Below are 144,179 nucleotides of genomic sequence, written 5' to 3'. Positions count from 1 at the left end.
ATAACAAAATATCAAAAAGAGACACTTTACAAGAAAGCATGCGCTATTTAGCAGTAAATAACTTATCAGTTTCTCTGAGGAACTTTAGATAAGTCAAGGATCGTCAACTTCTGTGTTTAATATTTGGATTCAATCTTCCAGCAGTATTAATATGGCAAGTTTTGTTTTTATCCAAGAGATTGCTAAGAGAGGTAAACCGAGAGAACAAATTAAAATGTTTTTGAATATAACCACCCAGTATATCAAAGACTAAAATCGGTTTCGATTTTATTAATAGCAGTCGACGAATCTTGTGACATAAAAGATACAGCGCATGTTTCACTTTTTGTAAGATTTATATCTTATTTAGGCTCTAAAGGAGAACTTTTAGTATTATTGCCACTCAAAGGTCAGAAGCGTGAAGAAGATATTGCAACTATTGAAATTTAGTTTGTTATTGAAAGTTAGATAAACATCGTATTGTTTCTAATTCCATAGAGAGAGCCAAAAGTATGGTTAGTGGAAGGAAAGCGTTTGTTTCTATTTTAGAATAAAAAATAATCACGAGATAGTTGTTTATTATTGTATCCATCACCAAGCACATTGTTCGAAAAAATTTCTGCATTAAAATTTGTAGTAAAGTGATCGAATTAGTGATTACCATTATCAGCTTCATTTTAGCTAAACTTCTTAATCATCGCTAAGCTTAAGAAAGCAAATTGTTGTAATGTTCATATTTTGATCTTTGTTAAATAACTTCTCCGACCACTGGGTTAACCTATCATTCCCCAAGAATAAAATATTATTAAAATAGATTTAGCATCTTTGCTGCAGTTTATTATTTAGATTGTACTCAGATAATCACTTATAAATATATGGTTGATATTTTTCTTTATTTTCTGTTAAAATTTCTTTTCAAGTACTAGAGTTCAATCCAGTTATTTATGTTGATATTAGTTAATTTAAGGTCTTAGTAAGAAATATATTTTTCCAATCATTTAACGTGTAAAAAGCAGTTAATTTTGCCTCTCTTTGTCTTGTAGGTCTTAATGGCCAAATACATTAGACAGAAGTAGTAAATGATAAGTATATAACTTTAAAAGTTCTTTATCTGCTGAATGCACAGGAATAACATTCCTATAAAATACTTAACTTTCTTACTGGCTACTAATGAACAATCCAAATTTATTTAAGCAGCATATATATTGGAAAATACAGTAATCATATTTAGCAATATATCATCTTAAGAAAAGTTTGTTGAGGACCATACTGGTTTTTACTTCAATCGTTAGTAACTGTGCTAAAGCAGCCCATGTTCATTTTTTAAATCTTTGTTTGATAAAAATGGGCTTAGAAAATCATCTTCGTGATAATTGCCGTCATCAATATCAGATTTCGGCCAAGTTTGAACAAATTGTTATACTCTTGGCTATACACTTTTTGTGATATTTCTTATTATCAGAAATATTATTACCCTGGAATCAAGTAGAAAAAGTCGTAAAAACGTAGAACTTCTGAAGATGCTGTACATAGAAAAAATATTTTAAACCAGAAATTCTACATAGTAAAAGGCTAAAAAACTTCGTTCATCCTTGTTGTTGCTAGAAAAAACTCCTAAAAATTACTTTATCACAATAAGTCGCATGTTGTCATTAGACTGATAATAACTGGTTTTGACCACGACATCTACAAGCGACTAGTTTGCGGATCTATATTATTGATTTGCGTTTGACGGTAGTAATACCTACTATTATTTATTAAATCGTTTCTTTATGTGTGCTTATTGATCGCTAATTTTTTTTTTAGGTGGATAGGTGAGTTTAATGATGATATAAAATACATTATTCTTTTAGAATATTGCGTATCATCCTTAACATTTGCTTCGATTTTATTGGATATTATAAAGGTAATATTTTTTAAGCATTTGGATCAAATTTTGGGGATATATTAAGTTGGTTTTGCATACAAGATTTGTTCTGATAAATAAACCTAAAAAATCATCGACCCAAAAATTTATAAAAAATAAAAAGAGCTAGCAAATAATAATTTATAATTAATATTTAAAACATTTAATATATTGCAATTAAAAAAAACAAATAAATTATAAATAAGTCTCTATATGTATATTTTAAAATAATATTTATAAAAACTTTGAACTGACCGAAAGACCTACCAACATTTTAAAGATTTGTTGCCCGTATTGTTTCCCGGATAATTTATTGTCTTCTATTCTGTCAGATAAATTTATAATTTTCACAAATTTAGTAGTTGCCGTATATGGCAAATTTTGTAGGCTCTTATAATATATCACTTGTTCTGCACTATATCTTGCGTTGCTTGTAAGGAGCAAATTTTTTTGAAAAACCTGTACGTTACGTCTTGGTATTACGTATAAGAAAAATAGGTTTGGAAGTTAATTTATGTAAACTCTTTAACTGTAGGCCCTTGGATTCTTTAAAACTATATGCTAAAAATTCTGAGACAGGGATAACTTAATACAATTAGAAATCGTATTTGGCTGTATTCTATCTAGCTTAGTAGTTTAATTAAAGTAAGGCAATGAAAAAACCAAAGAAAAAAACATAATATTACAGTAGGTGTCGGAAAAAGTTAATTTTGAAGTTTTAGTTTAGACCAAAATCTTGATCGTCTCAGTAGCATTGCATCATTTGATTGCTTCTTTAACATGCCTTTCTTACTTGAAAAAGCTATTGCTGGTATACCGGAATATTTTAACAACAATATTTTGTATTTTTCAATTAAAAAAAAGCATTACTAATTTGAAAAGATGTTTTCGCAAAAGCTTTTCTATATGGCATATTTCATGACCATTAAAGCCATACTTACCACAGCGAACATGAAAAGCTGCAAATAAAACATAACCCATATTCGTAGAACATGATACAATTAAGAACCGGATTAAAAAAAGGAACACTGCTTTAAGCTAGTACGTAGTGTTTGGATTACCAGGAAATACTGTTTTTTTTTTTCGTAATATGTCTAATTATATCTGATTATATTATTTTATTCCCATTCTCTTCTAATTTTTAAATTGAGATAAGGATATATAAATGATGATTCGATTTTTCCATCTATTTTCTATATCATCGTTTCATTTTTTAAATAGTGTCTAGATCGCCAGGAAATTATGTTTTTCTCTCGTAATGTGTCTAATTATACCCAAAAAGTATCATGTTATTCCCATCCTGTTCTTATTTTCAAATTAAGATAAGGATATATAAACGACGATTTGATTTTTTCACATATTTTTAATATCATCGTTTCATTTTTTAAATAGTATTCGGATCACCAAAAAATTATATTTTTCTCTCGTAATGTGACGAAAAAAGTCAATAAATTGATAGGGAATTAATTAAAAAAAGTAGCTTCTTTATAAACATCTAGACAAAATCTTTAAAGTAAATGATTATTTTTTTTATAAGATATTTATTGGAATGGTCAGCATTTAAAAAAGAAGTAACAATAAATTAAATCCCTAATAAAAATTACTTTTTTTAGGGCAAACAAATGGCTTTTAATATACTTTTTATACTACTCACCATATCGCAAATATTTGCAGTGGCCTGGAGTGCAAATGAGATTTTTAATGAGGTATGTACTTAATATACTTAACTATATGTATTAGCACAAAAGTCATTAGATCTTTTATATTTTTTCACACATTCTACCTTATAAAAAGAGCATTTTTATCGATATAATATTTATATTTCTAAGAAAAAACAAAAGTAGAAAGTATGAAAATATTTTGGAAGTATTATAATTTAGATAAACCTAAATATCTTTTACAACCGTCTGTTTATTAAAATGTGTATATACTCGTGACAGTTTTTTGATCCCGACTTAAATTATCTGGACTTCTTTGTAGAAATATATTAAAAAAATAATTGTGCTAAATTATTGTGCTAAATTGCTTTCTTTAGTAAAATTATAATGCATACTGTGCAAAACACTCTGTATATAAATGTGGAATCCAAGTATACAAAAGCACACTCTTCGTGGGAACATCAAATAAAATTGTATTTCTTTCGAAAATGTCTTATTAAAAAATATATAGTGAAATCTGTTAGACAAGTATGATTTTAAAAACTTCTGTGTACTACCTAAAAACACATATTATTTTTCTAATAAAAGTTCAAAATACCGAAGGCCTTTGAAAAATGTATAAGAATCAGTGCATTTAATTTTTTTTATTAATCATGATATTACGTTATAGCGTTAACTAATTATTTAATTGATGGTGTAGTGAGTAAGAAAACCATTATAGAGCTGAAACAGAAGATCAGACTGGAAATTGCCTTCATATAATCGAATTTGTGCAACCAAAGTAGTTAAAAATATATCCAAACGGATTAGACCTTACGTTCAAAGGGTCACAGCGCGTGTTTTCGTAATATTTTTTCTCATTAATAATTATTTAGATATTTTGAAAACTAGGGAGCTCCACCATTTATAATTGTATAAATCAGGTACATGAGCATGCACATTTTTATACTAGTTAGCTAAGACCCTTGACTATCCAGTACTCCTCATTGCATTAAAGTACTTCTCTGTAAGTAGTTATATAAGTATGTTAGTTATTATTTTTGCGTTTTTTAAGAATTTTATCTTAGAAAGTTTCTGCTTAGAACATTTTTCCCAAAAAAATTTAACTGTCACAATATTTTTTCCAGGGTTCAACTGGCATGTCCGCTGCACTTTTTGAATGTCCATGGTATGAGTTGGACCATTCCTGCAAAAAATGCATCCAAATGATGATTATGAGATGTGGAAAACCACTAACGATTACTATAGGTCCTTTTGGCTTCATGACATTAGATGCTGCTATTTCAGTACGTAAGAAAATTGAATTTAATAATATTACGATGATTCAAAGTAAATGTACGCACTATTGCTAACTTACATTGTCAATCTTTAATTAATGACAATAAGTGAAAATTTTCAAATACTAAATGGGTGATGAATGTCATTCAGAAAATTTAAGAAAAAACTTATTTCGATGATTAACTGTTGTTATTTTAATCTATATTCATCTCATTATAAAATAAACCACAAGCTGCCACTATCTAAGACCATCCACCAAGAAATATTGTTTTAAAAGGTCATATTCGCTTGATCATCCATTACCCTTGAAAGACACATTTAAAAAGTAGTTAATTGTTACAGGGGAGTTGTGCGATGAGAAAAATTAAACTTACACAATATTCCTCCATTCATTAAGGAGAAGTTGAAATTTAAGTAATCTGAAAAATATTGCCATTAAAATCATCCTATAATTCTCATCGCAAGGTGGCAACAAATCCATTAATTATAAGACAATTTTAATAATTATAATTTTGAATTGACTTTTTAAATTTCACCTAATTTTTACCTATTGTAATGTAACAAAAATGTCTTTAATTTTATTTATTCAGTCATTGAAATTTAGCTCCTTGTGAGCCCTAAATTCTACAGATTCCAATTCTAAACTCCTGAAGATGGATTTTTATAATGTACAGCATGCATTTCATTTTCCTCTTAAAAAATATGTTTTTTTCTTTATAAGCTTGGATTAAATTGAAGGAATGCTACAATTAAAAGGTTTGACCCTAGACTTACAGAAGTTTTAGTTTTGATAAGTGTATTCCATTAATGACAAAAAGCTTTAGTTATATTTTGATAATTTTTCACTACTCGTAATTCACAAGATAAATAGGACGGCGCCCACTTCATTAAAGAGATGGCAATAATGTAGCGTTTACTTGCGTCATCGTGCGAAGAATTATTATTCATTATTATTTTTTCCCTATTGTAATAAAAAAATTATTTTAGAGAGTAAAACTGGCTTTTTCACTGATTTCTGTGCTTTCAACATCAACCATCTAGAAAAAACACGGAAACACAATGATGCAAATTTTATAGAAATACGAATGTTTTATTAATAAAAATATGTACTTTATATAAATCGATTTTATGTTAGTCTTAGCTGATAAACTACTAGTTTTTTTAGCAAAAATATTTAAGATCTTCTACTTTTCCTTTATATCTATAGAGCAAGTAGAATAAAGTTAGGAAATAATTGTAGTAAAATGTAGCTTTAAACAAAGAAAAGTTCAAATTAAATACTGCGGCATAATAGTATTTGTTTTCTTTCCTTAAGGATAAGATATATGCAAATACGGACCTACATGGGGATTATATGGAGTAAAAAGAAAATTGAAATTTTCAAAAATGATTTTAAGTAGTTAAAGGTTTAAAAATTAAACATGAATATTTTCTGATAAATAAAATATTAATCGTTATTCTAACTAAATTATTCTTAAAAAAAACTGAAATTTTAACATAAGTTGTATATATAGGATAGTGCATCAAAAACGAAACAGCTTAGTTTTTCTTTTAGAAAAATGCTCAGACCCGTCGATTTTTTTTTGAGGGGGACACAGGTTTGGTGGAAACTCACGTTAACACATGCAGCCCCTTGGGCGAGAGTGACGCTGTCCCTAAAATCCTAAATGGAGTTATTTTAGAGGTCTTTTAATTTCCTTCATAATAATGTAAAATTCATGTACTTCAATTCACTAGTTCTGTAGATTTATTAATAAATTTAAGAATAAACTGACTCGTCAGGCAAGTAAATGTTGGAAATGACCACTATAACTCTCTATACATTGATAAAGATTTTGCTCAAAACGCATATTTTACTATATTTGAGGAGTAATCTGAAGCAAATCATCTAACAATGTTGGCTGAGTAGCATTTATTTTGCTTTTTAAGTGACCTCACAAAAAGAAATCCAAAGGTGATAAATCTGGCGATCTTGGGGGCCATTCGATGGCATCTCTTTTACCAATTCTTCTGGTCTGAGCATTTTTCCAAAAAGAAACTGAACTGCCAACCCTGTATATGTATATATTTCGTGATATGATCTGTAAACCAATAACATTTGCATTAGAAAAATGCAATATTAATTACAAATCCATTGACAATCCCATAACCTACAACTTTTAAAACGGTATCTCATAGAGCCTAAGAATCACAACCAAGAACCACAAGTAGTGTATTATAAGAATAAAGCATAACATGAAAATATATTAAAGCGGGTGTATATGAAAATGTATGAAAAAATCTACACTCTATCATACCTACATATATTGGACATGCCTTGTTAGTTATCTTATCTAAAAAAGGAATTTTAATCTAATATTTTAAAGTGAGAGATTTGTTTTATTCCAATCTAAAAACTATATTATACGAAAAAAAAATATTTTTATATTTTTATTTCTGGTTTTTTTAAATTAATTATTACATTATCAACTTTAATTTTTATCCTAAATAATAGTGATTATATCCTTTTGGAAATTTAATTGACTGTAGGGTTTTTGAAAATTAAAACACAATTCTAATATTCATTGGTGTAATACAACATTGAATATATCATAATTTATTACAAGACCGTGTATAATATTTATAACTTAAAGACTACTTAAAATCTTTCAAAAATTCTATCTTTTATGGGCTTCTGTGACAAATTTTTGTTTTTTTTTTGAAAAAAACAATTTTTATTCTTTTCTTGCAAATACAGTTCCTTCTACAGTTCTTGTCTATTTTATGACTTTTTAGGTTTTGATCTCCTTTTGATGCTCCAATTTTTGATTATATGCCATAAATAAAGAACTCTGCATTTTGTATATGTATTTATAACCTTGATCCATGCATTTTAGTGCTTCGTGATTTGTGAATATCACCAATGAAAATCGAAATTCGGAAGAATTCAGTCACTTTTACATTTTAATGTATCCTAGTTTGTTGTTGTAGTTAAAAAAAAATTAATTAGCCTGTTAAATCTTAGTAGTGAATATTGAATTTTAGGAACTACTAGTTACTTCTAAGTTCATGAAATTTACCAGGCATAAAGATATAAAAAACCGTCATCACTTAACTACTATTAAATAAATAAAAAAAAAAACGTAACTTTATAAAAAAGCATCTACGGACTGTATTTAAATGATGCAAATTTATCTTTTTAAAAATATATTTCACTTTAGTAAAGAAAGCTAATATTTAGTAATAACTAATGCGAGTAACAACTAAATTAAAATAATTTTATATGATCTTGACATGTACTTAGTTTGTATTCCTATCCCGAAAAACTTCTTACTTAATATTCAAACCCTATTTGAAATATCTCATTTCGTATGTAGCGTCTTCAACTACGATAATTTATTGCTACTTCAACTACGCGTGTGGCTCTAATACTATTGCAAAGGATGCATGTTAGTGAATTTTATTAGGACCCAGTAATGTTTCGTTGACTATTAGATTTTCACACCATATAAGGAATAATGACTGGTAGTAAGATCTTATGCAAGATGTTACTTAATTTCCTAATACTTATATTATTTTTTGAAAGATAATGCTTATTAGAAAATTTTAATATCAAGTATACTATTAGTTCCTTTTGGAATGAATATTTAATTATCATTGACGTGTTTATATGTATATTAAGATGAAAATACATTTTGCAATTTGGTAATGATAACTTAGTAAGAAAAATATAGAGCAGCGAACTTATTATTAATTATAAATGACAAGTTTAAACTTATAGTGTAGCTTAAATTCTCTCAGGTCTAAGTTTCAAATCTATTCGTGTAAGAATATCACAACACAGCTTATCTTTAATTATAGAGAATAATAAAATAGTAATCCTAAGTAAAATATATTACATATTTCAAAAAAAAAATGTATGCTTTATTGTCTGGCTGGTCCCAATGTTAAATTTCAAAAGAAAAGTTCCAACACAGCATCATTTTAGTGGGACCTAATCCGAGAAATATTTGCTAATAAAAGGGGGATTTGAAGTCTAATTTTGCTCGTTACGTCTCTCTCCTTATCTCGGATAGGATAGACGATGGCCGGATAAAATGGCTCGAGTTTCAATTTAGGAGGCTAATTAAAATTTAAGCCTAAAAGTTGCGACCAGATTAGCGTGTACAGATGCCACATGGCAGTTGCCTCCTAATGGAAGAATATTATCACTTTGTTTCGTCCCTTTTCGGGTTTGCACCCTGATTCTTGGTAAGGATATTTAAACAATCATTATATTTAGGTTTAGAGATTACAATAAAGCTATTTATAATACAAATAACCAAAAAAACAAATATTATTTGTAGAATCAATGCATAATAATAACCAGTACAATATGAAAAAAATTTCAGTACAGTATTTTTTTTTAAACAGGCCTTAAATGTCTTATCTATTAAAACATTAAGAGGCTGCAATTGGTTACTTAAGCTTTCAGATATATTTACCAAGTCTGTATTCTTATGAACTAAATTCATTTTTCTATTGTCAGTTGAATGACTATGAAATGCATTCTGAAATAAAATATTGGATGGATTACTTGAGAAGCATTTAGCTTCTTATTCCTACTAAAAGTTTTTTTTTCTTTAATTTTTTATCAAAATTTTTAGATCAGTTCTGATTTCCCTCAAAATATTGTTAATATTGGTACAAAACGCAAAACTGAATTTTATTTTCGTTAGGTTTTTTGGTATTTTTACAGCATTCAGTTTTATCCCTTAAAAATTAGCGAAGGTAAGTGCAGTAGGCTCTATGGTATTTCAATTCCTACCACTTGCATATTTTATCTGGATATTTCTGGAGCAATGTCTGATTTTGCCGTTTCTATATTTTGTCTAGATATTCCCAGAGGACACTAATGTATCAGTTGATAACACGAGAATAATATTTTTCCTTTGGGCTAAGATACTATGCAATATATCTGCCTATTCCAAATACTACTAGTAATAGATGAATAATATCAGATGAATAGTAAATAGTAATCTTAGTTCTTTCCAAAACTTGTCTCCTATTTTCATAATGGTTTCCTGATATTTTTGATTTAGAGGAATTTTAAGTTATCCTGATTCTCCTATTAAAAAAAATTAGGATAATTTCTCATTAAGTCGATTGTGCCTAAAAACAAATGAATACGTCAAAAGTAGGTATTTACATAATACGGTATATTTTATAAAAAGTTATACAGTCCTTCCTTTATCCTAGGGGCCACTCAATAGTGTTTATAAAAATAACTACAGTTTGTTACGTGTTTTACGATTTTTACTTAATTACATCATATAACATTCGCCGTTCGCAATTATCTAGATGAAGTTTAAATCATTGGATAGGTAGACGAGGTTCATTGAATGGCAACCCAGATCGCCAGATTTAACTAACCTCGATTACATGTCATAAATGTATGTCACTAAGCGAGTTTAGAAGATTTAAAAGAACAAATACGCAGGCAATTAAAAAGAAAATATTGCTCCAGATATCATTGGACAACGTTTAAAAAGAATTTTTAAAATCGCCTTGGTTAATGTCAGGTTATTAACGGTGCTTAATTCGAACTTTTAATAAATTAAAAGATCGGTATTTCTTTAATTTTAAATTTGTAAAAAAATTCGTTCTTTCTGATTCTGCATTAAAAAATGGTAGGTTCCATTTAAAAAACATACTGATGACGTCATATCTTTTTTTTTAATTACCCTGTATATTTAATTTCTACATAGAAAAGCCCTAAACTCGATATTAAAATCAACGGGTTTGGGTATTTTTTTCAGAAACGGTCCATTTCATTTTTATTGAACCTATCCGCTACTTTACGGATGCACTGTATATTTCCCATCTTATAATATGTTGATAAAAATTAGGATAAGACTTTGAACTATATTATATTGTACTAGTTATCATTTAAGCAAGATTCTAAAAGGAGAGCATCTAGATAAAAAAAATTAAACTCTTATTATTGACTAATAGATGAGTACATTATAAAATTAAAATTAGAAAGTCAGCCAAGATATTTTTTTTGACATATAAGAGAAACCTTTTTTAAAAATGCGAAGATTTTTTCAAATTTTGTAATATAGTTATTTATTATTCTTAAATATGAGTTTTACTTTTAAATCATTCTACTAAGAATGTCTGCTCATAGCGTGTATATATGTGCTCATATGTGAATATTCTTTTTTATGGCTTTATGTCTTTGAGATCTTGCTAATAAGTCAATAACGATTAAGTATAATGCAATTTAATATGTATGTTATATAAAAAATATTAAAAAATGGTTTTAGCATTTAAAAAAATCAAATATACTTTTTATGATTACAGAATACAATAATAATTAGTCCTTCTTTGAGGGTCTTTAATTGTGAAAAGACCCAACAATAAATAGATAAACTCTTAATAACTTTTTTACGGCAGTTTCTACTGAATTTATGTTATGAATTCAATAGGCTAATGGATTACAACTCATTAATGATTTAAACGTGTTGTATCGACATTTAGGCGAGTTTTCTTATTATCTTAAGCGCTATTTTGTTTTTTTATAAACAAAAAATAGAATAGAAAGATATACACCCATATTAATGACTTTTTAAGTACTTCTTGTACTAAATTCTTTTGTTTTCTATTCTGACAGCATTATTTTATTACCTTTTATATAGTAGTTTTCACTAATAAATATTTTAAAATGTCATTTATTTATTCCACTTTGTAGAATATCGGGGATATAAAACATCGAATGAATAAACGTTTGACCATCTTTTATTTTGACCTAAATATGAGACAGTATAAGTATAATTGGGATATAATATAATTTTCTTGAAATATATGTCGCTTTTCTTTTTTTTCTAAAAAAGCACTCATTACAAGAAAACCTTTAAAATAGCTTGTATCTCAAATTAACCTAAATAAAACATAATATAATTATTAATAAATATCTTTTACAACGATAATAACTACGTATGACAAAGTGTGCTAAAAAAGCAGATATTTAGCTTAATGGCTACTATTCTTAAATAATAATTAATTTTTATTTATTTTTATTATTTTAAATAAAGTATCTTTTATAAAATCTATTCGAACTCCGGTACTAAAAAAAATGAGTTTTTAGATTTTTGTCGATGTAGGGGTAATTCATTTATTTGTAAGTATTTTATTTTGTGTGTAAATTCTTAACTTCAATGCATAAATCTTCCTGTTTTTTGATTTTCTTGACTACCTTTCCAATGTTTTGTGCAATAGTACTGCTATATCTATGATAAAAACAGTTTTTTCTAGTTTCTTGATCAGAATTATGTTGGATTTTAGCGAATTTAAAAATTTTGTGTTATAAGCAAGTTTTTGATGTATAATTGCAGTTGCGTTGTTATGTCTCTCTACATCTGCTTCCTATCACCAAATATCCCTGTGCAACTTGTTCAGTAATTGTGCCAACTTAAATAATTCACCTTTTACACCTTTCTTAAACTGCTAGCCTTAGAATATACCTCTCATAATTTCGGATCCTCTTTGCTTGGTCCTGGATAGTAAGAATTAGTTAATCCATTTTCAGAAGAAACGACAATAAGATAAAGTCGAAATATTACCCATTTGTAATGACGTCATTTTTGTTTATCTTTGTTTAGCATATTCCAAACAGCGGCGACAACAAACTTTTGAAAAAAATTGGTGTCTGATTATTCATCTTTTATATACTAGGTTATGTAAAATATCCGTCACTGTCAATCAAAAATATTGGTTTGTCAACTTGTTCTTGAACGTTATTTTGAAAAGTGTTAGCTAATGCCTAAAAAAAGATATAATAGGTATAATGAACAATCGCAGCTGATGATTTTAAATATATTGGCTTTTTTTCAACTGGAAAAGGAACAAGTCCGAAACAGAATTGCACTTCAAATTGAGAATGTGGTACAGCGAGCCGCAGATGCAACAAAATTGAGCACAACAACGATCGCAAATATAAAGAAGAATGGGATAAAATTAGATCAGGATTACGCAGCCCGTATATCTTCCAAGCAAAAGACAGCAAGCCTGTACTATTGAACCATCTTCTTATGGAGTCAATAGAAAACTCAAAATATTCAATTTCTTCCCTGAACTTTTCTCTTATTGTTGCCAATATTACATATTCTTTTCTGGCGTACATAGAATAAATTGTGTCCCGAATTCTATGTTTCAAATATGTTGTAATTTTGGTTTTTGCGATCTTTTGCTTGGAAAATATATGAGCAGCGTAATCCTGATCTGATTTTATCCCATTTTTCTTTATATTTGCGATCGTTGGTGTGCTCAATTTTGTTGCATCTGCGGCTCGCTCTACCACATTCTCAATTTGAAGTGCAATTCCGTTTCGGACTTGTTGTTTATGTCCCATTATTTATGATTAATTATAATAATATTTGTTAATTGTTAAGTTTGTTAATAATAAAATAAATACTACAAGATTTTTTTAAATTTTTTGGGAATGAAAGTATATACACGAATATAAAAATATAATAATATGCTGCTTAAATAAATCATTGGTTAATTTCTGAACGTATAAAAATACATAGCAGACTATTAATTTCTGAAGGCGATGGTAAAGTTTCTAACCCAATATTGATTGGCAAAAATATCTACGCCATAACGTTTTTTCTCACCTGGATGACGTAACTACAAATGGGTATAATTTCGACTTTATCTTTAATAATAGTCTTATCTGTAATTTAATTTGCAAATCTATCATGAAATGGTTTTTGTCCCCATATGTGTTTTATTTTCCAGTTTAGTCTTTCATACCATTTTAATATTTGGATGCAAAACTAATTATTCAATTATCACTCTTCGAGTAGTGCCATCCAGTTCTTGAAGGACTCCACTTAACTATTTTAAAAGAATAAATAAAATAACTTATTGACCAATAATTATTCGCCGTGATCAAGTAATATCTATTTAGTTTGCTATTAAGTAGTTTAGTTAACCTCTTCGTATAATTTTCTTTAAACTTGTTTTTCATGTAAGACCGACTGAAATCCCTATTTATCAAATTTTGCTACTCAATTTACACATTTTTGTATTATATATCTTTTAAATAAAGCATATAATTGATTTAGACATCCCTGTTTCTTAAAACTTAATATCTAATTTTGTTCTTACATAATAAATTTAAAAAAGAGTTTAATACCAGATGAAACTATGCTCTATACGAATCCTTTTAAAGAATCCTTCTTCTAACATAAATGTATTAAAGGCAGTGCTTAACCATCATCAGATTTATCCTCTGCATCATCATTGCTTATTTTAATGCAATCTAAACTCTTTGCTTATTTATTTATTATGGAATAGATTACTGATAACACGGCCTTTGAGGCCTCTTGAACAACCTTTCCATAAGGGTTGCAAGGAGGGTTCGTTATAGTTAAATAGGCCATGATGTATGTGTAGAGAGTCTTAAAACCACGGTTTACAAACATTACAATATGTTATTATTATTACGACTATTATTATTTTTTACAGATACTAATAATATACTATATATATAATAATACGGATAGTAATAATAACAACTCACTAGAAATCACAAAACGTAGTATGAAGTAAGTATATGTTAAAAATTTGATTTTAAGTATGCAAATGCGTCGCAGAGCAGCAAGAGCAAGAAAGAGCAAGAAGTGAATAATAATTTTTAGATAGAATCATTAATTTTATTTCATATTTCAATAAAACATATTAAATGTCACTTAATTTGTTAATTTTTCTGTAAAATTTAGAAAAGAAGATGTATTTATTTAAATAATTTCTTGTTTTCCTTACTAGTAACATACTGCAACCAATGCAATGTATTTTATTATTTGACATAATATTTTATAAGACTTTATATTAATTTCTCTATAATGCAGTGGGTATATTAAAAAAAGGGCAAATACGTTTTTGTATGATTGTGCTTCTGTCCAGATTTGTGTCGAGCCATTTAATATATATGTCTTCGCCAGGAATTGCACTTTCGTACTGTGCGTTTTTAACTGCATGGGTGAAACCGACTATGTGACATGTCATATATCAAAATAACCGAAGCGTAATAGAAAATATCCCTGATGGTTGGGATTGTTTTAACGTTATGTCGATAAACAAAATAAGTTTTTTAAACAAAATACAGATTTTTTAAAAATCAGAAAATTACAGGAAATTATAACAATATGAAGTTATTTTGACAATAACTAATTATTAAAAGGACTTCGCATAAAATGAAAAAAACGAGCGGGAAATTAGGGTGAAACTAAATGAAATGTTTGCCTTGTATCCCGACCAAAACTACTGGGTGTTCCATTAATAATTTTCCTTGTAAAAAAAATGTTTTATAAAAGTGGTACAAAAAATGCTGGAAATAATTTTGAAAGTAATTTCTCAGCAGCTGAAGGGCGTTGCAGCTACTTCGAGAGTAACTTTATATTTTCGACAAAAAAACTTTCAATACCGTGAGTCTAAAAATATTATAGTAACAATCTGTAAAGATACCCCTAAAAAAAAGTTTTGACAGAATTTTCTGTCAGATGTCAAATAAAGTGTTGGCAGGAGTTTTTACCTTCAGTCACAAAATAGTTGAAAGTCCGCTCTGAGTAGACCGATTTTTTTGAAATAACTTTTGTATTACAGGTCATTAGTATTTTATTTTTTTACCAAAAATTATCACTTTTACCTTTTGCTAAAATCTACTAGGGAGCGTTGACTTGTGACATAATCTATTCGACTAATTATTTTGAAAAAGTTAAATGCAACCATACACATATTTTTTAGGCCCAGTAAATGCTGGAAATAAAGCTTAATATAAGCTAGTGAATGCCGCATCTTAATATCACTTCTCAAAATAAACTTATTGTATTCATTAGTAAATGAAAATTATTTAAATCTTAATGAAGTAAATTCCCATTGGCTCAGACGAGTTGAGAAAACTCGTGTTTAGGTAAATATTTGTTTAAAGAAAAAACTAAGGAGACTAGCTTTCCTGAAAATCAGAAAGAAACGGCGCTGTCTTATACAGAACTCAAATAATAAAATAATATAATACATAATACATCTATTGCGTGATTTTCAATTTATTAAATGGTATACTGACTGAACCTCGTAGTTCAGTTAGTTTAGATGAAAGTTATGAAAATACGAGGGAAAGATCTCGACGCATGTTCTAAAGGTCATTTGAAGGTTCTTCTTATATTCATCTTAAAGAACATTCTTTTAACAGGATATGAATAAACTACTTTACGTTATAAATAATCTACCTTATGAAAGCCTATGGTCATGTACCATGGAACACGTTTTTTAAGCACAATCTTTTCTTAGCAGGATATGAGTAAGTTTCAATGAACATTTAAAGGTCTATTAAATCTTTTTCTTATAGAATTAATATTTTGCTTGGCATTTAAGAATAAAATAATACTAAGATTGACATGGGTTACTAAAAGAACTTTTTGAAATCGTGAAAAACGCCTTTGTTTTATTACTTAAAATTTCTTAGACTTTTCACGAATCTTTTATACTAGATATATAAATAATCCCCGGTTAGCGCTCTAAGAAAAAACCTTATTGCTAAGTTCGAATTCATAATAACCAACCCCAAAAACCCCCAGGATAGGTTTTTTAACATGTTTTAATGCAAAAAAATACACCCTATGATGATACCCTATGAAATAATTAATTGGTAACAACTAATAGGTCTAAGCATTATTAAATTAACTCATTTAAGCTTAAAAAGATGATAAAAAAGAATTTAGTTATGTAGCCAGAAATAGGTAAAAAAAAAACAATTAGGTTGATTTTAAAATGACCTTCAGAGAGGTAGTTTAATCGTAATATCGTATTAAAAAAATAGTATACATAAGTTTAATTAGAAAATATCCAACTTGACCTGCAAATAACACGTATCAGGCTAACACCTAAAATGATCACAGAAAATGATCAGGTTTTTTCTTCTTACTTTTTACGCGGTAATTCTTTAAAAAGGCAGTCAAGAATTTAAGCCAATTTAAAAACTAATACTGTTAAAAAATTATTAGAAAAATAATTTTAATAAAAATATATTTTATTTCGCCAATATAGAAATGAATAATGATTGTTGACAAATAACGAAAGTCATCTTAAGGCTTGATAGGCTAATTCATAGACTAAAAAAAAATATTAGAAAAGAACTAAAAAATTAGTCTTGACTGCTACTCAATACACATCAAGACATCGTCAAACGATGGTGAGTGATTAGCTTCAAATCTTTTTCTTAGTGTTGCCATTAAATCGGGCCTCTCCGGGGTCTTTGGTATAGTGGATGCTGCTACTGGACGTAACTAAAATAAAATTGGCAGTGGTTTTCATTGAATTTTTAGAAAATTAATTTATATAAAAATAAGTATATATATATTATTTGATTCAACTAGAATGGTTATAAAATTTCAATTTTTTTTTTATAATCGACATGCTAATTTAAAAACAATCTCTCAAAAGCTTAAACTATTTTAATGACAAAAAAAGAACATTTTTGTATTTTTAATTATTTTTTAGATAATTTATTCAAACGAGTCGAAATAAAATAATTATAAACTTTAAGGCATAATCCACTTAATTTTTTTCCTTGCAAAATTAGCTTCTACTCGTATCTGATCAAAGTATTCGAAAAGTTAAAGGAGGTAATTTTCTGAACCAGTTTAAATGGTTGAAATAATCTGTTTAATATAAAATTCTATAAATATAAAACTCTAATTTTATTTTCTTAAATGCGTATTTTTTATAGCCCCAGATTAGTGCACTGTGGTAAAAAGCTAGTCAATAGCATTTTGCTAAAATTACTTTTTTCCGTATATTTTAAAAGCTATTTCTAAAGTGAGTAATTATCTAAAAAATTATATTTTGTAATTAAAAGAAATAAAAACTAAGAAAGTAATAAAAGAAATCTTTTTTATTTGAACAAATAAGAAATAAATGGAAAACTCTTAAAACAACTTGATACATCAAAAAAGATAAAATATATGCCCAAAAAATATTTTTTTATTGAACATAATAAAATTAAGTTAAACTACAAGACGTAATATAATACTACTAATTTATAGCAAAAAGTTAGGATAATATTCTCATGGATTGCAGAAGAATAATTGGTGATATAGAACCAGAAATTTTTAAATTTAGTTTACATCAAAAGCATTTAAAACTAAAATACTTGTATAAGAGACATGCATGACTTGGACCTAAAAAAGGAAAATAAATTATCTAGTTGGGTAAAAAGTATTATGTTTGATGGCTGCAAAAGGGGGATCAGAACAACACATGTGAATCACTGGGACTTATTATCTTTCTATAAATCTGTATTTAATTTTATGCAGTTTTATGTCTACTCGCTATTGGACATATGTTCCTCATATCCCCACACAGTGGCGGGGAATTTCGTTTCGTTAAGTGTTCTTTAAAGTATGTGTGTTCTATGATCATGAATCGTAGTTTGGGTTAAAATTAGGTTAGGATGAACCTAACCTCCTTAAGGGCGAGTCATGAGCCAACCTAACAAGATTCAATTAATTAAATTTTAAATAATGACAAATTGAAAATTACCTAATTAAGAAAAACATGGCAAAACCGATATTTTTTGTTCGGAAGAATCAAATTCTCCAGTATTTGGCCTAATTAAATAGGTCCGACAATGGACAGTTTAGTTTTCAAAAATGTTTTCAATCTAAAACCTTAATATTAATCTGAATTTTATCTTTTTTAGTAAGTTTAATGCAAATAAAATGAGGAGTGATAATTGAATATATATTAAGAGCATAGCAAAAATTAAAAAGGAATATGTAGCAATACTATCAGTTTTATGTGAACGCAACAGAAGTAAACACAACAGTGACCCTTTTTAATTTTTCTAGTTAAATAAAATCGCTTCATTTTGCCGCAAGTTTGTTTTCATTTATACGTTTTAGACTTTTATTAATTGTCATTTACTGAAATCCATTTAGTAGTAATTAACTAAACAGCCCATTTGCTGCTCCTTAAATTTTAGCTCATATACATTTAATAATCTTTTCTTAAATTAAAAATTGCTTTGAATAGGTCAAATTAAAATAAAATATATTTACAAACCTTAACAGATTTTAGTTCTCTACTGGTTATTTGACTTAAAGGTGTTTTTCCGAGCAGTGTTTTTTGCTTATTCTGTAGCAATTGATCTTCTTTAAGAGAAGCTGAAGTGGATGCTTCACACTCTACAATTGTCTCTAATCCATAATCCATTTCCACAGTGATTACTGTTATTTTACCTTCAGAATCATCGCTTACAGAACTCAAAGAGTCACTGAAATCTTCAAAAATCTTTGGCCTATCCTCGCTAAAAAATATAGAGGCTTCTCTATTGGAGTCATGTATCACAGGGGATACAGCGATTCGGTAATTTGGAAACATCCATTCTGGCAGTTTCATTAGAAGTTTTGACACGTACGGTCGATCAAGCGAGGGCAATATCATTTATTATAAATTATAATGTATTATTAATTAAAAAGTCTGTTTGAAAAATAATAATTTGACAATAATATGAAAGGTGTAATATGACTGTTAATATAGGTTATGTGTCACGTTCCTCTTTGACTAACATTTGACTGGTGGTCAATTTAGTATAACGAACAAGACAAAATACTAGCTTAATATAGTATACTAGGCGTTGTACTTCTATATAACTATATATATTGTAACGAAATTCGGAAACACACTTTTATTGTCAACAATCAAAAACAGTAACCTAACTCGCATTGACTGTCGTTTAATTGTTTCCAAGGTACAAACTGACTAAACAATTAAAACTGCAGGGATTTACAATAAATAACCTAAATTGGGGTCAAGATGGGGCTCTTAAATAAAACGAACTACTTAAAAACTAGACACAAAATGGAATTCAAAACTATTACCCTAATATTACACAGTGTGGCCCAAATTGGGTGTACATGTATGGGTATCTTGGAAACTATAAGAGATAGAAAATTGGTTAAATGAGGAAAGTTTTAGGGCATTTAGTTGCTAATTTAGTGCCGTTTTTAAAACAATTTTATCTTTTTCCGATTTTGAAATATTTGGAAAAAATCAAAAAGCTGCATATTTGAAAAAGGGCTATTTTTTTAAAATTTCAACGTATTTTTAATATCTGTAAAAACATTATTAGGACAAATTTTTAAGGACAACGCATACCTGAATTCAGTTTTTGTTTTCGACGTTTCGATTATAAGATTTCATCCTCAACTTCTTTTTTTCTTATGGTGGCCATTTTGTTTTTTTTTGCTAAATTAAAAAGATCTTTTTTTTCTTTTTAAAATGATGCACAACCCTTTAAGAAAATATTTTATGTTTACGTCAAAATATTAAAAAGTTTGCCATGACTTTTATTGGCATTTTGTCGGACACACAATTAGTATTAATCAAAAGTATTAATCATATGTCAAATTTTTCTTCACTGTTATATTTGCCTGAAATCCATTTTCAGAAATTAAAAATTTAAACAAAATTCACTTATTACAAACGAAAATAACTATTTAACACTAACAAGAACAAGAACAAAAAATTAAGATAAAAACTACTAAACAAGATAAAAAGTTAAATTAAATAAATAATATTTTGCAGAATTGTCAGTACATGACGCTAAATCATAAAACAATAAGGATTGTTTATACGACAAGTGGCCTCCACATTCATGGCCAACTGGCGAAAAATGAACTTTGTAACTTTTTGACATAAGAATGAAATATTTTCATAAAGTGTTATACATAATTTTAAGGGGAAAAAAAAGATCTTTTTAATTTAGCAAAAAAACAAAATGGTCGCCATAAGAAAAAAAGAAGTTGAGGATGGAATCTCAGAACCGAAACGTCGAAAACAAAAATTGAATTCAGGTATGCGTTGTCCTTAAAAAGTTGTCCTAATAATATTTTTACAGGTTTTAAAAATACGTTGAACTAAAAAAAATACAGCCGTTTTTTAAAAATGCAACTTTTTGATTTTTTCCAAATATTTTAAAATCGGAAAAAGATAAAATCGTTTTGAAAGCGGCACTAAATTGGTAACTAAATGCCCTACAACTTGTCATATTTAACCAACCTTCTATCTCTTATAGTTTCCAAGATACCCATACATGTACACCCAATTTGGGCCACACTGTATATCATTTATTTTCGACGCCTATCAAAATTTCTGCTTTTGTACCTGTCACAATTATATTGTCACCTACTATTTAATTTTTTTAGCAGATTCAGATCAGGTTCTTTGACAGATGACCAAAAAAAATAAATTTTGTCTAGCGGCGACTATACATTATAATTTTTCTGTGATATATTTGATTTGGTGAGTTTAACCAAAATGCCAAACTTAAAGAAATAATTACACATTTTTATATTTAATGTATTAAGAAAAAAAGATTTACATGCTTAAAGCTTATTTTCAGAAAACTGTACATTTAGTTTTTCTTCAATAAGTTTATTGATAGTATAGCATTTCCCTACATTACGCCTATACCGATAAAACAATAATTTATTCATCTTCTTCCAGAAATAACTACTACCCTACATTTTCCCGTCAGTGTAAAAGCGCTATAACGTTTTGATCCCGTGAGGGACATAAGTTTTAGTGCTTGGACAACTTTCGCTGACAATTTATTACGCGATCAGAATAACGACCCTTAACAATTTCGTACTACGGGTAATGTTCCTTAATAGGATACCGAAGTTTATTAGATGAAAATCCACTTGCCATTTAATGCTTTTTTTGATTTATAGACATGTTTTATTTCTGAATTTAAAGGTTATCCTCCATGCTTTTAAGCATTTACTAAGTAATTTGTTTAAAAAATTAATATTATTCCGCAGACAAGCTGTAGGGACTTAAAAAGGCTCGGTTTTATTGTTTTGTTTGCAAATTCTCAAATAAATCTTAACAACGTTTTTCAAAAGATTGATTTCATATAAATATGATATTAAAAAGAATTATAATATTTTACAAAAGTGCTTTGACTATTGTTATTATATAAATACAAATACACAAAAATTTTATTGATCAGTTTTATAATCAAGTTACAATTTTGTGTTCGCTAGAAATGACAATGTTTATTGTTAATGATATAATCACAATAAATAATATTTCATTTGACACCGTAGTTACTGGGTCCAAAAATCATTGGATTATAAAATTTAAACATATTTCATATTGTATTTTAGAAACCGTTAAGTTAATAGTTTCTAGAATCCTCGTTTCAAGATTTAAGTAAAAATATGTTTAGTTAACTTCTTTAAGGAAATATTTAGCCATGCAATTCAAGTTATTGATGATAAAATATTAACAAATCTTTTGCCTCCGCGACTTTTAGTTATTACAGAGCTTGATTTTTATTTAAGAGATAGCATCCAAACAAGGAGTCAATAGGAACTTTATCAGAAAAATTAGCATTAAGTGAGGTTAAATAGAAACTGAAAACAAAAATGCTTAAAGTCAAATAAGACTTATACAGGGTGTACCGCAAGGTATAGGACAACATTTTACTACGTGTTTTTCATTTCAGTAAATTCAAGTCGAAAGTTTTTAGATGCCATACCAAGATATGATTTTGTAAAATTTAATAGTGTCCTTGTTCTGAAAACTACAATAATACAAAGAAATAATTTTATTTTATGAAAAAAAATTGATACTACTGTGAAAATAACTGTCTACAATAATTGTTTAAAGTGCCTTCCTTCATATTGTAAGCATAGTCTATGATGTGGCTAATAGCTCACCAATAATACGGTGTTTGGGGTATATTACTTAGGTCTGGGGTTATTACTGTATAAAATATATATGCTTATATAAAAAAAATACAGAACTCTGAAACGTTTCACTTCACAACAAACTTCACCTGAAATGTAATACTATAACTATAGTGCTTAAACTTAATTTCAAAGTAAATATTTAAAGCAGTTATTTTAAATATTCTTTTCTTCAATATTTCAATAACATATTTTATTACCGTCGGTTAGTAAATATTGTTTAAAAATTCCGCTAAATTAATATAATAAGCGATGTAGTTAAATTGTTGTTGCCTTTGTTCGAGTTAACCATAAGTTAAATATCGAATATATCAGAATGTGTCTGGATAGAAATATGTTTCTGGATATATGCAAGTCTTTTTTTATCCAGCCGCTATTTATTATTTCAAAGATTGAGAATCACTCTGAGCTTCGAAGTTTTTTATATTAATATAGACTATCCTGTCACCACCGTTCAAAACCGGCGTCTATCTTAAATTTATTCTTTTCTATTCCCATCCATCTCTTAAATTGAATATTAAAATATCTAAAAAACTGAGAATCAAGCAGCCAAATTTCAAACAGCCAGTGGTCACTGGGGACTAGACCTGGAGAATACTGTAATATTATTGTAAAAATCAAGAAACCAGCTGATTCTCCGTCATTCCGGAATAACACAAGTGGCACACCGCACGACGTCTCGTAGGTTAGTGAGAATCTTCCGGAGTAGCGTTCGGTCGAGTAGGAGCCGCATTACCGATGGAGGTAATTTGCCAGTTGAGAGTTCAGTGAAATAAAGTTTGGAATATTGGCGAGATTTAAATCAGAGGTAAATAGTGGTAAGTATGCAAATAAATTAGTTGATTATTTTCGATTCTTTTATCTGACACCTAACACATAAATAAAATAGAAGCACAATTAATCCAATTTCATCACCATTGACTGTTCTTACGTTTCAATTTCTTTTTAGTGAAGAGTTAATTAGCAAGTTCCTCAAGATACTTAAAAGAAAGTATTACCGCATATAGCTATAATGCAAGCTGTTTAACTCTTAAATTAATTAACGTTTATCTTAAAATAAAAATCTTTAAAGGCCGATTAGTCCTTTGTATACATTTTGTTTTTTAACGACACAAATCCACCAAGCTAAGCAAGTATGTAGATTTTGCTTTTAAAGGGATTAAGGGTTTAACCAGAGTCTATATATAACCAAAAAGTTGATAACAGACTTTAGTTTAACTTATATACAAATATCTACTTACATGTACTAATATTTATTTTAGTTCTTTGTAATATAAGTAAAAGGTTTCATCTTAATTGTTAATCGTAAATAATAAACTATTTCTTATTTTAATATATTTTAACAAGCAAAGCTTTTAAAAGCTTGGAAAATTCGAAAGCACTGCGTCTATTTATTTAGAAGTTCCAAAATATTTTAAGCTTAAACTTTTAACTTCGAGAAATTTCCCGGGCCATGAAATAAATACCAAAAACTTTTTGGCAAACGTTTAATGGGTCTTAAAAGTTGCTCTTTAGTGTAATTTTATTTAAATCTGTATTTTGGAACTGTTTTAGAACTACTTTCATAATTATTTAGATATTTTCATGAAATGATTTCTTAATTTATTAAGTATCTATTCAAATGTAAGTTGTTTAGAATTATCACAGACATTGATTAAACCCCGTAAAATGGATTATCTTTAGTACTGGTTTATTATGGGACATATGTATTGTTACAAATATTTAAAACATTATTTTCGTGCATGCAAAGAACTTTACAATCCATTTAGACCAATGAGCATTTTTTTATATATAAAATTGACTCGCTTTTACGCTTGTGCACCGATATTTAATTAATATAAAATACTATATATTTCAATTAATCAAGTAGTTTATATCTAATCAAAGACAGAGTGCTCAGATCGGATTATTTTAAGTTCTTTTTCCTGGAAACTAGGAAGTTGCTAAAAAGGTAATTAACAAGTTGCTATAAGAACTAAAAAAATCCAAAAATATTACTATAGGTCTATAGGATATGGAGATGAGGTTATTATAATAGATATTCATAGTCTAATTGAGGATCACAAATCGCGGTAGAGTTTGTATCGAGTAGATTTCCAATTTTTTTCCTTAGAACATTTTCATTGATACTACGTTATCGCAGTCGATTAATCCAGAACATGTGTAAAAAAACAATTGTTAAATTTAAAAATATATTTAATACAATTATTGTCAGAGACCATATTATTTTCTGAAAATACTGATTATATTTTTTTAAACATGTCATTTAAATACCCAACTTTTATTATTGGAAGATTTTCTCACTTTAAAATGCTAATATTAGTTAATTTTGGTTAAAATGTTTTCCTTACTTATTGAAATATGAACTTTTATTAAACCTTTACTTGGGTGCGTCTTAATCAGCTGTCAAATGACTTAATTCTGAAATGGTTGACGCGTTGTTTCTTATCTTTATTTATATGTTAGGTCAGAAATCCTTCAAGATTATATAAGTGAAAAAGTAATTTAATGAGCCAACCAAATTTGCATAATTTAGTATAGATTTTGTACATAAATTGGATTGAACTTTATAAAAATTAATTTAATTTTCTAATTGGCTGGATTTGAGAATTATCTATTTCATATTTAAATTTTCTGAAAGCACTTTGCTCTTTTTTATATTTTAATATTATCTTTAAAATTGAAAAACGAGTTTTTTACACAAAGCTTTTAATTTAGTCTAGCAACACATTTTATAAAATAATTTTTTTTTTAAATTTTTTTTTCATGGCACTTGAAATATTGAGCAACACAGTTCAATAAACAATTAAAAGTCTACTTAAAATTAGCAATACAAATTTTTGTCTAAAAAAATATCATGCTTTTTAGTATTTAGTAAGTATTTATATGTTTCAAATCTTGCATCTATTAATTTTACGAAATTAATTTAAAGCCGTATATTTTATAGGAAAGCAAGCATGATGTCATGTCTGGATTAGTATGCTGTAATTTCCATTGCTACTCCACAGGGACTTGTTAGTCGTGGCGGAACAAATTTCTGACAATTTATTAGACGAATATAATTTTGGAGGATTTAAGTCGTTAAGTCTTGTATCTTTGAGGAACATTCGCGTAATCTCATGTGAATTATTATTGCACACGATTTTACTGGCAGACAAAACGATTACAGTAATATTTTAAATCACTCTTAAATATTAACAAGTTTTTGTTATGGTTTAATTAAGTTTTATAGTTGCATAAGCATTAATGATTTTTTATTTTTTAGATCTTGATATAAGATACCAATAACTTAATACACATATTACCCAATTTTAATAAATTGAGAAAAAATTTGAATTTATAAATTGTATGCTAGCTGTAAAAAATAACAAATTTCTTTTTTGTTTTTTACTTGGTTAATTTTTAGTAAAAGTGCGCTAGCAATTAGATATAATTTGTCAATAAATTAATAATAGTTCTTTAGTCCCTTTAGTCTTATAATTTAACAAAAATCTTAATAAATTAAAAATTATGTTTTTTTCCTAATTAATTACTTGAAAATGTTTTAAAGCGATTAAGGTAATTTAAAGATAAGGGAAGGGTTACTCTTCTTAATAGAAAGAAAGAGCCTTAATACTAAATAGTAAAAAAATACTGGCAAAAAAAGCTCTATCAAGGTAAAAATATATTGTAATTAGTAGTTTCTAAAATTTTGCAATTTTTTCACAGATATGTAAACTTTATTCTTAGAATTAAAATTACTATTATATTTTTCATTTATGAAAGATTCTCAGGAAATTAAAATTTTCAGGCCTTTGTTGTCACCTACTATTTTTTGACAGGTTCAAGCAGTTTCTTTGACAGGTAATCAAAATAAAGTATGCGTATCGTATGATGACTATATTAGTATATTAGTCGCGAAAAAGGGCCAGTATAGCCAGTATATCCCAGCTTATTCCTGTTTATGCTTCAAGTAAATCTATACGTAGATCTAGGCCTATTAGTAAAGTGTTTAAAGCGATTGCGTCGATTAAATTAGTTTGTGCAAGTTCTTGGGGATTAGATAAATTTTGTTTGACGATTTAACAAAAAATTTCAATGATTCCCTATAATAAAGCTACCTTCAATTTGGTACTTTTTTATTCATTAAATTATGAGCATTACTTAATGACATTAAAATTACATTTTGCATCAGAACAAATCAAGAAGCGATTGGTCTGAAAAACCAGGAGGTCATTTAATAGGGTGTAGCGGAACGACCTCTACCTTTGCCATAGTTTGTTCTGTTAGATTATCGGGCGCTTTAAATATTTGTGAAAATGCATTTTATTCTTTAATTTTGTTGGCTGGGATTGTTCCTATGATTATTACTGCATTTATTTCTTATTAAACGATTATTATGCATCGTTTAATAAAGTTGTGTGGCGCCTTTGACTCCGTGATTTCGTTAAAAGGTTTTAATCCGGGTCAGTGCTTTTATTATTAAGAGGTAAGGTTACAACTGTCCTGTTTCTTGGCTAGCAATTTATATTATCTATGTTTTATTATTAAAAGGTGGTAAAACTGAACTCCCGGGACTAAAAATCCCATTCTAAGGATGCCTGAAACTACATACTATTGAAAAGGTGATTTTAAGCTTTTATCTTAAACATAATTTTGTCATCAGTCTGATTGTTGTAAAAACGAAGATGAGAAATAAAATTAAAATTAATAATTCTGATAAAAATAACGTTTAGCCTCTTAAAATAGAATAGGATTATAAAAATATATTTTAAATCTAAATAGTTAAAATACTACTTTTTTAAACATATTACCATCATTATCTTTAGTTAAGCATAAACAGAAACAATAATTTTGTAAATTTTATAAATAATATTTAAACACTTTAACAATTTTAATTTACATCAGAGATAACCCTGTATCAATTAAAAGCACTTAAGAACATTATCCTTATTATCGAATCTAATGACCAATTAAAATTACCCCTTAAAAGTCACAGATTATAAAATAATTATTAAGAAATCCATAATCCTAAAAAATTCACAATTTTGTTAATTAACATTGTTTTTTTAATGTACAATAAACTACTTATAAACTAGAATCACTGACCATAAAATTTGTTGGGACAGCCACAGAATTTAAAATAAGAGATTTATTTTACCGTATCGTCCAATTTGATCTCAGTTATTTTGTTTTGTTTTGATAATGTAGTCGACTCCTATTTTCTAAATCTTATAATCATGGGAAATATTAAGATAATAAAAAATATACGTAGTAAATGTTGTTTTTTTTCTAATTCAAGTCCGTAGGTTCCGCAACCATGATGTTCTTCTTCTTCTGAGCCCTCTTTTACTCAATATCTTTTCTTGTATTGTGGTTTACAGTACGAAGTGTCGATCTTTTTTTATTATAACATACTCCAGGTATTCAAGTTTTTTTTTTTTAATGGTGTACCGGGTGTACAACTAAGAGAGGTTGCCGGCCATATCTCAGTAACTAGTCATCCCACAGCAGAGGGAAAAAATATTTCTTATAAAAGCGGCAAAGAGAAATCGTAAGAAATTATTTATAGGCTCGTACGATGACTGCTAGCGGTCATAATACAACATTGAAATAGAAAAAATTGGTTTTATTGAAAATATTTAAAGTAAATCCTAGAGAAGAATGATGCCATTTTAAAGCATGATAAATTCTAAACATTTTTTATTTCAAACTTTTTTTTTAATCTGTCAAATAATAGGTGGGGGAATGGTTAAATATTTATATCTAAAATTGTTGATAACTTTTGATTGGCCTAACCAATTTTAAGTAATAGATACTAATGAATAATTATCAGGTTTTTATGCGGTATAATTACTTAGCCCCGACTTAGTTGTTTTGTTCAGCGCTAGAGGGCGGTTTGTGTTATTTTGGACTTTTTCAGCGATTTTCTGACAAATATTAAATACAACGATATAATTTTTTTTACTTAAGCTAAAAGAGCACGAAAAAACATAAAAACTGGCGCAAACCGCAACTCGATATCTTATTTTATTCCGAAATTATTAATTAAACTGTTTTTGAACAATAAAAATAAAACTCCAGAACTCAAATTTTTGTAATAAATAAATTGTTTTATATTTTTAATGGTGTCTTAGATGCTCAAACTGTTTTGCTTCATTTTCAATACACAGTCGAAGTCGTTGCGTCGTTGACAGAACCGCTGTCTGGATTTATGCTGTGGGTAAGGAATTTATTGCATTGCGTATTTGGTCCTGCAAGTCGCTGTGTCTTTTGGGTGAGGTGACAAAAACTAAATCTTTAATCCTTCCCCACAGATAAAAATCTAGAACAGTCAGATCTGGGGATCGAGCAGGCCAAGGAAAAATACTTCCTCTTCCTATCCACAAACGATACTATCTAGTATTGACGAACTTGAACTGCAAAATGTGCAGGGCAACCATCATGTTGGAAAATTATTTGCCCTCTTTTTTCCAAATTAACATCTTCCAGTAACCGGGAGATCATTTTGCAAATAAATTAAATACACATTTCCAGAAAGTGTTTGATTGAAAAAGAAAAGATCAATAATTTTTCCGCCAATAATTCCGCACCACACATTTACAGTCTATCTGCCTTGGTGTTGGGTCTCGCAAATCCAACAGGGATTTTGTTCTGCCCAATAATGCAAATTATGCAGGTTTACACCACCATCACTGCTAAATGATGCCTCGTCCGTCCATAATATCTTCGAGATAAATCGGGTATCTTCCCTAACCATGTTCAACAGCCAATAACAGAAATTGAGTCTGTTATCAAAGTCTTTTTCGAGAAGCGCCTGGTGCAGAACCACGTGATATGGATAAAGTTTAAGTAAAAAACAATAAATATAAGATAATAGGATGCTTATTAGTGTTGTAACAAATAAAAATAGGTACCTGTGCTCTTTCAGAATATTTTCTACTGTGTCGAGGGACACTCCCAATTCCCTAGAAATATTTCGGATGCTTATGTGAGGGTTTATTTCAATATATGCCAAAATATTTATAACGTTTGCCTCTATGCGCCCTCGCCTTCGTCTTCGATGAATATAGCCGCGAATAATTTCAGTATTTCTTAGCCTGGTAGCTAAACTGGTAAAGACTCTATGATTATAGTGTCTTCTGTCAGGATATCTTTGGGCATATATACGGGCTGCAATGCGTGCATTTTGCATTAACTCAAAATACACTGCTAGCTACGTTTGGCATTTTTAAAAACTTAAATGATTTCAAAATCTGTCTTCGACGTTACATTTGACATCGATCATAAACGTTTTATTATGGCCCCGAAAATATTTATCAAATTCATTTGTTTTCAAAGCTTACATCACACATTACATAAAAAAATTACATCGTTGTATTTAATATTTGCCAGAAAATCGCTGAAAAAGTACAAATTAAAACAAACCGCCCTCTAGCGCTTAACAAAACAACTAAAACGGCTAAGTAATTATACCACATAAAAGCCTAATAATCATACTTTAAAACAAAAGTAAGCTCGTTAAAATTCGTTAGGCCAATCCAAAATTATCAAGAATTTTAGATATAAATATTTAACCCTTCCCCCACCTATTATTTGACAGATTAGAAAAAAAAGTTTGAAATAAAAAATTTTTAGAATTTATAATATTTTTAAATGGCAGCATTGTTTTCTAGTATTTACTTTCAATATTTTTAATAAAACCATTTTTTTCTATTTCAATGTTGTATTACGCTTCCTAGCGAACATCGTACGAACTTGTAAATATTTCCAGCAATTTCTCTTTGCCGCTTTTATTAAAAATATTTTTTTCCCTACGCTGTGCGATGAATAGTTACTCAGATATGGCCGGCGACCTCTCTTAGTTGTACACCCGGTACATGACATTTACATCTATTTTCATTATATTACTTGTGCACTGTCCTATTGTTCACTCATGATGGTTCCAATGTAGCAATATTGTTGAACATGTTCGATTCGAGTTGCGTCGACATATTATAGGTGATTTTCATTTATTTTTCTTTTGCTGATGATTATTTGTTTTATATTCTTTTTTTTTCAAAGATAACCTTCTGAAATAAGCTCTAAACACTGAACAAAAAGCAAAATAAACCATTTCTTTGTTTAAAGATAGTTTAGGATACAAGGACGGTTTTTGTTTTATGGTATAAAATCTATAAGGTCAATATATCAATTATATTTCTAGTCTCATTTGTAGGTTGGCCTTGCAATAAATTACCTTAACCTAGCTCAATGTTTTACGAACTAGCTAAAGTTTGGTTGTGGATATTTAGCTTTGTTGAGTTAGATGTGCTTAAAAGACAGCTAAGAAATACAAGTTTTTAATATGGCACAGTTAATATTTCCAGATGTGAAGGATTTGTTCCGCATCTATTGAATTGAGTGTTTAGTTTCGGTGATTGTTCTAAAAACTAAACTTTGTCTCTTAATTATTAAGCATAATTTGCTATTAGTGCTTATTCTGCTGGAACAGAATAATTTAATAATTAGTTCTGAGCCAAAATAAATATCTGACAATTAACTTGTTTCTATCTTCCATTTCAACTAAATTATTTATTATTAACTTGTAGCAAAATAAAAGTAAATAGCAGGCTTTAAAATTTAGATTTTATTTTATAAGAGTTTTAGCGATAAAGTATGCAACAGTATTATTTCTTAATTTTGTCAATTCTCTTATATTAGAATTAATTATCCTTGCCACTTTTCGACTTATTATTAACTAGGCATATCAATAACAAAAACAATTTTAAAATGATTAGAAAATCTCCAGCGATATATTATATTATAACACAATTGAATTTCAATTCACTCATATCACTTAAATTGCAGGCTCCAACTTATTATTTTATAGACTTTTTTGATATCCCTGTTTCAAAATTAAAAACAAAACATAATTAAGAACTTTTAAATATTAAACAAATAGTAAGTAACTCATACCCCTTACAAATAATTATTAAAATATATTTTAAATTATATATTTCCTTTTAAGCTAATAAACATAACTCTCCATAACAATCGAAATTTTTGAATCAATTAGCTAGATTTTTTTATCCACACTTTTTGAAAATATGAAAAATTATCTGTGCAAAATAAAAGATATACTCAATCCTTTAAGATCCTCTGGTGTAAGTAAAAAAATATGCGCAGATTGTCCAGCAGGATACATGGGTCAATTTAAATGTAAAATTTTATAAATATTATAATGAATATAAAAACACTGACATTAAAATCAATAAATCTGCCTTTGATTTGTTTCCATCTAAAGACAGCATTAGGATTATTCACACTTGTGATAAAGGCAAAAAAATGGACATATTTATATGGTCCTCATAGATATCATACCAGCTTCGTTTATAATTGACTCTATTTATTTAAAAATTTCTCTAGTTTTTTGTTTAATATTAATTATATTGACATTTTATTTGTACAGTCTCAATTGTTGTTATAAAAATATTGTTTTTCCATTTTATCTTCCAATAGCTTTTAGTTTTTTTAAAATTTGATATGTTTACACTAGAAAATATTGTTTAGGATTTAAAATAATTCAAAAATTAGAAAAACTAAAATTTTCATTTAGGGCTTAAAAAGAGAAATAGCTCATATGTGTTCCATTTTTGCCACCTATTTATGAGACCTAATACTAATAGCTTTAACTACATCCGCTTCAAATGCGGCTAATGTGTTTTTCTCACCATTTTTGTATAATAATATTTTATGATAGGGGTTGTAACCCTAACGCGGTAACGTTTCAGGCAATTAAATATCCATTTACCTATTGTGCTGTTTTAAAGATATATTAAAATACACAGGTACGATAAAAATATAAATGGACTAATAGAAAACGTTAATTTAAATTTGAATCATTTATATTTATATTGAAGGGCAAACCTTAAAAAAGGAAAATTGTATAATATAACCAAAAAATACAAAGCGGTAGTGTAATCAGAAAATGAGGATCATACTTTTTTTAAGCTGCTTTAAGATTTATATCAGAATTTGAAATAAACTAAGTCATATCAATTGTTCCAATTGTGAGAAGCCTGATTAAAGTTTGAATCTTTCGTGAGCTTTTAGGCGTTAACACTAATAACTATAAACTCCTATTGTACAAACTTAATTTTTATGGTATCAAACATTTAATCAAAAGAAAAAAATACGTTACTGTGAATGAATTTTTTTTAAACATAAAGTACCCCAACATATTGTACTCCAATGCCTTCATATTTAATAGAACTCACTACTAAAGTTAATACTAGAAATGGATGGCGGTAAACATTCTTATAGTGAAAGTAGAGCTATCTTAGAACCGTCTTCATTAAATATTTTTGTTTTATTTCGACAGGTTATCAAATTGTGATTGAATAAACTAAAATAATTAGTTGGATAGCCTTAGGGTGAAGCAATTACTCTGACAGAAATTTTCACCACTATTTCGTAATATAATAGTATGCCAAATAAACCTCAGTCTAAATTTCAATAATTATCGATCATTTATTTTTCCCGAACAATCAATTTCTCGAACGATCAATTTCCTCCATCTTTGTTTCTCGTAACCATTGTACCTAACGTTATTTACTCAATCAACTATTTTTCTTAGGTTATAGTATTTTATCCAGTAGTAAAATTTATTCACTTGGTTGGATTGTTTTATTCAGTACTTTCATCCAACCATTTTTATTTTAAAAAAACGCCTATTTCTATTGACTTATTGATTGAGTAACTTAAAAGTTCGGGTGATATTTTTCTCTGGAAAATGGTGCTTCAGAAAAATGTCTGTTCGAAATAACAATTATTCGAGAAAAATGTTGTTCGGGAATATGATACTTTGGGGAAAAATTATTCTGGATAATTGCAATTCAAGAATCGACATCCGAGATCTGACATTGCAAAATTACTGATTCATATATAAGTAAAAAAAAATAACTTGATATCTTTAGCTAGTTCCATAAAACCTTAGTTAAAAATAATTTAACTTTAGCTTCAAAGTTCAACTAACTTATATTGTAGGTAAAAAATATAAAAGTATTGAGCTTCTAAGCACTTGTATCTCGACCATCAATAAGGTCAAAGACCAAGATTTCCAAAATTCCAGATTCTTTTAAAAGTTATTTCTAGCGGCTCAAAGAAAATTGGTTATTGTGGTATTTGTTTTTTTCAGTTTCAAGCTTAAAGGTATTTATACCATGTGTTAACAAAGCCCTCTTTGGGATAAAATCACATAATTTGTGATTTTATCCCAAAGAGTCCCAGATAAAACTTAAAACATTAAAAATAATGCGGTTTGATAATATTTTTACAGTGGTTAGGTAGACTTGAGTAGAGGAGACTTAATATGAAGGTGATGCTTCAAATTAGATCCTCAAAACCCAAAATTCCATTTCATTAGTCTAAAAGAGTTAGACACGTTAAGTTTAAAAGTAAATTTGATGATAGAAATTGCCAGTTATCACAATATATTGATAATTTGGAGAGTTTTGTTATTGTAAAAGCTAAATAAAAAGCAGAAATAAAGTTAAATAAACAAAAGTTACACTGAAAAAGTTGAAAGTAAATCATGCAATATTTTATAAAATTTTGATGGTATAAAAAGTTTCAAAATTATCATGCTGCTTGAAAAAGCTTCATCGAAAATTTAAATTAAAAATTGATTTTTAGGACTAACCGCATAGTAACGATTTTGTTGAAAGTAATTTTTTTAAATAATTTTATATTTATTTCATTTCTGATTTTTTTTGTAAAATATTTGTTTAACCTTATACGTGAAGACACACATAAACTTCTGAAAGCGGCTGATATGTTATGGGGTACAAAATAAAACAAATATCTCAAACGCCTATAAAAAATTGAACTAAGTTTAAATCCAGTAATATGCGTAAAACGAAATCAACCCCAGATCGATTGTGTCTAGATATACAGCAGAAATAATTGATTAGACAAAACTATATCCTGAAGAAATTGGTAAATAACAACAAAACATACTAACATATTATAACGCACTAGACAAAAAAACCTAGAATTCCAGCAGAAAAATATATCCTAAAGAAAATAGGAAATGCAAGTCTTAGTACGGTACAAGCATAAGCTGAAGCTCAGTGGTTATAAAGATATTAGTGGCATTTTGACGATTTATACGGTCATCTGGTTTAATTTGCTTAAAGCTCTTTAGTTAAATTAATCATGTTACTTTTGGAAAACTTTATATTATTTTATATCACACGTACAGTAAAATACGAACGGACAAAACGTAGTTAGTAATATATTGAACATTATAAATTTAAAAAAATAAGACGTTATCAATTAAAAATCCATGGAATAATATAATCCTTTTCATATTCAACTCCTTTTCAATTATTTCAGATATTAAACCCCTAGAATAATATAATTATTTTTATCTATTTCTATCATCTGAATTATAAAATTTTAATAATTTGCTTAAATGAGAAAAGTGGAGTGAGCATGAAATAGATTTTAAATAAAGAGCTAACAACAATAAAGTACGAATCCTTATAATGACGTCCCTGAACACAACGTAATTCTATCCAGGAGGGTAGATTTGCTCGCTTTGGCCAGCATCTTCTTTGCTTCTAAAAATCTCAGAATGCGATACATATTTCTTTATAATTAGTTAATTAGTGGTAACGAATTTAATTAGATACCGAAATATAGCGACCTCCTTACACGGCAAGTTTAGAGTTCGGTAGTTATAGAAAAAAGTTATAGGAATAATGAGTAGATACTTTTTGTCCAAAAATACGCGACCCAAATTTTTATGTCTTATCGAGATTCTATTATTATAATTATTTTTAGGCAAAAATAAAAATAACATGCAATATCTTGAATATTGTAGATTTGTGAATTAATACCTAATTAATAAAAAAATTAGGAAAAATGACGCCATACCCTACCAAAAATGCGAACAGAATTTTTTTAAGAAGAAGGCGGAAACAGTAGTGCACTGAACGACTTAAAATACTTGCGGTATACAAGCAGATGCGACTCACTCTTTCATCTTTACTATTTGAAAGATTTGAGCACACGACCATTTTAGAGGTGGCAGGTCTTTTTCAATTAAACATAACCATTACTTAAATATAGGTAGATTTTTATTAGTCTACTGTAGTCGTTGAACTACGCATGATTTTCAACCTATTATGAGATTGTAATATATAATCTTAGACTTAATACACGACCCACCCTATTATTTCCATGAGCTGTATGAAGTTTTTCGAAGCTATTAGAAAAGCCCACTGGCTCCCTTAACCAACCATAAGAGATATAAGCCCTTTGTCTGGCTTTTTCTAAAGAGTTGCAATTACAGCTATGATAAAATAGTAACAATATGTCATGAGAAAAATAAATTTGAAAAAATCAGAAAATCATTGAATAATTACATGGAATCCTAGGCATATAGTGAGTGTTTCATTGAGGTTAGCAAGATACCGAATCTCAGCAATAGGGCTTAACGGAATAAAAACTGTTAATAAAAGTGCTTAACAAAATTTTCCTAAACCCTACCTCTAGAGAAAAAATACTTCCATAAAAATTAAAAAAAAAATATACCGTCAATATATTAATCAGAATAAGAGATTGCAAATTGGCCATAAAAATTGTAAAAGTTTCAAAGTGATATAGTATCTCTCTCCGTGCAAGCTTTGACTCTAACGCAATATTATTTACTCAATTTAAATTTAAAAAATTTAATCAAATAGTTACTACGGATAGAAACCAAAAGGAATTGATACAATCTTAATATATAATTTAAGACCCTAATATAAAGTCTTAGTATTCTAAGAAGGTAATAAAATTTGAATTGAAGTAGTCCAAACAATAAAGTTAACGACTCCCTAGAGCTATGAATTAGAATGTTGCTTTTATCGGAAAAGAGAAGAACCCTTTAAATCAAGACTGGGAATAAATGCATTTTTAAGCGTTTCATGAATTAAAGATCTAGTAATATATTAGAAATCAGTACCTATTTATATAATCTTGTAGTTACCTAATTATTTAATCCCCTTTGATTAAAAAAATTTATAATTCGATACTATAATAAATTTATTGCTTTTTTTTGTAAATAAATTTAATGGGATAAATTTTAGCTAATTATTTTTATTTTATTTAATTTTTTCCATAAAATAGGAGCGGCCCATAAATATGAAAATAGGATATTGCGCGTTAAAAAATATAAAAGCCTTAAAAAACAGCAAATTATTATGTATTGACAAGAGAAAATAATTTTGTTATATTTATCTTACAACAAATTATACCTAAATAATGCTAACTATTAATACGTGATTGTTAACAATTTTTATAATTTTTTATTTGTCACTTCTTTAACAATTTTAAGAAAACTTTAACAGTTGCAAGAGTTTCAATCAAATCTGTTATTAAAAAAATAGAGCTCGTTTTATCTTTTATACTTTTTGTCAACCTTACTTCTTAATTTACAGATGATATATTATAGGGTAACCTATTAAAATTGTAAAACCTTATTTTTTTTTATGAAGGAGTTAATGCAAAATGAATAGTAAAAATCCTCATTAAAAACTGCTTTTAATTCCCTTTATGTTGTTTTTTTATTGGATTCACTGTTTTATAAAGTATGAACCCGAATAAATATATACCGCTAATAGTCTTAAAAAGAATACAAAAATCAACCTAATTTTACTTTCAAACTTACTGTATTAATCATTTATTTGATTGACATTTGCTTAAACTGCTACCGACCAAAATTCTGGCCTTGGCGATGCCGATCTACGAAGATTCAACATATTACTATATTTTCCTGATAAGTTGTTGAATTATAGAAACCGAAATTGTTAGTCACTCCTTCGTCGATCCATTTTTCTGCTCAATGTATTATTATTTTGAAAATGCTTTTTTCTCTATAAAAATATGAATACATCCCTGTCTTGCTGCTTTTTATAATCATTAAAATTCGTGCGTTTTCTATGACTATACATTCGAATATAATAAAGCAAAATGTATATTAGGGTACAACAAGGCCGTAATAACAAAGGACTTATATAAAAAATATTTTAAATTCAATTTATCATCATACATTCTCTTTCTTTAACTTGGTTTATTATTTTCTAAAAACAATAAAATAATCGTATATCAAATACCGTAGAGTCTGTCGGTATACAGGGTGGTAATTATACATATGTTTATGTATTATATTTGTCGAAAACAGCATTTAATTTTAGCCAAAGATGTTATATTACTTTGATCTGCAACCGTTTTTAAAATAAATGCATTTATATATAAGGTCAGGCATGAACACTTAATCTAAATTTAATTAACAACGTTGAAGTTAGAAAAAGCTTTTGATATTATTAAATATTCATTAGGATACATTTTCTCATTCTTTTCTTCAAATGTTGCATGATTGCAAATAATTATTCTTTTTGTGTTCTGATAGTACTGACTCCTTCGACAAACTTGTACTACACTTCCTGAGCATTCCTTTTTTTATTTTTATAGACAAGTATTTCAAGTAAACAGGCGACGGATATTCACTATCTTCATAAATTCATTTATATATTAGATATATTATATCTATATAGATAAACAAGTAATTTTTGACCTGCAGTTAATATTATGCCCATATGTTATTTTACATATCCCAATTGTGGAGTCCTAAATGTAGGTAGGGGAATTTGTACTAAAATAAATAATCAGGCAGTTGGTGCTTTTTGACCAAGTTACTAAGTCTACTACGAAAGTATTAAGGCAGAAAATTCTGAACTAGAACAAAGTTACCTGGACAGTTTTTCTTGGCTTATTATTATGGACACTATAGATTTACTTATACCAGTAGTTGTATTAATACATCTTGAGCTGGTTTCATGATTGCGGTAACGTGGACCAAAATTTCATTATTCCACATATACTGCAATTACTTTTGTTTTCCCGCATTTGTTTTTGTTAACGAAATAAGCTAGTTTCATGTAATCTATCAAACAGGGTGTCCTCGTTTAATTAGTCAAGAATGCTAAGGTATTTACAAGAATAATACATAAGTAGTTGAAAATAGGACACCGTTGGTCGAAAGAGCCTTGTTTCCAAATTACAGACTTTAAAAAAACAAAATTTAAAAAAAAAATCGAATTTTTCGCTCTATATTAGTGCGATAATCATATTTTTCGGTTTTAAATAATAAGTAATGAGGCCATTTTAAAGCAATTGCAGGGACGGACTTACAGGTATGTGTGATTACTTTACTTTTTTTTTTAAAATACTCGATTAATTTTCAATAAAAAAGAGTTCTTCAATTTCTGCGCTCCGATGCACCATTTTCGTTAAAAAAAAATAAAATCCATACAAAGGTCCTTTAAAACATTTTTTGCCACAGCGAAAACGCCAATATCGTTACAATAAATCAATAAATAATTTAAAATAACAACAAATAATTCAATAATTCTTTAAACCAAATACTCAAATTGTTTTTTATATATTTCCACACATTTCATACTGCACCTATTAAACGAAGGTGCCCACACGTAAGCAAAGACGTTCAGTAATTCCACAACCACCACAACTCTAGCAACTAGTTCCTCTCTCTTGTAGGCACAGGAGTTGTCTATATGAGCTGTTTGATGTCGTTGCAGAAAAAAATTCTAGAGGTGTCGAATCAGGTGATCTTGCTGGCCAAGGGATTGGAGCTGTATAGTTATCGTGCTGGAAACACACTTCTTTTTGCAACTGGAGGAACAGTTCTTCTATTAGGCGAGACGGTAACACACTGATGATAAGTATTGTTAACTTACCATCAGTGAACCGATCTCCCGTAATCTTTGATTAATTTTGATGAAAATTGTATGTTCGGGTAATTCACGATCTGGTTATTGCTGCCTGTATAATCGTTGTGCTAAGAAAACATAGCCGCGCGCTTCTCCATACAAAAGATGCGTATATGCAAACTCAGTCAATCAAAAGTGATTTATTTTGTTTTTGCAGTATTATTTTTAAACAGTCAGAGATAGGTAATTGCTACTAAATTGCAGTTACAATATTAAAAGTTGCTTTTGGTCAATTAGTGTCACTCAACTTTGTTTTTTATGTTATTGCCTTAGCACCATTATTTGCATTCTATAAAAATGGTTTCTTGCTATATCGAATAAATAGGATAATGTGCACAGGCACTAAATAAAAACATGCACACTTTTTTCTTTTTTTAATTTCATGGATATTGCAATGAAAAACTGCCTGAAACTAAAAATTTCGATAAAAGTATAGGATGCTTATATGCAAGTGCCTTTATCGGCAAATCAAATCACCAAATCAACGTGCCCCAGCGGCTATATCATTTAAAACCTTACAATTTTAAAACAGTGGGAAAATTAGTTTTTTTTTTGAGAAACTTCAACAGTCCGATTTCAAATTACTTCTTTATAGTTCCTGTATATAGTGATTAAAATAATGTTGTGCTGCTCCTTGACAAAAAAAATTCTTGGGCATGCACACCTACCATATCCTGCATTTGATCATTAGGACGCAAACCAATAATATTTCACCAAAGCATATTAAGCTCAAATGTTTTATATGGTGTCAGCATATTACTTGTGGGATACCCTGTATACTCTCGAATAACACTTTTCGATACTGATAAATTGTTATTTTTTGTTAAAGCAACAGTTTTATCAATTTATCACAATGCGATCCATTCTAACCCACCCACCGTAAGAACAAGTATTATCTTTGCTTTTAACACGGTTTTGTTCAACCTTTATAAATTAACAAAGGGTGCAAATTTAAACACTCTCATATCTCTCCGCCAGCGAAAAGCCAATTCTAGCGTAAAATACGTGATAATCAGGGTCAATAGCGTCATGTAGCGAGTAAGGAACGCAAAAGGGACCAACGTCACATCCGATGCATATTGATGATCATTAACGCCAAAGACAAGCTTAAACCAGGATTTAAGGCCCCGGGCTTTATGATATGTTACCTCTGCTGAACTAAAGAGGGTTATTGCTTATTCCACTCCCGCCTAACGCTCTAATGAAGTCCCGATACCATCAAAGCTAGGGTTAATGTATATGATAATGTGCTCTCTATTTTGTACACAAAATGTACCGGCGTTGATTAAAATTTTATTATTACTGCTGGCATTAAAAAATCTCATTTTTTACTATTAGTTGATTATCATTAGGCATGAAGTTAGTTATTATTTTTGTTTTAAATATTTTGTATCTGCTCTAGGGTGCTTTTAATACGGCTATTTCCTTTTTCTTTCTGGAAATATGCAAAAAAGTCCCTCAAAATTTTAGCCCTTCATATTATTATGCAGTAGAGGTTTATATTTAAGCAAAAAATCCATATTTGGTTACCCAATTTAGATATACATGGATTCATGGATTCCGCTTTTCAACATTCAGTAAGCACTTAAATTATTTAGATTGTATTTAATATAAAAAGAGTTTTTTTGTGCTTTTTTGCGGCTATATATAATTTTCAATTAGGCATTTTATCTTACCAAAACTGAGTTTATTTTGAACATAATTTTTATTTAAAAAATATAGTTGTTTATGAATTAGGTACAAATACAATACACCACAAAATCAAATGAAACCTTAGTTACATTATAATAATATCTTACTATATTATAATTTATCTTTTAATTAAACACTTTTATCATCAGATTTTTACCCAAAGTTTTTAGATAATTCATTGCTGAAATATGATATCTCGCCACCTTTAATTTTTTACCTTAAATTTTGGCTAATATCAGCTTTGAATTAAATAATTGCGCTGCCTAAATGACAAATATCTACGAATTAAGTAGTATTTATAAGACTCTCTAAATTTAAGGCACTTTTGGCAATAAAATTTACTTTTAGCTATAGCAAAACTATAGCTGGTGATATTTAAAAGCCACAAAATAAAATTATACTTTTTAAATTATGTCGGTAGAAGCTGAAAAGAAAAAAAGATTTAAAGAAATTTTATAAACAAGTTATAATTTGAGGCTTGTTCTTACAGCATTACATTTTAAATAAAAAATAATTGTTTTGGAGTTTCTTTATTTTTACTTTTCTACATATTTTAATAAGTTACATATGGTCTTGTTCCATAACTTTCATAGGCAGTTTTCCATAAAGGGTAAGACACTTTTGGTGTATTCTTCACCTCTAGGTCAGTGTCGATGTCTAAATATTGGTAATTGCTCGCATTAACTTTCGGCCAAGTTACTCCCTGAAGTAAAGTAGAACTGTCAGGCGTAGGATTTCTATAAAAGAAAATAACGTTATCTATAGTTAAAAAAAATTGACAACTGTGTAATCTCTTTTTAAAATTTGTCAAAGCATATTTTATTTGACTTATAGATTGATTTTTTTAAACTATCTTGAAATATTTAAAAGATGTAGTCAAAAGACTATTATTGTTAAATAATTATACACTCACAAACTCTAAAAAATATATAATTTTTCGATCTGTTTCCAATATATAAATAATAATTTAGAAAGATTAAGGTCTAATATATACAACCCGTATTAAATGTAAAATCGTTTGAAACTTGTAATTCCTAATATCTACTATAGTCTCTAAATAACTTTTCGTAAAAACCTCCATTTATATATAGTCCAACTACTTTATAAATTACTATAATATTAAGAGCAAAGACTTTAAATAGCTAAAAACTTAAAAATAATAATAGTATTTCCTGTCATATTGTATATTAACTTAATATATTTAAATCCCACTAATCAATGAAAATAAAAAATTGAAAGATTAATAGAATAGCTTTCAAACATTAAAACACTATTATATCACTATAATTAATCTTAATACTAAAAATAATGCATAACTTAAATGGATTCGATTTTAATTTCACTTTTATTTTATGTAAAATATTAACTCAAACACTAAAATTCATCTCAATGATAGTTTAAACGATCCACCAAATTTGCACTATTTTGAATACGTTATTTTACCACATATAGAGAAAATTTCATAAATTAGGCCAATAAAACTATTTTTAACTTGCGTTTAAGTAAATATGAGTTTCATTATGCCAATAAGTGAATTTTTCTACCTAAAATTAAAAAATTACTTAATTTTTGTGAGTTATTTATAAGCAACGCACGCAGTAATTAATAAATCCATACATCCAAGCAAACTTACAAGTTCTTAGCAAAGTTGGTCCACATTTTAACTATCCGTTGACTAGTAAGTTGATCAGATTCTGGATATTTGCTCAAGTCTTCGTTTGAGGTGGTACCTCTGCGTACCCATATATAATATAAATCTTCACCGTGCGTAACTTTTTCGGCACCTCAAAAAACAATAAAAGAAAGATATAAAAACTTATATACATAAAGGTTAAGAAATGTTCTTTTGAGTAAGAAAAAAAAAATAAAAAATTATATAATAACCCAGCAGCTATGTATAACAGTTTTGTACAAGTTGCTATTTTCTTATTATCAAAATAATTATTTCTTAAAAAAAAAAACGAACTTCACTTAAACAAAAATTGGAGAAAAAATAAAAAAAACTTTAAATGGGCAAGTTTACAAGTTACATTTTAAAATTAATACATTATGATAAAAACAACTGTTCTGCTTTCTTTACTTATAGATTATACGAAATATTTGTATATCTTGATAATTACTAACGTTCTTATAGTTTCAAAGACAATATTCCTAAAAGTACTAGAAGTATTATGGAATCAGGCAATATTTAGTATACTATAATATTAATGGAAAGGAAGGTCTTGCGATTTACTATTTGAAAATAATGAATCAATTGATTTTTCGTCGAATATTCTGTATGTAAGTAAAAATTCAAATCCTATAATGCTATAAACTTACCAGTGACACTTTTATTCCATCCACCTAATTCACCATCATAAGACAATATGTAAAAGTAGACATCATTAAAAGCTGACATAAGTTCTCCTTGCTTAATTACTCCTCGGGTAAAACCGCTGTCGCTTCCAAACTAAAATTAAGCAAATCTTTTTAAATAACCTTCCATAAGTTTTATCATTTAACTGGAAGTGTTGGTATAGGGTGTTTTTTTTAGAGGCTGAGAACTTTAAATTAAAATTAAACACAAAATATTTTATTGATATGAACGAATTTGCTTTTATATTAAAGATTTTTTTTTGGCATTAATATTTAAAAATGTTTTCCCACATGTGACCCCCACGGCTGGCGCGTACGTGGCGTAATCTAGAGGTCCAATTTTCACACACTCTTTCCAGTACTGCAGGCTGTATTTTAGCTATCACGCGTCGTATATTGGCTTCCAAGTGCTCAAGTGTTTCGGGTTTATCAGCGTAGACATGCGACTTAACATCGCCCCAAAGAAAATAATCTAATGGCGTCAAGTCGCACGAACGAGCTGGCCAGTTTACAGGTCCATTCCTTGAAATTATTCATTGCTCGAATGTCTCTTGGAGTAAAGTAATTGATTGGCGCGCTGTATGGCACGTGGCACCGTCCTGCTGAAACCACATTTCTGCAATGCCTGCAACGGCTTCCAATTGAGGCACAAAAAAGTTGGTTATCATGTTTCTGCATCGCTCACTGTTTACTGTAACGTTCTGACCATCAGCATTTCTGAAGACATAAGAACCAATGATTGCACCGGCCCATAAAGCGCACCAAACGGTTAGTTTTTCTGGATGTAACGGTTTTTCGCCAATAGCTCGTGGATTCTCATCCCCCCAAATTCGGCAATTCTGGGGTTTCAACTCCTGGACAAGTTGAATTTTATATGCTCGCAATCCGAGATCTTTGCGCAAAATTTTCCATAAAATGGATGGACATAAGTTCACTTGTTGAGAACGACGACGAATTGACACATTTGGATCATTATCAACACTATGCTGCACAGCAGCTATCGCTTGTTGCGTGCGCACTGTACGGCGTCTCGTACAGGATGCGTATTGTCGACTAGAGTAAAAGTATTGCGAAAACGATCAACAGTTTCTCGAATTAATCTCTCTGAAGGACGATTATGAGCACCATAAAACTCGTACGTAATGCCCGATGTATTTCTCGAATAGAACCATGTCTTTCAAAATAAATTTGAACAATTTGGAAACGTTGCTCCGGCGTGAGTCTGTTCATGATGAATAACTAAACTAATCTAAAAATTAACCCAGAACTGTCAGGTCGGCTGTCATAAAAAACAGTGTTGCCAAATGAAAGTTCTCTACCTCTAAAAAAAATGCCCTTTATTAACAAACAAAAAGGAGTTGTTAATATTTTCTAATAGTTTTCACAACATATTTTATATAAACTATATATGCCTGGTTGTAAAAAAAAAAACTTTATAGAAAGTAAACCATAAAAGCAACCTTTTAATTTTGGTAAACAAAAGTTATGAGTTTATGAAATTTTTTTCAAAATTATACTCTCTATTTTTGAAGATGGATACTTTAAATATTTATATAATAAAAACATGCAACTGTCAGGTAGGATTCGTTGGTTAATGCTATGATCTAGTGACATAAAAAAATATAGATTCATTTCACTTAGAGTTTGATCTAAGATGGATTGCCCGAAATGTCTAAAGGTAATCTGCTTCAAATTTTCCTCTTTTCGAGAGAAATACTTGTCAATTATATTTGCAATTTTGTTTTCCTTAGGGATTAGGGTTCTGGAATTTGATGATTGAAGATAATTTTAATACTCTCTAAGGTATCTTTCGAACCATTATTATATTAACATGTTTTAAGGTGTCAATATCACCCTGCTCAAAAAGTTGAAACAGCAAGGTTCAAAATAAACTCAAAAGTCTGATTTCTCAGAATTAAAAGTATTTCCAGTGATTCACCATTTTGCTTAAATAGCGAACTTTTGCGTAACTCTTTATATACCGATTATAGTTTGGGTAAAATGGAGTTTCTAATCCATATCGCTATATACAAGTTTATATATTTTAGTAGAAATAGAAAGTAGAAATATTCAGACTTAACCCGTAGTTCTTCTATAAGGCATACTGTGGTGTTTAAAATAACCTTTATTAAACACAATTTAATTAAATTCTGACTATCGTCACTATACCACAGAGACTATATCCAGCTAGTTTATATGCCACGAAAAAAATTGATTGTAAAGTATCTTTATTTATGTAATGAAAACTCACCCGAATAACAGCATCAAATCTGCCTCTAAATGCGTCATTGCCATCAATATAAATCTTTTTAATTTGTGCGGCTAATTCGTCTTTATTACTGTCATCTGTGACTAAGTTTGCGGGAATTAGGGAATGGGGAGTATCGTCATATCCTTGGCCAATTTGTCTAACATATGCACTTGCTAAAATTTTGCAATAATATTATTAGTATTATTATAATATGTTGAGAGTATTTTAGTAAATACTTTAGCAGTACTTCTTAAAATTAAATAATTAACGCTCAGTATTCTTGTGCTTGGAAGCAAAAAAAAAAGAAAGTATATCTTACAAACAATTTATTCAATTTTAAACAATAATACTGAAGCGTTACGTAAGAGATATTTAAAATAAAAACGACAAATTCATAAAGGCGTAACACTTTAAACATAATTCAAAGGGCAAGCAAGTTCTTGAATATAGAAATTTATGAACGATAGTTTGGAAAGCGGCATAAAATGTTGAATAAATATTCTTACATCCCTTAAGCTCTTCTGTCTTTAAGATATTGAATCTTAATAACAAGCCGAATATATTCGAGATAAATTGAAGTTACTAAAATTCCAAAAAATTAAACTAAATATATCTCTTTTTATTTAGAGGCATAATATGCAGTCATGCTAACTTTAATTAACTTTGCTATTTTAATAGGGGGCAGACACACTAGACAAGCATTTGCGAAACTACCAGTAAGCTGAACCCATAATCGCCGTAGCGGAAAGTCTATCTTTCAAATCGGTAAAAAGTCTGTTTTATATCAGGATTCTTCGGAAATACTTGAGATTGGTTAAATTAATAAAATTTTAAAAACATTATTAAAAATTACTCACAAACAGATTTAGCAGCGATTGGTCCGTGAAACTACTATATTTTTCTGGATGAGATCCAATCTACATAAGCCTATACAAAATATGCTCCCAGGGTTTGGTGTTCTCTAAGCATCATTTACTCTAACCTAGATATTTGAATTTGCCATCACGTCCACACTTCAGACCATCCCATGCTTATCTTAGCACGCAATCTAATGTTACGCATGAATATTTTTGATGTCACAGAAATTGATTAAGGACGAGGTTTTTTATGATCTTTCGGTGGGTTACAGTAATTTGTGCTTATAGAGTGAAATCATATGCAAGTTTGTATCTGACCAAGGAAAAAAAGTAGTTTCACAGACTTTGACAATTGCAGCTAAACTCATTTCGAATTATAAATCTCAAAAGCCTAAAGCAGACCGTCTTAATTTGGTAAGTATGCTAAACAAATATAATCAAATTATTATAAAACGATCTTTATAAAAATTATTTTTGTAAATTTGTCAAGCAACCAACATCAATTTCAATTTAAAAAAATCGTACAGTTAATTAGCTAATAAATGGATATGGTTTTGGATTTTATTTTATTGGTAAAAAATATTTATTTGTTAAAAAATAGGAGTGAATGTTTAAAAATTGGATGATTATGTAGTACTTCCTAAGATTCTCTAACTTACATTGTAAAATAAAAACATCCTCTTCAGAATTACATCCAATGATAACAGGCACTTTATTATAGTTTCCAGCTGCAAAAGCTTCAAACATTTTTTGCGTAATGAAAGCACCATCATGTTCTGGCTCAACAACCGGCAATGTTAAAGCCTGTAATGGGTTAGAGAAATTAATGAATTATAGTACATTTAAGATACTTAAGTGTGGCAATGTAAAATAGTTAAATGTTTAAACCTAATTATAAGATTGGTATTTATTGAAATTCAGAACAAAATTGTTTTAATAAAAAACTTAATTAATCGCGTAACATCATAGCGTATAACTTACCGGAGTGGTATTTTTAGAAGCAGCATCTATAACAGAAGCTTTAACGCTTTGTAAGTATGTCAGTTGAGCACTACTGTCAGTTCCGACATTTGCATTTGCATCGATTACATTTATTAAGCTAGATACGTAGGGCTTAGGATCAGAGATGTATGCCCATTCATTTAGAGGGGAACCACTTTGTTGAATAGCACCTCTAAATAAACCTAAAAAATAAAAACATAGATAGTCAAGATTAAAGAAAAAATTTAATTAGCCTCACTACAGCAGTTTTTACACCATGTTACCATAAAGTAAAATTTCAAATTAAAAAGAAATAGTATGGGTATGTACGTACCTAAAATGGTTTTTAAAAAGTAATGTGGTCGACAGGGTTATACGAATCTGCACCAGCATTAATAAAAGCTTAGGAAAGAAAAACTTCTTTCAGTAGCATGATCGCAATTACCTAATTACCAAGAAGGTTGGAGAGATATAAACAGAATTATAGATGTTACAGTGATAGAAAAAACACTTTCTCTTTAAAGAAGTGGACTTGGAAAATTTACTATTTTTTTGTAAAGCAGTGGGTTTTATAAATATTACCTGAAGGCAATATAGGGATAGAAAAATACTATGGTAAAACTTTACTCTTCCATATATTATTTCCTATTCGGATACCATATATTAGACATATAAAATCAAAATGGATACCTTATTATGTATATTTTCAGCTATTAATTAGCATCATATTTAATATATATTTAGGTAAAACTTATGTACGAAAATACATAACAAATTTAAAATGGGTAAAATTTTCATACCTATTAAATATAGTCAGCGCAAAGGTTTTATTGACGAGTGCCACGTTTTTCACGTTAAGCTCGTAAACTGTTCACATCACATACATGAATACATGATATACACATAATGATATTCATGATGTACATCATCATTATTAGAAATAAAATATAGCCAAACTTCAAAATTTATCAAAAATCAAATATCATGCCTGGAACATATAATGGTAATTAGCACATTATGTGAGGTATTTAATATAATTTGTGATTTTTGTGACCTTGCTTGAAGTTCAGAGATTTTTTCTAGCCCTTTTTTTTGGAGTCTTTATCAAATATATACCGTACCAAAAATCATTTAAGATATGCGATTCTACTCAAAAGTTAGTGCCAAAACTGCAAATTAATATATGTCTTTCAAGGAGAATATCCAATACTTCTTAGCAATTAATTTTTTTGATCACAGATTACATTTCGCATAATAGCATATACAATGCAAATTAAAAAGTAAATTTATATTTAAAATACGCTATTAATATTAAATTATTTAAAAAAAACTCTTACCTTGATTTTTCGTGCTCAGAAGTTGGTATCCGACAGAAGCCGAACCAGCACTTTCACCAGCAATAACAATTTTACTAGGATCTCCTCCAAAAGCAGCGATATTCTCAAAGGTCCATTTCAAGGCAAATGCTTGATCTTTCAGACCAGCATTTCCAGGAACTATCGTGTCGCCTGTTGATAAAAAGCCAAAAGGTCCTACCCTAAAAAGTAAAAAATTAAATGATATTTAAAAAATTAGGTTTTTGAATGTTTAAATATGAAAAAAAGTATTTTTTACCTATAGTTATGAGATACAACAATAACTCCCTCAGCTACTATTCTATCTGGACCAACTGAGTAGAAACTGGAAGATCCGCCTCTAAAGGCTCCTCCATAGATCCAAAATAGAACTGGCAATTTTTCAGAGCCCTTAAAATATATTATTAAATATATATATTTATTTTCGTTTACCTGATAGAGGTAATTAATCGTGATATTCTTTAACTTAAAGTTGTAAAATAAGTATTTGGGAGACTGCTGCATAAGCTTGCTATATTTATATTTCTTACCCTGTTTGATGGTACGTAGACATTTAAATAAAGACAGTCTTCATTTTCGTTGGATGAATCTGTCTTTACCTGATAGCAAATATTCGAATCCCTAGTAGTACTTTTTACTCCGCTCCAAGAAGAAGGTTCTGTCGGAGCCTTAAATTTAAGAGAAAAAAAAGTACAATTTATTTGGTTGAGTAAAAAAATATAATGATCGGTAGTATCGATTTTACGATATTTTTTTTAAATTAATTAGATAATATTCTACTGATATTACTATGGATTGACCAAGTGATTAAAACAAGTTATATGTATATCAAAATTGTTTGTCTGTCTACTAATTTAAATAATAACAGATTTTACCTCATGGCAATGGAAATTGTTTTCGATTTCAAATATGCCGCAAAATTTGAATATGGAAAAGCAATCTACATGCCAGAAGTATTTTTTAAAAGTATAAAAATTATTACTGACCGTGACCGTTATGACTTCGTCATGTACGGAAAGTAAGTTCATCTACAAAACCCTCATTTCATGAGGCACAACTACCAGAATGGTGGTCATGTGTATGATGAAATTATTGGAAGCACTGTTATCGAGCCCTATTTTTTTAATGGTCATTAATGAAGAAATGTACCATTAATTCATACAAAATGAACTGCCTAGAGTACTTACGAATTTTTTCTGAAATATCACTGAACAATTAAATGTGACCTTTGAAGAAAAATACATTGGAAGGAATGGTTCTATTAATTGGCCAGCCAGATCGCCTGACTTAACAAAATTATATTTTTTTCTTATGAGGTTTTCTCAAAACGGAGGATATATTGAAAACTTAATGTAATAATAATATAATGATTAATATTTTTAATATACTTGTTTAATTATTATCGCGAATATTTTAAAAATGACTAATATGCTAATATGTTTGTATATTAAAAAATGTTCACTTATTAATTTTTCATTAAATGCATAAAAAACAAACAGGGTGGTTTATTTGAAAAAAGTGAGAATTGAAGCTTTGAAATTCGTAAAATTTAAATGATAGCTACGATCATGATCATGAATGACTATAGAAAAAAACCATATGAGTCAAAGTAATGCTGCATTTTTCTAAAATCCGAATTTCACCTAATATTGATATTAAATTAACATTTTTTTGTCAAGATGAATTGAAATAATATTATGATTTTTTAATTTTTTTTTATAAAAAAAATTATTGCAGTCAAACTGCGTATGACAAAGTAGCCATATTTAGCGCATATACTAAGTAGCCTAAGCTGATTCAAAAAAGGCAATAAAAAATATGACACTCGATTTAAAAAAATTGTCGATTTTATGGTTGTTTTTTATTTCTTTTTTCATTAATTAGATATAGACGACTGTAAAAATGAAGTGAAATAATTGTTTATCTATATAGATCTAAGAATAATTATTCTCAGGATTTGATTAATTTGGCGACAGAAAGTGGCTTAAACTAAACAGCTGCTAAGTAATATCCAACGAACTTAAATCACTCTTACATTTGATATTTTTTTCTGTCTCGATATTTCAGCGTAAACGACACTATTGAAGGTCCACACCGACTGTCCGTATATCTCTCGAGCCATTTTAGACCATTTTAAATTTTTGCTTGTTAATATTTCCGTGCTTAATACACGCGTAAAACACAGTATCCCGATATAGCAAAACTTTAGATTTTTACAGATACAATTAATTAATTAACGTAATTACTTTTTAATATAGGCCAAACATATTGTATATATATCAAGCAAAGAATCACAACTCCACAGCAACTTGAGTTCAGATCTATATTGAGAATCTGAGCTATGTTTAAGTCTTCTACTTTTCTGCTATCTGTGAATTTCATTTGTAATGAAATAAATTAAATTATGTGTAATAAAAATAAAATTATTATGTATTAACGTAAAAGAACCTTAGAGTGCAACCTGACTAAACCTGAAAACTTAAATTTCACTGAAGCGTAAGTGAATTAAGTCAGTAAATTCTTCTTTTAAAAATTTTCAAAAATTGCACTAATTTCAAGTTTTTCTAAAGATATGACACTTTATTAAAATACTTCGATGTGTATTTGGATAAGGTGTTGGCACTTTCTTTTTTATTTAATACAACTTTAATCACTAATTATCTAAAGAAATCAAATTATGTTCTCTATGGAAACTAAACGAATCTACTAAAAGGAAATCTTAATTATGTATTTAAATAAATAGCAATCAGCAATAAGCAGATTCTATCTTATTGGTTATGGCCAATGATTCAAATTGAACAAAAAGAACTTTTTATTAGCAAACATCTTAAAATATTATTTCAAAGAGATTTACCTGAAATCTTAATTTTCCAATAGGAGGAGCTGCGTACGGAATACCTTGCCATGCATAATAAGTGCTATTATCTAACATAGTCTGGATCCTGCCCTTAACCTGGCCATACTTGGTTGTGACAGTAAGATCATCACAAAGCTTAAATTATAATAAAAATGTTATTAGTTTGTTTATTTGTTTTAATAAAATAAAATTTAAGCAGCAGATTTACGAAAAATAAAAAGCTCAAAGCAAAGCTAAGGTATTAAAAATAGTATTACTGTTAAAATATGTATACGTACAATAAAATTCACCACATTGAAAAGCACTAAGAGTTTGTAAACAAACATTTTGATTGAATAAGCGTTGGCGTAAAAGCTAAATATTTATAAGGTTTTTTGAATGATATTTATTGATAAGCTTTTACAAGATTCTTTAAATAATCAAATTTTTGATGAAACTACTTCAAATTTATGTAGGCAATTTAAGTATATTTTTCTACCAATTATCTTATCAAGAAGGGTTTAAATGAAAAAAATAAGAAAAAATATTGATAAGTCAAATTATTGGGTAATACTTTTATATTTACTTTAAAAAACGTGTTACCTTTTAAGATAATTATTATTCTTATACAGGGTGACCACGGTAACTTTGGCAAAAATTGTAGGGTAGGTAGGGACGCCATAGGCAAGTATTTTGAGCATAGGAACCCATGTCCGGAAAAGCCTTCATTCGGAGATGGGGCTGTTTTAAAATTGGACCCTTTGCGACAGGTGGGTAGGCAACCCAACGTACACGAAAAGTTTTTTTTTTAACTTTTTCTGAATACCATGTATAGTTTGTCAAATGTCAGGTTAACTTTGAAATCACCTATTTGGCGGTTAAGGAAGTAATCACGATTAATATCCGCACAGACCGCACTAGTCGGATCAAATGCTGTGAATTGAGCGGATGTTTTAAAATTAAAATTTTTGCGCCAGATGGGAAAGCAATAAGACAATCCTGGCAACCTATCGTACACGAGCCACAAATTAAACGCTTTAGTTTAAAAACAAAAAGATGTAATAATTGCAATAAAGCTCTCCACAAAAAAATACCGGGGATAACTCATAAAACTAAAATGATTAAAGTAAGAGTAGTCTTAAATTGATAATAAAGTGATGGACAGGGGCACTACAACAGATGCTCGAAGTGCTGCCCGTTCTCCTGGATGCATTTATCGATCCGTTGGTGCCATGAAGTTCGCATTCGAGCGAAAACACCCTGCTGCTCTCGAATGAACTCTGCGGCTATTACGATTCGCGCAATTAAGTCCTCCTCCGAATCCAGTGGTGTTTGATACACCATTTGTTCCATGGTGCCCCACAGAAAGAAATCTGGTGGCGTAAGATCAGGAGACCTCGGTGGCCACGCTATGGGACTCCTAGATACTATCCAACGATTGGGGAAAATTTCATCTAAATAGTCCCGGATCGGCCTTGGCCAGTGCGCAGGACAACCATCGTGCTGCCACCACATGTTATTAATAATCTGTAGGAGCAAATCTTCAAAATATTCCTGTAACTGGCCTTGGAGAAATATCAATTAATTTTCTGCATTCAAGCGGGCGGGTAGAACGTATGGACCAAGCAAGTGGTCGCCGACAATGCCAGCCCAAACATTTACAAAAAACTTCTTTTGATATCCTCAGACATGCATGGCATGCGGGTTCTCTTCCGACCAGAAGTGGTTGTTGTGGGCGTTGAACACACCTTCTCTAGAAAAGCCCTTTTCGTCGGTGGAACAAACATACCGCAGGAAATCAGGATTTTCCCCAATGCGTTGGTTTAACCACTGGCAGTAGTGAAGGCGCCGAGGGGAATCGTCAGGAAAGAGATGTTGAACTTTCTTCAATTTAAATGGGTGTAAATTGTTGTCGTGAAAGATATTCCATACCGTCCCGTGGCTGCAACCCACTTCGGAAGCGACCTGACTAATGCTCTTTTGGGGATTGTCGGCAATACGTGCCATTACAGCATCTTCAAGTCCATCACGTGCTAGACGCAGTCGTCCTCGCTCCTGCTGTACCTAGTTAACAGTCCCGTATAAACGACTTACAATAAATTTATACTTTGGCAATAAAAAAATACTTTTAAAGAACAAGACTTACTTGCAATGATCCCGTTTCCCGTAGTGTGCGGTCGACATTTACAAACACGCTGCAGTGTACCTGGTCAAGCTGTGGAAATCGCTGAGCGTACAAGCGCTAAGCCGCCAATGGATTGCTGCCTGCAGCTCCATAAACTAAATGCACATCAGTAAGCTCGCGGAAAGTTAGGCGGTTCATCGTCTACTTTTTCTTATACAAACGTGCAAGAAACAGATTTTTTTTCCTGTCAGTCAGGTTGAAGTTTCCGTCAAAAATTTATCGTTGTCATTGACAAAAAAAATACATGGTATTCAGAAAAAGTGAAAATAACTTTTCGTGTACGTTGGGTTGCCTACCCACCTGCCGCGAAGGGTCTCCTTTTAAAACAGCCCCATCTCCGAATGGGGGCTTTTCCGGACATGGGTTCCTATGCTCAAAATACTTGCCTATGGAGTCCCTACCTACCCTACAATTTTTGCCAAAGTTAGCGTGGTCACCCTGTATCTAAATAATTAACACATTTCTGTATGATGAAACTATCTATAATTATCTTAAAAAACAAAAGTTTTAGTCAAGGTGACACGTGTTTCGCCCTCTTACACAACAATCACAGACCTATTTCAAATATTTAAAACAGCTAGTAGCACAACCGGAACAGACATTTTGAGAAGTGCACATTACTACACATGATCTGACAACAAATAATCTAATAATTATCGAAATTCGGCTAGTGACAGGTCTTTTAACCGGTCACTGGCACTTAAGAAGCCATCTCCATACTATCGGTATTGCGGACAACCCGGAATGCCGATGGTGCTGTGAGGAGTATGAAACCGTTGACCATGTAGTCGGGGAGTGCCCAGCACTCACGCGCGCCAGGTTCAAATACTTGAGTAACACTTTCAGTGTACCGAGCGACTTTAAGTCCTTTAGACCAGAGAGCCTTATCGGTTTCTCTAAGGCCGTTGGGCTCTGGTAACCCCCGGTGGGGCATGACGGGTCTTTCAGGAGACCTATATGCACAACTGCCTTGGCAGCCCACTGTTTCGTCAATTCAATCTAATAATAATTGTTGTGTGTAATAATGTGCACAATTTAAATTTATTAAGAAATAACTAAACTTAAATAACCGAAATATTAGTATATGAGTTAATAAATGATATTTCATACGGCAGTTCTGAAATTATTTAAGTGTTCAAATATTGTAAAGCAAAACATAACACTCGTTTTTCTAATTGACGAAATAAATATTTTAAGATAAATAATACATTTGTGTATGGCGTTAAATGGTAATTTTTTACAAGGGATATTTAATAGTAATAATAATTAATGTGTCATGTAAAACACGAGCAACGTATCAATTTCAAATCTTTCGTTAAATTGAAAAAGAGTCCGACCGAGTGCTATAAATTGTTTTAAGAAGCCCATCGCTGAGAATTCTCTGTATCGTGCCCATGTTTTTAGTATTCTTCTGTTTCGAAAACAGTGACAAAAATCACCCAAATTATAAGTCAAATCGTCGAATGAGCATCTATATGATTGGCGGAAACGCTTAGAACAATTTACAATGGGGAATTACTCATGACAAATGTCTGTGCGAATTTGGTGCCAAAAAACTGTTGACCAAATGCCTTTGTGTCAACAGGTCTGCTCTGATTTTCTTGAATGAAGATCCCGGACTGATGAAAAATATTACTTACTGCGCGACGAAACGTTGATTTTTTAATACAATGTTGAAACAAAGGCAATCAATGAAAGATGCCTGAAATGCCTAGAATCAAAAAAACAAGGATGCCCCATCAAAATTCAAGGCAATATTGATCGTTTTTTTTTCGACATTAACGATATCGTGACTGAATGGGTTCCAGAGGGTCAGATGTCAACCAGACTTACTATTTGTCACTTTTGGCAATACTGCGAGAACAAGTTTATAAGAAACTGCTTGATCTCGTGGATTTTCCACGAGGGCTGGGATTCTAAAATCACGATTCGACACGATTACTCGATTTCAATCGTGAGTGTCTTGCGGATAGCCTAGTTTTTAACGACTTGTCGACGACACGCTTGGGTATATCGTATGCACCATACGATATAGCTTCTTCCTTATTTAATACGTGCATAATGTGTAAGCATCCTTTTTTAAACGTATTTGTTTCATCGAATGTTTAATCAGGTTTTGATTTGTTTATCTAGCAGCTTTCTTAAACCCAACAACTAATAAATCTAATTAAATCAGAGGACGTAGAGTTACCATTTTATTAGCAGTTTTAGTATGTCAATATTTTATGTAAATTTAAGAAGTTTTAAGGAAATTAAAGATTAAAAATACTGCAAGTCGTTGGATCCATAAAACTACTAAAATTATGAGCCATCACCTTGCTGACCAATTCATAAATTTTTTAAATACAAGAGATGAGAGACAACTTAATAAATTAAGATTTATGTAGAGATCCAATTTTCCTGGTGTTATAAGTGCTATTGATTGCACCCATGTTGCCAAATTAAAACCAAAAGTGGATGAGCAGAACAAATTTTTGTAAATTTGCATGAATTCAATTATTATTTCCCTATGGGAAGTGGTGGTTTTAAAGGATATTTTTTATTTTAAAGAAATAATGTGGGCGTATATTTAAATAAAAAAACACAAAATTTTTAAAGTGTTTATCACTACAAAAGACAATTCACGTTTCCATTTGTCAAATATTAGGGAAAATAACAAATATATGCCAAAAAAAGCTAAATGAAATTGAATAAAACTAGTTTAGCCGTCGATTGAAATTTAGAATCACTCTGCTCGCGAGTCGCGATCGAATTCGAAGTCATGATCTTATCGAGTTCGAGTCGTGATTTTAGAATCCCAGCCCTGGACAACGCGCTATTGTCTGTAAAGTGGTATTTAGCCAATAAACGCACTCCAGTGCTCGAACACGCATCGTACTTGCCAGATTTGGCACCGTGCGACTTTGTTTTGTATTTGAAGCTAAATTCTGCTTTAAAAGGAACCCAATTTGAGTCGATGAAAGCGGTAAAGCAAAAATAGGTAGAGCTCTTAAAGGCCCGTACCAAACATCTTCCAGCATTGCTTCTATCAATAGAAAAAATGTATGGAAAGGTGCGTGGTGAGTGCTAGAGTACTTTGCTCAAAATTTTAGCCCTTCTTATTATTATGCAGTAAAGTTTTATATTTAAGCAAAAAATCCATATTTGGTTACCCAATTTACGTATACATAGATTCATGGTGACAACAAGTTATAATTTAAGGCTTGTTCTTACAGCATTATATTTTAAATAAAAAATCATTGTTTTAGAGTTTCTGTATTTTTACTTTTCTATATATTTTAATAAGTTACATATGGTCTTGTTCCATAACTTTCATAGGCAGCTTTCCAGAAAGGGTAAGACAATTTTGGTGTATTCTTCACCTCTAGGTCAGTGTCGATATCTAAATATTGGTAATTGGTCGCATTAACTTTGGGCCAAGTTACTCCCTGAAGTAAAGTAGAATTGTCAGGGGTAGGATTTCTATAAAAGAAAATAGTTATTAGTCTATAGTTAAAAAAAAAATTGACAACTGTGTAATCTCTTTTAAAAATGTTTCAAAGCATATTTGATTTGACTTATAGATTGTTTTTTTAAACTATCTTGAAATATTTACAAGATGTAGTCAAAAGAATAATATTGTTAAATAATTATACACTCACAAACTTTAAAAAATGTATAATTTTTCTATCTGTTTCCAATATATACTCGCCGGCACAAAATTCCAATATCAAAAAATTGCAATATCGTTTGAAACTTGTAATTCCTAATATCTACTATAGTCAATAAATAAATAAACATTTCGTAAAAATGTCCATTTATATATAGCCCAACTACTTTATAAATTACTATAATATTAAGAGTAAATACTTTAAATAGCTAAAAAACTTTAAAATAATAATAGTATTTCCTATCATATTGTATATTAACTTAATATATTTAAATTCCACTAATCAATAAAAATAAAAAATTGAAAGATTATTAGAATAGCTTTCAAACATTAAAACACCATTATATCACTATAATTCATCTTAATACTAAAAATAATGCATAACTTAAATGGATTCGATTTTCATTTCACTTTTATTTTATGTAAAATATTAACTCAAACGCTAAAATTCATCTCAATGATAGTTTAAACAATCCACCAAATTTGAACTATTTTGAAAACGTTATTTTCCTAAAAAAAACGCACATATAGAGAAAGTTTTATAAATTAGGCCATTAAAACTATTATTAACTCGCGTTTAAGTAAATTTGAGTTTCATTGTACCAATAAGTAAATTTTTCTACCTAAAAATTATTAATTGTTGTGAGTTATTTCTAGGCAACGCACGCAGTAATTAATAAAGTCCATACATCCATTTACAGACTTATCTTAAGCAAACTTACAAGGTCTTAGCAAAGTTGGTCCACATTTTAACTATCCGTTGACTAGTAAGTTGATCAGATTCTGGATATTTACTTAAGTCTTCGTTTGAGGTGGTACCTCTGTGTACCCATATATAATATAAATCTTCACCGTGCGTAACTTTCTCAGCGCCTAAAAAAATCAATATAAAATGTTAAGAAAAAAATAATATAAAATAATGTATCATAACTCAGCATTTATAAAAGTTCCACAAAAATTACAATTTTTCTATCACGAAAATAATATCACTATTATCAAAACAATAAAAATTAAAATTAAAGTAATTAGATAAATAACTAAAAGTTTAAAATTAATGGAAACTTTAAAGGAAAGCTACTTATTTTTGTAGAGAGATATTATATATTTACTTATTCTGATTTTATTTTTACGCATCAAAAAGTTAAAAAAAAAATTAAAAACTTAAAATGGATAAGTCTACATAAATTAAATTTTAAAATTAATACATTAATACAAAAACTTATTTTCTGCTTCATTAACTTGTAGAATATACCAAACAACTTTATATCTTGATATTTATTATTGTTGTAAAAATACTAGATATATTTTATGGTCAAGCAATATGATATAATAATATCAAAATAATCAATTGATTTCTCCTCAATAATTTTGCATGTTTCTTCAGAACTTAGTACTTTTATTACATTTTATGATATACAAAAATGAAATCCTATAATATTATAGGCTTACCAGTTACGTTTTTATTCCATCCACCTAATTTACCATCGTAAGAAAATATGTAAAAGTAGACATCATTAAAAGCTGACATAAGTTCTCCTTGCTTAATTGCTCCTCGGGTAAAACCGCTGTCGCTTCCAAACTAAAATTAAGCAAATCGTTTTGAATAAGCTTTAATAAGTTTTGTCATTTAACTGAAAGTGTTAGTATTAATAAACAAAAAGTAGCTATTAATATTTTTCATAACGTATTTTATATAAACTATACATGCCTTATTGTAAAAAAAACTTTATAGAACGTAAACCACAAAAGCAAGTTTTAATTTTTTTACACAAGATGGATACTTTAAATATTTATATAGGTTTTTACAAAAACCTGGAACTGTCAGGTAGGATTCGTTGGTTAATTCCACGATCTAGTGACATGAAAAAAACGTATAGATTCATTTCACTTAAGGTTCGATCTAAGATGGAAATATACTTATGCTAAAAATGTTCGAAATAAAAAAGTAGCATTGGGGTTAATATTATGGAATTTGGTAGGACTATTGCAAAAAGTTCTGCAAAGCTCTGCCATACTGAATATTTTTCATAACATTTTCAGCTCTTAAAGTATTTAAAATAGCATGCTAAAAAATGAAGAATCTTAATACTTCTAAACCCCAAGAAAAGATTTAAAATATGACTAATAATTGATTAAAATGGGGTTTTTAACTCATATCTATATCTGCAAGTTTATAGCATATTGTGTTGTTTCAAATAACCTTTATTAGACACGATTTAATTAAATTCTGACTATCGCCACCATACTACAGAAGCTATATCCAGTTAGTTTATATACCACGAAAAAATTGGTTGTAAAGTATTTTTATTTATGTAATGAAAACTCACCCGAATAACAGCATCATATCTGCTTTTAAATTCGTCATCGCCATCAATATAAAACTTTTTAATTTGTGCAGCTAATTCGTCTTTATTACTGTCATCTGTGACTAAGTTTACGGGAAGTAGGGCATGAGGATTATCGTCATATCTTTGGCCAATTTGTCTAACATATGCACTTGCTAAAATTTAGCAATAATATTATGAGTGTTATTAATATAATGAGAGCATTTCAGTAAATACTTTAGCATTACTTCATATAGCGACTGTCTAGAGTTATTTCTGAAAATTAAATAATTTACGCTCAGTATTCTTATACTTGGAAACAAAAGTATATCTTACAAACATATTATTCAATTTTAAACAATAATAGTAAAGCGTTACATAAGGGATATTTAAAATATAAACAACGTAAATGAACATCAAAACTCATAAATGCGTAACACTTCGTAAAGGGCCAGCAAGTTCTTGAATATAGAAATTTATGAACGATAGTATGGAAGGCGGCATAAAATGTTGAATAAATATTCTTACATCCATTAAGCTCTTCTGTCTTCAAGATACAGAAACTTAATAACAAGTATTAAGATTTTAAAAAGATTCATTTTATTATTATTATGCCTGCGCATTCTATAATATTACTTATTAAGCACATTATTTTAAACACGCCAAAATATTACAAGAAATATAGAAATACATATCTATAATACAATAAACTCAGTAGTATTATTTGAAAAAAAAACATCATAAAGTTAGCGACAATATAAGGAAAAATTAAATTATTTAAAACAACAAGAGCTAATAAAGAAATCAAATTATAACAACAGATAGGTCCGCTAACTAATATTCTTTAAAAAATAATTTTTTTATCATCAACCCGTGACAACGCAACCCAAAATTGACAATCTGAAAATAAGGTGAAGATGTTAATTAAATTTTGCCTATTAAGAGCAGGCTAAGGTAACTATTTATTACAAATAGACAAAACTTAATTCTATCAGGGGCAGCCGAATATATTGAAGATAAATTGAAGTTTAAGAAAAAATTGAAATTACTAAAATTCCAAAAAATTTAACTGAATATATGTCTTTTCATTCAGAGGCATAATATGCAGTCATTCTAACTCCCAGTAAGCTGAACCCATAATCGGCGTAGCGGAAAGTGTATCTTTCAAATCGCTAAAAAGTCTGTTTTATATCAGGAGTCACACATTATAGTTGGTAGTAGGTACACTGCACCTTAGTTAAATTAATATTTTCATACATACTTAAGAACACTTAGATATAACGCTAATATAAAAAATTACCCACAAACAGATGTAGCAGCGATTGGTCTGTGAAATTGCTATATTTTTCTGGATGAGATCCAATCTACATAAGCCTGTACAAAATATGCTCCCAGGGTTTGGTGTTCTCTAAGCATTATTCACTCTAACCAAGATATTTGAAGTTGTCGTCACGTCCACACTTCAGACCATTCCATACTTATCTTAGCACGCAATCTCATGTTACGCATGAATATTTTTGATGTCACAGAAATTGACTAAGGACGAGTTTTTTTACGGTCTTTCGGTGGGTTACAGTAATTTGTGCTTATAAAGTGGATTCCACCATAAAATTGGATGATTATGTAGTACTTTGTAAAATTCTCTAACTTACATTTTGAAAGAAAAAGATCCTCTTCAGAATTACATCCAATGATAACGGGCACTTTATTATAGTTTCCAGCTGCAAAAGCTTCAAACATTTTTTGCGTAATGAAAGCACCATCATGTTCTGGCTCAACAACTGGCAATGTTAAAGTCTGTAATGAATTAAAGAAATTATTTATTAGTATTGGTAAGTGTAGCAATATAGAATAATTAAATGTCTAAGCTGAATTATATGATTGGTATTTATTGAAATTTAGAACAAAATCTATTTTAATAAATAACCTAATTAATATTGAGAATCCATAGAAAAAATGCGACTTAATTATTTACGTCATATTGAGCCTTAGGGGAGACTGGCCTAAAATGACATACCACTTTATTTTTGCTAATTAATTTTTTATTCTTTTAATGTAAACATACAAAATCATTAGTAATTTATAATACTAAAGGTTTATGATAAGAATATAACCTAATTTTTTAAAAATAAATGAATAATCCTGGCGAAAAAAATATAAAAAAATATGTAAATGTGTCATTTTACCCGAGCATACTTAGGTAAAATGACATAAGAAACTTACATAGATACATAAGGTTATTACAAGTTAAAACTAACAAAGTTCACATACATATTGTTTGCTTCTTTTAGAAATACCAGCACACTCACAATGTGCCTTGCCGCCCATTTCGAACACGATTGACACCTAACCCATGTTTCCTTGGACTTGGACATAGAGTACAAACTGTTACAACATAGGCAGGGTGGATCATCTTCGTCGTCTTCATCTTGAAACGGCTCTTCATTATCAGAGTTTTCGTCCATTGGGACAAAGTGTTCGGATGCTACTATGGCAGCCTTACGTGTTATGCGGTTTTATTTACTTTGGAAACTTCTTTGATTTGAACAACTTCTTATAAACTTTCAGGGGTTTCAACTAAATGAGTTACATTTTTTTTGGTTCGTTTCGCGGCTTTGCGAAATTCAGCAGCTTGTTTTTCCGCTTCTCTAGCTTTAAGTTCCTCTAATATTGGGGTACTCGTAAGCACTGGGTTCCTTCTGCCTTCCGCTTTCTTGGGTTTACTTGTATCCCGGATGAACTTGGAAGAGGGGAAATGTCTTGTAGGCGAATAACTGAAATATTGTTTATATTCAATGAATGGTTAGCCACTTGAGTATCACCATCTTGATATCCATCTGTGACCATTGCAGGGTTAAACAGATAATCAGGAAATATATCTGGGTTTAGCGGCCATATTCCTGTTTTCATAAACCTACTTACAGCATTTTGATTTGTAGCTACTTTTCCATATGCTGCAGCAAATAACTCGCCAATCTGATATGAAGAAACAGTTCTGCCTCGATGACATTTTAGCATTTTTAATGGCCCAAAAAAGCACACATCTAAAGATTGCAGTCGGTGGGTGCAATGAGGTGGGAAACATATCATTTCTATTCCATTTTCTTTAGCAAATCTTGTAACATCTAGAGTTTTATGGCTAGCATGACCATCACCCAGAAGTAACACTTTATTTGCCTTTGAAGGATTAGAATATTCTCTAAAATGTTGCATCCATTTTAGAAAAATCTCGCCCGTCATCCAGCCTGTCTCCTGAGCTATTCCCAATGTACCTAAGGGAGCCTCGTCGGTCAGTTCCTTTTTCCAGTTTTTTCTGGGAAAAATTAATGATGGGGGAATATAGGCTCCTGCTGCGCTCATGTAAACCACAGCTCTAATATCCTGCCCCCTTTCAGCACTTGAAATTAAGCCAACTTGTTTTCGACCTTTGGTAGCAAGTATTCGGCTAGGTTTTTGGACAGTAGACAGGCCAGATTCGTCTACATTCCAAATGCGTGTGGAGTTCAAATGCTCTTTTTTAATTGTCTCTTGAAAAGTTCTAAAAAATTAGCAATTTGCGGTTTATTGACAGTCGAAGTAGCTTCAGGCTTTCTAAGAGATATATCGGGGTTTCTGGACCTAAATCCACGTAACCAATCCCAACCAGCCATTTTAGTAGTTAAGTTGAACCTGTGTGCAATTCCATTTCTTTGCCAGTTGATACGCCAAGGAACGAACTTCATCGCATGATAAACCAAATAAACAAGATTCCAATAGCTTTTTGCATCTGTAACTGATCCCAAGACTGACGCGTGGTTTTTCTTGAGTAATTTCCAACCATTCTAAAAAAAATAAGAAGAAACAATTCATTTTGAGAAACTGTGAAAAAATAAGGGCAAAATGACGTACTATGTCATTTTAGCCATATAGGTCCTATGTCATTTTACCCAACTTGCACCACAAACACATGTTTATTTATAAAAATGGTTTTTATCAAAAAAAATGTTAAAATGTTATTTTACCAATAAATAAGATTAATACATACCTGTAATTAGCTAAGAGCGTAAAAAATTAAACTTTAAATACTTTAGTTAAATCTTCTGTTTTAAAACACAAACATTTTGTAGACTTGAAAAAATACAAAGCACGCCCTATGAACGTTAACGCCAAACTAATCTCGATATTTTTAATACGCGTAATATAAAGACATGCCGAGACACTGTTGACATAAAGTTATTCCGAAAAATACTGTTGCCAAGTTGGAGATTTCGTACCTATGTTGTTTTACCCTAGTATGTCATTTTAGGCCAGCCTCCCCTATAACTTACCGGAGTGGTACTTTTAGAAGCAGCATCTATAACAGAAGCATTAAGGCTTTGTAAGTATGCCAGTTGAGCACTACTGTCAGTTCCGACAGTTGCATTTGCATCGATTACACTTATTAAGCTAGATACGTAGGGCTTAGGATCAGACATGTATGACCATTCATTTAGAGGGGAACCACTTTGTTGAATAGCACCTCTAAATAAACCTAAAAAATAAAAACATAGTCAAGACTAAAGAAAAAATGTAATTAGCCTAACTACAGTAGTTTTTACACCATGTTACCATAAAGTAAAATTTCAAAGAAATAGTATGGGTAAGTACCTAAAATGGTTCTTAAAAAATAATGTGGTCGGCACGGTTATACGAATTTGCACCAGCATTAATAAAACCTTAAGAAGGAAAAACTTGTTTCAGTAACATGATCACAATTACCTAATTACCAAGAAGGTTGGAGAGATATAAACTGAATTATAGATGTTACAGTGATAGAAAAAGCACTTTCTCCTTAAAGAAGTAGACTTGGAAAACTTAGTATTTTTTTTATAAAGCAGTTGGTTTTATAAATATTACCTGAAGGCAATATAGGGATAGAAAAATACTATAGTAAAACTTTACTCGTCCATATATATTATTTCCTATTCGGATACCATATATTAGACATATAACCTCAAAATGAATTATCTATGTTTTCGGCTATTTATCAAAAATCAAATATCATGCCTAGAACATATGATGGTAATTAAAGCACATTATGTGAGGTATTTATTAATATATAATAATAAAATAACATAACTTGTGATTTTTGTGACCTTGCTTGAAAATCAGAAATTTTTTCTACACTTTTTTTTGAGTCTTTATCAAATATATACCGTACCAAAAATCATTTAACTTATACGATTCTAGTCAAAAGTTATTGCTAAAACTATAAATTAATATATGTCTTTCAAGGAGGATATCCAATACTTCTCAAGAATTAATTTTTTTTGGTCAAAGATTAAATTTCGCATAATAGCAAATTAAAAAGTACAGTTATATTTAAATTACGTTATTAATATTAAATTATTAAAAAAATTTTTACCCTGATTTTTCGTGCTCAGAAGTTGGTATCCCACAGAAGCCGAACCAGCACTTTGACCAGCAATAACAATTTTATTAGGATCTCCTCCAAAAGCAGCGATATTCTCAAAGGTCCATTTCAAGGCAAATGCTTGATCTTTAAGGCCAGCATTTCCAGGAACTACAGTGTCGCCGGTTGATAAGAAGCCAAAAGGTCCTATCCTAAAAAGTATAATATTAAATGATATTTAAAAAATCAGGTTTTGAATGCTTAAACATGAGAGAGAGTACTTTTTACCTATAATTATGAGATACAACAATTACTCCCTCAGCTATTATTCTATCTGGACCAACTGAGTTGAAACTGGAAGATCCGCCTCTAAAGGCTCCTCCATAGATCCAAAATAGAACTGGCAATTTTTCAGAGCCCTTAAAATATATTATTAAATATATATATTTATTTTTGTTAACGTGAGCTAAATCGTGATATTCTTTAACTTAAAGCTGTAAAATAAGTATTTGGGAGACTGCTGCATAAGCCTGATATATTTATATTTCTTACCCTGTTTGATGGTACGTAGACATTTAAATAAAGACAGTCTTCATTTTCGTTGGGTGAATCTGACTTTACCTGATAGCAAACATTTGAATTTTTAGTAGTATTTTTTACTCCGCTCCAGGAAGAAGGTTCTGTCGGAGCCTTAAATTTAAAAGAAAATAAAGTATAATTTATTTCAAGTTTTGTACATATATTTTTAATTAATTAGGTACCATTCTATTGATAGCGATATTACTATAGATTGACAAAGCGATTAAAACAAGTTATATATATATCAATATTTTTTTGTCTGCCTACTGATTTAAATATTAACAGATATTACCTCATGGCAATGGAAATGGTTTTCGATTCCAAATATGCTGCAAAATTTGAATATTAAAAAACAATCTACGTGCCAGCAGTATTTTTTAAAAGTATAAAAATTATTATTGACCGTGACCCATATGACTTCGTCATGTACGGAAAGTAAGTTTATCTGCAAAACCCACATTTCATGAGGCACATCAACTACCAGAATAGGTGGTCATGTGTATGGTAAAATTATTGGAAGCACTATTATCAAGCCCTATTTTTTAATGGTCATCTTAATGGAGAAGTGTACCTTTAGTTCATACAAAATGAACTGCTTAGATTATTTGCGATTTTTTTCTGAAATGGCACTAAAAAATTGAATATGATCTTTGAAGAAAAATGGATTGGTAGGAATGGTTCTATTAATTGGCCAGCCAGATCGCCTGACTTAACAAAATTATTTTTTTTTCTTATGGGGTTTTATAAAAGAAGTTGTTTATAGAAATCCACCTACAATGGCAGTAGAAACGGAGCAGAGAATACGAGATGCGTTTGCTCAAATACCTCTACAAATGTTTCATGAAGTAGAAAGAACTTTTGAGGAGCGTATTAATTTATGTGTGTAAAACGGAGGACATATTGAACACTTAAATAGTAATGAAAATAAACTCCAAGTTACAGGTCTCAAATTTAGAAAAGATGATAAAAGATGGACTATTTCTTGGAATATTGAATACTTAATGTAAAAATAATACAATTAATAATATTTTTAATATGCTTGGTTAATTATTATCGTGAATATTTTAAAAATGATTAAAGATAGCTAATATGTTCACATATAAAAAAATGTTCATTTATTAATTCTTCATAAAAAATATAGATAAGTATATTTTTTATGAAGAATTAATAATGGATAAGTACTTGATTTGAAAAAAGCGACAAATGAAACTTTGAAATTCGTAAAATTTGAATGATAACTGCGAACACGCTGTGTGTGACAGAAATAAACTATTTAAGTCAAAGTAATGCTCGATTCTTCTAGAATCCGAATTTAACCTAATATTAACATTAAATGATGATTTTTTTTTGTAAAAAATAATACTGCAGTCAAACTGCGCATGACAAAGTAGTCATATTTAAGCACATATTCTAAGTAGCATAAAGTGATCTCAAAAATGAAATGAAGTTGAAGATGAATTTTTGTGGTTCGAAGAAGACAAATCGGTCTCCTTCCAAAATTGTGGCTTTAATTTTTGCTTTTTTCTTGGTTTTTTCAATGATTATAAATAGACTGTACAAATTAGGTAAAATAATTGCGGATATTCTCAGGATTCGATTAATTTCGCGGCAAAAATTTTTTTTTTGAGAAGTAATATTAAGATCTGGCAGACTCCTTTAAAGTGTATTATACTAGATGTCAAGTTTAATGAATAATTATAGCTGTAATTATTGCAATGTATCAGGGGCTATTTTGCAGGAGGAGAAAATGACTATGAAAGTTCTTTCTTGACAAAGAAATTAGCAGCAGCCAAGATTTGAAAATAGATGCAATACCAGACAACTGCCGTAATTTATCCTACAGTTACTTAGTAGTTGCGAATGTAAAAGAAATTTAATGTAAAAGAAGCGAAAAAACATAATTTTGAATAATAAAAGTTTATACCTTTAAGTTGCTTATAGTAAATAGCTGCTAAATACTACTTACTAAATACTAAATACTACTTGAGTTCAGATCTATATTGAGAATCTGAGCAATGTTTAAGTCTTTCTACTTTTCTGCTATCTGTGAATTTCATTTGTAATGAAATAAATTAAATTAATGTATTAACGTAAAAGGACCTTAGAGTGCAGCCTCACTAAACCCGAAAACTTAAATTTCACCGAAGCATAAGTAATTCAAGTCAGTTAATTCTTCTTTCTAAAATTTTCAAATTTGCCACATTGATTTCAAGTTTTTCTAAAGATATGACACTTTTTTAAGATACTTCGATGTGTATTTCGATAAGGTGTTGGCACTTTTTTTAAAAATTAAATGAACTTTAATCACTAATTATCTAAAGAATTCAAAATATGTTCTCTATAGAAACTAAACGAATCTGCTAAAAAGAAATCTTAATTATGTATTTAAATAAATAGCAAGCAGCAATATGCAGATAAATTATATCTTATTGGTTATGGCCAATGATTCAAATTAAACTTTTGATTAGCGAATATCTTAAAATATTATTTCAAAGAGATTTACCTGAAATCTTAATTTTCCAATAGGAGGAGCTGCGTACGGAATACCTTGCCATGCATAATAAGTGCTATTATCTAACATAGTCTGGATCCTGCCCTTAACCTGGCCATACTTGGTTGTGACAGTAAGATCATCACAAAACTTAAATTATAATAAAAATGTTATTAGTTTTAATTAAAAAAATTTTAAGCAGCAGTTTTACGAAAAATAAAAAGCTCAAAGCAATGCCAAGGTATTAAAAATAGTATTACTGTTAAAATATTTATACGTACAATAAAATTGACCACATTGAAAAGTACTAAGAGTTTATAAACAAACATTTTGATTGAATAAGCGTTGGCGTAAAAACTGAATATTTATAAGGGATGATATTGAATGATATTTAATGATAAGCTTTTACAAATTTATTCAAATAAACAATTTATTGATAAAACTACTTGAAATTTATGTACGTAATTTAAGTATATTTTTCTACCAATTATCTTATCAAGAAGGGTTTAAATGAAAAAATTTGAAAATAATATCGATAAATCAAATTATTGGAAAATATCTATATATTTACTTTAAAAAACGTGTTACCCATTAAGATAATTAATTATTCTGGTATCTAAATAATTAAAAAATTTCTAAAATATGTATGATAAAATCGTCTTTAATTTTTAAAAGGAGATATTTTAAATATAAAAACAACATCAACGCAATCCTAAAAGGTGATGCATCTAAATAAATATTTTTTTAATATATTGATTTTTATTTATATTCATTTATTCGTGCTATTACGCGTTCTTTTATAAAAGGTATAGCTAAATTATAGTTATTTATATTCGTATAAAAAACCGGTAATCTTTTTGTCCCAATAATTTGATCTATATCTCTTTATTAAACTTAGCCTTGACGATATTATTATTTGTAAATTGAATTCTGACTAGACAATATATGTATATTTTTTATAGTTGATAAAATCTCTTTAGTCAAATAATATATTTTTTAAATCTACCTTGAAGTTTTAATTAATTTGTAATTTTAAATATATTAAAACCCTAAGAGCTCTTAAGCTATAATCACATATTTTAATAAAGATTTAATTTCATACACCTGTATATCGGGATAAAATAATTTTCGATGTTTAATGTTATTTGATAAAGAAGTTGGTTGTGGTTTATATAATTTATCTATATTTATGAATAGTGCAAGAAAACTAGCAGAACACCCTTCAGATTTTATTTTGGAACCCTCTGTGAAAGCCAACGTATTTTATCTAGTCTGCGCACTAGATTTCTAGTTGTTTTACCCTAAAGAAGCCCCTAAGCAGAAACATGAATCGGCAAGTTTTATCGTTATTTTGTCTGCTTCTTTGATATTAGGGTCAAGAAGTTGCCGACTGAACACGTTGACTACCAATCATCTTTTTCAAATGCTGCTCTCATAGACCAAGCGTATCACCGGTGAACAAAACTCTAGGTTCCTTGGTGTACCCTAGGTATCACCGCTGATATTCTTGATTGATTGATCGGTAATGTTTTATGGCCTATAAAAACGACTGGTATTTAAAAGGGCGATGTCTCACTTAGGGAGTCGTCTAGAAATTAACCAAATAATAAGCTATTCAGGTGGCTTAAACCCGTGATTCATTCAGGTAAAGTTACGTAAGTACAAAAAAGACGTCTCAACAATGGCTTGATACATTTTATTTTTATTATCAATTTACAAAAATTAATATAAAATAGAAATTTATAAGTTTGTTATTTAAAACTTATTGTTATTCCTGGAAACAATTCAGACATAGAGCAGTTGTATTTAAACACTCATTGCAATATGTAGCATATTATATTCTTTACCATAGCAACCGATCTTTTTCTTTTTTTTTATTGTCCTTTGTTTTTTACTGTTTCTTTCATTATCTTATCGTGTCTCCAATTAACCCGGTTACTAATTAAACTTAGAAATTCCGATGTTTGTTTTATTGGCTAATTGATATAAAATAAGTGCAATAATAACAGATGTCCAAAACATATATTAACCTTTAACACGTTGAGCCCCGCGTGCCCACTGGTGGGCATTTGGATTTTACTTCCAAGGACCAAATTTTCATTCTGGATATTTTTTGTTAATTGTTATTTTTTTGCAGTTTATGTTGTTTGTGGATCAATACGTCGACTTTTGGCTGTTTTTGTAATTTTTTTGCGGTGACCTACGAGTGGGCACGTGATCCCAGAATGCTATTTTACATTTTGGGACCGAATGCCCACCCGTGGACACTAGCTTTAATGTGTTTTTTTGTTTCAGAGTTAAACAAATATGGCTAAGAAATATCTATCGGATCAGGAGTTGGCAAAGGAGCTGGAGAATCTGTCCGACGACGAGTCAAGAGATATAATAGAAGACGAAATTACCGGATTTTCAGATGATTCGCTCGTAGATAAAGATTTTATTCCTGTTGAAAGTGATCTATCATCCGATAACGATTCATTCGGTAATAATTCAGATAATTCAGATAATTCTGCCATATTATTATCCGAAGACGAAGATCTAGATGATAACGTACCTCTAGCGACTTTAACTACTAAGCAAAAATGGGATCACGTTCAAGGAGACCGACTGTCTTTCAGTGAAAGCCCTCAGAATGTTGGTGTTGTTCCAGCTGTTAGTGCAGACTTTGCAGGGTAAAAATCAACTGAATTCTTTAACTATTTTATTGACGATGAGATGATTAATCTATTTGTGACTGAAACCAATAGGTTTGCTTCACAGCGAATTGCTGCGGCAATAGCAGATCCAACCGGAAGGCCAACGTGCCGAAATGGGTGGATACCAATCCCGTGGAAATGCGAACATTTTTTGGCATTATATTCTGGATGGGCCTTCTTCCAATGTCTCAGTTACGGGATTATTGGTCAACCAAATCGTTGTACCAAAATCGCATACCCACAATTATGAGTAGAAACAGATTTGAAGGTATTTTGGGCATAGTCCATGTAAGTGATAATGAGGAGGACAGACCCTCTGATGACCGACTTTACAAAATATCCGAATTTCTTGACATGCTGCAAAAGAAATTTAAGTCCTCCTACATGCCCGAAAAAGACATTTGTATCGACGAAAGTAACGTCTCGTTTCGAGGACGCATTTATTTCAGACAATATATACCCAATAAGCGGCACCGCTACGGTATAAAGCTTTTCAAGTTGTGTGTATCTGGAGGATACACCTGGGATTTTAAAGTATATACCGGCAGAGAAAAATCAAGTGAATTTGCAGTTTCTGAAAAGGTAGTCATGGAATTGATCAAAGGTCTTTTGGACAGTGGCCGCACACTTTATACTGACAACTGGTACACGAGCGTATCATTAGCCAAAAGACTGATTGACCGAAAAACGCATTTAGTTGGTACAATTAGAACAATCCGCAAAGGTAATCCTCAGGAAGTAATAAAGGAAAAGTTGAATCGAGGTAGAATTGTAGCTCGGCAAGATAATGACAAAACTGTAGTCCTGAAGTGGAAGGATAAGAGAGACGTCATCATGCTAAGCACCAAACACGATGATTCGACCGCTACTTTAGCAAAGAAAGGAAAGAAAGTTATTAAACCCAAAGTAATTGTTGACTGTAATCAGGGCAAGGCCTTTATCGACTTGTCGGATCAAATGTCAGCATACGCGCCTTTTCTAAGGCGAACTTCAAAATGGTACAAACGCCTAGTGTTTCATCTCTTTACTGCTACAATAGTAAACGCGTTACATCTTTACAATAAAATAAACAAGAAAAAAATCAGCATCACCACTTTCAAAGAAGAGGTAGTTTCAGATCTCATCGAAAATGATGAAAAACTTAATACTGTTTCTCGTCCTTCCACGTCAAGAACGTACCGCTGCATGTTGAAGGAAGTGGAAGGCCAAAAACGGGTTACTCGAAAGAGATGCATTAAATGCTACAGCACCATGTTAATGGCTCACAATGCTGCGTACGCCCGAAAAAATGCGAAAAAGGTCAATACAATTTGTGTACCGTGTAATATTCCCCTTTGTATTACTTGCTTCCAAAAACATGTGGCTTAAAACCTTAGTGTCAGCAGTTTCTTTGTGGCAGTATGTATTTCGACAAACGTTAGGTCGTTTTAGTAAATTTTATTATATTAAGGTTAGTCATTTTAATGGTATTTTAAGTTTTGGTTACATAAGAAAACGACTGTTTGTTTATGACAATTTATTTTTAAGTTTTAATGTAATATAACATGGTATATTAACTCAAATGTTGTTTTTTTTCTACTCTTATAAACTAAATACCTAAACTATCCAAACTGCCCAACCCAATATATTTTTTGGCTTATCCTGGGACCAGACCGTCGTTTGGTATAGGCAGAATCAATGTAATCCATGCTCACGGGTGAGCACGAGGTGCCTGAATAAGCGATGCGATGTGCCCACCGGTGGGCATGTGGTCCCAGAAAGCAAACTCGAAATGCCCACCGGTGGGCACGCGGAGCTCAATGTGTTAAGATAGCATCTTAATGATTTACGATGTACAGTAAAATGTAAGGTTATTTGGTATGACAGATTAATGCCAATTTTAAATTTATTGTAAAAAACAATTGCTTCTGACTTATACATATTTTCGCCATTGTGTTTTTTTTTGTGTGTGTCAACTTTTCTAACTGCATGTTTAGTGTCTTCAATAAGGACTCTCTTTCGGCACTTTCTTTCATGCTATATGTATAGTCTATAAATGGTTGACTTGCCTCCAGTCATTCGGGAACATTCCTGTACCACTTCATCTACAACAAAACTAAGTGTGTTAATATGTACAATCTTAATGTGTTTCAATCGTACATATTTAATACAGTAGCTTTTTCATTAACTCTTAATGCAGGAATACGAGTAGTAGATCTATTATTAGAACTTCTTTTCATTGGAGTAAACGTCTAATTAATTTTTCATATATTATATTATATATATCTGTATGTTATATATAGCACTACGGCAACGGGAAATACTACCAGTTTTCACTACTTTTGAAGTATTATTTGTACATTGTGTCTGTATAACCACCCCTATTTCTTTACTTACATTCGCCACATTACCTGGCAGAAGCATAATAAAATTTCAATTACCTGCCAAATTAGTAAGTTAAATTACAAGAACTGCGGAGCTTCTTTTAAAAAAGATTTATTTTACTAATAGGACTAACTACGTTACAAAAAGGGTTTTTTACTAATTACTATGGTGAACAATTATCACGAACGGTGACTCAGCTTTGACACGCGACAATTGTTACCCGCGGCAATTGAGCGATTGTATTTATATAGTACAATTGCATAGTCAGCTATCCCGGCTCTTCTAGGGATGTTTCTAGTATATTAAATATTATGCTAATCATTGTTACATTTAAAATTCACACCTACCTGTACCTTTCTCATAGCGTTCTAACCCTACCTTTTTTTCGCTCTATTCATTCAACTAGGTACTAAGTTTGCCTACGCCCATAAATGACCACAAAATTATTGGAAATTTACATTTTATTTCTCTCTACCTCTTTGAAATACAGTATAGGTGTTTTGAAGTGGGTAAATTAACTGGATGTGCTAATTGAAAAATTAAAATATTTTCGTATTTTCTTTATTATTAGTAGAAACTAATTAGAAACATAATTAAATGTAATTTTTTTAAATTCTAAAATCAGGCAAATACTAAAAAGAGTATTAAATAACGAATATTTTATAAAAGATGTTGATTTTCATAAAATATTTGTGAAGGTTTTGTATTGTTAAAAATTTGTTCAAGGTTTCGGTATTTTCGAATCATATAAGGGGCTTATTTATTTCTCCTTTATCATTTTTTGTAAAAGCTGAAAAATTTGTTTCTTTAAACACGAAATCAGACAAAAGCAATAACATTTTTATTTAGTAAAATTCGGTATATTTTTACTGTTTTTTGAACACCAAATCTTTGTATGTACATATGACGTAAAAAGAGTTGTAATTTTTAGCATTGGATTATATCTGTGACCTAATGCTAATAGTTTATAAACTTGATTGGCATTTTTTTATTGTATAGGCCCTATACTATAGGGTATCCAAAATTCGAAAACAACCGTTGGGATCCAAGAAGCCATCGAAATTGCAGGTTTAATTTAATTATGGCAAAGTTGTCTAATATAATGCTTATTGAAATGGAGTCTTGGAGTTTTAAAATTGCGAAATATTTATGGAGAAAATCAAAAAAATCTGTTGTTTTTTTTCCTGGCATTTTTCTTTCATTCGTCTTTTTTTTTTCTGATACTATATGAATATTTTATCGTAGAACAAAATAAATGACACGTTTAAGGACACTATTTTTGCTCTACATGATAAAATTTTTAATTTATTTTTAGAATTTTAATACAATATAATTTGAGAAGAAAATGCTCATTAATACTTAAAAATAATAAAAAACTTCAGTTAAGTGCAAACTGTTTTTTACACAATTCTGTAACTGTTTCCAAACTTGTATAATATATAGATTTTGCATTGGCTTAAATTTCGATGTCAAATTGTTTCTCTTCGGCCTTTTTACGTTAAAATAATTAATTATTATATTACCAGGTGATCCAGGATAAAAAAACAAAAAAAATATTACTCTTTACTTTTTAAGCAAAAGGAATTAAATTTGGTATCTAGGTATAATTAGGATAAATACACATTGTTTTACATTCAAGTATTTTCTGTCAGTTTCAATTTAACGGAAAATTGCATTGATTTTACAATTTTTAGTGTGATATCTCTTATATTTTTACGTATTTTTTTCAAATATTTATAGTTTTGATAATTTTGACTATTTTGGTGCAGGGTTTATTAAAATTCAATAAAAAATTACTTCCAGGTTTTAACCTAAATGCAACACTTTTTGTTTAGAAGCATTTTATAAAACCATCTCAAGATTTTAAATAGTCCAGAATTAGGTCAAATAACTAAGAGAATATCGAAAAACTTTTCCTTTTGACATTGAAATTTTTATACTAGCTTTATTTTGAGATTTGTTTTAATTATTTTCTGTGAAGTTATTTTTAAGAGATTTTAGAAAAAAAATCTACATATAAAAAGTAATTGTTTCCATTTGGTTGTCATTTAAAAACATTGATTAAGCCTCAAAAATAGAGCTATTGTAATTACATATGTTTAAAAATTGGTGTTTAGGTAAAAAAATCTATACATACCTAATATCATGTGTTTGGCTTAAAATGCAATGTAGATATTAAATAGTGTTTCCTTTATTTCTTTATTATTTCTTAGATTGTGGAATTATCTTAGAACAGTTATACGTAAAATCTTATGTGTACATTTTTAGGTCGTTTTTTTTTCGTGCTCTTGACATTTTCCACACCAAAAATGATGTAAACGCAGTTTCAGGGGGACCCTTATGATGGCTAGATACTGATAAAAAGCTATGCTGTGTCCAGTATAGATTTTATATTTAAGCAATATAAATCATTAGGATACATACAAAAATTGCAATAATACTTCTTATACAACAAAACTAAAAAGTAACTACATACATATATGCAAAGGTCAGTAATATTACCATGAACAAAAAAGTAGTTATCATAGCTAGTTAAAGTAATAATCTTAAAATATATATTTTTATCAGATCTAAATCATTCTAAATCTAGATTACTTAACAATATCCATTTTCTTCGGGTGCCTTGTGAGTAACCGTAATTAGATGCTTTCCATTATGTTCCGTAGGTTTTTCTGTAAATGAAAGTTTGATTAAAAACAAATAATTAGAATAAACAATCTTCTATACCTGTAAATTATTATTAAATAAATATAAACTCTTTATATTCAGCTAGCAATCAAAACTGCATAACATTTGCTATCGGACTATCCCAAGAAATGTAAAATTAGTGGGCATAGATGCGAGTGGGAAGAATTTTTGTAGGTGGGATTTATCTGTTATCTGTCTTCCCTTTATCTACATGAATGTTCTTATTACATAAAAATTCTCTCTTTTTAAATCCTTCTTTACTTGCCATCATGAATTTCTGTTATAAAATCCGTTGTAAAATTATTTTAATTAAGTATGTATAAATTTTATTAGTGTATAAAAATTGATAAAATTATTAAGAAATGTAAGATTTCGGTTTATACAACTTAAAAAATTTTCAGGTGTAGAGTCGCAACAGTATAATATGTACAATTTATGTCTCTAGATAAAAATCCACGTAATTTGGATTACGATAAAGGAAAAGCATTAGGATTCACGTTTTAAGAACATGCAGAAATAGTGTTGACAAGCGTCTAATATTTCATAAAATGATTATTACTAGTTTTATTAATTAATTAAGCTATGTGTTAATTTGCAAAATAAATTATTTTTAGATTTTAACATTATGAGGGTCGTTAAAAAAGTAAGTTCAGCGACTTTACTGCTCTCTAGTGGAAGATACGTGAACCAGTATATTATTGCCAAATAATCTCATGTCTTAGTAGGGGAGACCGGGGTTGGTTGTTACAGGGGCTGGTTGTTACACTTAATTTAAATCGCGCGCCAACATCGATGCAGCGCCATCACATCAATTGTTAATTCGTTGTGCGCCGGTAAACCGACCAGTGTAGTTCTGCTGTTCCATTGCTCATATTTATTCGATAAATGCAGTGTATGTGTTTTCTAACCTTAAAAGCAATTATTAGTTTACCGCGAATTTATTTTATCATTTTTCCTGTGTAAGTGGAATAGATTTGCTATATCGTAAGGAAATACATCTAAATGTAAGTAATATTAATGTCGGGTCATTTCTTCTGATTAATAATAAGGTTAGGTTTGAGATGCTTCGTTTGCTAAAATATACGAACGGGGTTGGTTGGCACATCGTCAACGGGGTAATTTGTTACATTGTTGTAACACGTTTTTATCTTGTTTGATAGGCGATAATATGAGAAACTTCAAAAGAAAAACCGAAAGGGGACGTATACCACTAGACACCTTTCGTAGTGCTGCAAAAGAAGTATTGGAAAATAAAAGATCTCTTAGGATGGTTGCTGAACAATATGGTGTAAATTTCATGACCCTACAGAGATATTGCAAAAAATTAAAAATAAAGGTAAGTTTACTTTTACAGTTTGTTTAAACACCGTCAGGATGAGTTTTTTTTTTTAATTTATAGAGCTAAATGATCCGGATCCTACGGTTGGCTATACAAGGAACCGTCAAATTTTATCTGATGCGATGGAAGCTGAGCTAGAGAAGTACTTAATAGAGTGTTAAATGTATTTTGGTCTGTAAACCAAAGAAGTTCGAAGATTGGGATTTAAATTGGCTATTAAGAACAACGTTGAAGTTCGTCAAGCTTGGCATGAAAACTCAATGGCCTCAGGAGACTGGTTATCTGGATTTCTTAAGCGTCATCCAAAGCTATCTTTGCGGACTCCCGAAGCAACCAGTCTGAGCAGAGCAACGAGCTTCAATCGGGAAAATGTATACAGATTTTTTTATCTATTGGGGGAAGTCATGGATAGGTACAAATTTGAATGCCAGGATATTTACAACGTAGATGAGACGGGGATTACTACGGTCCAAAAATCAGACAGAATAATAGCGAATAAGGGTGTAAAACAAGTGGGGAGTGTGACTTCTGCCGAAAAAGGTGCTTTAGTTACAATAGCCCTGGCTGTAAGTGCTAGTGGAAATATAGTGCCTCCAATATTTGTTTTCCCTAGAAAAAATTATAAAAGTTATTTTGTTGCAAATGGCCCGAGCGGATGTATTGGAACTGCAAAAACACATCAGGCTAGATGATCCAAGAGGACTTCGTCAAATTTCTTGAACATTTCATAAAGCATACAAGGTGTTCAAAAGAACGACCAGTTTTGTTAATCCTAGACAATCACGACTCACATCTTTTAATTAGAAGAATAGATATTTGTAGGCAAAATGGTGTTATAAATTTATCTCTACCTCCACACTGTTCCCATAAACTTCAGCCCTTAGACAGGTTCGTCTATGGCCCACTGAAGATATATATTAATAATTTGTGCGACTCCTGGTTAAGAAACAATCCCGGCAAAACCATGTCAATCTACGACATACCTGGTATTGTGCGTGATGCTCTACCATTAGCAGCGACACCAAAGAATAGTCAGTCAGGTTTTCGAGTTGCAGGAATATATCCATTGAATAGGCACATCTTTAATGATGATGAATTCCTCTCTAGTTCTGTAACTGATCGCCCTGATCCTGTTATTATCCAAGAAAATGATAATAATCCTCCCGGAAATGAAGAAACTGTTATAGAGAAGCCAATAAATAATATTGAAACCTCCAGAGATGGCTTAAAAACGCCTGACTACTTCAAATATCCCGCCGTCTTTTGCCCCTAATTCCAAACCTAAAATCCTCCAAATACCAACTAGAGTTGAGTCGCCGAAGCCTGGTTGTTCACATGATATATCGCCGAAGCCTGGTTATTCACGTGATATATCGCCGAGGCCTGATTGTCCACAGGACACCAAAAGTAATACGCTCTATTTTATCCCTTCCGATATACGTCCATTTCCAAAAACTGGAATTCGTAAAACTAATTTCAGAGGTCGTAAACGGCGCAAAGCCACTATCCTAACCGATACTCCGAACAAAACAGAACTTGAATTGGAACAAGAAAAACGAAATGCCAGAAAAAAGAAACAAGAGGTAAAATTATCAGCGTTAAGAAGAATCTTACAGGAAACACAAAAGGAAAATTAATAAAAAAATGTAAAAAACCTGCTGAAGGCGAATCGAGTGGTAATGAAGATGACCCCTTTTGCTTGGTTTGCTTTGGACTTTATTAAAAATCAAAGCCGGGTGAAGAATGAATCAGATGTACCAAATGTCATCAATGGGCTCATAGCCACTGTGTAGATGCCAATTTGTTCTTTGTATGTATCAACTGTGACTCAGATGACGATGCTTAATGGTGTAACAACCAACCCGAAGGATATAACAACCAACCCCGTTATGGGGTTGGTTGTCATTACTTGTTATAACCATTGACAGTTTATTTTGTGTTTGATATATATTTATTTTGCATTATTTGTTAGTTACAGAAAAGTATAAGCTAAATAAAACTATTAGAAGATCTTCATAAAGTTTCAATAAAATGAAATTACAAGTATTTTTCTTCAAATTGTAACAACCAACCCCGGTCTTCCCTACTTTGCTGCAAGCAAAAGTAAAATCGACCGTAAAGTATGCGCGTGATAATATTTAACCATGAATTAGCCCTTAGAAAATGCGTCTAAATGTGATTTTCATTCTGAAAAACTTTAGTATGAGTTAGGAATTGCAGACTTAATTTCGTGCTATAAAAAATATCTAGGCCGTTTGGTGACCATCAGGACAAAATAGAAAATTAGACCCAGATTTTTCAACATAACCGTGTTTTTGTGATTTGATCTCATCTTCATAGTGTTACTTTTTAATTCTTCCTCATATATAAAAATTACAAAGAATATAATTATATAAATAATTTTCTAATTTAGAAAGTATATTTTTAATATACCTACCGTCTTTATTTTTCGGGGCTGGTTTCTTTGGCTTGCCACTGCCAAATATCAGTTTTTCCATATTTATTATGGGTGATTCAAACATAAGGGTCCATATTACCGAAACCATAATAGTTATGACCAAATAACCCCAATAATAAAAAAACTAAAAATGTAAATAAAATTAATTAGGCAACTTAAATGTATGTAACTAAAGGAACAGAAATGATAGTCAAAGTCAAAGCCTCACAAAGCAAGCGTCTACTTAAAAAGTTACGCGTCTCGCCGCATTAGGGCATCATCAGACCCAAATAAAATTATCAAAATTAAATATTAAGGAACAAAACGCTTATTAACAGAATATTTTAATTTGTTCCTTAATATTTAGTTTTGATAATTTTATTTAGGTCTGATGATCCTTTTAAATAGACGCTTGATTTGTGAGACTTTGACTTTGAGTATACTTTCTCTTCCTTTGGTCATATATCTAAGTCTCTTTGAGAATGGATGATTATTTTGAATTAAATATATGTATAGTAAATACAAGTGATTTATTATCTAATAGGATAAAAACTTTTATGGAAAGACATTATCGCTATTTAAGCACCTTAAAAACAAGAATTGTTAAGTTTAAGAATAAAAGCTGGTGATATTGAACTGAACGTAGATTTTTCGAATAATCAGGTCACAAGACGAGTTCTAGGCTTAGCACATAACCATAAGCAAATTTTTAAGATTAAATTATGAAATAGGACATAAGATTATTTGAACACTACAAATAAGAAAAAAACTTTAGATCGAAAAGTGCTTGCAATAATGATGATTAAAAGAATGTGGATTAGGACCAGAAGAAACACAGGAATATAATTTACCAATTTAAGTAATAAAGGAAAATTGAACAATATGATCAAATACAGAATCAAAGATCATTTACTAATACATATAATCTAGAATGCTTGAGATCTCCAATTCTATTAACTGAAAAAATTCTAGCATTTAGAGAAGTTACATATTTGGAGAAGGCCCTCAAAACTTGATTAAGTTAAAGCTACTACTAACTTGTTTAGTCTAAACAATCAATTTACAAAAATTTGTTCAATAACTTTATTATTGAAAATAGTGTCAATTAAAAGTATTACATAAGTTGGCCCGATCTATTTGGAATTAGGTTACAGCTTTTATGTTGTATTTCGTTATTGTGTCTCATTTATTGACAGAAAATAGTTTCTTTTTAGGCCCATTTGTAATATTGAAAATAGAAAGTATTCAGAAAATCAAGTATGGATGGTAAGTGACTGAGCATAGGAACCATTTTTTTCTCTGTGTAGATGCTACCGCAATATGTGCTGGTGGTTTATCATGCAAGGGCGGAATTTTTTACACAAGTGATCGAGTACTTGCGTAGTCGATAAAATACAGCACTCACAATAGTACTTTGAATAAATTCTTTGTGCATGTTGTCCTTGGAATTAAAAAAATCATTCTTCATCGCTAGATAATATGTACTTTGGTCTTATGTCAAGGAACCTGCTGAAACAAGTTAAAGAGCCGGACAAACCATATAAATAGCAGGTGAAAATATAGTTGTGACAGGTAAAAGGCAGCAGTTTTGACAAGTATCCAAAGTAAATTATGTCTGACAGTGACTATACCACCGATAGTAATAGAGAGAGATTCACTCACTAATTTTAACTCAGCTTTTCAACAGGGAAAAAGTTCAAATTTAAAAAGTTAAAATAAATTTAATAAAAAGTGATCACATAGGCAAAAACTAGTAAACAAATTGGAGCAGAACCAAAACAAGGGATGAAATTAATTTTACGAAATATCGAAATACATGTAGATACTTTTTAGTTTTTAGTATGGACAAAATTTCAGTATTAACAAAAATCAGAATACCACAAATAATAATAAATTAATGATTTGTTTTGAATACGAATTGAAAGAACTGATGGACAAAATAGGCTAGAACTAAAAATAGTTTGTCATTAAAAAATAAAATGCGCATGCATATGTGAAAATATACCTTAGATACATGATAAATATAAGAAAATATTTAAATTTATTTTATATCTATTTTTTTTAAAAGGAAGTTAACTACCCAAAACAATTTTACTCTTTATTAACAGTATTTTAAATCTAATCCTAGCCATTTATATCCCAAAGATTATATGAAAAGTGAGTCTGCTTGAATAGGGATAAAATTTCCATAAATTTAAATAACTAAATGCTGTTTTAAATTGTTACCAGTGCTACCAGTTATATAGTTACGAAAACTTAAAATTAAAAACTTTTTTATTCTCTTCTTCTACCTAAGCTATGGTAATTCACAATGAGCTTGCTGGATCAGTTAAAGCATTTTTTAATACTAAAAGAAATAATTATGTGTCTTTATTTCGCAAAGCATTTTATTTATTTTATTTACTGTAATTTTAGATATTTTAGCAGCGTTAATTGAATTTTAACGATAATAAATATATTATCATTATATATTTTCATAATCCTTACCAAATTTAAGTCGGAGAAATGATGTCTCGTTCTTCTGGTGGCTATCCAAAATACTATGACTGGCATATGCAGGATATAGACGCAAAATGTTAATTTACTTATCACTTGCATGAAGGCTGTGCTTAAGAACCAGTTTATGATACCTACAAATTCAAAATTCTTATTTGTAAATAAATTTTAATGTGTTTGACAAAAAAACTCAAAATATTAACGATATACCATATATTAAACTTTTTGAGAACAATGCATTACGGGAATTATCTATCTACTAGACTTTTTAATAAAGATTGGACAAAGCTTAACTAAACCAAATGTAGCGTTAAAATCTTCCAGAAGAAAAATCTTGTTTTTGATTATCCTTTATCTATAATTTAGTACATAGTTTGTAATTAATTTGATCAAACTTTGTTGTTAAAGTACCTTTTTTGCTTAATACATAAATTAACCATGTACAAAAAGTTGAAATTATCGAAATATTTTTAGGAAATAAACGACACAAGAACAGTAACGTAACGTGCATCAAAAATATGTTCTTGAATTGTATTTATAAAAAACGCAACATTAAAAATCGCATGAGGGACGACGCAATAGAAGTAGGGGTTTTAGGCCAAGTTAATGTTGATCCTACATTAAGTATATAACATGATGGTGTCCCACTACATTACGCATTAAATGTTCGACAATTCAGACGTTTCCACATCGATGGATCGTGTAGTGCGATTAAACGGCCCCCAAGATCGCCAGATTTATCACCTTTGGATTTCTTTTTGTAAGGTCACTTAAGAAGCAAAATCTATGTTACTCAGCCAACATCGTTACAAGACTTGCGCAAAAGAATTATGATTGAGTGCCTTCAAATTACTCCTCAAACATTGCAAAATATATGGCAACGTTTTGAAAATCTTTATTACTGCATAAAGAGTCATAGTGGTCGTTTTCAACATTTACTTGCCTGACGACTCAGTTCATTCTTTATCTTTAAACTATTTGCCTACCAAATGTATGGACCTCCACTAACGATGATGACGTATTAGTTTTATTTAAGCTTTACATCAATAAATCTCCAAAACTAATGAATTAAAGTACATGAATTTTACATCATTTTAAAGGGTATTGAATGACGTCTAAAATAAGGTATTACTTGATTTTCTTTTTGATTTAAGATTTTAGGGATTTTTCATCAAACTTGTATCCCCTTCAAAAAACAAAATCGATAGGACTTGAAAAATGAACTGCCAGTCAATGCGTCTGTTTCACTTTCGATGCGCCACCCTGTATACTTATTATTATTTTAAAAGTGACGTATTACATTTAGGAGGAGAAGATTTTTTCCAAACTTAGTTTGAAAACCATCATATTGTAACGAAATTCCGGAACACACTTTTATTGTCAACGTTAAAAACACTAACCTAACTCGCCTTGACTGTCGTTTAATTGTTTCCAAGGTAAAAACTGACTAAACAATTAAAACTGAATGATTTGTCACGAAGCGCGTCCTTTTTAAAACCCGATGGAACAGTTTCGAAATATTTAGAATTATCTTCATTGTTTTTGCCCAATGAGACCAATAATTTTAGGAGAATACTGACAGTCAAAGCAAGCAAGTATACAAATTCTAGAAAATTAGAACTACAGGGATTTACAATAATATAACCTAAATAACCGAAATTGGGGCCAAAATGGGGCTCTCAAACAAGATGAACTACTTAAAAACTAAGCACTATAGATGAAAATAATAAACCAAACGTAAGTAGAACCCTAAAGAAACCCTACGAATCAACTTTAACTACAGAATACTAATAAAATTGTACAAAAACTAGCAGAATAATTAACGTATTTACATTTTCATAATACTATCATCTTTTTGTGAGCGTATTGAGAAATGTGAAGTCAATTATTAATATGAACGATAATCAATCTTCTAAAACTAATCAGATATGCTCTTTAAAAAAAAAAAAATTGCAGGTGCTTTGCACTGTTTAAGATCTACACTTTGCATTTATCGTTAATAAAAAAGGCAATAAAACAAGTGATCAAACCACAATTTTGGGTAGAATTATTTCAAACATTAAAAACAAGCAAGCCATATCAGCCAAATAACTTCTCAGGTACTCTGACGTGCCATTTTTGAAGATCTTACGAAGAGAAGATACTCATTGCTCGAAAAATTCTACACAAAAAATTTTTATTAGGACTTCTTCAAGCAATGAACTTCTGGATTAACAAATATGTAGTTTAAGGTATAAAATGATATGTAGCAGTAAGATCTTTTAATAAGTCCGATGATCATGAGTTCAATCATGAGTTATCGAAATACATTTCTCTTGAAACACAACTGGCATTTTATTTTGGAGAGAAAAGACGTTCTTTTAAAAAAGTATCTTCCTCTTTAAAAATAATATTTAATTATGGCTAGTGCTCCTAAAATTATAATAGTAATTCTATTAAACTAATGTCAAAATATTAAACCGTTGCTTTGGCTAGCCTTAACGATGACATAATAACAGCAATTGACATAAAATGGTTAACAGTACAAGTACTTGTGGCTTTTTATATCAGTCAGTACAGCTTATAAATTCTTATTTTAAAAAGAGATCTCAAAAAATATTTTCCAGTAACCTTTTAAAATTATTATTATTTATACCTCTGATATACTTAAGGTTTTAAAATACAGGCTTTTGCAGATTCTGTTTTCACTTGAACCATAGCGATTACCAAAATGTATCTGTACTAATTAATCAAAATATTAATTTACTGGAACAATTTGATTTAAAGCACAAACTTCAACTTAACCCTATTAAATCAAATATCATATATCATTTTTGGCTCTAAAAAATTTTCTTAAGGTTAATCTGAATATTGTATTGGATAACATTACTCTTCTTAAATTGGATTATTCCAAATATTTATTAGTAGTGGAGTAGCTTCTTTAAAGCTAGACTGCATCTTGTTTTGCAGAAGTTAGTAAATTGAAATTAATAGTCCATATTTATAAAAAAAAGTTTTACCTTTTGCTTTCAAAAAATAAAGCAATTCCTTCAAAGTATATGCATAAAAAAAAGTGAAGGAAAAGGTCTCGCTTCTGCAAAGTAAAAGGTGTTCACTTTTTCTTATTCATAAAAAGAAGCATTTGCTTAAAAACTAAAGGATTTGCCTCTAAAAAAAGGAATCTAGGTTACAGCAACTTTTCTCATTTTATCATTAGTTGCCCCGGCATCTTAGAGCCTGCATCTTAAAATTTGTGCATTTCATTTAATAAAATCTATTTGTAAGGGCTTGTTTAAGTGATCTTTGGTTGATTTAGTCGCAGTATTGTGTTAGTTATGGCTAATGTGGTGCATTTACGTACAAGAAAATACTACAAACCAAGATTTACACCTCGTGAGTCAGATTTCAAGATGTTGTTTAGATTTGAGGAGGAAATGTGGTGTGGTTGGCAAATTACTTTCTTGGCATAGATTTCGAATCTCGTGGAGCAACCCAGTCAGATTAAGTTGTTCACTAATTTATATAGAAACTGCAAATCAGCAGATTTTCTTCTATCTTCTAAATAATGAAAGAAAAATCTTTCCAGTAACCGTGCATGTGGAAAACCGATTTCTGGGTACACTCCATCGCATTTATAGCAAAGAAATTTTAGAAATTTTCTCTGTATACTCTCAATCTCATTTATATGGTTTTGGTAGTAAGGGGACCAAACTTGAGAAGCATACTCAAGTATGGATCTGACATATGAGAAGAATAAGATTTTTAGGCTGAGGATATTATTAAAATTATGAGAGTTACGTATTACAAAACCTAGCATTCTGTAGCTACGTTTGACAATATCTGTAATATGTGAGTTGAAAAAAAGCGGTCTCAAAATTGATGCTCGTATATGAAAAAATTCGGCAGTGTGTGAAACCATGAAAAAGACAAGAAACACTATTCTTCTAGGAAACAGTGGGTATGGTATAATGTCATGTCTTATGACTCCTTACACCGACCCCCACGAGGAATATCAGAGAGTCTTTTGGGCAAGTAGACCGGCGATTTCCTATCCTGAAGTATGGATGCAGATTAAAACTGACTAGTATTCCAAAAGTTATAATTGCGTGTGCTGTGTTGCACAATATAGCTAAGAAATTAAGAGATGAAGATTTTCAAGAAAATGACGAAGAAGAAGAACAGGACTTGCCATTTATAGAGGATGATAATGTAGATGCTATTCGCGCACAAGGACAAAGGCGGCGAGAGGAATTCCAAATCGTCTTATTACCAATAACAATATAGCTGTATAATTAGGATTAAAACTTTCATGTAATGCTATGTATATGTTGTTTACTTCAAACGTACAAACATGTATTTACTTAAACTAAAAATAAACTTACACGTTGGAACTGGAAAAAAGCGTTTAATAATTTTTTTTGTTATAAATGATACATTTTACATATACGTCTATTTTTAGAAGTTTTGGTAAATATTATCTCCAACAACAACATACTCTTGCGGGGCTTTTTCGTTTGATGCCTCGTTTAAATTTTTTAGCTTGGCAGAGTAATATTGTTGTTGGAGACGAGCAACTTTCAGTTGTTCAACTAAAACTAATCGTTGAAGCTGGGTTGTCGTTAACTGCCTCGTCTCGTCAGACAAAGGTAGACTTCCCAGGAATTTTTTTTGCAGCAACCTCTTCAACCGATGTGTAGGATCGCTTTTTGTTAGCTACTACTTGAGGCATAATCATCTGATGAGCATCATTTTCCACCATAATGTCATCCTTTGAAGTAGGTAAAGAAAGTTGACTTGCCACGCCAATTGCAAGAGCCCCTAATAAAAATATACATGCATGATAAGTACCTACAAGGTAATAATAAAGACCTGAATCTATTTCTCACCTGGTACCCGACTTAGTACAGGATTTATGTCCGCATCCATAGCATTTAACATAACTTTCTCCCAGGACAAAAGACGAATGGGCTTGTTCCCTGTTTTATTTTTGTCAGTTTTATTTTTCAGTCGCGTTTTCATATTGTTCACTTTTTTCATAAAAGCTTTAATATCCATCTCCTTGCCAAATAAAGTAACGTATTCCTTAACCATATCAGTTAATGCAGCAGTTTTCTTTTTTTTCATCGCTTGAACTTGAGATTTCTCGAGAATCTCCGAAAATGCCTGGACTTTTTCAGCGATAAACATCATCTCGTTAGGGGCATCTTCGGTAACTTCCTGTTCAATATCGGTGTCAGACATTTTAAATATTTTATTCACTTTAAAATAGTTGCACAAATAAGTTAGATGGATCTTTTTTACATCAATTTGACGTGCGAACTGCTTTTGATTATGAAACAAATGAGATCAACCCCATCAGTTACAGACCACATACGCGTTGACTGCACGCTGCAAGTCATGTCTTGTCGAAATCGCTAATCTCTGTACCTTTTACTTTATTTTCCCGAAGCATTTGCTTGCAAGGAAGAGGTAGAGATTATGAATACGATTTAGAGCAAAACCTTTTACTTCTACTTTTTGCTTGTACCTTTTACTTCAAAGTAAATGTTTCAGTTTTATAAATACGGACTATTGTGTATTATCTATGTAAAATTACGTAATAAAAGACACTCAGTTTGTTTAGAAAGCTCTAAATAAGAAAAAATAAGTTGAGAAAATAACAAAGAGATCTTCTAGTTAAGCACAAACAGTACACAATAGTGCATCAGGTCTCATAAATAGATTTATGTTTAAATCTTATAATGAAAAGTTTAAATGAAAGTTTTCCAATACCTTCAAAATTTTTGCTAGTTGCTCCTGTTAAGAATAAGTGAACCTCTTGCAGTATCATCGTTACCCTAAGATAATCCAAGCAGAAAGATTTCATTTAATTACCCCATTTTTCTCAATTTTACCCATGCAGCATTAAATTTCAGCAATTAATTTAGATGTTTCAATCGTAGGTATTTCAATATCCACAATCGTAAGTTAAAGTGCGTGATGGAACTCTAACTATTGTAACATACTTTCTTTGCAAAAACTTAAACTGCATATTTTTTAAAAGAAAAACAATGGTAATAAATTATGTACTAATCACAGGTAGTTAGGTATGCAGTGTAATCTTAAATAAAGTATTCTCTAGTTATTTTCTTTCAAAGACTTTCTTTCAGAGTAAAACACTTTTGTCCAGCTGCTAACTAAAATTCACGATATTTGTGTTTTATAGCCCGATAAACTGTTATATTTATAATTTATTTCAAAATATTTAAAGGAAAAATAAATAAAATTATAAATTACCTACCTCCATGTCCATAAATAGACGAATATGTAATAAAAGTTAAACCAAGACACCAAAATGGTTTTATAAACACATCACATAATGATTTACCAATATGACTTGAGTCATTGCTATATACTTCATGAAGCACTACAGTACAAGTGAACATAGCTGATAAAGTTATAATCCACACGACTATATTAGAAACCTAAAAATAAATTAGGGTAAAATTCAATAGTAAATGAATCAGCAAAGATTAATAAATTTTACACCTTTTAAAATGTGCATAATTAGAATATAACATAATTCATCCTCTTCGAATAAGAAACTATTATATTAGATTTGAAAAGATTATTAGTTACTAAAGCGTATTATACTTTATTATTAAGTTATACTGACTTAGATTAAATAAGTCTTTGTCAATAGCTCTGCTTAGGGCAATAAAGCTACTTTTTAAATTAGAATTTGAATTTAAATAACCCAAATACGACAGTCCGCTATTATCATCCCACGTTAGCAAGCAATATTATTTTGAGTAAGAGAATTATTAATATTACCTTTAAATTAGCATAGAACGCAGAGTTATGTTTCCATTTATTTGTATGCTATTAGCTATTTTATTCATTATTTAGCTGCTATTAATTGCGTTTAGGTTTACAAGCATACAATTATATACTTTTATCTAGAATACTTTCATTCATGCGATTTATCTGGGACCGCTTACTCGACTTTTGCATCTCTATTAAAGTAATTCTTGTAAGATGTAACAATTTTAGCAAAAATATGAAAAATTAAAAAAGCAAACATGAAAATCTTCTACGAAAATTGAAACAGTAACGTGCTAAGACTACTGTAAAGATCCTGGCATGTAATCATGAGGTTTTCGTTTAAAATCCCGTCCTTGGCATGGTCGTTAGTAATTGTCCTATTTAGGTGATATAAGTTAATAAACTAACCGAATATACAAATAACATGCCACAATATATAAAGAAATATCGCAACTTTTAGCATTTACAAGGATTTTAAATTAGGACACCCAGAAACTAAATTAAAATGAGTTTGTTATTATTTATTGCATTTATTCCATTTGGCTGATACACACTGTATTTGTTTTAGATAAGTTTCAGTATATTTTAGAATTTTAGATAGTGTAGCTGACAAGCACATTCGCATTACTGAAATTAAATTTATGTCAGAATACTTTGTGCCATGCAAAATTAATTGTTTAATTAAAACTATTAACCTCTAAATTTAACCATGTCAATTGCTAAATAAACTTTTGTTAAAAAATAGAATTATTTATTTCAATAAAAAGTTGCGCTTTTATCCTTTGTGATACATTATTCACTTAAAATATTCCATAAGGTGCCATTTTTTAACTCAGCCTAGCAATATTTTACAGTTGTTTCATGAAATATTTACCGAATATTTTCAACATGAAGCTTTTATAGTTTTTGATTTAATAATATTTTAAAAATTATATTTTCTTAGGAATATTCATTACATACTATATATAATAAAAACAAATAATTTGAATAGGAAAATCCTTTTCACTCTTTTGATAGCATTGTTTAAGTACAAAAAACCTTTTTAAAATGGAAAAAGATGGTGTCCAATTAAGTTATGCCATTTATTGATTTCGTCGCATTTCGGTAATAGATAATATTTGGTATGTTCTAAGCATTATTTAAAGATTTTGATCGATTATATACATATTTGTTATAAGATAATAAAAGATGAGATATAAGTTAAAAAATATAATTTTTCATCAAAAACTAATATTTAAATTGTAGATTTCTTCTATTATTCATTAAAACTTTCCAATCTTACCTATATATTTCTTTTATCAAGAATTTGATTTATTATTATTGTACCGAATATATGTGAGATTATTTACTTGATGTATGGTTATTTATTACTTTTTTGCTATTATTTTAACTTTGCTGAAATATTATATTTGGGTTGTATATAACTCAAAACCGTGATATTTATTTTTAGATCTAAAAGTTATAATATTCAATGAAACTAAATACTGATCATTACTTATTATATGATTCTTCGTATATACCGGTGCTTTTTAAATAAAATCATTTATATAAATTAACTTTTTTAATACATAATTGATATTGAATAAAGTTTTTTAATACTTACCCTATTAAAAATAAAAGGTTTATGTCTTTGACATCTAAAATAGAATCCAAACATTACACCCATAAAATAAGTGATGAGTTTGGAATGTGTCTCATATTCAAGATGTTCACTAAAAAAATATTAATTTGTAATTATTGCATACCTTTAGATTACACCGGGCAACCAAGATAAATATGTCTATCATGGGGATCTTAGAAAACAAAAGAGATACGAAGATTTAACGGCGTTGGCGTAACATGGGATATAAAATTTTAATAAATCAATTTTATTATTTCAATAAAATTATTTTGACATTTTCGTAGCGCCATCATTTCACCGCCTACTCCTACACCAAAAGCTCAGAATTTAATAAAAACACATTTTTCCTAATTTAGATATTGCACAATCATATTATGTCATATATCGTTGTGCTCGTAATAAGATATCCTATTTATAACAGGGTATACTTTTTTTACGCATCATATAAGAAAATACATCCGAAACGAAACGTCATACGGAAAATCTTTCGACACTGTTTTAGTGAATGGCCATGAGAAAGTGTCTTTTATTTCCATATCTATTTAAATATTTATTTTTTAGCAAATTTAGGTTTTTTAGGCATATCTTCGAAAGTACTGGAAATTTTAAAAGTTTCTAAACGGCATATTGTTCGGCTTGAAAATACGCAACTTTTCTCTAATTTAACCACCCTCGTATATCTTTTATTTTTCAAGAACCTCATGATAGACATCCTTATCTTGGACATACTATATAAGTTAACTTACGGGTCGTAATTTGGAAATCGTAGCTTGGTGTATAATGGCAAAGCTAGAAATAAGACATTTAAAAAAATCATACACATTAACACCATGTTAAAGCGCCTTTTATACTGCCAAGCCATTCCTATCATAATGAATAAGCCAATAAAGAAGAGTTGAAAGTCGGCTGATAGATACCATAAGTGGACATAGCACTAAAATAAGAAGATAAGAGTTTAAGATAATATTTTAGTGTAAGTTAAAAGTTAAAAAATAAATAATTTGTAATTTTTCGGAATTCTCTTTTCCTATTAAGTCATTTTCTTTATTTCGTTATATGTAAATAGTAATTTAAAAAACATTAATAAAACAGCATTTATACGATTACACATTTGTAATTTGAGTTAGTTGAAAATGAAAATCAATGAAAGTATAACAGATTAAAACGCATTACAACGCGGGACATTTCAGATATTAATAGAAATGGAAATTTATAATTGTAAGATGAGGTAGTTTGATGAGAAGAATATGTAAACAATAAAAAAAGCTTGATTTATAAATGACATTAAAGTTTCCGCTTTTCTTCTCGCATTTCCCTAAAATAAATAAAAAAATACGACAAATTAGTTGGGAAGAAGATGTGATGCAAATGTCTTAACTTATAACGGAATTTATGTTTCCTATATTGTCTTCTCAGTAACGACGTGGATATAAAAAAATTAATAGTTAGACTCGTGATTAAATTCTTCAAGAGAACATGACATGTTCTCTTGAAGAATTTATCCCCGCACGGACACTTGTGCAACTTGTGATGAATATACAGCAAAAGTTAAAGCTTTATCTGCGGAAACTGATAAACAACAAATTCAACAGCTAACAACAAACAATATTCTTCATAAGAACAGGGCGGAATGTTTTTACAACCATAAGAAGAAAGCCAAAATCCAGGCAAGAAAAAATAAAAAGAAAGAAGCTATTTGCATAGATTTCGCCCCCTGCCGCAGATAGCTACCAACGATGTATATTATAAACGTCAACTTTCTATATACTCCTTTAATGTCTACGTTCTTGCAACTGGTGAGTCAATTTTTTACGTGTACGATGAAAGTGTTGCCAAAAAAGGACCGAACGAAGTGATCCTGCAGGAGGGCAGAACAAAAACTACACGATATAAAGATTCATTCATTAGGTACTTACCGAACAATCGCATCCATGGTCTCACAGACATTAAAATTACATTTCCTATACGTGGACACTCATACTTAGAGAGCGATAAAAATGTTGGTCTATGGAGCATAAAAGCACCAATGGAAATACCAAAAGATTTCGAAGAAACGGTGAAATTATCACGATCGAAACCAACCCCTTTTACTGTGGTCAGTGTTACTAAAAGAATTGTATTGGATTGGAAGACAATGTTGCTATCAAAGTATGCCGCTAAATACCCTTTTAAAACGCAGCCTATCAAAGTCATACAAGCTTCTTCTAGCCATAGCCGTTTGTTACAATATCGCAAGACGTACTTTGGAGAAATGCTGACAGGCATTATTAGAGCACCGCGGCATAGTCAATCATTACCAAAGGGGTTGTTTGAGCCTTCCTCTTTAGCTTACAATAATATGTTCTATTAAATATTATATTTTTTTACAAGCATCGCGTGGAAAAATATTACTTTTCAAACTAGCTAGATAAATAAATATTACTTAGTTTTAACAAAATCTTATTTTTTAAGGCCTCCTGCCAATTTCCAGAGCCAAATTCAACGATTTGCAAAGTTTATTGAAGTTTTGTAGCCCCTCTGCTGTCAAGTTCTTTCTCAATCTACCCCATGACTAATTTAATGCAAGTTAAAATATAATTTATTAAATCACCTTTCATTGATGTGGTTTTTTTTTCAGGTCTGGATCAATCTGGATCCAACCGACATCATGGAAACTCGCTTTTTACTTTCTTAGAACATAATACTGTAGTTATTTTTATAAGCAGTCTTTTAATAAGCTCTCATACTGATTTTGTACCGTTTTTAACATTAAATTATGTTTTTCTCAGTTTCTTGAACAATTGACTTACCTGCTTTGTTCCCTTGACCCTTCATGTTACGTCTACGCAGTAGTTTTTAAAGTTAGTGAAAAAAGCTGTGCTGAAAAGAGAGTGGAGTTAACCCTAAAGGATTAGGCATCAGAATTATTTATTTTGTGTTAAAAATCAGTATATTCGTAAATTTGCACTCCTTTTTGCACAGGTCTACTATAATACGTATCAACAGGTGCTAGTAGCTTAGCAGCTGCTATTGCTGATCTTTTAATTGTTCGGATCTTAAGTACCTGTAATGTATAATTTTCAAAGTATCATACTGATCTATATCTATTTTCCCAAAGTTTACGTTTGAATATTTTAATTAGGATTGCTTGTACAATGAGATTTCCGGCATATATAATATGCATATCATATCATACATAATATATATAAAAAAATATATTTAAAATTTTTTACTTCTAAAAACATTAATAATTTTTTATAACTTAAATTGAGGTATTGCTGCTGTGACATGGAGCTCCAAGACTATTTTGTCTGTCTTACTGTTTTACGAATTTTGTATTGCAGCTAATGTCATTGCATACATCCTTTATTTTATCTGTCGCACCAAAGTAATATTGAATGATTTGGATTTTAAGATTAATTTAAATTTCTATTTATAGTCCACTATTTATATTAAATTATTTATTCAAGGTTTATAAAAAAGGCGCCTATTTATTAGGATAATCATAGGAAATTGAGTAGCGTCTCCATTTAAGTTATGTACTTAATTTTTAAATCGGGATTATTAATTAATAGTAAAAGCAGTTACATAAATTTTTTAATGACGAATAAAAACAGAATATGTAAATATACATATATATACAAGGCGAAATTCAAAAATAGGAAACTTAGGAAGGAAAAATATTCAGTTTTTTTATTTGCTTTTTACCAAGAGTTTTATGTATTTCTGTTTTGTTAAGCTATGCAGCTTGTTTATTAAATATAATGTAGTTCTAAAACTTAATAAATATTTAACGTTTGGTCTAATCTCGGTAGACTTAAAATATTATTAATTTTAAATTTGAACTGATTTTTGTTTTCCTACTTTATCATAAAGAACGAAGCTGGCCAATTGTGTTTACCCAGTGCCAAAAAAATTAACATTATCCTAAATTATAACGCCTAAGGAAATTAGGAAATTTATTTGGTCTGAGCACTATAGCCTGCATACGGAATAGTCCTGTAGGAACTGCTTTTTTTATATCAATTTAAAATCTAGGTTATATGTTTGATATTCTTTTATAAATATATCAAAAGATCTTTTAATTAATTTATTTATTTTTTAAGTAGGGCCTAATTATAAAAGTCTGTAGAATCACAACCGTTCTATTCTATCTTAATTGCCCTTGAAGAACCTCAGTATATCATTAAATTTTCCTAGCAATACTTTTTCCATAATCAATAAACACAATAACCTTTTTAAAATATGCATTATTTAGCTACTTTTTAAAAATATTAAGCAAATGCGTTGACAAACCAAAAATTTTACTTCCTTACCTTCAAAACCTCCAAAACACATTTTTTTTTGAGTAGGGCCTATTATGAAAGTCTGTAGAATTACAACCATCGATTCCATCTAATTTACCCTTGATGAAACTCAGTATAACAATAAATTTTCCTAGCAATACTTTTTCCATAATAAATCGATGCATCTAGAAAAAGGCTTTCTAAGCTATGTAGTATTTACCTAGTTCTTAAAAATATGAAAAAGGTGCGTTGAAAGAAGCTAAAAATTTTACTTCAACGCCTAAAAAAACACTATTTTTAGATGCAATTTGTTTTCGAAACTGTCTAACCAAAATTCAACCTGTGATCGATTTTGATTGAATTTTACGTAGAAAAGTTAGCATTAAGATAGCTAGAAACAGAGTTCAGTCGCAATTTACGATGCCATACGTAGATTTCATTTGAGATTGGTGATGTACGATTTGACATTTTCATTCCAATTTTAACTTTTATGTTCCCTCTCGATTTATTTCAATTTGGGATTACTAGCAATCATGCAATTAATTTAATGATAAATCATGCAAAGCAAATTTCGTATAAAGCTACAGTTAAGCTTTATGCTTTTTTCTTAGGTGTTCAGAGAATCATGAAGTCAGCTTTTTTAAAAATATTTACACTTTTAGTTATAGTATACTTTAGTTGTACTAATCGGTCTATAGAATTTTATTCTTAAGATTTCATTTTAAAATTAATTATGCATGTTATTATTAAATATGTTTTAAATAATGAATTTAAAAACGACATATAGATGTGGGTTTAAGTGCCCTTCTCAGATTAATTTCACTATCATTTTATTAAACAACGTTACTACTATTATTACTACTGAAACATCTAATACAAGATAAAAAGCCTATTCAAAAAAATCTTAACAGTAGGAATAAAACTCAAAATAATGCTTACACTTATAGCCTTACAGTTAACATTCCAATTAATAACAAAGAAACCTAGGTTAGGTAAACAACTAAACGAATCAGTGATTTTGAATCAAAAGCTTAATCTATAGATCAATTAAGTACTGATATAAAGTGGTTTAAAAATGATTATAACATATTAAAAAGGAAATGGAGTTTTTGAGAAAGAACGTCTTCACTTGAATTAAAACCCTTTATACAACAAAATAACATGTTAAAAAGAACCTACCTTTACGGGTAAAAGCTACATAAATCAAAATGTTACACTACTGCTTATATAAAGAGAAAATTTTTAAGTTACCTCTGTGACAACCAGAACGGAAGTTAATTGAGACGGTCTTGTATAAAAATGCCGCATATGTTTTGACTTGTAATATATATTTGTATCATTTCTTCAGGGAAATTAAAGTGGTTTTAACTTAATAAAATGTTATGAAAAAAATGGAACATTTTAAAATGTCCGTTTTCTTTTATAGAAGCGATATTCTTTTTATATTGTATTAAAAACTAGTTTCGCTATTTCGATAACAATTGTATGTACAAATATATAAAGGTGGGGGAATTAAATATTGCTCTAAAATGGTTTCTTTCGTCGATGACAACCACCTCCGGTTATCTATTTACTGTTTTTATTTTTTACAAAATGCCTTATTTTGTTGTGCCTGCACGCTGCACTATTTGATTTTTAAGCGCTATTATTTTTTATTAACTCATTATGGCTGTTCTGTTCTTCCTTGTCTCAATCGATTCCTTGCAAAAAGGCATTATTCCAACTAATTTTAAATTTTCAGACAGCCTTCTACCTTCAAGATTCTTATAAATGTAAAAATATGTATTTGATTTTGTGTAAGTAATACCATATACCTAGGAACGATCATAATATGACTCTATTGTTCAACATTGGCGTATTGTTATAGATAAAACGACGACGAATTTCTAATTGAAATCATGACTATACCTTTCCTCAGGCGAAAATATAAGTCTCACATATAAGTGTGCTCGTTTTCGTATTATAGCCTAGTCAAAATAAATTTCGGGTTTGCAATAATTCAGGGAAAGCTAAAAATTTACATAGATGTTAAAAATAGTATTACAAATAAAATGTCAAAAATCCCCATCGATCCTCCTTGTGCTAAAAATTTTATTCAAGGTCAAACGTCAAAAATATTGGTTTTTCGCGTTTATCTCGTAAACGGTAAATTTTGTAAAAAATTATTGTATATCTGTATAAAAATGTTATATATATTAAATAATTTTATTCTAACTCATAATCTTCAAAAAAATCTTCATCTTCGCTTTCTTCTTCGTCTTCTTCTATTTCTATAGATTCTGATAAATATAAAGATGAATCAATTCTCTCTTTTATCTCATACGGATCCTCATCTACTAAATTGTTGTTAGCATTGGAGCAAGATTGTTCTTGACAATGCGTACACACTACTGAGCAAAACAATCCTACTCTTTTACAGCCACAACTATTACTACAACCCTTTTTGCAATTACAGAGAATAGTGTTAAGGAGTTTTTCTGGAGCAGGTGGAAGTACAGTTTGAATTGGCTGTAAACTATTATCTATCAACCTCCAACCCCAATCTTGTGGGTCCAGTTTATTACCAAGCCGGACTTAAACTTGGTAGTACACTCGATATAAGTGTTGACAAGCAAAAGCAGATGTCGGAGGAAGGCAAGATAACTCTACTCTTTTATTATTTCGTGTGTTTTTTACAAAACTTAAATATCGATACTTGTCTAAACAATCAATCTTTTTTGAAGCTTCGTACATGGCAAGAAGAAAATGGATTCCATTTGCAATGATGCCTTGCGGGGAAGAAACGTCTTTCTTAAATACTTCTACGTAATCAATTAAATCGGTACGTTTTTCAAATAATTTAAAAACTATTATTTTACCTCTTTTATAGAGTGCAGATATAGTGTCACAACCAGATATTGCATGCAAGAAAAAAACATGAGATTGACATTTTGGGTACTTTGCAGTTAAACTTTGAGACGAATATATTTTTGTTTGTACTTGAGCTTTTCCTGCTTTAAAAAAGTAAATAATTTGATCAATTGGTGTTCGTGCAGTCAATAGTATTAATAAATCGATGTTTTCGCCAACAATGACCGTTGTATTTATTCCATTGAATTTTTCTATTGCTGTCTCAACTATGAGGGCATCAACATCAGATACACGGTGGAGTAAGAACGTATGTCAGTATTTTTGAAGAAATAGTGTATATCAGTATTTATATATCTCAAGAATGGTGACTCGCACGAAAAAAACATTTTTTGTAGATAATTTTATGGTCTACAATTTTTGTCTGACCTATTTTTATGATAAAACTTACCGTTTATGAGATAAATGCGAAAAACCAATATTTTTAACGCTTGACCTTGAATAAAATTTTTAGCACAAGGAGGTTCGATGGGGATTTTTGCCATTTTATTTGTAATACTATTTTTAACATCTATGTAAATTTTCAGCTTTCCCTGAATTATTGTAAACTTTCATTTTTTTTCTACTTATTTTGACTGGATTATTATTCCGTAGCGCAGTTTAGACGTGATGCTGACACTATGAACAGACATTCACATTTATATATGCATTTGTATATAAAAAAATAAAAAGAGTTATCTGGGTTCTTAAGTGTCTTTTGCCTAAATATGGAACCTATTAGTCCAAATTACCATAACACAGATGCAAACACTTCAACCTAATATATATATTTTGATTTTCTATCACGTCCCTCTGGAACCTAATTGTTCCACCAACAATTCGGTTCCAGAGGAATTCATATTTTAGCATGCGTTCTCGTGGTAAGTACGAGATTTATTATAACTCGTCTTACGTTGATATAGATCGTTATCTAATTTTTTATTTTATTCATATGCTACTTATTTTATTAAGCATTTAGCTTAGTTTAAATAAATATTTAATTAAATTGGTTTGTTTCAACATACACACTAATATAATTGTAAGTTATGCTTATTCAATTTAAACAAAAATACATAGCATTCATGCGATTTGTGTGCACTTTTGCCTGGACGCCATCCATGCAGTTTATCTGAGACTACTTTTTCGAGGTTACAAAAATCAATTACAATTAATTTTATTCACCATATACAGCAAGAAACACAACGTATTTTTAAATGCAGGGAAGACTAAAGTTTTACTTTTCTCCTCTATATGCAGCATTCTGAGTTTTTAAAGGAATACCTTAACTTTGAAATGAATGGCGAAGTGCTGAGGTTTACTGAGGCTTCCAGAGATTTGGGTGTTTGTTTGGATTCTCAATTAAGATTTTTCCAACATATATATAACTTATGCAGGGCCTGCTACTTATCTCTAAAGGTACTGTATGCAAATAAACATATTTTAAATTTTAAATTTGGAAAAAGCTTTGCAAGTCTTATGTTTTGTCCAAGGTATACTATTGCCTAATTTTATGTTATCCATGTTAAAGTTTTGTAGACCGACAACGATTGCAAATAATCCAAAATAATGGCGGTAGATTCATTTACAACTTAAAAAAATTCGATCATATTTCTCGCAAAATTAATCAGCTTCAGTGGCTTAATATTTCTTATTCGTATCAGTACTTTTTGATGATATTTGCATTTAAACTACTTAAAACATCTGTTCCACAGTATTTAAGATCCAAATTATTGTTTCGACAAGATGTTCATATAGTACCCATTAGATCCAATACTCTTTCTAGGCCGAATCATCACAAGGCAATCTTTCAACGTTGTTTTACATATCTTTTTACATTTCGCAAAAAAATTAAAGAAATACTTTTTAATTCTCAGCAAAACGATTTGGAGGTATAGCCTCTAAATATGCTATTAGATTATATCGTATTTATTAATCTAAAAAATTTAAAATATTGTTAAATAAAATTTACGGATGTTGAGTAGCGGGCCTTAAAGTCAGTTAGACTTCGCCCTTTGAGAAATGTACTTTTCCTTTTAGAAATTGTATTTTTCTTAATAAAAACATTTATTATTATTATTATTATTATTATTTTATATTTTTACAAAGATACCAATTATACGTAAGAAATTGCAATTTATTGGTGCCTTCCTTTTCATAATATCTAACAATTTTTTGGCCAAATATAATTGGCTTATTTCGTATGAGATCTTATATATTTATTAAAGATATTTTTTATTTTAATTATATTTTTATCGTAAAATTTAGATAGTTAGGGGGGTAGATGCGGGTTACGAATTATCATGAAATGAAAATTGTATTATCTTATTAAATATTTATAGTAAATATAAATAAGTTAATTGACATCTTAATTGAGAAAGGGTGAAATAGGAAATATAAGATCGAGTGATATCGAATTCGTCTCATTTGACAGCCATGGGAAACTTACTCAACCCAGTTTTGGTTAATTTGATAGCGTGAGTCAATATTTATTAATTATTTGCCTTCCTTTGTTTATGTTTTTTTTAAGTAATTTGTATCTCTCTTATCTTTTATCTTGCCTTATTTATAAATAGAAAATGAAGGAGAAATGTTGATAAGATAGAAAAAGGCTAATACATCGTATCTTAAAACCATACTGCATACCAATGCATTGATCAGAAAAAATATTTAACTTTAAAAAAAATGTCAGTTTTTTAAACTAAAACTTAACACTAAAGTGTTAATTGTCCTTATCTTGCAACTTTCCATTAAAGCATGCACTTAACGAAGGCAATATTAGAGCATTAACTCGGTTTAAAGAATGATCCAGAAGCTGACTGCTCTTACATAAAATTGCATAGATCTAGTAAACATTAATAATTTGCGCATTCTTTGAAATTTCAAAAAAATTATTAGAAATGCTTTACATAAAATCAAATTTTTATATTAAAGGGAATAATCTTACTTATTTGGTTTAGATTATCACTTAACTGCAATATTTAACAAATAAATACAATAAATTTCGGTACATACCATATCATTGGGGTTATAATAATTCTGAATGTAAAGAAATACAGCCCACCAATGCTCTTTACATGGAGTATTTAAAGTGTCATAAAATATCGTAAAAATAGGACCATCTCCAATGTATTTTGCCAAATAGACGGCATACAAAAAGAACATTAGTACTACTGGAGTAATTCTAAAAAAGAAAAAATATATTAAAGAACTTTTATTTATATAAATGAATATAAATAAAAACAATATTAAAAATATTCGATTTGATAAATAAGTGCTGTTATGGGTTAAGCGAATAACAAGTCTTCGTAATATTACAATTAAAATATATGCGTGGAAGCAAAATTTTTATTATTTTCTGTTACGAAAATGTTGGATTAATGGTCCTGGAAGTGTGTGCTTCATTTGCATAGATCTACATATCAGTAGACAAGTTGCGGAGCAAATATTTTCAATGTTCTGAGATCTTAAGACTCCACGCTTGCTAAGCATACGCCTGTTTAGCTTTGAATTTGGTTGGAAAACACGATATGCATATTTTAATATACAATCATTTTTCATTTATACAGTTTTACGGTCAGGAATTAAAAATCGCCAAAATTGGAAACATGTTTGGTTAAAAAAGATTGAATGATGTTCGATATGTCGCATATTTCTAAAACTCGAAAATGACATTATGTAAAGCAACGGGATCAGTTCACGGACATGTTAAATTTAGTTTTCGTTTTTCGTGTGTTCTGTTTCGTAAAATGTATAAAACCGTTTCATTAATTTTTGAATTTATGAAAAGAAGATTTGCATTCGTATCAACGTGACTAGTAATCGATTTAGTAATATATTTTATGTATTTATTAAAATTTAGTTCCTACGTATAAAATGAAATTTACCGGTACCTCCTTTATTTGCGTAACTCTAAAAATCGGTTTGTCTTGCCAATTTTAATGTCCTGAGAATCAAATAGATTTCTGGTAAGAGGCTTCTGATCTGATGGCTGAATGTCATTACCACTTGTCATAAAAATTGATTTATTCCTCTACATATAAAGCTGTTTCTGACAGATTACGTAAAAGTCGATAATGTTTTTTTGGTTCTATTACAGAGTACTGTTGTAGCTAGTGAATTGAAAAAAAAAAGAGAACCAAGCTCTTTACAAAGCAATTCAACAAGAGTACACATACTTACCCCTATAAGTTCTGTAAGGTTAATAGCATCTACACGGATTTTTCGTGAAAATTCAATAAGATGAATGATGCGCATTTGGTTGGAAAGTTGAAAGCTATGACACTGGCTACGAACCTTGTTAAATAGACCTATAGTGAAGGGACCACGAAAATTACGTCGCTATATCCGACCTTCGTTATATACGACCTTTTTTTTTAGCAAATTAATAAAAGATAGACTTTACGATAGCCAGAAGACATAAAATTCGCTATCCAATTTGTTTAAAACAATTTATTAACCACTAATTTACAAATTCACAACATTTAACAGATACAAATGTATGTATGTAGTACCTACACCATCTCCAGTTTTAAGACTTGAAATAATCTGTGATTTTACTTTGTTTCTTTGTTCGAATATCATAAGAGATGAATTCAATTTTTTTCTTTAAATTATTAACATGGTTTACCAATATTTCGTCCGTTGAATAAAGAACCTTTTTAATAGTATTAGTGGCTTGAAGAGCTTCTGCTGCAGATGGAGGTTGAAATTCTTCCCCGTCTGAACCCTCATCTGCGCTTTCCTCTTTGTCCTGAGAGAAGGTTAAGATGTCGTCTACAATTTGTTCTTCACTTAGATTGTCGCATACTTCCAAACTATTTTCTGCATGTAAGAACTCGGTCCATTGATCATCTGACAATGCAGCAGACTTTTTTATTACAGCCAGCGGAACCTCATCTTCCTCTTTAAAATTAACATTAATTAATTTAGCCAGTGGAATGTCATCTTCTTCATCAAAGCTGTCATTTCTAACATCCTCACTTTCTACCAAGCCTCCATGTCTAGAACAGTTGCCAATTGTTTTTGATGAAACTCTATCCCATGCTTTAGCGATCATTGATACTGCATCTAAAAGGTTAAGTAAAATTTTTTTTTGGTCTTCACCAACTTTGCATCCCATTCACGAAGAATACTGACAAATAAATCAGAAGTCATCCAGGCCTTTTTGTTGAACTTGTACACGACAGGTAATGTCTTGATATGTTTGAAACATCGTGGATTTCTCGACTTGCCGATCACAATAAGTTTAGGTTTATATTGGTAGCAACTAAGGCAGTAATTCGTTCCTGAGATAATTTTCCGCCGGTACAAGTTTCACCCTTGAATTTTAATGCCTTATCTGGGGTCAGTTTATAAAAAAGTCCTGTCTCATCGGCATTATATATTTCGTCATCCTTATATCCTTTTCGTATTTCAGGCCAGACAGTTGTTAACCAGTTCTCACGTACTCCTTGAGGCACACTGGCAGCTCCGCCACTTATTTTCCCAAATACTATTTTATGTCTTTGACGAAAACGCTTAATCCAACTTTCAGAACATTTAAAGTCCACTTTACCCATAATTCTTCCAAAATCATTTGCTTTTGCTTGTAAAATTGGACCGCTTATGGGAGTTCCACGACTTCGCTGACTGTTGAACCACTTGAGTAAGGCTTGATCGATATCTGGGTGTTGAGATAACTTGAGTTTTTTCTTGCCTAATAAATTTTTGTTGAACGCTTCTTTAATTTTATCCTTTCTTCAAAATTGTGTATACACTTAAGTGAGATAAATCAAATTCAGTAGCTACAGTAGCATTACTTTCACTGGATTGAAGTCTTGCGATAATAAGACCTTTTTCTTCAATTGAAAGAACTTTTTCGCTGGACTGGAATAAACTACGCACAATACGTTTACGTCTATCATGCAGATGTCCAGAAATAGGGTATTCCCCGAAAACGACTCCTGTATTTCACCGCGACGAGTCGTTGCTCGTCGGTTATCGCAGAAACCAGTCTAAAAAAATCCAAATTCAGCGAAATGAAGTCGTTAAAAGCGACTTCGTCACTATAACCGACGACGCTATAGCCGAACTTGTTTACTATTGAAAATATAGAAATCCAACCAAGATACGGGCGTTTGATCGTTATAAGCGACGTCGTTATTGGCGACTTTCACTGTACTTATTTTCACACTTATTTTTTGCTAATAAATCGAAAATTTACAACTTGGTTCAATCGGAATTTAATGCTCAGCTCCTACTAGAAAAGGATTTGGACAGAGTGGCTGAGTAAGTATTTCAAGCTCACGAAATATCTTTAGGAGCATACACACTTTAGGTCAAAGTGATCTTACATTACAAAATATTATTATTAAAGAATTTAGTTTTGTTAGACATGATAGTGTATATCTGCCTCTAGCCTATTTTAAACTTATGCTGCTGGATTATGCTTCTGTGTGACGACGTCGTCAAGAGAAGATCCCTGATCTGTCTAAGGATTGGACGGGATATACCGAAAAGTCAGCCCATAGGCCAATTTGATAAATTGATGACGTATTGATTTTACTGTGTTAATTATTCAGTGAGCAATAAATTCCTGATAAGAACTTCTTATGTACAATGTCTGTTTAAAATATTAGCCTAAAATAAAATGATTTTTTTATGAAAAAACTTAGCTAATGCATCCATTATGTGCCTATCTGCGCTTTTTTGTTGTAGCTTTTAAATCTGTTAAGTAAATTTAGGATTTTGCACACTAGTTATGCTGTTCTTATTTTCATTTTTAGAGCCACCACAAGAGGAATTATCTTTTAATCTAGCTTTTAAAAATGTCCGCCTGCAATACCACAGGACAGTTCCTAAAGAGTAGGCTTATTCGGTTACTACTTGAGCTGACCTATTTATCAATAAAACTGGAAAATTTAAAATGTTATTTTATCGAAAATATATTGTGTATAAATTTAGTTGCTTTTTTACATTTTACTTAATTTAAACGATTTAATTTAATTTTTATATAAGGAATCAATTACAGATTGTTTTTATTTATTTTTTAAGAAATTTAATCTTACCTTAAATATCTGTGAAGTATCATGGAAGGTACCGAAATAAGCTGCACTAGAATTGGTTTTTGGGAAGAAGTCTTAAAGTACTGATATGCCAACAGGAATCCAGATATATAGAAAAAGGTGTCGACAGCCAGATGCGCGGCAGTAATATATCGAGCATATTTCTCAGTTTGGAACTAAAAATTGTTTAGCGACAGCTATTATAGTGACCTTCATAAAAATGGACTATAACAAATATAATATGTTCTTACAGAATCCATTTCATTCTGATTGGTTACAGGTAAAAATGCAAAAAAACCAGCGGCGTGACCTGCCAAAATCCACATCATGCTTATAACTTTAATTCCATGGAATACTTGAATTTGTTCCCCAGATATATTTTTACTAGTTTGGATTAGCTTTTTTCCATTCGAGAAGATAGAAAATATTGTTAAGAGTGGATTGGATTTCTCTAAAATTTAAAATAAAAAATTATTCTTAATGAGTAGACAAATAATTATATAACAACGTAAAATAACATTAAATACTTACCAACATTTTTCTTGTATTGGTATACTTCATATACCGTTGATAATACAACAAGAAAAAGAAATGTGGCGAATAAAGTACTAAAAGAAACATAATATTATAAAAGTAAAGTTTAAATTCAAGTGAAAATTTTAAAAAATCAATATTATGTCGATTTACTAAGTAATAAGAATCATAAAAGATTACTATACTTTAGAACATAACTCGTGAAACATTTGAAAATGAGAAAATAGAAGTAAGAAGAGGCAAGAGTAAAATCATAATTTGCTACTTTTAAACTACGATTTTAGAAATAAAATAAAATTCATCATTTATGAAAACTTTTTTTAGATATATAATACTTGTGTAAATATATTTTGGTATTTATAATATACTAATTACAATTATAACAATGGATGCTTCTACTGATTACCAAATGCATAATCAAATGACATATCTACCCGTATTTATATACTTCTACATAAAAGACGAATGATAGTAATTTAAGTATTATATGAGTAGTAAATAATTTTGACTCGATAAACACTTACAATTGTTTTATTTTATTGTAACTTCAATTGAATTATTAGCCTAAAAGTAACGGTAAATAACTTACGTTACTACAATAGAAGACGGATCCATTTCACTATTAGTAAGTTTATTAGTACATGTTCTGTCGTTTATAACTTGTTCTAAAATATTTTCTGGTATAGAAATAGTGTTAATCATTCTTATAAGATCAGTTGCAGAGCAGCTATTTGGCATACAGTATGAAAGCAAATACACCGAATCCTAAAAAAAAAGATATAAAATAAGTTAATTTTTGTAAAATAAATTAGAATATGATAGAAAATAGTAGACTATAGTAAAATAATGTAAAACTAAAATTCTTTTTTGAGAATAGGTAAAATATAGACTAAAAGAAGAATAATATGGCTTGATAAACTGGAATGGCTGTAAATTGGTCTGGTCTCTTAAGCATTTGTGAAATTAAATAAAATGCGCCCATGTTATTGTTGTTTTCCAGGTTAACTTGTTGGGTTTGAGGAGACACAAAGTTGCAGACGTAATGCAGCTAATTTCATTGGATAAAAAACCTATAGCTATATATATTTCAGATAGTTGGTAATTCTCTTCCTGGTGTGCTATATCAGTGTTGATGTTTTCTATTCATAACAAGATATTCTATTATTTACTTTTATATTGTCTACCAATATCTATGTGAATTGCGTCTCATTTTCAGTTTTTAAATGTTTATGCTAGTTTTGCTTTATTCTAAATCTTTGTACAACAGCCCATGTCTTTTGCGTTCTTTTTTATGTGGTGTGTTGTCCTGTGTACATGTACTGTCTTTGACAAGTAAATAATTTTGTTTATATTTGGTCACTCCAAAACTTTTTTGCTTGCTGTCACAGAGATGGTCTAAAGATCGACCAACAGACCGAAAGCGCTTAGCGGATTTTAATTAAAAATGAAACTAACACACAAAACGTTGTTTTATTTCGTCCCTATAGTGTACAACCTCTTCTTCAATGTAGTGCTTCAATTAACTGCATTTTGTATGGCCGCAAATATAAATTATTTAAAATTATACCTAATTCCCAGTTCTTGGGGACGATGTCTAGCAGGTCTCACACTAAGCCATTTCGCTTTTACGAACTCTCTAGAGTAGGAACAGCCCGACCTTGGCAAGTCGTTAACTTTACCGTTAATTAAATTGGTCAGTTATATATTGACCACCTTATACAAGTTCATAAATAAACATAAATTATTTTATTTACTTACCTCCATGGGAATAGCCCAGCCAAATGTACAATGTTTTCCTAATATTCTCATATTCTCATTTTGATAGTCTATTTTAATGCATTGGTCAAATGCTCCAAAATCTTGCTTGGTTGCTGTTCTCATACCAGAGTAAGGTATCTTCGACCAAGCATCGGCCACTGTAAAAAATACTCTCATTTAAACTAGAATGTTTACTACTAGTTTTAAATTTCAAGATGGTTCTTAAGTATTAAAGAGGTTTATATATTAATTTCCCAAAAAAAAATCAAGCAATAAATTGTTGCTAATATATTTGATATAAATTATTGATAAAACTATATATTCTATTTTCAGGAAGGGTACTGAGGATATAAAATAGAAATGGCAAGTAAGGGACTTCGTATAAGAAGTAAGCTTATGCGGCCTTTGTATTCCTATATTTCGTATACTTTTTTAGCTATTTCACTAATCTCAGAAGGTTTATTGTTTTACTTTTCTACTACTAATAAATGTGATATACGATTTTTACACAGTTTCTTTTATAGAAATAAGTATAGCAGTTCAAGTTTTAGGTGACAGAAAATAGACAACCTTGAGCCTTTGTAAATTACTGAAATGATGTTGAACTTACTGTTCTACAATTTTAAAAATTTAAAATTTTAAAAACTTATACTTGCGATTGACATGCTAGAAAAACATAAATTTCGAAAAATGTTTTATATTTCCATTTTTCTCCACCGTTTTGCCTTTTTGCTATCATCAATCAATTTTTTTATAGACACCATATTTCATTTTTACGTGAATTAATCCATAAATGCATTGTTGAAAAAATTCAACTTATTATACAATGATATCCTAGTTCTTCTTCGCCCTACCTATAAAACAGTTGTACCAAATTTAGTTAAACTTTTTTAATTTTAAGATATTCGCATTTAAAGTTTTATGAAACTTCTAAGTGCAATGGAAAGCGCTCTGCGTATAATGCCTTATTGATAAAGCAAATACCGATGAGAATACTGAACGGGCTAAAATTCTTGATAAACAAGCATAGATTTACTTTTTTCATTCTTGCTTATTTTTCAGTTTTCTGTAAAAAATTAATCGAAACACCTGTTTATTTTAACGAGTTCGATACACAGTTAAAAAAATATCAACTTATAAGTCTGAATATATACAAGAGACAGATTTAATTTGTTTAATTTCATTAGTTAATAAGCTAAATATTTATGGCAGAAAGACAACAGAATTATGGCTCCAATCTCGATTAAACTTTGGCAATATTAAAAGTTTGTTAATGTTATTCCTGGTTTCAGAGTTGTAATTTATTAGTGTTTGTTAGAGCAAGTAGTAATATATGGGGTCTATAAGTCACTGAATTTGTCATTTATGCACTTGTAGACAATAATTTAGGTTTTTTAAGCATTATCTTAATAATATAGTTTTGTGTTACTTTAAGGATATTTTATACCATTTTTATAAGCCCCTCATAATAGGCTACTGTATTTCTTTGATTGATAAAATCATTGTAATCAGTTTTTTGTTAGAGGTTAAAATCAAGTGTATACAAATATGTGGAGCCAAAGGAAGCACATTTTCTGAAACACTTATGAAAAATAAGTCCAATATATTACATAAGTAACACTTTATTTCACAAGAGGTGGAGTTACCCTAAAACCTTAGTCTTTGGGAAATGAGTACCTGTGACGCCATTTATAATTTATGCTTTAAAACATAAATCAAGGTGCTACCATATAGCTGTCATGTTTTAAAACATGAATTAAGATATCTGTAGACGAATAATCTAATATAGTATCCATAAGAAAAACTAAAGTGGATGATGATTCCAAAAAAGATGAAACGTGAAATAAAATATCTAAAAGCATTACCATGTCGCTGAGAAAAACTGGTCATGTAAACGTGCAATTTATTTGAAACGAAATCCATTTTGAAATAAATCCACGAATAATTATTTTTCTTAATTTCGGTTTTTCTTGAATCTACCAAAACTAATCGAAATTTTAAAACAGCATTTTTTAGTTACTTTAGTATGAAAAACTTTCTGTATCTAACCGACTTCGAAATTCTTATCGTTTCTGAAGTTCGAATAATGAACATTTGTGGCTTTTTTAACAAGAATTTAATATAACTCAATCATATAAATTTGTATGTATTACAGGTTAAAAAAAGTACGTATATACAGAAAGCAAACAAAAATATGTCAATTAAAATTGTATATTGCCTGAATTTCAACCCTTTCACGACTATTTAATATACCGGGTGGCGCATCGAAAACGAAACAGAGCCAATTACGGGCAGTCCATTAACTTTTTTAAAAAACGCTCGGACCCGTCGATTTTATTTTCGAGGGGGACTCTTAATAATCACAAAATCACTTTCCCACCTACAACCCCCGAAGCGGGGGTGGCACTACCCCTGAAATCTTAAATGGGAAGGGGGGTCGAGTGGTACCTCATTGGAAAGGTTTTTTAATTCTCTTTACAAGGGTACTTGGTTTGACGCAATTTAAGTAAGTACTTTTTAAAATTTTCGCATTTAAACCTTAAAAGGTAATTTTCAATATTTTTACTTTATCATAGACTACTAAAGGTACTTTTAAGAAAAACAATGTCAGGCAGTAGGACAAAACCATAAAGTATTATTAAATTATGAGACAAAAAATGAGATAGCTCTATCATATTACAGAATATTTTGACCTTAAGTCTAGACATTTAAAAAATTATCGCAAAAATAGATTTAAAAAGAATTTGCTTAATTCTGCCTTGTAAATCTTCTAACGAAGTGGGTTCAGTCTCATAAACTTTGCTTTTTAAGTAACCCCAAAGAAAAAAGTCTAGAGGTGATAAATCCGGCGATCGTGGAGGCCATTCAATAGCACCTCCTCGTCGTCAATCCATCGTCCTGGAAACGTCCGATCCAAATATTCTCGCACGAATAACATATAATGTGGTGGGGCACCATCCTGCTGAAACATCAATCTATCCTCATCGTATCTGTCATTTTTAGTTTTAGTTATAGCTGTCAATGCTGGATCAATGGCCTGTTGTAATAGCTCTAAGTACATTTCATCTGTCAGATTTCCAGGTAAAAAAAATGGACCAACTAAATTATCACCAAAGATACCAATTGCCTTGTTAAATGCCCAGACATTTAACTTTTGTGGGTATTGGGTGTGTACCTCACGATACACTCTAGGATTATTGTCGGACCAATATCGGCAGTTATGACGATTGACCGAGCCATTCAGGGAAAAAGAGCTTTCATCAGAGAGACACGTATTAAACAAAAAATTTGGGTCATTAATAATTCGTTCACTCATAATTTCACTAAATTGTGATCGCCGATCAAAATCATCTTCATTCAGCTCTTGCACAAGATGTATTTTGTACGGATGAAACTAATGAGCTTTTAGAGTTCTTTGGATACTACGTCGACTAATACCTGTGACAGTTTCCAATTGACGGGTACTTAATGTAGGATCTAGATTAATATGCCCTAGTACAGCCACTTCCATACCTTCATTCCTTACGGGATTTTCAATATTGCGTTTGCGATTCGCCACTGATCCAGTTTCTCGAAATTTGAAAAAGAAGCTCCAATACATACTTTCGCTGCACCTTGCTGTTTTCATATCGCTCATTAAATAATTCCACCGTTCTATTAGCACATTGATTATTTCCAAAAAATAATTCAATTATTTCAACTCTTTCTGCCGTTGTATGCACCATTTTAATTTTTAAAAATAGGTATTACCTAAAAAAACAAAGTCCCGCACTATAAATCACCTTTTTAACAGCGTACTACATTTAGAATAAATTGAGAATAATTCAATTTTTAGTTTTGGTCAATAAGAAAATTTTACAAATATTTGTAAAATTTTTTGGCTGACCCGTTCTCTAGTTCATCCGTATTATTCTAATGATATTTATTACCTGTCGTAAATAAATTAATATTAATACTAACGTGGTCTGTGATTGAGATAGTGAACTAAAGCAAATTCTTTTTAAATGTATTTTTGCGATAATTTTTTAAATGTCTAGACTTAAGGTCAAAATATTCTGTAATATGATAGAGCTATCTCATTTTTTGTCTCATAATTTAATAATACTTGATGGTTTTGTCCTACTGCCTGGCATTGTTTTTCTTAAAAGTACCTTTAGTAGTCTATGATAAAAAAAATATTGAAAATTACCTTTTAAGGTTTAAATGCGAAAATTTTAAAAAGTACTTACTTAAATTGCGTCAAACTAAGTACCCTTGTAAAGAGAATTAAAAGACCTTTCCAATGAGGTATCACTCGACTCCCCTTCCCATTTAAGATTTTAGGGGTTGTGAACCCCCGCTTAGGGGGTCGTAGGTGGGAAAGTGATTTTGTGATTGTTAAGTGTCGCCCTCGAAAATAAAATCGACGGGTCCGAGCGTTTTTTTAGAAATTTAATGAACTGCCCGTAATTGGCTCTGTTTCGTTTTCGATGCGCCACCCGGTATATTATAACATATTATATATAGATTTCGCCTAAAAGTTCACATGAATCTTCTGAAATAATATTAGTGCGCATATTCCTAGAACTACTATTTTATTCTATCTATATTTTTGATCATTAAGAGATGCAAAGATCAATGAGAAAGACACCGTGAAAACGAACACTTTTTTCTTACTATGAGAGCAAATCTTTAATAGAAAACATAAATTTTTCTCGAAATATATAGAAAATGTCTTCTTAGAAATTTTGTCATTGATATTCTTTTCAAATACAAAATGAAAAGAACTTTACCTTAACAAGAAAGAAATTATTATCAATTTAATGTTTCTGACTAGAAATGGGTGAAAACTTTGTAAATTTTATAAAGTTAGCTAAATCAATGGCGTATTTATAAATTTGATTACATTCTATTTGTTTTACTAATTTTATGCATATATCGGCATAGTATTATTTGTACGCTAGGTTTCCATGTCTTTACTCATTTTACCTACTTACTAGTACCTCCAGCTAACCTTATTTTAATGTGTTAAATGGAAACACTGATTGTATGAGACATAATTGTAAGCAGCATAATTGTCTATTAAACCGTACCAAAAAATAACATAAATTCGTTGACATACAAGCGAATAGTACCACACATTTATTGGTAAAAATGCATAATTTATAAACCTTAAAATATCAAATGGCTATATGGCTATATCAAATGGCAATTTATAGTATGATTTGGGTACCAGATTGTATGCAACGGTATCAATAAAAAAATTAGTAATTTAAAAATGACTGCTTGAAAATATTTTTATATTATTAGAGTACAGCTTATTTTAAATTCAAAGCAGTTAAAAAACAATCAAAAGTATTCATAATATTGAAAAGTAGTACTCGTGAAGTATGTCTTATCTAAAAGTATCCACTCACTTAGTCCAAAATCTCAAGAAGCAATTGAAAAACATTTCTAAAACAAAAAGCAAAACATGGATAAGATTATTCTTTACATTTTTTTATTTATGCAAATTCTTTCTTAAGTTTTAAAATAAAAAAAATATTTAGAGAAAGAATGTTAATGAGAGTATAATACATCACCCGATTTTGTATGAAAGTTGTAGTGAGAAAAATGCCCTATTATAACTATTATTGTATATTAATTTAAAATTAAGTTAAACAAGGATTTCATTAAAAAAAGGAAAAGAATCTTGGAATAATTGTAAAAAACTAAATTCTACAAAAAATAAAATCTGCTATGTGCCTAATAACTTAAATAAGGCAGAAGACTTAAATTCTTTGTATTCAAAGTCTGTGGTATTTGAAACTTAACATCCAATGAGAAAATCAATTTTATATAAATATAATAAATGAAGAGCTAGGAAAACTGCGTTTTGGTGACTTTGGCGCCCTCTAACTTTGTTCCCGTAGGTTTTACAGCTTTGTTACACGAGACCAAAATTATAGGGAATTAAATTTTCTTCATTTTAAGTCCTATAATGATGAATGAGTCACATGTTGGGCGCCAAAGTTCATCAATTCAAAATTCTTCATCAAGCTCGGTTAAATAAATAAGATCAATTAATATAAATAACTCTTTATTATAATGGATTTATTTTACCATTATATTTTTAATTCATGTTCTGTAGATCCCTTGTTTAATATTTTTATTTGTATTACAATTTTGCTTTAAAAAATCTCTTTAGCCTAATTTTTACTTAGGTTTAAGTTTGGGTTATAGCTGCTAGGTCAGTACTACTTTCAAAAAAAAAACAGGAAAGGATAAAAACGGTTTGGCCAAAAAATTCAATAGCAAAACGAATTGGAGATGGATAAACATTTTTGAGCTTTTCTAATATGCAACCAGACACCATTTTTTTCTTTTAAAATGTTATATTGACTGTAGTATAGCAGTCTATAACATTTTTGGGAAAATAGTAACAAATTTAGAAGTCAGAGCTATATATAAGTAATAATTGTAGAATTGTTATTACTTTATTTATTATTCACAATAACAAGCATTTCTCATAAATTGACTTTTTCAAATCTATTTTTCTAATCTTTACCTTTTTTACAACTTTTTTTAAATTCAAATTCGTTGCTTTAATAGTTATGAAGTAAGTTATCGTTCCCTGTTTATTGCGAGGAACGTATTTTATATTAAATAAGTTATAAACACTAATTTACTTTTGTACTAGTTAAAGACAATTATTAATTTGAACTACGCTTCAAAGTTAAAACTGCAATTTTATTTGTCAATACTTAAAATGTCTATAACAAATCTTAATTAAAAAATTTTATTACTTACTATCAAATAATAAATCCGTGGTATTACAAACAACCTCCATTTCCTTAAAACACTCATTACTAACATTTCTATTTGAAAAGTCCTGGCTACAGACAAAATCCAAATATAAGTTATTAAAACTTTCTAACAGGTTTTCTTTAAGCGATAAATTTCCAAAGGCTTCCTCAGAAACCCGTTTAAGTGTTTTTATTTCATTTTTGAAAGCAGCATTTTCATTTAAACCAAATACTGAATAAACTACCGGCAGTAAAATACTCAATTTGAAAATAATTGCCATTTTATGCACGTCTTCTAGTCTAGTTAAATCAGAAACGGCATAAATTTATACGTTTTAACTTCTTCGTTTAAAGTGCATTAACAGAAATGCTACAAAGTGGTATAGAATTTGGTTCTGTCGTGGGGTTTTACAACCCGCCCAATAAATCTTATTCCTATCAAATCGAGTTTTAAATCGTGACTAAGCGACGTATTTATTGGTTTCATGTTTCCTGGATAATATTAGGAATTAGATGTCTACAAGTATTACAGATAACTTAATTTACACTGGTGTGTAAATTACACACCTTGAATATATGTTTTATCCTTTATACGCGGTATAATATTATAAAAGTCATCCAGACAGTTCATGATACTCAGTCGTCATAGAAAAGGTGAACTTTGGAAGTAGACGATCCATCATCTATGCAAAATAATGGCATTTATTATGAAGTAATACACATTTATAGAGTAGACAAGTCATCTTTTAATTCCAGACCTTTGTAAATGTTGGTCACAATATGTGAATATAAATTTATGACGTTCTAAATATAGAATGTCCTAGAGATAATGTAGGCAATCTCTGGTTTTGGTTAGTTTTTGAGAAAATAAAATGCAAATATTATTTATTTTTTTAAATTTAATTTTTCTTCGAAATTGCCTCTTTTTTTTTGAAATTCTGTTTGGTTTACATAAGCGCAATCAATAATCATGTTTATAGTTTGTTTTTAACTTTAGAGTGTATTTTTGATTTTATTATTAGTTTTTTTCCAATAGTTAATCTTATTTTACTAAAATACTTATTGCTGTTTAGTTTTAGAGTAAATTATTTTTGAAGTGATTCTTCTAGATATTCCCAATGCAGAGTACTTATAGATTTTCGTAGAGCTGATTTCAACAACCCATAATTCTAATTTAAAATTTCTTAATTTTAATAAACTGCGAGGAAAATATTAGAATGTTATAAGAGAACATTAGGTATTAAATAAAATAGCCATTTCTGGAATGACTTTCCTAAAGAGTTGCCACTTCCTTTTAAAGTACCAGATTTCCTTAATTTAAATAAACTGCCTGAAACATTCTGTGAAATTCTAGTAATATTATTCGAAACATTTTTCAGAAAACATATACAGTGACCGCCTAAAGTTCCGCATAAATTCGATAAAAATTAGAGACATGATTTTTTGAGAAAACGCTCGGACCCGTCGATTTTTATTTTAAGTTGCGCATTATTTCACATACATTTTTGTATACAGGGTGGAACAAAAAAAATATATGACGTCATCGGTCATTTTTTTAAATGGAATGCTATATTTTTTATTGCATTTATGAAATATAGGCAAAATTCCAAGCTTCGTATACCAGTACACAAGTATACAAGTTTCGTATACCACACCTTACCTCAAAACTCAACTGTTTCAGAAATATTTACATTTAACCAACAAGAAAGCAAGTAAGTACGTCTATTTACAAATTAAGATAAAATGGAGGATAAAATGTTATAAACTGAAAACTCTTAATAATGTATCAAGTGTTCAAACTGATCCCCATTTACTTCTTGGCAGAAAGCAAGACGGTTTATAAACTCCTGTAAAACACTATCAATTATTTCGGGTGATATACGTCTAATTTCATATCTAATTCTATTTTTCAAATGTTCTACGTTGTTTGGCTTCTCAATATAAACTTTACTTTTCAGGTACCCCCATAGAAAATATTCGGGAGATAAATATTAGGGATTTAGGTCTCGTGACCTGGCCGGCCACTCTATTGGCCACTGTCTGGTCTTGTTCGTCTGGGTATAAAGCAGGGATAAGATCTTCTTAAAGAAAATTCAAATAGTGTTGTCCTGTTAAGTATTCTTCGAAAAAGTATGGCCCTATTACTTTATTTTCCACGATACCAGCCCAAACATTAATAGATACGGTACTATGTATGAGCCTCAGTTACCCAGTGTGGATTCGACACCGTTTAAACAAAAAGTTGCTTCATCCGAAAACAAAACTCGTAACACAAACTGACGGTTATTATTAAAAATGTTCATCATTTGCTAGCAAAATTGGTTTCTTCGAACAGGACCGTCCTCATTTAATTCGTGTATTAGTCTAATTTTATAAGGGTGGTATTCATTTGCTTTTTGGATGACCTGATCTTGGCAAATCCCTAACATGACCTAAAGTTATGAATTTGTGCTCTATTCTACTCACTCTAGTTATTAATATATTATCTATGATTCTACTAACTGTTGACTGAGAAATAGGATGGTTTGGGTATTTGGCATTAAACAGTTCACTTACTTCTTTTTGCGTGCGCACTCGATCCCCGTACCCTAGCATCATCAAAATTTCAATTCGTTGGGTTTCCGTTAAATTAGCCATAATTTATTCTGATAAAAACTATTAATTTTTGAACTGACAGTGACATTCGAAAATGGAGATTCTTTACAAGTATGGTTTTAATTTGTAAATAGACGTACTTATTTGTTTTCTTGTTATTTAAATGTAAATATTTCGGAAACAGTTGAGTTTTGAGATAAGGTGTGTTATACGAAACTTGCTTGGAATTTCGCCTATATTTCATAAATGCAATAAAAATATAGCATTCCATTTAAAAAAATGACACCCTGTATACAAAAATTTATGTGAAATAATGCGCAACTTAAAACAAAAATCGACGGGTCCGAGCGTTTTCTCAAAAAATCATGTCTCTAATTTTTATCGAATTTATGCGGAACTTTAGGCGGTCACTGTATATCATTAAAATGGATCTTTAGTGATTGATTTTCCTAATTATTTCAAATTTTCAGACTTCGAGATATTCCTAAAACATTTCAAAGATTGTCATTAAAACCACGTGTCATTAAAATGGACATTCTTAGAATGATTTTTCACATGATTCCTACTATTACTTTAAGAATGTATTACGGATTTTCGTAAGTATTTTTCAAAAAACCTTAATATCAATTAAAAAATTAAATAAGCTCCTAAAAAAAACTATGTTTTAGGGATCACCCAAGAAAAATCTGCACTATTTATTTATTTAAGTACAAGGCTCTCCTACAGATAGAGTAAGCAATCCAATTACAGGAAAGCACAAGGTATCTTATGAATTTAAATACAAGTAAGCGCTTTGCCAAACATTACACTTTCACTAAACTTAACAAATACACCAAGCAATATAAACCTATACTAACTAACTTATTTAATAGTATCTCTTATAAACAATAAAGAAGCATATATACATATGAATAATGACAATAGGGAAAAAAAGGACAATATTTATCGTTCTTTGCGAAATTAGGTAGAATTTTTTAAGTATCGCTTAAATAAAGCCATACTGGAGAGAAATATATCATTATTCAAATTAGTTTCTTGAAAATTATTAAAACTACGGGCGCATCTGAACAATGGAGAGTTAGACAAATAGTTTGAAGAATATCTTGAGATGCTAAAGGTCGATCTATTACGCAAAATATAAGGATTAACGTTGATATGTAAATTTTCCAGACAGAAAGGGCAGTCTATTAAGTTATTAATAATTTTATAAATCAATATTAAATTAAAATTGTTTCTACGACTCTCTAAGGGCTTCATATCATAAAATTTTAAGTTATCATAGTAAGTAAAAAAATTTCTTTGTCTATTAAAGCGAAAATTTACTATATTTACAAACTTGCGTTGAACTCTTTCAATTTGGTCAATATATTTGTGATACATCGGATTCCAAGCCACTGTCGCATATTCTATAGTAGGTTTAACGAATGCATTATATAATAATATTAAAGATGATTGATTACTAAAACCCTTTGTCATTCGAGATATAAAACCTAGATTTTTTAGAGCTTTCTGAACAATGTTTTCTATATGAACGTCGAAGAGCAGTCTGGAATCCAACGTCATACCTAAATCCTTAATAAACTCCACATACTTCAAGATAGTGCCCCCGAGATAGACATCACATTTGTTTTGTGTCTGAGATGGTTTTCTGCTAAAAAGTATAGAATGACATTTTGCTGGATTAATAAACAGTACCTTTCAAAATTTGCAAGATCAGATTGCAGGGCACGAAAATCTGATACCTTCTTAATTGTTGTAAAGATTTTTAGGTCATCTGCATATGCAAGATATCTACAGCTAGAGAAACATTGACCAATGTCATTTAAAAAAAATGAGAACAAAACGGCACAAGTTTCCAGACCACTATACATGCTTTCGTTTATACTCTGAATAAATAGTATTAAGTTGGTTATTACCGATCTTTTTTGGAAAAAGCCATGTTGGTTAACATCAATAGCTTCTTTGACCTTAAAGAATAATTGTTTTAACAGCAAAGATTCAAAAAGTTTACCAAAGTGACTAAGTAGGGAAATAGGCCTGTAATTCCGTACATCGTTTTTTCTCCAGATTTAAATACTGGCACAATTTGAGCTGTTTTCCAAATATGAGGAAAAATGCCGCTAGATATATAAATATTATAACTATATAAATATTATAAACACTGATTATACAAAATATGCAATGGCTCGCACAAGCTAGGACAAGACTTCAAAAAAAATTAAGGAAAATCGTCTGGGCCAGGTCCCTTTTTAGGATCCATAGATATAAGTGCGGATTTAATATCATTTATATCAATATTGTTAACTACAAAACATTCTTGACATTAAAGTTGGTATATCAGAAGGTTCATATACTCCACTAAAATACTTAGAAAAGAGTTCACTAATGTCAAAACAATTCGAAGCAACCTAATCATTAAATTTCATTTTTATTGGTAAGCTTTTAGTGTTTTTTTTGTTGTGAAAAAATGACCAGAAATATTTAAAGTCTTTGACAATCTTTTATAAATATAATCTTTGTAATCATTGCGTATATTAATCTTTACTGTTTTGCGTAAATTTTAAAAGTTGTCGTAATCAGATTGTCTTCGGTACAGTTTCCACATTTTATGTGCCTTTAATATATTTTTAATTAGATTGATTGTGTGTTTAGAAAACCATAGAGGGTATTGTCCCTTATTGATCTTAATTCTAGCGATGTGGTTAATAACAATGTTATCTAAAACTGTATAAAAATCTTTAGATGAAAATAATTTGTCCCAATGAGTAGAAATAATAATTTAATTGATAGTGTCGTAATTGGCATTATTACATTTTAACTTGGTATATGAATTACTAACAATGTTTTTGTTTTTGAAGGTGGTAGACAATGGTACAGTGAAAACATCTTGTCGAACTTGTATTGTCTTATTTATTTAATGTAACACCATTAAACAGTGTTACATTAAATAAATAAGACAATGCAAGTTCGACAAGATGTTTTCAACAATGTTTTTCTCCGATATTAAATAAACATTTATCTCCAAAGACATGTGATGGCTATCTTCAGGCACAAATGGATCCATACTTTTGTTTACAATAACTTTTGTAGAATTAGAAATAATAAGATCCAGAATTTTATCACGAGCATTAAAGACGTGACTAAATTGCTTTAGATTATTAAAGTAAAAAGCATCAGAAAATGCTTTGCTGCAAGGATCAGTGGCGTTGATAGGCAATAAATCCTTAACATTCGGTTTTTGTGACCATATTAAATTAGGTAGATTAAAGTCACCCATTATTAAAAAATAACTATTAATATTAGTGCTTATAATATTTTCTAGTTTAGACAAAAAGTTTAGATAGTTATTTACTGCCGCATGAGGTGGAATAAAAATAATTTTCTGCCCCCCTCTAAAGTAACGCTCACCCATATGTCTTCGATTATTGTGTTAAAATTACACCACTTAGAGACAAGTTCCGTGTGGTATACGTCACGAATCGCCAATAAGACACCGCCACCATCACTTTTGCCACTAATGTTAGCGTTCCTATCAAGTCTAAAAACGTTATAGTTGTTAGGAAACAGCTCCGAGTCCAGAACGTTGGGATTTAACCAAGACTCGGTTATTAAGATACAGTTATTATTATGAGATACTATTAAAATAGACATTCCTGGAACTATCCTCAGTTCCCTTTACAGTATTTTTATTTGTGTTATATTGTTATTGTTTTCAGATGACATTTATCTAATATCCTTAAGAGGTTTTAACAAATGATTTGTTAATTTTTTCCGCCGATGAATAAAAAACAGAATGTAACATAAATAACTATTTGATAAGGTATTGAATCAAAAAGTCAATTTTCCACTTGCCAAGAAAAGCCGGCTGATCAGAATTTTGAAGTAGAGAACATTTCGATACAAATTTTGACAAAATATTGTCGCTTTAAGGTTAGGTACAATTGAAACATACGTCTAATAAAAAAACAATTACACTTTAATGCCAACTAACCTAGTTCACTATTAACAGCTTTCTTTTTAGTTTTTAACCTTTTAACTGCCTTATTTTTGTGCTTGATTTGTGCTTTCTTCGTTTTCTCCAAAAATTTCTGTTCTTCCTCGTCCGGGTCTAGGCCCTCAAGAATCCATTTTTTCTTGAGATTAATCATTTTTTTCTCATAAAAGTCTGTTTCATCTAGTTTAATATATGCTTCGCTTTTTGTCACAGACACTTGCGTAAATATTTTGCCTACTTCTTTGTCTGAAAAAAAAAGAATAAAATAATATATACCTTATAAACATTACGAATTAAAAAGAAAGATGCGTATTGTTCGATTTATGAAGGAACAATCAGCGTAAGCTGTCATATTTTTAATGATTTTTTTAAAGTTAATTATTGAGTACAGAAAACATTGAGCCTAGTGCCATAATCATTAAGTAGATTTCGATGTTTAAGTGAAATATAACAGTATTAGATAGCAGCAAGAGAATAAGAGTTCTTTAATGCCAGTTTATTTTGCTTATGAATATTTCGCTAATCTAGAACCTTTTACTGTTGAATTAACCAGAAGAAACATTTTAGGCTAATTTATTAAGAAAATTTATAAGTTTCTCACAATCCTATTCCATTTGGAAAGCACATTAATAATTAAAGAAAGTCGCTTGGAGTTCTATGAAAGAACTAGTAAAAGAGCAGTAAATACTCCCAATTACGTGTTTGACATTTGTTTCTCAGTTCACACATTTATCACGAACACATACTCAACAACAAAGGCTTTTACTTGAAACCTTATATTTCTATTTTGAAGAATAAAAAATATTTTAATCTTTTTTTTACATAAATTTATGAATTCCTTAAATTTATGAAAGTTTAGCTTTAATTTGCAACGATGTTAAAAAAGTAAATCATTATTTATTAAATTGAAAGTAACTACTCTCCTTTCTATCTTAGTAACAAGATTCTGATTTTTTTTTAAAGCAAATAAAACAATATTACCACGATCCCTTATTAAGGGATACTTGTAAAAATATTCTAACAAAAAATAGATAAAAGAATATTGACATGCTGTATGAAGACACTGGAGTATATAAGACATTCTATGAATCAACGGCGATTTACAGTGGTATAGCCTAAGTTTTAAAATGTTTCAAAAATTGCTAACAAGGTATAAATTGAGATTGCTGCAATATAATTAGTATTGACTTAAAGAGAATTACTTACCGTCAAGTTTATATTCAGAAAGCTTAACTTTTATAAGCTCCTCTATAGCTTTAAGTAGCTTGATATCATATGGAGTCACTAAAGTGACTGCTTTACCACCTCTACCTGCTCTAGCAGTTCTACCAACACGGTGTATATACTCTTTGGGTACTCGAGGAACATTGTGATTTATAACTAGCTGTACCGTTGGTATATCAAGACCTATGATTGAAAATTAAAAGAAATATATTGCTTACAAACTCCAAACTAGTAGTACCATATTTTATCATAATTATTTTAATAATTCTTACCTCTACTAGCCACATCTGTTGCTATTAGTATTTTGACCCTATTACTTTTAAATCTATTAAGAGCGGCTAGCCTTTGTGCCTGTGGTATCATAGCATGTAATGCTACATTTTCTATGCCCACTTCATTGAGGGTAATAGAAAGTACTTGGCAATTCCTAAATGAAATACAAATTTTTATTATTAAAGAATGAATATAGCAAATATGCGTATTTTTATTAGTTTGTTAGGAAAAGACATTGGGATAAAGTTTGAACTATAGAATTACTTCACCTTAATCCCATTTAACTATTTTTAACTTTGCAGCTTACTTCTGGGTGAAGTTAAAGTGACAGAATTGAAAATAAGCAAGATACATTTTTTTCCACTCAGCAAATAATTTTTTTCTATTCTTATTCAACAAAGAAATCGTTTTTTTTTGCTCTAAAAAGGAAGGAAAAATATTTTGAAGTTATCTGAAAAATAACAAATACCTTATATTTCAGTTAATATGAACTTTTGGATATAGGTAAGTAGGATTTAATAGTATTTAATTTTGTATGGGATTTTTCCTTATTTTGGTAATATGTCCACTACTTAATTACTGTATATTTTTTTAATTCTAAAATATTTGTAGAAAAAACTGGGGTAATTGTAGACACATCTAAAATAAGAAACACAACAACATTTAGATTTCAAATTTGGCGCGAAGCTCACTATTCGAGTCGTGCCGACGTCGGGCGAACTCGGTTTCCCTCGAAATTTTACTCCTGTTTGTGCTCTTCTTGTATTAGTTGGATGATGCAATTTGATGTGTTTGGTGGTTTTATCTTGAATTTCGGCACTGAAGTTTTCGAATGCAAATCATCGAGGTAAGTTAAATATTTCATTTGGACATTGTTTGTTATACTATTGTGTCTGTTTTACGCCTAAATGTCTGTCGACAAATTTTATAATCACTAAAATAATTCAGTGTTTACATTTCCCCCTAATAAATTTGTTCTTGGGGGAAATGTATACACACTTTTGGGGTAATTGTAAATATAATAAAATTAGTGTCTCGCCGATAATTTATGTAAAATGAGTAATTTCTTTGTCTTGTTGCAGTGTAAAGATGCCTCGTGTTGTGTTCCCAGATCAGTTATTTACCAAAGGATAGGAGGAAGAAAGACTCCATTAAATGTGACAAAGGGTGGACGTTCCCAAGTTTTATCCTCAGATATCGAAAATGAAATAGTGAAATGTTTATTGGCACGTACTTGATGGGTCTACCATGTGACAAAGCAGAACTTAGACAACTGGTTGGAGAGTATGTTAATGCAAAAGGTTTAAGAACACTATTTAAAAATAGAGTACCGGGAGAAGACTGGTACTACTCATTCACGAGAAGACATCCTGAACTGTCTCTTAAAAAACCGGAACATTTGCAAAAACTGCGGAAGGATGCTATGAAACCTGAGATCCTCTACCATTTTTTTGATGACTGAAAAAAATCATTGATGAAAATAATTTAGATGATAAATGAAGCTTTATTTTTAATGCGGACGAGTCAGGTTTTAATAATGATCCCTATCGTATTAGGGCAATTGGAGAGAAAGGAAAGGCCCTGTACCGGATATCTGGAGGCTCTGGAAGAGAGTCGACGACAGTCTTAGGATGTGTTTCTGCCGATGGAAAAGCACTTCCACCGCTCATCGTATTCAAGGGAGCTGGAGTTCAGGCTCGTTGGACTTCCAATAGGACCTATCCAGGAACTCTATATGCGTCCTCCACTAATGGATGGATGGAGGAGCCGCAATTTTTCCAGTGGTTTACGACAGGGTTTATACCTCACATTAAAGATTTAAGAACTTCCCAAAACCTTCTAGATCAAGCAGCTCTACTGTTGTATGATGGTCACAGCAGTCATATGAGCGTCAGAATTATTGAAGAGGCAATGCACAACAATATTATTTTAATAAAGTTTCCAAGCCATCTTACGGATAAGCTTCAGTCTTTCGACAAGTGTGTCTTCGGACCCTTAAAGGTGAACTGGAATAAACAATTGGTGAAGTTTGGTAAGGAACAAATTGGACGAGGGTGTGGACGGCTAACTAAGGAAAAATTTACCGAATTACTTGGCATTACTTGGCAAGAGTCTATAGTTTCTAGCAATATTATATCTGGATTTAAAAATACTGGCGTATACCCAGTTGATCGAAACAAATTCCCACAAAATGAATTTACACCAGAAGACTTGGCCAAATACGAAGCTGTCCTCAAAGCTCCGAAATCTGTAACATCCGATGCTATTATTATCCAACCAGTATCCTCTAAATCAACTGTTTTTTTTTTGCAATTTCTCAACCAAACCCACTTTTACCCACAGTCGACGATCAAATGCCTTCAACTTCATCATGTTGTAGTCAACATCATTCAGTGTCATCAGCTGAAAGCCGACAGCAGCCTTCTACATCGTCAACTGACTACCAAAAATTATTAGTGGCATCTACCCATAGTCCACAACCATCAACGTCATTGTCTATCAGTAAATCGACAGAAATTACCAACATTTTCTTGCCACTCAGCCGCCGTGAAGATATTGTTGAAGAGAAAAAACAAGTCATACCGAGATTAAAGCAACAAAGATATGGAGAGGTATTAACAACCAACCAAGTCTTGGAAAGACTAAGAGAAGAAGAAAAATAAAGGGAAAAAAAGGCTAATCCGAAAACGGACAACAAAAAGTTAGAGCCGAAATTGAAAAAAATGAGAAGTGAACCAGTTGCAGAGTCGGAAAGTTCTGATGGAGAAATAAGTCTAGGTGATACTGATGATGAAATAGATTGGGCAGAACCGGAAAAACAAGATATAGAGCTGTGGATGAAAAATTAACGGAAATCAAAGTGACTGGTCTTAAATCCTGGGAAGCATCAAAAATGCTTTTCAACATTGTTGAAACTGATGTCAGTTATATAACCTTGAATCAAATCATTGGTGTGCTTTCCGATCCTGGCATTCAAATGAAGGGAGAGAGAATACTATACAACTTTCCAGCAATAGTTCCTGTTTATGAGCAAAACTAATTTTTTATACCTATAATATTATTATAATTACATACTTAGAATAAATTTCTTTTATAAGCGTTTTCAAAAATAGTTTAGTTTTAGTTAAAATAAACAGAACTGTTGAAAAATATTTACTTTTATCTCGATTTTTCATTTATGTTGCAAGCAAAACCTTTAAGGTCACATTATTTTGGGGTAAATGTAAACACGACTTATATCAAAAAATATTTTGCTACACAGCGGACTTATATAGTTCGTTTACATTTGCCCCAGGTTTTTTTTTGGTAGAGTAAATGTGTCAAGAGATGCTTGTTTACAATGTAAATGTAAACGGACAAGCATGTTAAATTTTTTTTATCTTAATGTGACTTGTAATTACAGAAAACCACTAGTAATTATCAAAGAAGATACTATGAGCTATGTGACTGCTAATTTACATTTATAACATAATGCGTGATGTCCACAAAAATCGTTTAGCAAGTCAAAACATTAAAGATCGTCCACAATTACCCCAATTGACCCTATTACTTGCATTTGGTATTTCATAGATATATGCATTGAAATAAATATAATTGATCTAGGTATTTTTTTAATTGAATCATTGGATATTTTGCAGAATGACGAATATCAAGAATAGGCTCTCTAAAATATTGGTATGAAAAACTTTACAATATTTCATCCAACCTGGGTCCTCATTTGCTCAGTTACCTTAAAATATGCTGACATACACTACTTACATACAATATTAACTTACTTGCAAGTATCTGTAAATATCATAACATTTCCGTCTTCATTATTATCTCTGTAAACCCTTAGCAACTCCACCATATAGGCATCTTTTACATCTTTTGGACATAACAAATATTGTTGCTCTAATTCTGTTACTGTTGCTGCTTCTTCTTTCGTCTTATCTTCGAAAAGAAAAACGTTATCTCCAATAGTACTTTTAAGGATATTTAACGTGTCTGTGATTGTAGCGGAGAAAAACAGATTTTGACGGTTCTTTGGAAGGGCTCCAAAGATGGTTTTAATTTGGTCATCAAAATGGCCGCCTAAAAAGTAAAATCTTATTATTTTAAATGATCTTCTGCAAACTTGCTAAATTTATATACATTTCTTAATTTTTAAAACATTATGTTTGGGGATTATGTTACTGACACATTAGTTTGGAGATTTCCGTTTCCATGTAGTTTAGTATTGAGAGTTCAAAATGATGATAGACTGTTGCATTTGTGGTGTACAGTTTTATTAACAGTACAGCAACACATTATATTTGACGGCCAAAAAAACGACTATTAAACTTTATAGATCATTTAAATATACAAGTACATCTACTAGGTCACTTATTGTCATAAATCGGTAATGCACACACATTTTAGTAATCAAATGTTTAAAAGCCGCATGTGAATTTATCAAAAAAGTTCGTTTTTTTTATTCAACTGTATCACCCTTTAGTATAAAATCTAAGATGTTTGTGACATATGTTCATAGAAACTTTTTTGGTTAATTTCATCAAAGGAAAACGCCCCTGAATTTTATCACAATATTAAAAAGATATCCTGTATATTTAAAATGTTTTACATATTTTAAAATGTAGCACATTCCCCAGAAAAGTGTAAATTAGTAAATTTTCAAGGCGAAGCAAAACTAAGTTTAATAAAATTAAATACATTAAAGAAGGTTTTTGTTAAAAACTTAATTTAAAATCACCAACTTTTTAGTTTTCTAGGGAAGAAGGTTAATTAATTTGAAAAATATTTTTTTATTTGTGATAATACAATACAATAAAATACTTACTAGTGAAATACAAAAACTATGTAAGGTAAACAACCAGTTATTGACATTTCACCAATCATTGACACCATTCTACAATTTTCCTTAAAATAAGAAAACGCATTTGAATTTCATATTAAATGTGAAACCTATGCAATTCTCTGTAAATCTGGCAACCCTGAACATATTTCCAGAATTTTCTGGTCAATCATTTTGTCAGGTCAATTCATGTTGTAAACCCGTGTTCCAAATTTTTGGTATTTTTTGTGCTCCTTAGTGTAAAAAATAAACTAAGTAAATTTTTGTGACCCATTTTAAAAATTTAACATTAGTATGTATTGTTATTTTCTGTGGTTTATTTTTGTTTAAAAAGTTAAAAGTAGATAAAATGAATTAAAAAATCTCCCCGTATTTATTTGTTTACAAGAAAATTGAGGTGTCAATAACTGGTTTCAAGGAGTTTCTTCCACCAGTTATTGACACAACTGTCAACTATTGGTTTTTAATACTTTTGACCAATCACAAAACAAACCGCAAACAATGTTGCCAATATTTCATTTTTTTCAAACAAAGTAGGGAAACCAGTAATTGACACAAGTGTCAATTACTGGTTTAATGATGACAATATTTGAATGAGCCAAAACTAAATATATTTAAGTCCTTGTGCTTTTTCAGGAATGTCGCCTAGAAGAAATTATACCTCTGACCAAATGACAGCTGCACTGGCGGAAGTAAGAAATGGTGTGCCAGTTGCAGTGGCTGCTCGAAACCACCATGTTCCACGGACAACCCTACTTCATAAGATGCAAGGAAAGTCTGAAGTTGTTTGTACCATGGGGCCCTCAACAATACTTAGCAAGCATGAGGAATCCCTATTGGTTAAATGGATTATTGAACTATCTGAAAGAAATTTTCCCGTTTCAAAAATGCAGCTTTTAGATTCAGTTCAAAAAATCATAAGTCGTTCAGAACGGGCAAAATCGTTTACTAACAATAATCGTCCTAGCGACAAATTGTTTCTGCTATTTTTGAGGAGACATCCGGAAATTTCACGAAGATTATCACCGAATTTGACAACATCCAGAGAAAGTGTAACTTCAGGACAAATTCGTAGATGGTTTCAGGAAATAAAGGAGTATCTAACGTCCCATGATCTCTATCAAGTAACTGATGACCCCAAAAGGGTATTCAATGCTGACGAAAGCGCGTTTTACCTCCCACCCAAAGAAGGAAAAGTGTTAGCTAAAAAAGGACAAAAACATTTATCGTGCAGCAGGAGATGATAAAGAAAACTCAACTGTACTGGTAACAGCTAATACAGCTAGTAATATTGCACCGCCGATGATAGTTTTGGCCTATGAGCGAATTCCATCTGCCACAGCTTCAAGTGTGCCTAAAGATTGGGCATTGGGTACATCCGAAAATGGGTGGATGTGTTCAAACACTTTTTATGAATATATCACCAATATATTCAATCCATGGCTCATAAAAGAGGGGATTGAAAAACCTGTTCTCTTTTTTTTAAATGGCCATGTGTCCCACTTAACTCACCATTTATCAACATTCTGCAGTGACAATAGCATTGAGTTGATAGCTTTATATCCCAATTCTACACACATCCTTCAGCCTATGGACATTGCAGTATTTAGGCCCCTTAAATTAGCCTACAGAAATAAGGTACAGAATTAGAGGATGGAGAACTTTGGCAATAGGCTTCAGAAGATGCACTTTGGAGGTGTATTTAAAAAGGCCCTGGAACACATTAAACCAGAAACCATTGAAAATGGTTTTAAATCTTCAGGTTTATGCCCCTTTAATGTTGACAATGTACATTTTAGTAAAATTTCTGCCAAAAATTATGGTTCAAGTGACATCCCTGTGGCTGCTATGGCTTCAAATGCTGCAAAAGATAAGTCCCTGCTTGCCTTGAAAAATTTTGAGAGCAGGATTGACCAAGAAAGGCTAACTACATTCAGGAACTCCTTAAACCAACATTCTTGGGATGGTCCAGTGGAAGATAAGCATTTATTTGAAATTTGGAAAAATTGGACACTAGAAACATGTTCAACATGCAGAAGTAACAAATGAAAAAGGGGCCATGGACTCAGTTGCAGATAATCGATTTAGCCATTCTCCCACTAATCTTGCTCCTGCTTCTGTTGCCGAAGATCTTTGCACTCCAACAAAAATAACTGATGATCAGCCGAGCACATCTTATAATAACACTCATGACCAGCACCAAGCACCTCCTTTCAAACCCTTGATGCATCAAATGTTGCAACTCCTTTTAAGAAGGCGTTATTTTGGCCCGACCCAAAACCTCGAAACAAAAAAAAGGAAAATGAAGGAAAAAATTCCATCTGTTATCACCTCTGACGCATGGCGAAGGTATCACGCCAAAAAAGAAAACGAGAAAATAAAGAAAAAGAAAAAAGGAAATTTGAATGGGAACAAAAACTTTTATAAAGAAGAAAGAGAAGCCACAAGAAGAGAGTTCTGGTGAGGAAGAAGAATGGATAGAGAGTGGAAATCGTTCGATGATGTGGGGTCTACATCCAAGTAGATTGAATTTGAAGATCCAAACAAATCATTTTGCCAAGTTTCTAATGGAGACATTCAAATAGGAAATTTTATTTTACTGAAGTTTCTTGGCGGCAAAAGAAAGAGCACTACATACCGATATGTTGACAATGGTGACATTAGGGTAATGTCAATGAAATCTTTGGGTGGAGACAAAAAAATGTTTGTGTGTGATGAAAATGATATGTCATATATAAAAAAAAATAGTGTTATTGGTGTGTTGCCTACCCCTGATTTATTATCTTCTGGTGAGCGAATTAAATATGAATTCAAATCACTTGTGGATGTTTTTGAAGCTTAAGTACTAAAACAAAATAATATATCAAGGCCAATGCATGTGCATAGATGTTTGTATTTACGTATGTTTAAATGAAGCTTTTGTAGTATATTTCCAAAATATACAATATCACAGTACTTTTAACTGGTCTTTTATTAGTGTCTACTACTGGCTGTCAATCATTGGTTTTTTTGGATATGATGATGTCAATAACAGGTAGTTTGACAAAACTGATTTTTAATATTTTTTGCAACGCATATTTATATTCTTAAAGCATTTCATTGTATTAATTGCTTAAAGGAAACATTAAACTATATGTTGTAGCAAAATTTTACTACAAAATGTTATATAAAAAATATTTATCATGATTTTCATGAAATACCCCCCTTGTACTGTCAATAATTGGTTATTTACCTTATGCAAGATAAATTTGTTAACCCCTACCAAAAAAATAAAGCCATATAATGGCATGTCTTTAAAACATATGTGACTCTGCAAGCTTTCAGACATTCATAAATTAATATGAAATTAAAAATCAGTAAATGATTAAACAATACCAAAAACATCTCTAGCCTAAAAATTACTCAATCAAATCAAGTCAGTAGATGAATTATCCGCAAATATTATATCCACTAAACCCATCCCCTAGCTTTCTATAACATGAGATACAGAGAAAAAAATTAAAATTTTAAAAAATTACTGCAGCCAAAATGTGAAACAGATTGACATATTAGCTGGTAACTTTATACTTTGGCAGCCAATATTTGGATGCTAATTTTATATGAGAAATAGGTTATCGGTTTTTTACTTATTTATAAGAATATCTCAATTTAAATTAAAAAGTGTATATTATATTGTGTTGTATATAGCAAGAATATTTATGTTTTAATGCTTTTTTTCATTTTTGATATGGTTATGTAAATTGCTATTAGCTTTGTCAATGAAAAATTTGTCTTTCTGAGAAAAAATTTGCTTTCCTCATAAATCTTGTTTAATTTCTTCCTAAATTCCTGGAAGCTTTTTGTTAAAATAAACTAATATAGTATGCAATAAACAATACCCACCTAATAATCTATCTGCTTCATCAAGGACTAAAAACTTAATCCTACTCAGAGTAAATGTTTTACAACTCTGCAAATGATCAGCTAAGCGCCCAGGAGTAGCCACAACAATATGGGGATTTTTTGATAGTTGTATTCCTTGTTCCACCATATCCATACCTCCCACAACAACACAAGTCTTTAAATTCATTGGTTTACCAATAACAGAAAACTGTTCAGCAATCTGATATGCTAGTTCCCTAGTTGGGGTTAATACTAGTGCATATATCCCATAAGGATCCTCACACAGTGTCTGAACAATTGGAAGAGCAAAAGCAAGAGTTTTTCCGCTTCCTATAAGAGATATTTGATTATTTCTTAAAAGAACAACTTATAAGGGTGTTTATAGTGCCATTCTAACCAGTTTTAGCAGCACCAACACAGCTCTGTCCCTCCAGAATTTTTGGAATGCAGCCCGCTTGAATAGGTGTGGGATGTTTGACTCCTAAAATAACGTTATTAGAAAATGCATCTTTTATATAAATATATGTTACCTATCGAGTCACATTGTTTAATAATCCACTTTTTTAATTTTAAATCTGAAAATTCAGGCTTACTTTCCATGTTGTTTGTTGATAAAGGATAAATATCGATACATAACCTATTTCTATTGACATTTGACACTACTAAAACTAAAACCAATCTTAAGGCGCCTACAGACGGACGAACATACCTTGAGATATGTATGCGCGCACAAGTACGCGTGTACATATCCGCCGGTGTGTAGACAAAATCTCTCTAAAAAATCCGTCGAAGATGTATTCAGTTCCTATTTGAATTTTTGCACGCGCGTACGAGTTGCGCGTACATATCTCTCTGTGTGTAGACTAAACGGCCTTACGCATCAGGAATAAAATCAGTGCAGTTCGTGTTAACCATCGTCTGGTGTAACTGTGTGTGTCTAATCATGGCCGATAGCAGAAATTATTCAAAAGAATTTTTAATTGAGTTTATTGAGCTTTATAAATCTTACTCCTGTTTATGGAAAACTAAATCCAAGGACTACATGAATAGGAATAGAAAAAACGATGCCTATAAGAAACTGGTAGATAAGTGGAAAGAAATAGAAAAAACAGCTACAAAGGAAACGGTAAAAACTAAAATAAATAGTCTACGTGCTGGATTCCGCAGAGAAGCAAAAAAAATTGCAGAGTCCAAAAGGTCAGGAGCCGGGCAGGACGACTTATATACGCCCCATTTATGGTATCATGATTTGTTGCTTTTTTTAAAAGATCAAGAGGAGCCCAGATCATCTGTATCAAACGTACCAAATAAAGTGATAAATGAACAGTTTGATTCAGACCAAGGAGAGGTAAGTAAAAAATGAACTATGTAGGCAACATTGTAATATTTTATTGATAAGAAGTACAGGGGTATTGTTTTATACTACTGTTATAGTATCATTTTTTCTTGCCAGAACAGAGCACCCTCTTGACAGAAATAATTTATGAACAATAGCCTTACTTCTTTTGCATAATTATTACTTTTTCGATTGTAGCCGCACTGCAGTTTTGTCATTCCAGTAGTTTGTAATCTTATATCTATTTTGCCATCCTGTACATTTTCCCTATAAACGTTATCTTCCGGTACATATGCATTTCCATATCTTCGTCTTAAATTGTGTAAAACACAGGCGGCCATGACTTCTTTTTCGATGCTTTCTAAACTAATGGAAATTGCTCCTTGGAATATTCTAAAACGGGCACTCAGTATGCCAAAAGTATTTTCAACTCTACATCTTGCTCGCGAAAGCCGATAATTAAAAATTTTTCGGTCATGATTAAGTTCGTTCTGCCCAAATGATTTCAAAAAGTCGCAGCGCAAGGACAATGATTCGTCGCCTATAAAAACAAATGTCATTGTATTTTTACTTCCTTTAGGTTTTGTTTTAGGTGGTAAAGATAATTTTCCATTTTTTAGTTTCTGGTAAAATATAGTGTGATCAATAACTCCTCCGTCAGATATTCGACCATTTACCCCAAAATCAACCATAATGAACTCATAATTTGCGTTGACTATAGCCATAAGCACTAAACTGTGCCCTCCTTTGTAATTATAAAAGTATGAACCACTTCCAGCAGGGGGAAGGATATTAACATGTTTCCCGTCAACGACTCCCACGCAGTTTGGGAAGTTACATTTTGTTTCATAATCATTTGCAATTATATTCCATTCATTCTCTGTTGTAGGAAACTGCAAAAAAATAAATTAATTAACACTCTTTTTGTCATTCAAACCTGCGTATGCACCGTATGTAAATAAGCGACGCTATTTTATATACAAAAATCATGGCTTAAGCCTTAAGCTGTGCTTACTGATTGGCGGTGCATACAGGCATAATTGATTGTGTTTAAAAAACAACTGTTCCAAACTGATAAAAAAAACTGTTTTTGAGATTTTGAGTATTAGTTTTTTTAATAAAATTTATTTATATGATGCAACAATGGGTGGTATTAATAAAAAAATGCATTTGCTTATACTAATAAGTAAATGCTTATCCATTGATCTAATATAAAATAATAAGTATTTGCTTAAATAAACCCGAGCATTTACCTACTAAAATAAGCATTTACTATTATAAAAATTTCAGTTTTCAAAATAGCAGAACCACAATTTTTTTACATTATCCTTAAAGTCTCAAAAAAAAAGAAACTGTTTCAAGCAATTTATTACGTTTTTATTTCAGGAAATTGGAATCGTATCAGAACCAGAAAGTGAAGGATTTAGTAGTTCATTACAAAGTCCATTGGATTCCCGACCAGGTACTAGTTATGGAACTCACGGACCGGATCGTGATACTGAAGAATTTAGTAGTTCGGTACAGAGGCCCTTGAATTCCAGAGCAAGTAGTACTCGTAGTAGGTCCCGTACAGATAGAAATAAGTCGTTAATTTCACCTACACCTTCTTCTATGAAGAAACATAAAGCTAAAGCAGATGCTCAGACAGACGAAGTTCTTGCTCTTGTTACTGAAAGGCTAAGTCGCAATAATGAGGATCAATGCACGATTTTCGGAAATAATGTTGCAGCGAAATTGAGAACTCTTCCAAGAGAGACTAAGTTATATACAGAAAAGTTGATTAATGACCTATTGTTTGAAGCAGAAATGGGTCATGTTCCCAAAGCAACAAAAATTGTTTCGCTTCTTGATTCAGCAGAAAATAATTCCAATGTTAACTTAAACACAAGTACCTCCACTAGTACTTATTATTATCCTCAGAGTTATACTTATCTATCGCAGATTGCTCCACCCCCGCAAAATGTGTCACAAAATTTATTTAATACCTATTCATTTCAAACACCACAACCTCAAGATATGCAACCAATAAAACAGATACCTACTGTTCAGTCACTTCAGACACGTTCTTCTAAGAATAACGAGCTACAACAGTTTGACAACGAAGTGTGCGAAACGGATAGGCTTGTCAGCTTTGTAAATAACTTTAAACCATGATACTTGAACCAATATAAGTAATTATTAAGACAGTTTTGGCTTGAAATATATTCTATTGGTACGGGAGCCAGTAACAGATTTGGGTATTCAATTTCCTGCCGGCTGATAACTTGGAGAACGCTTTATGGGGGTCTTAAGTGAAGTAAAGCCTTGTGTGTGTCAGCTGGCGCACTAGTGGTGGGATCAACAGGGAAAGCCACCCAAACATGTCATGTCTGGCTGCACCACCTGCGCGACAGCTGACGCACACGAGGTTTCACGATGCACCCCCATAAAGCGTTTTGCAAATTATCAGGAGGAAATAACTAACCTCAAGAGGTAGCTGGTTCCCCTACCATATTGACATTTCTCTGAAATTAATATGTTAACTGTAGATACTTATGTTTATGAGTTTATTAATAAAGATTAACGTATTATTTTCTTCAATAGTTAGTAAATACCTTTATATACTCATCCTTTAATACTTGATAAATAGCACTGCAGATCTCCGGAATTATTTTACTTAGCGATTGAGGTGAAATAATACTGGAAAATTTTAAATCTTCATAATTTCTGCCAGTAGCTAGGTATCGAAGTGTAACTGATAGTCTTTCATGTGGTGGTATGGCAGACCTCATGCACGTGTCTTGTTTCTGGATTAGTGGTGTTACTAATTTTAAAAGTAATACGTAGCTATCTTCATCCATGCGGAGATAATTTCGATAATCATCCGGTTCTAAACGAAGTTCTTCTAGTAGCTTTATATGTGAAAATCGATCACGCTGTAACGACCATTTCTTCATCCATTTACTTCTTGGCTTTCGTTTATACACTAATTGTTTTTGTTTTTTCTTTATTATGCAATGAACACAAACGCCACTGCTAATAAATTTATATCATGATTACTGACGGTCCCCATGATTAAAAACAAACTGAATAGTAAATTATCTTTACGTGTGTAGGGAACTTCGACAAAACGTATATGTACGCGCATACTTCTACGCGCGTACATATCTCAAGGTATGTTCGTCCGTCTGTAGGCGCCTTTATGCTTGGTCTAAACCGAATGGTAATCGGTGGCGACTGTCGCAACTCGCCAAGATAACAATTAGGTTAGATTAAAAAGGTCTGGGAAAAAATAGGGTGTTTGGGTCCGGTAAAGTTAAAGGGACTTCTAAATTTTTTTAATTTTTACATAGAATGTTGAGTTTGAACGTTTTATTGATAAAAAAGTGAGGATGAAGTAAAAAAATGCAAAATTTTAAAATATTTGTTGGCCTGCGATGCCTTCCTGGTTGTATTGGATTATTATTGGATATAATATGTTCTTTCAATTGGAATGTCGGATTAGTAAAAACTCCATCATGAACACGTATAAAATTGTGTAACACACAAATAGCTTGAATGATGCTATCAATTTTATCAATATTGCAACATATTGGGGTCTCCAATACTCTGAACTTTGCTAACTTTGAAGTTAGCAAACCAAATGCACACTCACTTTCGCTCTCTAGAAAGTCTGTAATTAAATATTCGTTTGTCATTTGTTAAATGTCTTCTGGGATATGGTTTCATGACACGATCTAAGAGGGGAAAAGCTTCGTCTGCTACAAAATAGTAAGGAAAACTTGCATTATCATTTTCTCCTGGCAACGGTTTATATTCGGGAAGATCAAGTTGGTCGCCAACTACTGCTTTTCCAAATGTGCTTTCTTTGAATACTCTGCCATCACTATTTCGTCCATATTCAGCAATATCAACTTACAATAATAGCCCGTCTGCATCAGCCACAGCTAACAATACAATAGAAAAATATCCTTTGTAGTTGAAGTATGCTGACCCAGATTTCGGGGGGGCTTTAATCCTGATATGATTTCCATCAATAGAGCCACAGCACTTAGGCAAATTCCAATGTTTCCAGTATCTACTCGCTGTTTTAAGCCATAATTGTCTTGATGGTTTGGGCAGATATTCTGGCTGGAGTACTGTCCAAACTGCTGTAGACGTTTCGTACACAATTTTGCGTACAATAGTATGTCCTCTCAAAAAATAGTAGGATAATGCTTAAAACGAACTACCAGTAGCAAAATATCTGAAAAAAAACAATGCTTGTATAAAAATATTTCAAGAAAGTATTGTTTCAACTAATAATATGTATTTGTTGTAGTTGCGCTTTGTAAAGAACGGTGGAAGAACTTGCGAGGATCTTACATACGATATTTGAAAAAATGTACGCCTTCTGGTTCTGCCCCCAAAAAAACGCGACCTTACTACCTCGCTGAATACATGCAATTTCTCACGCCATTTACCAAATCCAGGTCAATGAAGAGTAACCTAGAACCTTCATCGCAACCATCTATAGACTATTACTGTGCGAGCAATAGCGGAGATAACGAGTCGCAATGTGAAAATGAGGAAGATAATGAATCCCAGCATGTAATGACTTTAGAAAATGAGTCGCCTCTTCTGTCGCCGACCGAGAGCAATTATTCGTCTGGCAATACTTCGTCCAGTGTGCATAATTCCCAACAAATCTTACTAGCCAAAAAACCTCGTATAATCCCTAAGACTGCAGTATCGTTAGAAGTGTTAGTGTTAGTAGAAGTTAGTGAATAAATCCGCGCTAGAATACTTTCGGTCTAAAAAGACGTCTCTGGGAAAAGCATCCACAACACCATATGAAGACCCATACATTTCCTTCCTAATGAGCATGGTACCTGACAGGAAAAAAATTAACGAAAACCAAAAAAGACGCTTTAAAATTTACATGTTGTCAACTGCTGGCAATATTTTGGAAGAAAATATAAGTAGTTCCAGCACCACGTGTAATAACGATGGACTGTAAACAGACCTGAGGACAGTAACTGAGCTTACAACATCAGTCCAACAAAATTTATTCGAGTTTTTGGACTTCCCAGCGACCAGAGTATAATGAATAAATGTTTTTGTTATTAATAAAGAACATATCTTTTATGTTATGATGAATAATGATTATATGATTTAATAATAAAAAATAGATACATACCTTATTGTTATCAATAAACGTTCTGCAGGTGATATTGCATATCTATAATTTGTATCCTTTTTCGAAATTATTGGACTAATTTTTGTCAGTAATAGCTCAAAAGTTTCTCTTCTCATTCTGTAGAAGGATTGGAATTCCGCCAGATACATATTTAATTCTTTAATTACATTAAATCCACTATGTCCTTGCATCTCTTTCCAATAAGGGTGTACCCAAAACTGACGTTGCGGACGAGTTTTGATCATATTGTTCACGTTTAAAAGCGTTAGCATAACTTCATCTTCAGAGGACGACATTTTGAATTTAACTAAACTTTTTAATGTCATGCTACTTTAGTGTGCGCTACCTACCACGCCAGTGCCATGCCCGTGCTATGGCACTGCCATGTTACATGTCACGCCACTTTGGTGGGCGCTCTCCCTTACATGTATTTAATCAAACAAAATTAAATGTACTAATATTAAATACTTAGATATTCCCTATGATCCGATAACCACCTCTTTTCCTACCAACAAGCAGACTTGCAAAATGCGGTTTGTCCAAAATTGTAAATTTTCAGGAAACATCAAAAACTGGTGCTACGAATCGGTCTTACTTACCAAGTTCTATTTACCAAAAAATTAGGAAAATTTAGGATAAGTAAATACTAGAATGGCAGACTAGAAAAAGCAAATGTAACTTTGGTATTTTAGAAAAACATATGGACAAAATGCTATTTGCATGTCTATAGTAGACAAAATGCCTTTTGATTGTCATTTGGAAAAACTTTTTGGGTAAAATTATCACCAAAAAATGAAGAACCATTTTCTTCAATCAGTATTTTTATTTTTTAACAAACTCAAATGAAATTAACATCTTCCGTATCGTTATAGTCACAGTCCTCACTTTCTTCAACATTGGTTTCAACCTCACACTGGCCTTCTAAAATTGGAACTAACCATTCCAATTCTGGATCCTGATTCCAGTTTTCTCCAGATAATGATGCCAATAATTTTTTTAAACTATCTACTTTTTTTCCCTTTATTTTATGACCCAAACCTAATTCCTGTAATTCAATTTGATCGAATCTTGCTCGTGGTTTTAGGAGTGATTGAAACTTTCTTGTCTCATCTGAATTGCGATATAGTAACTCAGTTTTCAGCAAAATATTATGGGTGGAACTTTTTTTCCTTAACAAAAGTCTTCGACAAGAATGAATGCCAGTCACTTTTTTCAGATACAGCAAAAGTTTTTTTATGTCAAGTAAATGCCAGTCAGTTCCAAGTTTTTGTACACCACCCACTTTGGTGTAGATATCCCAATATTGATCTGGAGTTTTAATAATACTATGAGACCTTAAGCTTTTTTCAATGCGTCCAAAGATACGATCGGCGGGGAGATAAGAGTGACCTCTAATTAGAAATATAATTTCTATGTCCCTAATCTCCTCACATAAAAACGTTTGAAGCCAAAACATTAAAGCATGCACAACATGATTATTTTTATTTTGTCCTCCACACCCATCTGCAAAAAAAAAACGGATTTTCATCGCATTGTCTGGAAGATATCTCAGTCGCCCCTCTACCTGCTTGGTGCTCCATCCACGTATAGAATACTGGGTCTTTACAATTAAGTTTGGTAATGCAAAAAAAGTATATTGACAGCTTGTGTGACTTGATTGACCTTGGGTAATACCTGAACTTGTGGCAGATCAAAGCAATGTGAAATGGTATTGGGATCTTCAACTTTCATTAATTTATGAAATTGTGATGCACGGAATTTATGCATTTTTAGTTCAGTAGATAAATTTTGTTATTGTGTAGCAATTTGAGACATACCAATTTTGGTTTGTGTTGTAACGCAGTAGCTACAGACATCAGTAGCGGGACTACCGAATCCTATATTAAAGTATTTACTAAACACCCGGCTGAAATATTTGTAATTTACTTTCAGATTGTTTGGTGTTTTTTTGTTATATAATTGCCAAAGTATAGAAATGTTGTATTCTGATGATACATAAATCCGTCGAGATTTTTTTCTTCCATAGTGGCTTTCTTTTCCTTGTAACTGACTAATAAAAGATCTTACAGCATTCAGTTTATCCACAAACTTCTAGTGCGTCTATCCCCTCCCCTTTTTTCTGTTAAAACAGTTTCTCCACCTTGCACTTTCCTGCAAATGGTATTCACCCTCCTCTGACCAACATTGTAAGCAGCCATTATAAATTTCTGACAAACCTGCAATTTTTGTTGCTTAACGAAAACCTAAAAAAAATTTGGTCAAACATTCAAACTAAAAAAATATTTAATTTTAATAGGTAAAAAAAATTCAAATCCATATTTAAAAAAAAAATAAATAAATGTATATAACAGCGTGGGGATTTTAGTACTTTTAGTTTAACTTACGCAATATTTTACTGCAAAAGAGTGAGGTTTTCCATCAGCCTTGCGACACCTTTTTCGTTTAGGTATATCTAAAGTAATGTAACTGCATAGAGTAATTAAAAGTATATATTTAATATTCATTTCTCTATGTGTAACTAACTAAAATTCCATCTTGAACAGTTTTATTGAATTTTCTATAAAAAACTTCCCGAAATTTAATTACATCTTCTCGACTCACTTGCTCACATTTTAAATTTGAATTATTTTTATGGTTGCAAGCTATATCAAATTGCTCTAAATCGGGATCGTGGTTTGAATACCTTAAAATAGTATAAAGTCGTAACAAAAAGAAATAAGTATTAAAAAATAAATTCATACCTCACTTGTTTTTTTCTTTCCCTAGTTGTTAACTGGCGCAACAGAAGGATTAGCCGTCACATTAAGGTAAGTCATAAACATTTTGTAAGCAAGTTTATTATTCCAATGTAATATAAAGAAATTAAAGAAAAAAACACATTTTATGGAGTTAGATGGTGGTTTTACACAGATCCTCATACCAAGTTGCACCGGAAGAATTCAGGTCATTAGAACTTCCAGGTAGATTGCTTGGGTTTGATAATTCGTGATAGGAAGATTCATTGTCAAATGGAGATCGCAAATCCATTTCGTAAGATGAAGAAGCGGAAGCCCTTGAATAACTTGTCCCTGGCCGGCTTTGCTCCTGAGCTTCCGCCTCCTGTGCGAGTTCTTCTTCCATAATTAATTTAGCAATTTTAAATTTAATTACAGTCTGCCGTCGATTCGATAGTCTCTTCACGCTTGCAGCATATCCTTGAAATGTTAGATCTATGCTGTTGCAGTTACTTTTGATGTCAGAGTGCCTTTCATTTAAGTACTTAATAACTTTATCAGCAGATGATGAATTGTTGGGTGCTGGAAGTTCCATCGATTTTTTTTTCTCTGGTCTTCGATTATGACCTGAAATTTGCTTCGATGTTTCTTGGTCAGTACTTGCTTCGCTTAGTATGTTTTCAGTCATTTGTGTAGCTTCATTTTGAACGTCAGATGCTTCAATTTCTTCACTTACTCCTATGTTGGTATCAGCAATATTAGAATCTGTTACAGCAAATTGTAAGAAAGGTCGAAAACTTCCCATATGCTGTGCCCAAGACCAGGCTTTATAGCGAGAGATCGACTTAGCTGCTTGTCCAGTTCGGGTTTTCTCGGAGCGTAAGTGTTTTGAGAAACAATCCTTCAAATTTTTCCAGCGCTTCTTTAAATCGTCGCCTGCAAATAAAAATAGTACACCATTAAAACATGCCCGTTTAAATAAATCTAAATTAACAATGAAATATTTTTTGCTAATACCTTTTGCTGAAATATTTTTTATGTCCTACTCGTATAATATTATTTCATAACATCATAGTTACCAGACATATTAAATGCTATATAATACCCTAGGGCATTAACAGAAATAACTAATTAATAAATCATTCTAAAACCTCTTAAATTCTTTATTGTATAAGTCTTTTGACTGCTTGGGAATGAGATTTGCCACAGCTTTGGCAGCATTTAGGGAGGTTTTATTCGATATTTATGAAAAATTTATGATTTTATATGAAATTAATTAAGTTTTGACTTTGACACTTAACAATAATGAACACACTTTGTTTATTTAGCAACTATGTAGGTAAAAATTTCGTGATTTTAATTTTTCTTTTAATTTAACTTGGAATTTTATGAAGTAGGACATAAAATATGGTATGTACCACGGGCATTACTTGATGTCTATATCCTCGGGCAACTCACAAATCGGGCCAAAGGCCCTCTGCTTTGTAAGATTGTTGCCTTCGGGGGCATAAACATCTTCATAATACCCTTACAACATAAATAACTATTGGTATCAGAAAGAGAGATTTAAGACACCATATTTTTTCTAGATTTTTGGCAACCGGCGACTCTTACAAAACAATCGGTCACAGTTTTCGATTGGGATTTTCAACAGTTGCTATAATTGTTGAAGAGGTTTGCACTCTTATATGGAGTAAACTGCAGCCAATTTATATGTCAGAGCCCACACAAGAGCTATGGGAAAAGTCAGTTTTGGGCTATGAAAACTTATGGCAGTTTCCCAACTGTTTAGGAAGCATAGACGGGAAGCACGTGACAATCAGGTGTCCCCAAAATAGTGGATCAAATTATTTTTCCTATTTAAAAAAAATTTCAATTGTTCTCATGGCGATTGTTGACCCTGAATATAAATTTATTTGTGTAGATGTTAGTGCCTATGGTAAAAATAGTGATGGAGGTATCTTCGAGCAATCTGCTATGGGAATAAGATTTGAAAATGGCACATTTAATATTCCTCCTAACAGGCCATTTGCCGGTAAAGATGATGAGGTTCCATGTGTTTTGATAGGCGATAAAGCTTTTACCTTAAGTACTTACTTAATGAGACCATTTCCCTACAGACAAGCGAGATATGACCGTAATAAAGAAAAATTCAATTACCATCTATGTAAAGCTCGTCGCGTTGTGGAAAACGCTTTTGGCATACTGGCACACAAATTGAGATTTTTATTTAGACCCTTAGAAGTAAAAGTTAGCACGGCTACAAAGCTTGTAAAAACAGCCTGTGTATTACACAACTTTTTACGGGAAAAAAATATTGACCAAAAATATCTTAATCTACAAGAACACAATGATATGCCAGTACAGGTATTCCATCCCTTGCCAGTTGATAGAAAAAGAGCGGTAAACCTAGCGTTTGGGATACGTGAAAAATTTGTTTCCCATTTCAGTAATTTGTAAAAGTATGTCATTCATAATAAACTTACACATATTATGTCCAAAAGTATGGAATTGTTAAGTATTTTTCTTGATATTTAAGATTTTACTTCTTGGTTTATTTAAACGTACTTTAATTACTTTACAACACGACTTGAACAGTGTACAGGGTGTCTCCAATTCGTGCCTCAACATGGGGAACTCCGTAACTATGGTTGATCTCCATAACAGGGTTGGTTAAATTAGACAAAAGTTGCGCATTTTTAGGCCTAACTATCGTTAGGCATATTGCCATTGTCGGCATATTTGCCATTTAAAAGATTAATAAAACCCGAACGGTCCCGAAGATAAAAAGAAAAAAAAACAAAATGTTGAAAATTTGATTTAATGTTTTTCTAAGCTTCTTTGTGATCTAATTTTAAAATACGACGATAGTTTTTTCAATTATCTTCGGAACCGTTCGGGTTTTATTAATTTTTTAAATGTCATATTATTAGGCTCAAAATTTCGCAACTTTTCTATAATTTAACCAACCTCCCATAGTTACGGAGTTCCTCATGTTGAGCCACGAATTTGAGACACCCTGTACAATAAATTAATTAATTTATTTATATGTGTAGCTAAGTATAAATTAACAAATATATTATGTGTATACAAAACAATAGTTTATTACTTACCAGTATGATGATTTCCCATATCCTTGGCAATGTCGTCCCATACTTTATTTTTAATACGAACATTCTTATAATCACGATGTGCGATATCGAATAAAACATCATGTTTCTTTACATGTTCAATAAATTCTTCCGTGAAATCGGCCATTTTTTAATTTACGATCCGCGATCAACGTAACCTGCTGCGTTTGATCGCCGCTGCTCGCTTTCTGGCGAGGAACGCGCGATCTAACGCTGCAGAACGCCACCGTATCGCTAACAGGTCGCGACAAGTATGTGCGGCTACATTTCTTTACTTTGGACGCGTCTGATCGCCATCGTGATCGTGATCGCGATCGTGGTCGTGATCGCGTATATGTGTTCTCCGCTTTATGCGTTTTTTTAACGTACTTCATTAAAGTAAAGGTACTTATATAATAAAAAGCATTTTAATGGAAATTAAATATTTTATATATAATTATTATAGATTTCTTAATAAGTTTTTATTATTCTATGTTAATGAGGAGGGTTGTCCCTTGATATGATGTGACAATATCGGTATATACTTGTATATACTATAAAAGATCGGCTTAAATCGCCTTTTTCCTATGGTGCGGCACACGGCACAAGTTTTTACTATCATAACAGTTCACAAAAACACTGAAATAACTCAAACTTTTTCCTTTTTCAACCAGAAATTAAAGAAAAAACACAGAACTTCACAAATTCCCAATGTAAACACTAAGCGGTTTGTCAAGATGACATTTTGCAAGATCTCGTCAGCTTCTGCCTGCTGTGTTGCCATGTCAATTTTTTTAGATGCGGTTTTAGGAATAAGAATGTTAATAATTTTTTTTGCATTGAAGATGTTATTTTTGCACTTAGAATAACACATATCCATTTCTACTTTTTATTTTTAATCCAAAATCTATCATTAGTAGATGTTAGATCACTATATTTGTTGATATATAGCTAAACATTTCCTAGCTCTTTTGAAAATGCGTGTAAGCTTGACAACAGAGAATCGATAAATATATTTGTAAACAAAACACCCTCCTTGCCCCTGTGCACATGTTGAAA

The 144,179-nt window shown here is 30.5% G+C and overlaps 6 protein-coding genes across 7 annotated transcripts in view; 1 reads left to right on the top strand and 5 right to left on the bottom strand.

Annotated features, from left to right (window-relative positions):
• Positions 1-6,112, top strand: part of LOC126741370 (odorant receptor Or2-like) — a 14,968-nt gene extending 8,856 nt beyond the window's left edge. The window contains exons 5-8 of the mRNA XM_050447760.1: positions 1,786-1,885; positions 3,499-3,591; positions 4,671-4,829; positions 5,809-6,112. Coding sequence (XP_050303717.1) covers positions 1,786-1,885; positions 3,499-3,591; positions 4,671-4,829; positions 5,809-5,862 — 406 coding nt within the window. The 3' untranslated portion in view covers positions 5,863-6,112. The remainder of the gene's footprint in view (positions 1-1,785; positions 1,886-3,498; positions 3,592-4,670; positions 4,830-5,808) is intronic.
• Positions 6,113-16,852: 10,740 nt separating this feature from the next.
• On the bottom strand, positions 16,853-19,382 carry LOC126741312 (uncharacterized). 2 transcript variants are annotated; one of them, XM_050447710.1, is made up of 3 exons: positions 19,083-19,382; positions 18,907-19,028; positions 16,853-17,129 (listed from the first exon to the last, which is right to left on the bottom strand). In XM_050447710.1, exons 1-3 carry the CDS (start codon positions 19,285-19,287, stop codon positions 17,001-17,003), a joined length of 456 nt encoding a protein of 151 aa, XP_050303667.1. In that variant the 5' UTR covers positions 19,288-19,382; the 3' UTR covers positions 16,853-17,000. The 2 variants fall into 2 exon arrangements, with proteins under 2 accessions (XP_050303667.1, XP_050303666.1); XM_050447709.1 differs by having other exon boundaries at positions 18,907-19,379.
• Positions 19,383-41,606: 22,224 nt separating this feature from the next.
• On the bottom strand, positions 41,607-52,184 carry LOC126741046 (juvenile hormone esterase-like). The gene is made up of 11 exons (XM_050447320.1): positions 52,027-52,184; positions 51,746-51,883; positions 49,422-49,559; positions 49,151-49,281; positions 48,874-49,073; positions 47,537-47,739; positions 47,215-47,359; positions 45,699-45,871; positions 43,412-43,541; positions 42,726-42,876; positions 41,607-41,829 (listed from the first exon to the last, which is right to left on the bottom strand). The coding sequence occupies exons 1-11, from the start codon at positions 52,072-52,074 to the stop codon at positions 41,646-41,648; spliced, it is 1,641 nt and encodes a 546-aa protein (XP_050303277.1). The 5' UTR covers positions 52,075-52,184; the 3' UTR covers positions 41,607-41,645.
• A 4,967-nt stretch (positions 52,185-57,151) lies between these two features.
• Positions 57,152-68,770, bottom strand: LOC126741045 (juvenile hormone esterase-like). Its single transcript, XM_050447319.1, has 11 exons — positions 68,608-68,770; positions 68,339-68,476; positions 65,809-65,946; positions 65,545-65,675; positions 65,269-65,468; positions 64,193-64,395; positions 61,538-61,682; positions 59,889-60,061; positions 59,011-59,140; positions 58,284-58,434; positions 57,152-57,374 (listed from the first exon to the last, which is right to left on the bottom strand). The coding sequence occupies exons 1-11, from the start codon at positions 68,653-68,655 to the stop codon at positions 57,191-57,193; spliced, it is 1,641 nt and encodes a 546-aa protein (XP_050303276.1). The 5' UTR covers positions 68,656-68,770; the 3' UTR covers positions 57,152-57,190.
• Positions 68,771-75,761: 6,991 nt separating this feature from the next.
• On the bottom strand, positions 75,762-114,431 carry LOC126741540 (nose resistant to fluoxetine protein 6-like). Its single transcript, XM_050447997.1, has 13 exons — positions 114,005-114,431; positions 107,237-107,394; positions 106,068-106,243; positions 105,476-105,552; positions 105,196-105,395; positions 104,948-105,120; positions 100,914-101,082; positions 91,497-91,684; positions 90,733-90,841; positions 88,606-88,789; positions 82,338-82,480; positions 79,851-79,995; positions 75,762-76,058 (listed from the first exon to the last, which is right to left on the bottom strand). Exons 1-13 carry the CDS (start codon positions 114,279-114,281, stop codon positions 75,982-75,984), a joined length of 2,076 nt encoding a protein of 691 aa, XP_050303954.1. The 5' UTR covers positions 114,282-114,431; the 3' UTR covers positions 75,762-75,981.
• A 6,119-nt stretch (positions 114,432-120,550) lies between these two features.
• On the bottom strand, positions 120,551-135,117 carry LOC126741368 (probable ATP-dependent RNA helicase DDX49). The gene is made up of 9 exons (XM_050447758.1): positions 134,733-135,117; positions 132,323-133,031; positions 131,333-131,491; positions 131,200-131,283; positions 130,803-131,132; positions 125,863-126,160; positions 122,086-122,240; positions 121,796-121,996; positions 120,551-120,835 (listed from the first exon to the last, which is right to left on the bottom strand). The coding sequence occupies exons 1-9, from the start codon at positions 135,072-135,074 to the stop codon at positions 120,582-120,584; spliced, it is 2,532 nt and encodes an 843-aa protein (XP_050303715.1). The 5' UTR covers positions 135,075-135,117; the 3' UTR covers positions 120,551-120,581.
• Between the last annotated feature and the right edge of the window lie 9,062 nt (positions 135,118-144,179).

The sequence above is a fragment of the Anthonomus grandis genome, chromosome 10 (assembly GCF_022605725.1).
Source record: "Anthonomus grandis grandis chromosome 10, icAntGran1.3, whole genome shotgun sequence".
Classification (NCBI taxonomy): Eukaryota; Metazoa; Arthropoda; class Insecta; order Coleoptera; family Curculionidae; genus Anthonomus; species Anthonomus grandis.
Note: the sequence above shows the minus strand (reverse complement) of the source record. Positions and strands in the feature narration are given on the sequence as shown.

Coding starts and splice junctions, on each gene's coding strand:
- LOC126741312 (XM_050447709.1), bottom strand. CDS start 19,287: ATGATATTGCCCTCGCTTGATCGACCGTACGTGTCAAAACTTCTAATG. Junction 17,130..18,906: donor GAGAACTAAAATCTGTTAAG/GTTTGTAAATAT, acceptor ATTTTATTTTAG/TTACGTCCAGTAGCAGCATC.
- LOC126741046 (XM_050447320.1), bottom strand. CDS start 52,074: ATGTTTGTTTACAAACTCTTAGTGCTTTTCAATGTGGTGAATTTTATT. Junction 47,360..47,536: donor CTTCTAAAAATACCACTCCG/GTAAGTTATACG, acceptor AACCCATTACAG/GCTTTAACATTGCCGGTTGT. Junction 42,877..43,411: donor ATGGAATAAAAGTGTCACTG/GTAAGTTTATAG, acceptor TTGTTTTTTGAG/GTGCCGAAAAAGTTACGCAC.
- LOC126741045 (XM_050447319.1), bottom strand. CDS start 68,655: ATGTTTGTTTATAAACTCTTAGTACTTTTCAATGTGGTCAATTTTATT. Junction 64,396..65,268: donor TCTGAGCACGAAAAATCAGG/GTAAAAATTTTT, acceptor TTTATTTTTTAG/GTTTATTTAGAGGTGCTATT. Junction 59,141..59,888: donor GATATGATGCTGTTATTCGG/GTGAGTTTTCAT, acceptor GCTTAATTTTAG/TTTGGAAGCGACAGCGGTTT.
- LOC126741540 (XM_050447997.1), bottom strand. CDS start 114,281: ATGGCAATTATTTTCAAATTGAGTATTTTACTGCCGGTAGTTTATTCA. Junction 91,685..100,913: donor ATTATAACCCCAATGATATG/GTATGTACCGAA, acceptor TTCTTATTTTAG/TGCTATGTCCACTTATGGTA. Junction 88,790..90,732: donor AACCTTTTATTTTTAATAGG/GTAAGTATTAAA, acceptor ATTTATTTTTAG/GTTTCTAATATAGTCGTGTG.
- LOC126741368 (XM_050447758.1), bottom strand. CDS start 135,074: ATGAAGAAATGGTCGTTACAGCGTGATCGATTTTCACATATAAAGCTA. Junction 122,241..125,862: donor ATATTTACAGATACTTGCAA/GTAAGTTAATAT, acceptor TATTTCATTTAG/GAATTGCCAAGTACTTTCTA. Junction 121,997..122,085: donor AACAGATGTGGCTAGTAGAG/GTAAGAATTATT, acceptor TTTCAATCATAG/GTCTTGATATACCAACGGTA.